The sequence below is a fragment of the Lepidochelys olivacea genome (assembly GCF_965140295.1).
Source record: "Lepidochelys olivacea isolate rLepOli2 genome assembly, chromosome: 3".
NCBI lineage: Eukaryota > Metazoa > Chordata > Testudines > Cheloniidae > Lepidochelys > Lepidochelys olivacea.
In genome coordinates this window covers 135,327,399-135,431,121 of record NC_140413.1, presented here as the reverse complement: position 1 = coordinate 135,431,121, position 103,723 = coordinate 135,327,399, and the positions used below count along the sequence as shown (strand labels likewise).

Genomic DNA, 103,723 nt, shown 5'->3' with positions numbered 1-103,723 from the left:
GCCCATTTTCATTCCAGTTGGATCTGTTCACATCAAATACAATAGATGAGGGGTGGACAAACTATGGCCTGCGGGCGGGATCCAGCTCCTCAGGGCTTTGGATCTGGCCCCCGCAGGCCCCACGCCACTCTCAGAAGCGGCCGGCACCATGTCCCTGGGGCCCTGGGAGGCGGGGGGAAGTGGGGGGGAAGGGGGAGGGGCGGCAGGCAGGAGCAGAGGGCTCTGTGCGTTGCCCTTGCCTTCAGGCACCATCCCTTGCAGCTCCCATTGGCCGGGAACGGGGAACCGCGGCCAATGGGAACTTCGGGGGAGGTACCTGAAGGCGCAGCAAGGGCAGCTTGTGGAGCCCTGTGCCCCTCTCTCCTCCAGGGGCCGAGCAGGGACATGGTTCCGGATGCTTCCTGGAGCAGCGCGGCATGGGTCCAGGGCAGGCAGGCAGTGAGCCTGCCCTGGCCCCGGTGCGCGCCGCTGCCACTCCGAAGCCGCTTTAGGTAAGTGGCACCAGGCCAGAGCCTGAACCCCTCCTGCACCCTGCCCCCCAACGCCCTGCCCTAAGCCCCCTGCCTGCACCTCGCACCCCTCCTGCACCCCAACCCCCTTCCCTGAGCCCCCTCATACAGCCCGCACCCCTCCTCTGCCCCCATCCCTTGCCCTGAGCCCGTTCCTGCACACCGCACCCCCTCCCACACCCCGCACTCCCTCCTGCACCCCAGCCCTCTGCCCTGGCCCTGCATACAATTTCCCCACCCTCGGCTCAAAAAGTTTTCCCACCCCTGCAATAGATGAATGATTGCTCCGAAGAATGCCCCTGTAGCGACCCACTAGGATTGCCACAGGGTTGGTGGGTTAAAGGCAGTGTGCACTGCAACATATGCATAGGCAAAAATAAACAAAAGTGGCCAAGGACCCTAAAAATCACAACTTAATGAAGCTGCATGAAAAAATCACAAACTCTTAAAAGGGATTTTCACACTGGGGCAATCTTGAATACTGAGAACACTGGTACAAGAAGCAACATAATTAGACAGGAAATTTATGTCATAAGCTTTGTGTTAGAATTGCATCCTTCTCTCTGACTGCTGAGTTTCTCCTCCTTGATCTTTGCAATGCGATCATATTCTATCTTGTCTTAATGACAGTGTAGTGGATTGCCATGGGAAAAGTGGCAATGTTCCAAATTAAACAATAGAAATTCATTGCCGATCAAATGAAGGGAGAAGATGAGTGGTGAGGAATAAACCTGCATTGTTTAATCACAAATACCCTTGACCATTAGCAAAAGGGACAAAGAAAACTATGAAAAACAGGTGAACTGAAAAACTAATCATAACAGATTGACCCCATTGACTGAGGAAGAAATCAGGCACATGAAGAAGGTTAAATCAGCTAAGAGAGAGAAAGAGACTCACTCATTGTATTTTCACCCAGTCTCCTATCAGAAAAACCTCATGTACACAAAATTGGATGAAGAAATGTCACCAGACAGAAAGTGTTTTTGTAAGTGTGGAAGATGATATTTCAGTATCAAGCCATAGTCTCCTTTTGTTCACAGCAGTGAAACCTCATATTTCTTCAGTGGGTTACAGCACTATAACTGAGACAATTTGTGTTAGACATATTAGTCATCTGAACTAATGCTGTACAGTATTAGGAAAAGGAAGAAGAAATATTATCTTGGCTGCCAGCTACAGATTGTAACAGCATAGGATAGTTTGTAATCGACTTAAGCTAAACCGATTTTAAGACCAATATAGGAATGTCCACACAAAGTTTCACCAGATTAAATAAACTGTTTCTAAACTGATTTAGTTCAATCAGTACACAAACTGTGTAGACAAGGCCTCAGTGCCAATAAAGTAAAAATAATCATTAATGTAGGTAGGGACAGCAAAGTCAAAATACTGTAAAGTAGATAATATAAAATACTAAAAATCTGGAGTCAGAGTTTTTAAACAATTCCTTTTCACAATCTTATCAGTCCAAAATCCATTAGTTTTCTCATAATAGCTATCAAAAAATCAGGCATTATCATGGTAAAAAAATCTCCAGAGTTCTCATTTTCAGATTAATATGTGGGCCAAGATTTAAAAAATTAATACCTAAAGTTAGGCTCCTAAATCCATATTTAGGCATCTAGGTACTGGCCTGATTTTCAAACCTGCTCGAGCACCCAGCAGCTCCCACTTTTAATGTGAAATCCTGGATGCTCAACATGTTTGAAAATCAGGCCAATATCAAGGTGCGGAGGGCCCTGACCTTGCAAAGATTTATGTATGTTGTTAACTTTATACACAATGTGAGTAATTCATTTGCAGTTGAGGGTGTTAATATTGATTTAGGAACCTAACTTTCAGCCTCTGGTTTTGAAAATCTTAGCCATAGTTTTATTGGAAATAGAATGGTGCAGTACTGTATTACTAAACTCTATTTTTAGTGACAACAAAATCCACAAAGAGATTTAAATGTTGCAGTGCCTAACTTTTAAGCACCTAGCTCCGCCCAGGGGAATCCACAAACCCTGAGTTAAGTTCCTGAGAAGGGGATCCACAAAAGCCAGCATTGTAGGTGGGACTGAAGACCACCTAAATAGCCTATGTTGAGGAGAAGGGTATGTCCTCAGCCTCACTCCACTTGCAATCCATGACCAGTAAACTTCTCCTGGAGCCAGGCACCTAAGCGGGTTCTTGCAAGAACAGTAGTGACACATGCCTAACCCCATACAAAATAGCCAGGGATGGGGGAAAGGAAAACATCTCCCTGCTATTCTTCAGTGCAGTGTTCAGGGCACTTATCCAGCTTGTGGGAGACCCCTGCTGTTCAATTCTCTCCTCTGCTTGATGTGGAGAAGGGATTTGAACTGGGGTTTCCCTTCTCGTCATGTGTGCGCCTTAACCCCTGCACTATGGAATGGTCTGATGTGGGGGGCTATGGCGCCAGGGCCAGGGGGCCGTACCCCCCACTTTTTAACATGGGTGTAGTTGGGGGGTATGGCCCCCGGTGAACTGCAAGGTTCGGACAGGCATGTAGTAACACCAGCAGGGGCTGCGCTTTGTAGCAGGGGAGCTGATCAGGCTTGCAGCTTTGCGGGGGGAGGGGCAACACTGTCAGAAAGCGCAACCTCTGCTGGCCCTGCTCCACTAGGCTAAAGGTTATAAGAGAGTCTGCCCCTACTCCCACCCATCAGTTTAGGTGGGAAAAGAAACAGTTTAGGCGGGAAAGGAAACAGTTTAGACACCTAACTCCAGGAGGGGATTCACAGCTGTGAATCTCAAGCACAGCGCAGATTTAGACCAGAGGGATGGGGCTTAGGCCACAACCCACTTCTTGGAATTTCCTGTTAGCCAATTTAGGTGGCTTCCCACTCAGTGTGTGGGCTTTTGTGGAGCCCATTCTCAGGCACCTAACTCTCCAAGCACTGTATAGGGACCATAAGTGCCTACCTCACGGCTGTGAATTCCACCAAGTGACTTTGCATCTAAAAGTTAGATGTCGCAACACTTAAATCCCTTTATGGATTTAATCCTCAATCTTTCTTTCCAGATGTACTAGCTAGGCAGCAGCAGAATCACAGTCTGCTGTTAACTCATGTATTTCTGATAGAACAGCATCAGTCAACCTTCCATTAACCCTGACAGCTGTTTTGAGTGAATCTCACAGCTGTGTACTCAGAGGCAACTGACTGCACATCTGCATCATTTTGTCAGGTAAATCCATGGTGTAGAAAACAAAGGAAACCTTTGTCCCCTATCCTTTCATGTTCAACAAGACCAGCTACTTTTCCAGATGCCTGTAATCCAGGGGTGTGCAAACTTTTTGGCCTGAGGGCCACATCGGGGTTCTGAAACAGTATGGAGGGCTCGGTAGGGAAGGCTCTGCCTCCCCTAACAGCCTGGCCCCCACGCCCTCCCACTTCCCGCCCCCTGACTACTCCCCTCAGAACTCCCCACCCATCCAACCCCCTCTGCTCCTTGTCCCCTGACCGCCCCCTCCCAGGACCCCCCCAACCTCTATCCAACCCCCCCTGCTCCCAGTCCCCTGACTGCCCCCCCATCCACCAGCCTGCCCCTGACAGGCCCCCCATACCTATCCAACCCTCCCTGTTCCCCACCCCTGACCGCCCTCCACAAACCTCCGGCCCATCCAACCACCCCCTGCTCCCTGTCCCCTGCCTGCCCCCCTCCGCCCCCTTATTCAACACCCACACTCTCCGCCGCCCTACCATGCCACTCAGAGCACCAGGACTGGCAGCCGCACCAGCTGGCCGGAGCCAGCCACACAGTCTGGTGCACCAGGGCAGGCTGGTGGCTCTCACAGCTGCCTGCCTGGCAGGAGCTCAGAGCCCTGCCACCCAGAGTGCTGATGGCACGGCGAGCTGAGGCTGCGTGGGAGAGGGGACAACAGGGAAGGGGCCGGGGCTAGCCTCCCCTGCTGGGAGTTCAAGGGCCGGTCAGAAGGGTCCCACGGGCCGCAGTTTGCCCACCTCTGCTGTAATCTCATCCTTTGTTCTAACTGCATTATATCCACTAAACTAATCTGAATTAGGCCTGGTCAGTACTTGGATGAGTGACCTCTAGAGAAAATGCAGTTGCAGGAAGTGGTGTGGGTGATTCCATGGGAATCTTCTGGTTGAGTCAGCAGCGTATGTGTGCTAGTGTAGATGGAGGGGTTTGGATGAGATGTAAAATAGAGCCCCCACCTATTAAAGATCCCATGACACATTTTGCAAGAGCAAAAGTGTTACCCTGGTTTCCTGGCCATATTCCAATCATGGTAATTACATCCATTACATGGATGTCTAAAATTCCCTATGTAATTTTAGATTCATAAGATATTCCTCACTTCCTCTTCCAAGTAATTGTATTTCTGAGTGCTGTAACACAGGTGCTGCATTTTCAGTGGTGGGAGACCTGGTTCCTTGCCAAAGTGAGGCACTTGTATTCTTTTGTCTTTACTGGAATAATTAAGGATTGTGGTGGAAGTCTATCTTGCTAGTATAAGATGAATTATTAAAAGAAAGAGAATCTTTCTCGGATTGTTTTATTTTTGTGCAACAATAAAACAGATACTAGGAAAAAGGTATAGGCTTAGAAAACAAAAAAATACTTGTTCATGATATTGTACTATCTCACAGATGGTTTGAACTGTGTAAGCATTAATCCAGTATGTAATGAATGAGCCCCAGACTAGAAGCCATTTTTAATTTTTTAAAAAGCCTGTATTGTATTTCAGTTGATTGGTGAATTGTTCCCTTAGAAGATGGTTATTGTTTGATGATCTGTTAGTCTAAGGTGTGAGGGAAGAGGAGAGTCTATGTATTGTTAGTCAGCACAGCAAAAACAGAACACATTTCCTCTTACATTTTTAAAGTTCTGTGTTCAAGTTTATTCCAAGTAGCACTGGTTTGTCATTGCCTTCACTTAGAACAGTATTGGCCCCTCAGCAAGGAGATGGTGGATAACGGGGCCATTTTCTCAGATCTTTCTGAGCTATGTTTGGCACAAGAATGAAGTGGGAAACCTGAGCAAAGAGAGCTTTGTGCCTCCCATATTCTAGAGCTTTCTCTGACGCATGGTTGGTCTCCAGTGCAAGTTAGAGCAACCTCTAGGCTGTTTAGCTGCAACAACCCCTTAGGGAACCATTCTGCTGACAAGATTAGTCAGAGCACAGCATGTGCCTCTGGCCAAGGTGCCTCCCTCCCCAACATGCCTCCTTACACCTTAGGCTGTGGGGGGACTAGCAGAGAGATATTCCATCAGCTCTGTATCACTAAGGGAGCCCCCTTACACTGAGGTTTCTCCAGAGTAGGGTGCAAATGTGAAAAATTGGGTGTGGGGGGGGTAAAAAGTGCCTATATAAGAAAAAGCCCCAAATATTGGAACTGTCTCAGAGGCTGCTTCCATGCAGTTTACAACCCTTTTACCTTTCCAGAGCAACATAAAAGAGCACAGGAACGTGGCCTATTAGGACTCTGGACTGAGGATAGCGTATCTACATTAAATTCCTGGCTCTGCCATTCAGTTTCTGAATTACCCTGGGCAAGTCTCTTAACCTTGCTGTGGTTCAGTTCCCTCATTGTGGAAGTGAGGGAGCATGACTTACCTATCTTCCAAGAAGAAAAGGAGTACTTGTATCTTCCAAGGGTGTTGTTAAGTATTGATAGCAGCAGAGGGAGCTGCTAGCATGCAACACCCATAACTAAAGACACTTCCATTTTATAGCTATACTGTAGCTATAAAGAAATGATGGTGTATGGTCTGGGAAAGGTTTTATAGATGCAAGACTGGGATGACCACACTGTTTACAACTGATTCTGAGAAAACTGCCAAGAGTAACTCTGTGTTTCTTCCTCAGTTTGAATCCTGGACTCTAAAATAAGTAGGACTTTTTGAAGAATAGCAGAGCTAGGGTTCTTTCTATCCAGAATGAAAAAATGACCATATTTATATTATTCTACAGCTGGGCTTGAGAAACCAACAAAAGTTATATAATTGGCAGACCAATTAGATACCACCAATTAGATTTTCCTTGGTACTGTATGTAAATAAAAACAGGAAAGTTGTATATTATGCTTTCACCTTATAGAATCAAATTTACTTATAATATTTCTTAGGTGTCCTATTGCCTTGGTATTTAACCATCTTGAGAGCAGTTGTCTACACTGGAAAAAACCCAATGGCACTGATTAGCACCACTGAAGGAGTACAGAGATTGAGCTACCTTCTCATCTCTAAGTCAGGGTTGAGTAGAGTTAACCTGTTTTATATTTTGAATTAAATCCCTCCCTTTTCCCTCCTCCCCACCTGACAATTCCTACCCAACACAAAGCATATGATCAGATAAAAAGTATGTTGTGAGCAGGGGTGGTGAGTTATATGGGCCTGTGGTGCCTATACTCCAGGAATATTCAGGGGCCCAGCTCCACCAATGTTCGGGGCTGGGTCACTCCCCCGGCCACGCCTGCCACCCCTGTATGCCTCCCTCGGAGCATCTGGGAGTGGTGCCTGCAGGGAGCGGAGCACGGAGACTCCCTGCCCCTCCCATCTAGGAGCCGCTGACAGAGGGGTGTACAGGTCACTTTCAGGAGCTGCCTGAGGTAAGCCCTCACCCTCTCACACCCTAACCCCCTGCCCCAGCCCAGAGCCCACACCCACACTTCCTCCCAGAGCCTGCCTCCTGCACCTCAACCCCCTGCCCCAGCCCAGAGCCCACACCCAAACTACTTCCCAGAGCCTGAACCCCCTTCTGCATCCAAACTCCCTCCCACCCCTCACTCCTCCTGAACTCCAACCCCCTGCCCCAGCCCAGAGCCCGCACCCAGCATCCAAACTCCCTCCCAGAGCCTGCACTGCTCCCACACCCAAACTCCCTCCCAAAGCCTTAGGTATGTATGGGGGCGGGGACTTGGACCCGTTCTGGGCACCACCAAAATTACACAAACCTGCCGCCCCTGGTTTTTGAGATGCATAAATGGCTTATTTGGCACCAAGCATCAAACATGGGTGGCATGTGATGTCCCCTAAAAAAACCCAACCAAACAAAAAAGCTGTCCCATTTCTTATACACTTCTTTGAAAAACAAGCCCTCACTTTAAGGTGTTTTGGCAGAATAGGGAAAAGGGATGCTGGCATGCCAGTGCTCCCTCCTAGCCTAAACAGGCTTTATTTACACTGGTGCAGTTGACCCCAGAGCAGCCTGCACCGGTACAAACCTTGTCAACGCCATGAGTTTGTTCCAGGAACTAAAATCCCAGCGTGTGAGCTCTTCAGGACAGAGCCATCAGCTGAGATTTTTAAAAGTGACTAGCGACTTGGGGTGCCCAACTTGATCCGCCTCCAGAGAGCCCATCCCCTGAGCAGCGGCTCTCACGTGGGCGCCCACCGTCTCCAACAACCACCGCTAGCAAGCTTGGCCGGCGGCCTCTTGCGAACGGGAGGCGTTCGGGACGAGGCACGGTGCCGCGGGCGGCAAGGAAACCCCCGCGGGCGGTCGAACCAGGGAGAAGGCGCCTTTACGCTCTGGGTGCTCGCCGCCCCTCCTCCAGCCGCGGGCGGCAGCGGCCGGGCGGGCCGCAGGGCCGGGGTCGCTCCGCAGCCCCGGGTCCCCGGCAGCAGGGCGCGGCGCGGCGCGGCGCTGGGGGATTGTGGGGATTGTAGGAGGGAGGCGCCGCTCTCCGGGCTCTCTCTGGGCGGGACTTCGCTTCCCGGCGGCCGCAGGCAAGCGGGCGGGGCGAGTCGGGCATAGCTGCGGAGCGGCGGCCCCGAGCAGCCGCCTCCGCGGGAAGCCCCCGGCGCGGGGCGAGGCGGGGAAGCGGCCGGCGGCCAATGCGAAATTGGCTGGTGCTGCTGTGCCCGTGCGCGGTCGGGGTCGCGCTGCACCTCTGGCTGCTGCTCGGCGGCCCCGGGAGGCACCCGGCAGGTAGGCAGCCGGGGGCAGGGCGCACGCACGCCTCGTTTGGAGCGGGAGGCGGTGGGGTGCTGCCACTCCCCACCCAAGGCGGGCCGGGGGTGGTTCAGGGTGCAGGCACCCTCCCCTGAGGGGGAGCGCTGGGCCGGAGGGGACAGAGGTGCATGCCCGGTGGGAATGCGGGGTTCACGCTTCCCTCCCATAGCATGTGTCCCTCTTAAGCCTTTCCCAGTTTTCTCAAAGAAAGAGCGTCCAGGGGGTGTTGTAAGGGCCGCAAAGCACAGAGGTGGGCTGCTAGCAGCAGACCTGCCCAAATGGTATGGGGGGGGGGTCTTGCAAATACATCATTTGAGGAGTGATGTGGGAAATTGAAAAATAAATGTACTGCATAGTATTTGGCCATCTATAGAGCTGATCACAAATAATTAGGTCAATTAAAATAAGTGATAAAATCCATTGGTTAGATTATATACAAGAAATAAATTGACCAACTCTTCTTATTCCCCTGAGTTTAGAGAACTAGCAATGAGGCCCCCCTCCTGTAAACCCTTAAGCATGTGTCAGGTTTCAGAGTAGCAGCCTGTTAGTCTGTATCCGCAAAAAGAAAAGGAGTACTTGTGGCACCTTAGAGACTAACAAATTTATTTGAGCTGTAGCTCACAAAAGCTTATGCTCAAATAAATTCGTGCCACAAGTACTCCTTTTCTTTTTAAGCATGTGTGTAATTTGAATTTGGGAAGTAGTTCTATTAATACAAACACATTGCATTAGAGATCACAATTTTTTCCCTTTTAGGGCAGGGTTGGATGTTGTATAACTCTTTAACTGATTGAGTGAAGAAGCACATGCTGGGCACACAGTTGTTCAGGCATTTCTGTGGTTGAAAAATTCCAAGCAGCCTGCATGAAAATATTTGATATATAGATTTAGTGTGGAGCCAGTAGAATGCTTTTTGTTATTAGATAACCTACAGAGGAAAAGTGCATGAAAAGGTAATGTGGGTTTATAGGAAAACAATGAAGAATTATGTAGGACAAGAGAACAATTTTGTGCCTGTATTGTTATACTGGAGCTACTTCATTACAATTCAGCAAAGTGATTACTGGCAGTACAGTGGAACTTTCTTCATTGAGAGTCATCTGTTTTTTCGTAGATTAACTTAGTTATGAGCCCAATCCTGCTCCCATTCAAGTCACTGACAAAATTCCTCTTGACTTCAGTTGTGTAGGACAAGGTTCTATAATATGAATTGCCATTTGGACTTTGCTGTGTAATCAAAACCAGTAAGGATTTGCATTGCCCTTACTATAAAGTGGTTCATACTAAATCAAGGTGAGTGTAAGTGGATTTCACTTTATGTTAATACCTATTGGTCAGAATAGGCACTCTCATCAACTAATGAGATTACTCCATTGGTGGTGATTGTTAGAAGTAGATGACCATAAATAACTTTCCATGCTACCTGTCAGTGGGTTTTTGAAACTTTGCTATGGAGTTTTTTTAATTTGTTGGAAATGTTCTGTTTTGAAAAGAGACTAAGTAAAAGTGGTGTTTTATTACTTAGGAGATCTGCTTGGAGCCATGTATTTGGAGTCATGATAGCTAATTTTATTTTATTAACAAAAATATGTTTTTACTAGTACTGACTCCTATTAGCTGGGCAGAATCTACACAGCTAAGAAAGAATGAGATGGAGTCTGTTCTTTCTTAGGCATTTTTCTGTAGAATTGTTCACTAAATTCAACAGTCAATTAGTAACACCTGTCTAACAGATGTAAAGTCACTACGGTCACAGATATGTCAATGGGGGCCTGTTCTGGCGTGTGGAACCTGAATGATGGTGATGCGTGAGCAGGAAAAAATCCAGCTTGGTTTTCCAGATCCTAGGTTGAACTTGCAGGACTGTCTGTCAGAAAAAAATCTTTTTCTTTGATCTGGAGTCATGGAGAGGCAGTAAACAGGGAACCCCTTGATGCCTTTTTTATAGTCACTTTTCAGCATTGCTCTCCAAATGTAAACGTTTCCAAAAGATGATCTAGAAGTGTCCTGGTAGAGAGAAAGAAATGCTTTTTGTGGGTTGTTGAAGAATATTTTAAACATGAGGGTAAGGATAGGCTGTTTATAGTTCCATACCATGTTGCTGGGCCATTTATACTTCTACTGCTCTACTTTTTTCACAAGTTGTAGTAAAACTAATAATTTGTATTGAATGCTTATTAGATTGTTACAAGTTTGCTGACTTGCCTGAGGAAGTGATCCAGCAAGAGAAAGATATTCCTTTCCACTTCCTGCACCTCATATTTCTGGTGCTGACTTGTATCCTTTGGGGAAAAAAGACCAACCTCTCCCCAGGAAGGGCAGAGTCACAGTTTCAGAAATGCAGTGTTAGGGTAAATGATACAGTATTCGTATGTGACTGTTTTGTTTCCATGCTGTGGATTTCCATTTCCATCAGTTGTTACTCTTTCCAGGACAAACCCTAGTTCCTTTCAAGCCAATAGCAAAATTCTCATTCACTTCAGTAGGACCAATATTTGGCCCTAAGTGTCATACTGATGATGATTTTGATAATGTATTGCTATTTGGGGGGCCTCAGTCCTGCAGACACTTCTATTACTATTCTTTATGCTCACCATAGCAAGTAGTCCATGTGACTGACTACTCGCACTGTGTCAAATAGTAGGTGCTAGCAGGATCAGGCCTTTAGTAGTCAAGCAAATGCACAATATTCTCTCTTTCCAGATTTTATTCTGAATTGTGCAGGGCTTGTTTAACAGTAACATATAGAATAAAGCAATGAACCTGAGCAAAGAAAAACACAGGAAATTTCCCCTGATATTAAGTGTAAAAATGAAATCTTTCAGTATATGGAATAGTTTCCTAGAGAAAGCACTTTGGAGCACTCTTGCAAAGAAAGTGAAAGGATCATGCACTTAATAGACCTTAAAAGCTTCTACAGACACATACACTATAGGAAACATTCCTGCATTGCCAGAGAGAGGAAAGATGAGCTAAGAGATTTCCTTCATCTATGATGTCTATTGTTCTGTGATTTTTGTTCTTCAAAGTGCTTTGTGAACATTAATAAAGTGGTGATAGGTTTATACCACAGAGTAGGAAATGGCCTTATTTTTTAAAACAGTTTTTGAAACTTGAATTATTAAGATGGTCTGGTACTGTTTGATAAAACCAGCCTTGTTACTTATTATTGATTAGTGAGGGGTTTTTGTTTTTATTTTGTGTGCCTTCTGCTCCTTTGCCTTACCACCTGGATTCTTTGGCATGAACAAAAATTGAATTGATTTCAAAAGTGTTTTATAGTAACTGGGGCATAAAAATGTGTTCTTGGTGTGTGTGTTGGCATTTAGTTAACCTTTGGCATCACAGCAGTCGCATAATTAGCCACTAGCATGGGTCAAAGGTGGCATGAACAGTGATCAGTCACAACATACTGAGCCAAATTCACCCTAATGTTACTCCGTTGTGGTAAATAGATTTACACTGGGGATTATTTTGCCCTTTGAATGGAGGTTTCCTCGAGAGTTGAGCTGCATATTGTGTTAATTGTTGTTCACGTTATTTTGGGGCTGGATAGCCTGCATGCATTTTGAAAGAAAGGAGAAATAGATCTGGAAGTCTAATTACAAAATGAGGGTTCGGCAGATGTGATGTGTCTGTACTTTTCTCTAACGCGGATTAATCTAATCCAGCATATCTTTATTGTATCTTATTTTATTCTGGAAGCATACCAGATAGTTGTAAAACTCTTCAACAAATATAGTTCTTTTTGAGGTATGTTTATTGAAGAGAAAACTAAAAAGTGAAGAGAAACTTCTGTAAAAAGAAAATAGCCCTGATTCATTATTAACTGCACAATTAATGCCTAAATTAACCTGAGTAAAACATGAATCTGAAGACCCTGCAGCAAATATGTGATTTTACAATTTCCCGTTTTCTTGGAGTCCTGAATTTAATGATTTCTCACTCTGCCGAGGCATTACCAGCCTGCGCTATGTGTTGGTAATGTCACTTATACTGCTTTGGGCAGGAGTAGGGCAAGGTGGTGTCTGCAAGTAGAGATAAGAGAAGCCCATTTTTAACCATTCAGAAACAGAAATAATCTAAGATTTCCTGTGTGTTCCTTTTTATGAGTTTCATAATATATTATAAAATACATTATAAAATTGCGAAAGATAAAACAGCTTCTGAAAAGTTAATTACAACCTGCCCCTCCCCCCAATTTTCTTTAATCCCTACAGATGGACTCAGTGCTAAGCAAATGTTCAGTTGATGGCACCACTGGCAGAGGCTATGTCTAACAGAAGTTGCTTATTGAGGGACTTCAGTATCTCCTCAAGAAGGAAACACACATTAAATTTTGCAAGGTACACCTTTGCTGAAATGCCCTCTGAGACATTGTTCCACATATGTTTATTTGGGCATCTGGCATCATTTAGAATTGGGCCCCTGTGTGTGTGTGTGTATAATGTCAATCTTTTACTGCCAAATAATTAAAAAAAAAAATACAGCACCGACTCTAGTTCCCACATATTGAACAGCACATGAATGCCATTGGCCATCATATGGCCTGGTTCAGCAGACTACTTAGCATGTGCCTAACTTTAGGCATTGACTTGAATGGAATTATGCACCTGCTTACTTAGGCTCATGCTGAATTAGTGCCACAGTGCGCATGGAGTATTCTCTGTGTGACGTATCGGAGGGAAAGAAAGTGAGTATGGCCTGTGTTTGGTTTTTTAGTGGAGTAAGAATTTGTTTAAAAACAAAATATACAAGCAACCTCTGAAGTTGTGAGCAAGACCACGTTCTGAAGGGAGAATGTCACTTCATAAAAGTGTGTTCCATTTTGGGTCTAAAGTACTTATTTGACAGGGTCATTTTAAGTTTTTCAAGCATCCTGTTCAGGCAAATGTTAGATTGCTCACTCTAAAACTCGATAATTTGTGGAATGATTTTTTTTCATCTGCTTCTGAGGGCAGCAGGCTGACAGCCGTAGAATCTGAAATGGTCGGTCTACAGAACCGGCGGAGCACAGGCAGCAGCCACACAAGCTTTCCGAGAATGGCCTTGTGCCCTTTACTACAGGGACTCTCTAGGGGTGAGGGTGGCAGCTCGTTCTTCCTGCCCCTTTAGTCATTCACCTCTTGGCCAAAGGCCAACAAAAGTACCATTGTAGTGAAGTTGGTTTGTAAGAAAGACCTGTCCACTGGGAATTGTATCAATACCACCAGCTTATTTCTAAATAGGCCACTGAACAGTCTTGAGGTGGTAGCCGTCTTTTGAGTTTAATTTTTATTCTATGCCTCAATAAGGCATTCTGTGGCCAAGACAGCCTCAACTAGTAATGATGGGTTAAACTGCCAAATAATAAGTTTAGTGCTATCGACAAGAGACTTCACAAACAGGACTTTTTTTTTTTGTATCTCCATTCCCTCTCCCACGGCCATTGCTGGTGGTAGTGGTCAGTGTATCTCAGATCTCTAGTTCAGGGCAAAAAGGTCTTGCCAGAAGTTTGTGAGTGCTGTATCATCACTGATACACTACCAGCTGCTATAGCATAATAGCCTCTCCAGTGCTTTTGTCTCCTCTTTACATCTGAGATGTTTACTAGAACTCTGAATGTTCTTTTAAAGGGGTATCATCCACAAAAAAACTTCCCTTCTGTCTAAAAGGTTTTGCTTACTGAAGCTATAAGTAACATCTAAGGGCTTACCTCCATCAGGGATTTTTGCACTGGTGCAGCTAAGTGAGTGCAAACCTCCTGTGTAGATGTGCTGCACCAACATAAAGTGGATCCTACACTGATGTAACGTATCCCAGTCTCCATTTGGGTTAAGTCGCACCAGTGCTTGGCACTTACATGGGGGGTTGCATTGGCGTAGCTACATCACTGAAGAAATCCCTAAAGCAGGTAAATTCTAAGGCCTGGTCTACACTGGGGGGGAGGGGGGGGATCTATCTAAGTTATGCAACTTCAGCTACATGAATAACGTAGCTGAAGTCAACGTACTTAGATCTACTTACTGCGGTAAGATCTACTTCACTGCGATAGGTCAACTGCTGACACTCCCCCGTCGACTCAGCCTACACTTCTCACTCCGGTGGAGTACCGGAGTCAACGAGAAAGCACTCGGCGGTCAATTTATTGCGTCTTCACTAGATGCGATAAATCGATCCCCACTGGATCAATCGCTCCAGAGGTAAGTGTAGACATGCCTTAAGGTGACTATAAATGAAAAAGACTGGGGAGAGAGAGAATGTCTTTCTCTGTTTTTTCCAGTTCGTTCATTTTGTCCATATGTCTGCACTTTGTGAATAATGAGTTTCTCAGTATACTCAGTTTGTTTGATTCTTGTACACAGCTACGCAGCCCATGGGAGAGTAAATCATGTAAAAAATAAGAAAATGTGGTTGCATGCAGTAGTCCCTGAAACAACTTTTGAGTCCATCCCTTTATTATTTAAAAAAAAATAAAAAATCAGTAAGTGCAATTACTTCAAGTCAAAGTTTCAGAAGCCTCTATCCCAAGAAAGGGGAAAAAATTCATAGGCAGGAGTTGTAGACCAAGCAGGATGAGCAAGCATCTCAGAGAGGTGATTAAGAAAAAGCAGAAAGCCTACAAGGAGTGGAAGATAGGAGGGATTAGCAAGGAAAGCTACCTTATTGTGGTCAGAACATGTAGGGATAAAGTGAGAAAGGCCAAAAGCCATGTTGAGTTGGACCTTGCAAAGGAATTAAAACCAAAAGTAAAAGGTTCTATAGTCATGTAAATAAGAAGAAAACAAAGAGAGAAGAAGTGGGACCGCTAAACACTGAGGATGGAGTGGAGGTTAAGGATAATCTAGGCATAGCCCAATATCTAAACAGATACTTTGCCTCAGTCTTTAATGAGGATCTTAGGGATAATGGTAGAATGACGAATGGGAATGAGGATATGGAGGTAGATATTACCACATCTAAGGTAGAAGCCAAACTTGAACAGCTTAATGGGACTAAATCGGGGGTCCCAGATAATCTTCATCCAAGAATATTAAAGGAACTGGCACACAAAATTGCAAGCCCACTAGCAAGAATTTTTAATTAATCTGTAAACTCAGGGGCTGTACCATATGACTTGAGAATTGCTAACATAGTTCCTATTTTTAAGAAAGGAAAAAAAGGTGATCCGGGTAACTATAGGCCTGTTAGTTTGACATCTGTAGTATGCAAGGTCTTGGAAAAATTTTTGAAGGAGAAAGTGGTTAAGGACATTGAGGTCAGTGGTAATTGGGACAAAATACCACATGGTTTTACAAAAGGTAGATTGTGCCAAACCAACTTGATCTCCTTCTTTGAGACAGTAACAGATTTTTTAGATAAAGGAAACGCAGTGGATCTGGTTGACCTCGATATCAGTAACGCATTTGATACAGTTCCACATGGGGAATTATTAGCTAAATTGGAGAAGATGGGGATAAACATGAAAATTGAAAGGTGGATAAGGAACTGGTTAAAGAGGAGACTACAACGGGTCCTACTGAAAGGTGAACTGTTAGGCTGGAGGGAGGTTACTAGTGAAGTTCCTCAGGGTTCGGTTTTGGGACCAATCTTATTTAATCTTTTATTACTGACCTTGGCACAAAAAGTGGGAATGTGCTAATAAAGCATGCAGATGACAGAAAAACTGGGAGGTATTGCCAATACAGAGAAGGACCGGGCTATCATACAGGAAGATCTGGGTGACCTTGTAAACTGGAGTAATAGTAATAGGATGAAATTTAATAGTGAAAAGTGCAAGATCATGCATTTAGGGATTAATAACAAAAAATGTTATAAACTGGGGACACATCACTTGGAAGTAACAGAGGAGGAGAAGGACCTCAGAGTATTGGTTGATCACAGGATGACTATGAGCCGCCAATGTGATATGGCCGTGGAAAAAGCTAATGCGGTCTTGGGATGTATGAGGCAAGATATTTCCAGTAGAGATAAGGACCATTATACAAGGCACTGATGAGACCTCATCTGGAATATTGTGTGCAGTTCTGGTCTCCCATGTTTAGGAAGGGTGAATTCAAACTGGGACAAGGACAGAGAAGGGCTACTAGGATGATTCGAGGAATGGAAAACCTGTCTTATGAAAGACTCAAAGAGCTTGGCTTGTTTAGGCTAACCAAAAGAAGGCTGAGGGGGGAGATGATTTCTCTCTGTAAATATATCAGAGGGATAAATACCAGGGAGGGAGAGGAATTATTTAAGCTCAGTACCAATGTGGACACAAGAACAAATGGAGATAAACTGGCCACCAGGAAGTTTAGACTTGAAATTAGATGAAGTTTTCTAACCATCAGAGGAGTGAAATTCTGGAACAGCCTTCCAAGGGGAGCAGTGGGGGCAAAAAACATATCTGGCTTCAAGACTAAGCTTGATAAGTTTATGGAGGAGATGGTATGATGGGATAGCCTAATTCTGGCAATTTATTGATGTTTGACTATTAGTGGTAAATATGCCCAGTGGCCTGTAATGGGATGTTAGATGGAGTGGGATCTGAGTTATTACAGAGAATTCTTTCCTGGGTGTCTGGCTGGTGAGTCTTGCCCACATGCTCAGGGTTTAGCTGATCGCCATATTTGCAGTCGGGAAGGAATTTTCATCCAGGGCAGATTGGCAGAGGCCCTGGGGGTTTTTTGCCTTCCTCTGCAATGTGGGGCACGGGTCACGTGCTGGAGGATTCTCTGCACCTTGAAGTCTTTAAACCGCAATTTGAGGACTTCAGTAGCTCAGACATAGGTTAGGGATTTGTTACAGGAGTGGGTGGGGGAGATTCTATGACCTGCATTGTGCAGGAGGTCAAACTAAACAATCATAATGTTCCCTTCTGACCTTAAAGTCTATGAGTCTAACTAGCACTGGAATCTTTTATCCTTTCCCCGGTGATAATGCCAGTAAATATGTATTTGGCCACTGAGTGTGACACTGTGAATAGGAGGCATATAGTCTCCGAAAGAAAGTAGTAGTAAAATCTATTTATGATGGAGGTTGTTGAAATCTGGTTGGGGCCAATATACTGCCTTCCAGTATGTAACCCTTACTGTGGTGTCCTGACTCAGCTCAGCGGTACACATTTTTACAAGAGGTTCTCTGGATGGCAGCTATATAACACAGATTAGCAGCTGTGAGTGCAGCTGCCTGTTTTATTTTACTGCACTTATTGCCATGAGTTAACGGGGTTAGGCAAAAGAGCAAAGGGAAAGTAAGTATTTTGTGCCAAAAGAATGTAGCATGGGAATTGCAGTGGGGGAGGAGAGGGGGAGACTTGCAAAGATTCACTGAGAAGCCTAAGGCTCCATAATGTGTCTGAGAGAGTCAGTCTTAGGAGAGTTCTGAATCTTGATTTTTAATGACTCTGTGACCAACGTACCAAAAAATGTTCCTTTCTTCTTAGCCCACTCCCACTATCTACAGTTACTATAATATTTTATGCTTTTATATTGTTCTTTACATCTTCGGAGCATTTCATGGTTATTAACTAATTGGTATTCACACTCCTCCTGTAAGATAGGTGAGTATTTTCTCCTGGGGAAAACTGAGCAACAGAGAGTGCCTTGCTCAGGGGCACAGCGAGTCCGTAACACAGCCAGAATTAGAACTCCAGAGGTCTGGCTTCCAGCCCTGCCCTCAAACCACAATGATTCATTTCTTGTGTTTAAGCTTTTTAGAAACTGCAAGTTGTAAACAGATAGTTACATAATCAGTATAAGGTAAGAATAGCATATTATGAGTAATTAATAATAAGATAAACAATAATAGAGACAACATCGGAGGCTGCTGTTACATGCATAAAGAAAACTCTAGCTTGTGAATGTGTGGAAACAGTTGAATGATGATGCAGTAAGTTTGTTCACTTCTGAGTTAAATATAAAATGATTGACTCAGAAGTCACTAATAGTTTTCTCTGAACTTTTACTGCAGATCACATGTATACAATGCTCTTGCTTCCTGAATGGTTCATCATAGGTTAATATCTTTTTCTGTTCCTTTAGCTTTATCTCTTCTTTATATTAGTTTAAAGACAAACTGTTACCCTTTCCATTAGAGCTTAATAAATGCTCTTTCCCATTTACCAGTAATAAATAAGAAGCTTTGCCAGGCAAACAGGGGACTTATTCATCAATTTCAGCAAAATTTGTTTTCATTTTTTAAAAAGTGACTATCTCTTATGACTGAGAAGGCAACTTTCTGAAAGTATTGATGCGGTGCTGTTTTACTAAATCTACGGACAGCGTGAAACAAAAGAGAAGGGACCTGCTACCTCTAATCTCAACCAGGTTAATTCTGAAGGCTCTCTCTGACTGCCTCTATGAAGTGCTTTGTTAAGGGATTGTATCCACATGAGAGAGTTTCACCAGTTTTAAAACTAATTTAGTTTAATCAGTGCAAAACCCTGTGTAGACACTCTTATTTTGGTTTGAGTGGCCTGTTTTGGTTTATCTTAAATTCAGAGAAATTGATTTAAGCTAAATTAATATTTGCCTCTCTGTAACCAAAACAAAGAGTGCCAAGGATATATAAAACATAATGAAATAAATAGAGCAGACGCAGGTAAGAGACGGTATATGTGAGGAGAAGGGGGAAGAGGAGGAATTACAAGAGGACGTGTGAGCTACTTCTGATATTGCAGTCCCACCAGACATATGGCTGTTTTACAGATACCAGCTAATAGGGAGTACTGGCAAACTCTAATTGTATAAATGTCGATGGGGACATCTAAAACCTCCAGATAATCAGCATTTACCTATATAAGAGAAAACCAAATAGTATTCTGATGAAAGATTGTCTGACTTGAGCTGGGAATTCTCTCCTCTAACACTCGCCAGGCATTACTTAGATAGAGCAGTTATACACACTTACATGCAGCAAACAAATCTCACTCCTGAAATCTGTCAAAACTGCCATGTATGTTTATTTGTTACAAGAGCCGTAACTATCGGCTTTAGTGAAAACATGCAGGTTTCTGAGGAAGAAAAGAAATGCTAGTCTGTGTAGAAAGAAAATGTTTTGAGAGATTTTTTTGGGTCCTTCAGAGTTAGTTCCTAGGTTATATAAATTCTTTTAATTAAACTAATATCTTAACTTTCTACCTATAGTATGTGAAGATTGAAAGTGTGCTGAAACATCCATGTTTAAACAGCTTGCAGAAGTAAATTATCTTTAAAACCTAATATTGTGTGCCTTTCCTGCAAAATGTCTGTTGCAGAGACACAATGGACGTAGGATTTTCAGAAATTATATTTTACTTCTTTTCCAATTCAGTCCCAGGTCACACATGTCCAGTCACCACGACACACGTTTCCTTCTCAGTGTTTAATGAGGGCACTGGTGTAGTGGATAGAAGTCTGGAACATAACATTGTATAATCTGGTTATAATGGGTAACTTGCAGATATTTTTAGACACCCTAAAATTAGACGTCTAACATGACCTTGTCTGTATTGTTTGCAGTAGCTGTGTTAAAGAACTCTGGCACTCACTCATTTTAACTGTTTGGCTTAGGTCTCAAATTAAGGAGAGTGAGATGGAAGTGATCCCTCACCCCTGCTAAATATAAACCTCTCTCTTTTGGCTTTAGAATGGCTGATGAACAAAACCACGCAGATCCATATTAGCGGTCTGTCTGATTGGTTGTGGGCTCCTAGCCATTCTTCTCAGGTTTCTCTTTAGTCAGAATCTCACTTTAAAGGAAGTACCATTTTTATAATCTTTAAATTTTAGAAACAATGCTTAGCAAGATCTAAATGTTATTTATTACTAGCATTTATGATGAAGCCCATTGCTGGTATATCTGGGGAAGACTCATGCCCACAACTGAGCAAGGCGAAAACATTTACCTTCTATAGGGAGATAATCCCCTGTCCCCAACCCTTTTTCCCACTCTCACAACTTTACAAGGGCAGAGACTAGGAAGGCCCTGCCAATAAACTAAATGGCAGTGGAAACTGAGCCAGCATGGACAAAGACATGTCTCTTAACACTCTCTGTGACCGCACTCAGCTTAAGTGGATATAGTCTAGTGGCAAAAGCCCGATGTCAAGAATGACTAGGCCCCGGGTTTTGTGGTAGGTCAGAGAAGGAAAGGCTGTCCATGAGGCAGCTGAGGCCAGGCTATTTAGGATTTTGCAGATTGTAAGCAGCACCTTGAATTTCACCCAGAAGGTTTCTGATAGCCAATGCAAAATGTGGAGAACAGCTGTGATGTGCTCTCACGGAGCAGCTTGCTCAGAAGGCAGCCACATGCACGCATAATTGGCTATCCCATCATTCAACCTACAGAGGGGTTTTCTTTCGTTAGCTTTGAAGATGTCATGCACTTGGTTACTTTAGTTTACCAGCAGTCATTTTCTCTGTTCTCTCCTGTAATAATTTCACAGCTCTGTAATGGTAGTTGTGGCATGTTGAAAGCATCTTCCAGGCTTTTGACGAACAATGTGACACAAATGCTGTTTCTGTTTTTTAATGCTCAGGACGCTTAATACACTTACTTCTGATGCGTTTTTTAATTAACGTTTACAGCTCAGACATTTGGGTTTATGTTTCTGTAATAAATAGTTGTTGTTTTAAACTCTTAGGTCCACTGGCTTTCTTTCCTCAGTGGGAACTGAAACGTTACGATGTTATCGTCGGTGTATTATCCGCTCGACACAATCATGAGCTGCGGAACGTTATAAGGAACACTTGGTTCAAGCACTTGAAACAACATCCAGCGCTGAGCCCTCGGTAAACCTATTATAAATAATTTATATTGCTTGGGCTGGGTGAGAAGCTAGGAATCAAATGAGTAAATGTTGTTTGTTTCTTATTCTTTATTTTGGAAAAAATAAAGATAGGTTCATGCTGGTAAACACCTTTTATTATGGCTGACAGGGCACTTTCATTCTTAACTCTCCCTTAACGTTTTATAAAAATAATAGGCACTCTGGATTGAAATTAATTTTTTGAATGTGATTAAAATTTGTTATTTGAATGTGTGCAAGAGCATTTTTCATCCATTAAGAAATGCTCACAGGGTTGCTCTGTGTAGTTGAATGATACACGTGGATTTATTTTACCGTGTAGTAGTAATTGGCAAGCATGTAACCTTAGTTCTGTTTTGATGTCAGGAGAAATTTGGTAGCAAGATACAACAATGGTAAAAATGTATTGCTGAGCATGTGCAGCAAAGCTATTTTGTTGACTGTGTATAGCTGCACCAAAGTACCACCCTCTGTTCATAAAAAGGCTGTTTCTGATGGTGCATTAATTGAAATGCAGTGTTTTTGAAGGCGTATACAGCCAAATAACCACACTTTCCATGTTTGCTGTGATCATTCACATACAAACAGAGGCTGGGGGGACTTTAAATCATAAGTCCTGAAGTTGTGTGTCTCTAGGAACAGATGCTCTTTGGCACCTTTCAGGATTGAGCCCTTATTAAAGTTTCATACAGTGTTTGCGAGTTTTATCTTGAGTCAGAGGAGGAAATTACCAACATTCAATGTTAATGCTTCATCATGGGTCAGGTTTTAATCACATCAAAATCAGGAAATGCAGTCATGGTTTCCACAGCAAATTTACCTTATGCTTCATTGCAGAGATGTGTACGTTACATGACCACTCAGTGTGGCATACTATTTAGCAGAGAATACTTGAGCACAGGCAGGATCATGTTTGCTGAGGGAACTACAAATTTTGAATTTCCCTTCTCTTTTGGAATTGATCTCTCAACCTTAAAATTGCATTAAAGTAGGTTTCTGTTTTCCGTATTGAATTGCTACTTCCTAACAATTGGAATGTCTAAATTGAGATGGATGCTGTAATAGTTACAGAACTTGCAGATATGTCCCATTATTTAATAAAATGAGAAATAAAACAACTGATAACAGGAAATTCCTCATTCTGCCTGATGTGAATAGTTTCTTAGTTAACTATCTTTTAAAATGAACTATTAATTCTATTAAAATGACAGCACTTGGCTGTCTGTGTGTATTAATACAGTGTTTCATCGGAGATTTGTGCAGCTAACTCACTAAAATAAATAGATGGTCAAGAATAGGATGTCTAAGCACAATGTTCTTATGAGCCAAGTTCAGTTTTAAATAATATTTATTCTTCTGTCAAACTCCAAATAAACAAAATCAGTATTAAGACTTTGTGACTAATGTTTTAAGGTAATCAGAAAGCTCAAACTATGGAAGGACAGGTCTTTGCATTGAAATTAGCATGTTGAAGATGAAAATAAATTACAGGTGTTAATAAAAGCAAATTATTTTAGTGTCCTTGTGAAGTTTATAATAGGTGCACATGGCTGTGGTGTGCCAGTGGAGGACAGAGAAGATCCTTACTCCTGCAAACTTCTGAACATTACTAACCCAGGTATGAATGATAATCTTTTAAACTATTATATCATATTAAACAGAATCCTCTTTGTTGCGACACACGGATGGTTTAGTGGCTGTCCCAGTTAAGGGCCCAATCCTGCAAATACTAATGGACTTAGAGCTTACTCTCTATGTAGGCACTTATATAGCCCACCTCTGAGCCCCATATGCAGACATTAATGGGGGAGATTTTCCAAGGCACAAAGGGCAGACCATTGACTTTCATTGGAGTTGGACATCCTTTGTCCCTTGGAAACTCTCCCCCAATTAATTTATCTTTTCAATATCTCTGTCACATGGGGCTATTGTTCCCACCTCGCAGACGGGGAACTAAGTCAGAGAGCATTAAATGACTTGTTCAAGTTTGCACAAGTCTGTGTTGCTTTAGAACTGAGAACTTAATCCAGATAGTCCAGGTCCAGTGTCTTGGCCACAAGACCATGTGAGGCCACTTCTACTGAAGTGAATACTACATCTGATAGTGTTTGCGGAATCTGTCCTTAGGAGAAGAGGCAATTGTTTAAAGTATAAGTGTCAGAAAATACTTGAAATGAAACACTGTCCTCAATAAAATACATAACTAAAATTATATTTCCTGCCTTTCATTTTTCCTCCGTTGAATATTTACTTTGCAACTATTGTATTAGAATTTCACAACTATGATTCTAACTCCTGGTAAAATGCACTTGGCCTTTTTGGAATGAGTCACTTTAAATGCCACTTCTGCTAATTTAGTTCCAGTTAAGCAGCAGTCGTTGCCATTCAGCCTCCAAACGATAAATCAGATTCCTGAAGGAGATGGAATAAAACAGCTGTTCTTGTTAAATAGAGCACGGTGTTATATATAAGCGTGTGTGTGTGCGCGCTTCCGTTCAGCTCTCTGTACATGCTCAAGCACTGACTTACAGTTGCTGATAACCAGCAGGCTACTAAATCATTCTAAACATCTCCTTACAGCTGTATGCAGTCAGTCATCTTTCCTCTGGAATTTGATTACCTTTGTGCGCTTTGCCAGCCATGCTAATTATTCATCAGACATTCCCATGTATACATAATTCCAGAATGATAAATCTACTCACATTGCAAGTATAATCCTTGTTCCATTTTTAAAATACAGTTTTGAATCAAGAAATCGAAGCATTCAATCTCCCTGAAGATACGCCTTCAGTGCTTTCTGAAGACCGCATTGTCAGTGTGAACTTCCGAGTTCTTTACCCCATCGTCATTACTAGTCTTGGGGTATTTTATGATGCTGATGGTGTGGGATTCCAGAGGAATATCACTGTAAAACTGTACCAGGCAGAACAGGAGGTACAGTATTATAGTTATCTTACCAAAGAGGACTAAAGCACATTTTTTCTTTCTATCGTGGATTGAATGCCTGCAGAATGAGATGTATGTGTTAATGACCTAGCAAATTAATGATTTCACCTATCATACACTAATAAGAGTTTTCTTTCCTACTGCACTCTTAAGAACTGTCTGCTGAATAACTATACATCTTTCCTATTTCACATTTGTCATCTGTAGAATGTGGAAAAACTGGGGTTTACAAACTTTTAATATTAAAATATTATTTTTTTCTGTATAACTATAGACTACTTTAGATTAGTAATGTGTGGGTTAATAGAAATGCTTCTTAATTAAATGTTCCTTGTAATTCCAAGACAAAACAATTTTAGTTGAAATTAAGGTTATACAAGTTTATCGATAACTTAAAGACTTATATGTATTCAAACAAACAAAAACCACCACTCTTTGAACGTTTGAAAGTAAGGAAATACAGTTAAGCTAGTAATTCTTGTTCTATAGTCTGATCCACTCTCTAGCTAGACATCTAGAAGTTGTTGCACACTGTTATCATTTAGCACATAACCAGTGTAATTATCTCTATGTAGTTTTCCAGCTCTGTTATGGACTCAAAACTTTAGGCCATCTGTAGTCATTGTCATCATCTTTATTTCCACTTCCTTGTTCTGGGTCGGCAGCTTTTATAGCCTTCTTCCAAAACCCATGATTGTATGCCTCTCTGTCATGTAAATTGGTCTCTCTAAGGTCCTCTGATATCTAGTCCTTTCATCGAGTCTTTGCCCTCCTCCTTGGTTGTCTTCTGTCCGTGGTCATTTCAAGGGCCATCCTACCAATATAACCCATACCAAAGTAGCCTAGCCTCCCTCAACTTGTCTTCAGATGGGCAACCAACATTAGGCCCTCTTAACCTTATTTTGTTTCCTACCATGGAGTCTCCAACCATTTAACTATCTCAACCTCTTTATTTCTCTAGTGGAGAGCATACTGATTTCTTGTGGCTGGTCAAGTCTCTGTTCGGTACATTAGGATGGGTCAAATTACAGTTTTATACACTCTACCTTTTAACTTTATTGGTATCTTTTTATCACAGAGAACTTGGGTCAGCTCCTGCCATTTGCACCAAGCAGCTCTAGTACTATGCTGGGCATCATTCAGGAGGCCTCCACTACCAGCAACCATTCATTGGTTCTAGGTATTTAAAGTCTTTCACTCTTCTAAGATCTCTGCCTGTAATATCCTTTATGGTTGGTGGTCCTCCTTCATTGATCAAAACCTCAGTCTTTACCAATGTTCTATGTCCTGCCTGCTCCTAACTGTGTTGCCACCCTTCGTTTGTAGGGTGTCACAATCTTCCGCACATATCACTAAGCCATCCAGGAACAGCATATTCTGAGGCAGATCCCTTTGTATATTATCACTTGTCACATCCATGACAGCCGCAAACAAAAAAGGGCTCAATGCTGACCCCTGATACAGGATATATTTACTAAAAAATTTCTGTTGGGTAGCCCCATTTGGCTTTGACTACAGGAGTCACTCTGTCATACACATCCTGGAGAAAATGGACCTATCCTTCTGGCACACCTTGCTATCTCGTACTCCACCAAACTAATTATCTTGGTACATGAGCAAATTCCTTCTCCAAGACCACAAAGGCTATACCCAGTAGCTTTATCTTTTCTCTGAACTTCCCCAGGAAGATTCATACAGCAAAAATATGGCATCAGTGATACTCCTTCCCAGCATAAATCCATACTGACCCTTCCAAATTTCAACTATTCCAGGCAGTTACTTTTCAGTAATCTTCTATGCTTTCATAGCATATGCATCAGCTTCATTGGATGATGATTAGTATACAGTGTAATATCTCCTTTCTGTTTAAAAATGGGCAGCACAAAGCACTGACATCATTCATCTGACATTTTCTCTTTCTTAAGAATATTGTTGAACAGACTTGTAAAATACATGACGCCTTCCCTTCCCATCGACTTCAGTGCATCCACTGGTACTTTATCAAGCCCGGGTGCTTTTTCCTTTCTAATTTTCCTAATGCTTGTCTAATCTCTTCCTCCTGCAACCTGTCATGCCCTGGTTCAGCCTAAATGTTGTGAGTTCCTCTCTTGGGTCCTCCTCATTCATCTTTTTGTTTTTCCTTCTTCAAAATAATTACTTCAGACTTTGCTAATTGCTCATTTCTAATATAAGCAAACTCGTTCACATCTTTCGTCATTTTCTTCTCTTGCCTTAGCAAGTTTCCAGCTGGTCTTTTCTCCTTCATATCTTCCTAGTAGTTATATAGCTCATCACAGGCCAGATCTGTAGTTGTTGCAACACTTCTTTTGGCCTCCTTTTTTCCCCTGCATATACGCCATCTGATCACTGCACAAGCCATTGGCCTGCCATCTTTTAAAGGTTACCTTTTTCTTCTCAGTGGATTCTAATAATGCTGGTATAGTCTGGTGGTATAAAGACTTCCTAAACTCTATCTATGACGACAGGTAGATTTTATGAACTGTGAATTTCTCATAGGTTTAGATCAAATGCATCCTAAAACTAAGGCTATGATTTTTGTCACGGAGATCGCGGAAGTCATGGAATCTGTGACTTCCAAAGACCTTCATGATTTCAGCCCGCAGGCGGCTGGGAGCTGTAGGGTCCTGCCGGTGCCCACAACGGCTGGGGGCTGCAGGGGGTACCTTCTGCAGGGTTGTCAATTCAGCACTTCTCATGAGCCCATATATGAGTGTGAATATATGGGGGGCGGGAATTCAAAACAAAATACTGTTTGGTTTTAAGGGCTATTTCTGCATGAAAAATAGCTAACAACATTGTTTAAAACAAAAAATGTTAGGGGTTGCTTTAAGAGGTTTGTCCTTTCTATTGTGAACCAATTAAGATAATGTAGGCTAGCATTGTTTTTACAGCCCTTGTGATTTAAGAATGTAAGTTTCTTATTTTTGTTTTCCTTTCTTTATTTTGCATACAGGAAGCTCTCTTCAGTGCTCGCTTTAGCCCACCTAGCTGTGGAGTGCAAGTTAACAGATTGTGGTACAAACCTGTAGAACAGTTCATTTTGCCAGAGGTACGTGCAGTGTTTAATTTCCCATGCTGATTTGATTTGTAAGACTGGCATTTACTTTTCATTTCTTTATATTTTTCAGGCTTCATTTATATCTGTTAGTGGCATGAGATGGTGAAATACCCACACTACACATTCTGGATGCTAGTATCTCTCTTTAAAGCTAATGCTTTAGAGGTTTTCATTTACTGTTCACTGCCTTAAGAAATCTCTTAAAAATGATTCAGTGGTTTGGAGCTAGCTCTAGAAGCTTTTATGTGAGAATTTGTCTCCAAATCTTGGTCTGTAGAGGAAATGCACTAACATTCTGTGGGATAGTGTTTTCCATACAGTGGGTTATTTCCCGTTCCTTTAGGGGTAAGTGCAAAGGACTATCCAGGGGGCACAGACAGATCTCTCAGTTGTTCTCTTGAGTCTCTGCTTTCATTTTGAAAAAAGCACTTCTTTAGCTATTATGGTTGCAAAGAAAACTTTCAAAATATGAGATTGGTGTAAACAATGCAGAAGCATCTGCCTGAGTTTGCAGAGAGCCTGAAACAGTAGCTCTGAAGTGTAAGCATCACATAATGAATTACACTATATTAGTGTTTCTCAAAGTGAGGGGGAATGTGCATGAAATACTAGCCATAGGTGGGAGAGTGTACAGAAGTTGTGTAAGTTAAAACACATCTGCCTTTAACAACACATCTGCCAGGGTGCAAGGGGTATGATTGGTTTCATTTTCCTGAAGTGGGGACTCAGCTTTCAAAAGTTTGGAAATCACTGCTGTGTGGGGTGGGTTGGTATTGTTAACACTATTGCTGCTTGTGAGCAGCAGTTGCTAAGCTTCAAAGGCTGGGTCCTAGGTTTTGTGATCCCACTTGGGAATGGTGCCTGCAGTTTGAGATTGGGTTGTACTGTAGGGATATGGTACCAAATGGTGCTTTTCAGGGTTGTACTGGAAGGAAGTGGTTAAACATAGTTTAAAAAGAGTATGGGAAGAAAATAGAATTAACATTATTACAGTTAGGGCCTAATCATAGAATATCAGGGTTGGAAGGGACCTCAGGAGGTCATCTAGTCCAACCCCCTGCTCAAAGCAGGACCAATCCCCAACTAAATCATCCCAGCCAGGGCTTTGTCAAATCAGGCCTTAAAAACCTCTAAGGAAGGAGATTCCACCACCTCCCTAGGTAACCCATTCTAGTGCTTCACCATCCTCCTAGTGAAAAAGTTTTCCTAATATCCAACCTAAACCTCCCCCACTGCAACTTGAGACCATTACTCCTTGTTCTGTCATCTGCTACCACTGAGAACAGTCTAGATCCATCCTCTTTGGAATCCCCTTTCAGGTAGTTGAAAGCAGCTATCAAATCCCTATTAATCCAACAGTCCTTACGCAAGTGAAACTTCTATTGACCTAAAGTGGGAATGCTGACTGAGTGACTGCTCCCATCTGTGAGGAGCAGTTTCCATGTGAGTTCCTAATCTCTAAATATTTCAGATATAATTTTAAAATTTGGCTTCTTTTAATTTAAATATCTTCTTATATTGTTAAACCAGTGTTCTAATAACTACGTCTTAAATAGAACTAGATTTCTGTCAGTGGTTTTAGGTCCTGGAAGAAATACAGTGAAGTGGTTTATATGGAAAATGTGGGAGAGGAAATGAATGGCTGAGTAAGTTAGGCATTCAGGGCCAATTTAGTCCTTGATATTATTCCACTGATTTCACAAGAGTTAATACAGGAATGAATTTGGACCTAGGTCCCTGTGAGAGGAATTAGCAGTTGACTGGGTAGTTTATCTCAGCGTTTCTCCCCTGGGGGGTCCTGAACCAAAGACGATTGTAGGGGGGTCATGAGAATGGCAGCTGCTGGCTGGGCACCCAACTCTGAAGACAGCACTGCCGCCAGCAGCAGCGCAGAAGTAAGAATGGGATGGTATGGGAGTAGAGGTTGTCAGCCTGAAATATTTTCAAAGGGGGTCCCAGCAAAAAAAGTTTGAGAACTCCTGGCTTGTATGCAATTTAATGCTGCTTAAATTTCTTACCCCTGAAGAAATTTAATTTAAAATGATGTGCAGCAGATGCTGTATGGTATTAATTTTTAGAAAATATTTTGCCCAACAGTATAGCGAGATGGGATGGGTTTCTGCACAACTCAAATTTTATTCCTGTAAATCTTCGATTGTTTTTTCCACTATATTAAATTCCCAGGCTCTTGTAATTTTTTCCTCTTATTTTCCAGCTATAAATATTAATACATATTCAAGCTGTAACATAAATTTATCAAAATATAAGACTGGAAGAGACCTCAAGAGGTGATCTAGTACAGCCCCTAGTGTTGAGGCCAGATCAAGTAAATCTAGACCATCCCTGACAAGTGTTTGTCTAACCTGTTCTAAAAACCTCTAATGATGGGGATTCCACCTCCCTTGGAAGCCTAATACGGTGTAGGGCAGCTCCAGAGCTTAACTATCTTTGTAGTTAAAAAGTTTTTCCTAATATCTATCCTAAATCTCCCTTGCTGCAGATTAAGCCCGTTACTACTTGTCTTACCCTCAGTGAGGGTGTAGAACGATTGATCACCACCCTTTTTATAACAGCCCTTAACATATATGAAGACTTATAAAGTCCCCTCTCAGTCATCTTTGCTCAAGACTAAACATGCCAAGGTTTGTTTTTTATCCCTTCCTTATAAATCAGGTTTTTTAAATCTTTTATAATTTTTGTCACTGTCTTCTGGATACTCTCTCCAGTTTATCCACATCTTTGTTAGAGTGTGGCACCCAGAACTGGACACAGTACTGCAGCTGAGACCTCACCAGAGCCAAGTAGCGCAGGACAGTTACCTCCTGTGTCATACGTAAGACATTCCTGTTAATACACCCTAGAATGATATTTGCCATTGTTGGCTCCTATTCAATTTGTGATCCATTATAACCTGCACATCCTTTTTGACAGTACTACTGCCTAGTCAGTTCCCCATTTTGTAGTTGTGCATTTGATTTTTCCTTCCTAAATGAAATACTTTTCACTTGTCTTTATTGAAGTTAATCTTGAATTCACACCAGTTCTCCAGTTTGTCAAGTTCATTTTAAATTCTAATCCTGTCCTCCAAAGTGCTTGCAATCCCTCCCAGTTCAGTGTTATCTGCAAATATATTAACTAATTCTCCACTCCTTTATCCAAGTCATTAATGAAATATTGAATAGTACTGGACCCAGGACAGACCCCTGCAAGACCCCACTAGGTATGTCCTCCCAGTTTGACAGTGTTCCCCTGATACATTTTTGCGTTCTTATTGAAAAAAAGGTCTGAAGCATTGTTTAGAAAAGAGACAAACTCCAAGTGCTTTATATTGATATTTTTACTATGTTATTGGCATTGCATATCTACAGGATGACATGACATTTCTCATTTGGATTGATGGGGTTTACTCTTTGTCACATAGTCTTTGTGATATTTAAGATGCTGAAGCATTCAGGACCACCCAGAAGAAATTTAATGCACATATACTGACATCCAGTTATCTGAGATCTGTTTGTAATGAAGTGTTTAAGTGCTACAAGATTGGTATGAGACAATACCTTTCTCTACTCCTCTACATTAAGAAATACTGGATTGTTCAAATTACCAAAGAACTTCATCTGTCTTTCAGCTAAAGTGCTGGTTTTTTGGTTTGTTTGTTTGTTTGTTTTGGCTCATCCTTGTAAGAGTGAGGAAAGATGGAGGGAATTATAACTTCAGAACAAGCAGTTGGCAGGCCAGATTGTCAAAGACAGGCTCAGTCATTCATATTCCAGATGATTGTGGAGCAAGCGAGCACAAATCAGCAAACTTCTAAGGATGAAGGAGGGATTCATAGACAAGTTTTAAAGAAGCATTTTTATTTTACACAGAGCTCCAGACCACTCACATGGAATTAAGACTCTGTGCCATTTGCTGACTGTTACTAATGAGAAATAGTCCAAACAACAAAAGGCATGGCACTGTAACATTCAGAAAGGAGTTTAACAGGATTACATTATGTCAGTCCACCTGTTCAATCTTCATAATAAGTGCCAATGCTCTCCAATTACAGAGAGGATGGACTGTAAATAGGGAGAAAACAGATGGTGTGCGCTGGTAATGTTCTCCTTTCCGCATTTTTACAGATGAAGTTTCCATTAGGCAGCTTGGAATAAGAATAGCTGAAGGCTAAAGTCATTAGTGAACTTGCTCACATCTCTCAAGATGTAAAGCAATAATATTTGGCACTTCTAGAACACCTTGCATTCAACCATCTAATTGATTAAGTCTCTCGATGACCTTTTTGAAGTGGGTATAGTAAGTATTTACATATCCTCTTTTACAGAGGAGGAAACTGAGTCACATACAGGCTAAGTGACTTGCCCAACGGCACACATGCAGTCAAATGGCAGAGCTGGAACTAGAACCCAGATTTATTGATCTCTAAAGCAAAAATTGTTACCATGGGAAAAGGCAGTTACTAAAATACCTTGTAAATACAGATGCTTGGTAAGTGCTGCTATCCAGGTTTCAAAGCCTAGGGTGATGGGGAATCCTGCCATTGACATTAAAAAAGTCTTAGTAATGGTCCACTTGTCATATTAAAATGACAAATAATTAGAAGTAAGCAGAGTGGAGGTACTGAGCACAAAGATCACACCAGGATGAGTACTGATTTGGTCCATTGTTCAACGATAAAACTAATTAGAAGCAACAGACGATGGAGGATATGAGACTTTTGAAATGTGTGGCTGTGACTGAATATCAAGCATGCTATGAGCATAAAAGACGTATTGATGGAGGATGTTAAAGAGCTGGAGGAAGTTGTAAGAAATCAAGCTGGACTGTTTTGGATCTGTCAGTAAGAGGACACAGTCTGGAGAAAATGATAATACAAGGAAATGAGTTGGGAAAAGGTCAAAGGAGAGGCTCAGGTAACTGGAAACCAAAGAGTGGGATCTGAAGCATACAGCAGCAGAGAGTTAGCAAACAGTTCTGAACATTGAGGATCTGTCTGCATTTGTAGATAAGTTTAAAACAAGATGAGGTGTTTCTGTGCTTGAATAGCTACGTTTATGTGCAGTGTGTCAAAATTTTTGTTTTAGAAGATGAGGAATTGATTTAAAGCTATATCATGTATTGCTTTAAACAAAATCATTTGCTTTGGTTTAACATTCATGAAACTAATGTTAATGTATTCAGTGTGTAGTCTCTCGACCAGAACAGGATTACCTAAAAAAACTATAGAACTTTAAATTACTACTTTAACTTTTATTTTTATATTGCATTCCCTCTGTCCCTTCCTAACCATCTTAGAGACTTTCAACAGAAAATAATAGTAATATATGAGATATACTGTATGGATAATATGTAGCATTCAGCAAATCAGTTTAAAGGTGGACTGAACTGCTTTTTAAAAACTAAGTTACACATATAGCCTCTTAGTGATGTAGGATCTTAGGTTTTTTTAAAGTGTCATACGGTTTAAATAAAAAGGGAAAAAAGACAATAATTTCCTCCTTTACTTGTATACCAAGAACTGAGGCCAGGGTTCTCTGATTCTCCTGTTACAACTCATGACACCTGTACCAAGGGAAGAAAGGAAATTCCCTGCTTCCCTCTAAGTTTTGGTGATGTCAGTGATTGTTGCAGGATCAACAGAGATCACTAATCTCAAGTCTTGGCAGATAACTAAAAGAGGCATTGATTTTCAAATTTCTTATAATATATTCTGTTTGTAACATTGGTTTTTATAGTTAATTTTTAAAAATCATTACAGTTCACCTTTTAAATAAAATTTTAAAATTTAAATAAAAAGGAAAAAATCTTTCATTATAGACTTCTGTTAAAGTTTAATCTCACTCGTGATGTAGAGAAATAAGTTATTTGACTTAAAGCACATTGTCTGGTTCTGTTTCATAGATGCATCACTTTACCTAGAACTGATTTTACTGCAGTGAAGTCTAAGTAAAAACATTATGCTATATTATAAAACTATCATTTATGTAAAATTGACTGTTTTTTAATTAAAATTGTGATACTTCCATTTGATTCCACTCTCTAAAGTCTGTGTGTGTGTGTGTGTGTGTGTGTGTATATATGTATATATATATATATATGTGTGTGTGTGTATTTTTTTTTCCTGTTAATAGTGAATTGTGGTGTGCTTTCTTAACAGAGTTTTGAAGGTACTATTGTGTGGGAAAGCCAGGACCTTCAAGGCCTTGTTTCTAGGAATCTTCACAAAGTGAAGGTTAATGATGGAGGAGGAGTTCTCAGAGTCTCTACGGTGCGTCATCTCTTCATACTACTTATGTTCCAATCATAAATTATTTTTTGGTAAAACTTTAACTTAAGATCTTTTTCTGTCCCATTTCCCTGTGCTCCCTAGGTTTCCTTTGTAATTGTCCAGTCATTTCAGGTCACATCAGTCTGGCTTCCTCTATTGGTTTAATTTTCTACTTACACCCACCTTGGGATCCAGCCCTTTGGTGAACCAAGAAAATGGTGCCACTGACTGTATTAAAGACCTGTTTTCCACTCTGCGTGGATATAAAGTTCACCCCTCCCCTTTGTGGACTTCAAAGATAATGGGTCAGATTCACTGCAGCTGAATCTGCATGAAAGACTGTTCTTGAACCCATTTTTGCCAGCAGTGAATTCTGCCCAGTTACTGCAACCCTAAGGCGATGAATTCTCTTTCCTTGTCACCACTTTCTGCTGATTCACAAACAGCATGCTGAGCCCTTGTATTTTAGCCATTTAAAGTTTAACCCTTTCCTCTTAATTTCAAGTCTAGCTTTCCAATGTGATATGAGGATGGAATAGAACACAGAAATTAATGCTACAATTTCGAAAGCTGCCTTTGTTTTGGATGCCTCATTGCTATTAATTTGAATGACAATAGAGCACCTGAATCCCTTAGGCATGTTTAAAAAATCTCATCCTAAAATTATAACCATCTAAAAACATGTACTGTACATAGTTTTATTCTTAGTTGTTATATCAAGCTTTGTATTTAGAGAGAGAATTAGCTCAACTTTCGCTACTGACATATTTCTCTTTTTGTAATGTTTTTAATCAATCTCTAACAGACAGGGGAAGGTTCATGGCCACATGAATTCACAGAAGGTGTGGAAGGAATAGCAGGAGGCTTTATTTACACTATTCAAGGTAAGTCTGCAAAAAATGTAGTAGAGAATCTCTCTATCCTCGTACAATAGAACATTTAAATGACAGCTCTGAAATGAATGATCAAACTGTGTCCAATATTAATTTGATTGACTAAGAAGTTCTACATTTAGTTTATTCCTCTCTCATATAAGTCCGGTACTAAGTAAAATTTTGGTGACATGCTGACATCTTTGGTTGCTCCTTATCACCTAGCTAAGCCAATTTTTATCTCTTTGCTGTCTTTTTATTAACACAGTAACCTTTTCCCCTTCTGTCCAAAACGATTTCCCTGTCCCCGTCCTTAATTCTTGTTCAAAAGACCAAGTTAAAGAAAAAAGTTCTACATTGGTTGTCTTTAAGAAGTCAACTTGTGCTAACAGTTACCACTTTTCCCCTATATTTAGAATAGACAATAACTGCAGTTTATCTTGCAACACTATGGAGCAACTGTTGGCTAATGGTGACATTAAAGCTAAAGTGGGCTTGCTTTTCCCAGCAATGCTGTTGCCCTTTGCACCCATTTCAGCAGGTTGTGTGTGAGCCTCTGGGAGCCCTTTCAAACTCTGCATGGTCTTTGGGCCACCTAGTACTGAAGCATCTAAACTGGCACCACAGAGCAGCTGCTGTAATGCAAAAACTGAGGTGGCTCTGTATTAACACTTTTCAAAAGTGAGGCTGGCTTGTCTGCCCTGACATAAGGAAAACCAGAAATTTATTTTCCATAAGTAAAATAACTAACTTAGTTTTAAAATGTGGTTTGGGGGCACACAAACCAGCTTCAGCCTATAAAAACTTTTCAGTGAGTTAAAGCTTTACTACAAGAGGAAAATAAGGGAATAATGGATCCAGTTCTGGGCTTTCCTCTGAGCTAGTAAGTGCCTGTCTCCACTACAGATCTTTGCTGTGTGTAATCAGATTGTAACATGGTTGACTCCACACAACAATTAATACCATGTCGGACGCCAAACCACATTCAAGTACCATTTCTGTGCTGAGTAGATAGGACTGGCAGATATGATTGAGCAGTCTAATCTCCCATACATCTGTGCAGGAGGATCTTAAAGTGCATTGAAACCATTTATAAAACCCGTTGCCGCCTCCTCCCCCCTATTCTTAAAAGTTCAGGTAGTACAGAATACCTGCCCTGATTTTTCCTGAATATGCTTATGCAAAACTGTTTATTCACTGTGGTAGATGTGGACAGGCCAGCACGACTGTACCATGAAAATCGGTTGTGTTGAGCCTTGTCAGAGCAGTATGTGAGAACCTGGTTTTCAGCCTCTGTCTATGCTACAGGTAAATGTGCTTAGGATAAACTGATATTGAGTTGGGTAGCCCTCCTATTCATCCTGTAAAAAGTAGAGAGTAGAATGCCGGATAATTTGTATAAAACATTCTTAAGACTTTTTTGAATTCTTTCATTAGAGCAAAGAAGCATTCTGTTCCTTTTTCATTAGGGTATATGTAGGGCCCTACCAAATTCACGGCCATGAAAAACGCAACACAGACCGTGAAATCTGGTCATTTTGTGTGCTTTTACCCTACACTATACAGATTTCATTGGGGAAACCAGAGTTTCTCAAATTGGGGGTCCTGACCCAAAAGGGAGTTGCAGGGGGGGTCAAAAGCTTATTTTGTGGGGGGAAGGTGTCACGGTATTGAAACCCTTCTGCGCTGCCTTCAGAGCTGGATGGATGGAGAGCAGTGGCTGTTGGCTGGGCGCCCAGCTCTGAAGGCAGTGCCCCTCCAGCAGCAGCAGAGAGGTAAGGGTGGCAATCCCATACCATGCCATCCTTCCTTCTTTGCTGCTGCTGGCAGCGGCTCTGTCCTCAGAGCTGGGCGCCTGGCCAGCAGCTGCTGCTCTCCAGCTGCCCAGCTCTGAAGGCAGCGTTGCCGCCAGCAGCAGTGCAGAACTAAGGATAGCAGTACTGCAACCCTCCCACCCCCCAACAATAACCTCGCGTCCTCCGCATACCTCCTCTTGGGGTCAGGACCTCTGACAATTACAACACCGTGAAATTGCAGATTTAAACAGCTGAAATCATTAAATTTATTATTTTTTAAAATCCTCTGACCAAGAAATTGACCAAAATGGACTGTGAATTTGGTATATGTATGACTCCTTCCCCTTCCCTCCCCCAAAAAAGTATTGTCTGCAACTTTTACTTTTTATCATTGTAAATCATTTTACATTGTAAACTTGTAAAATTAGTGCCTTCATTTTTTAAAAAAAATTGCAAAATTTCCTAAATCCAGATTTTGGCTGGATGCTTACTCATAAAATAAATATGTAAATATGCTACTTCTAGTACAAGAAAAATATACACAGCTGTATGTAGTGTACTGCACATGGATGTTAACAGATGTGTAATTTTGGCTATGTATAATTTCTCCTTCCTCCCCTTTAGAAGGTGATTGTCTTTTACAAAGCCTTCATACTCGCCCTGAAAGGTTTGTAAACCACTTAAAAAACCTTGAAGAGGAGGATGCATTATTGAAGGAAGAAAGCGGAGCCTATGATGATATTGTTTTTGTAGATGTTGTTGACACCTACAGAAATGTTCCAGCCAAATTACTGAACTTCTACCGATGGTAGGTTGGAAAAAAATATTTTTTAATCAAGGATTTCCCTGGTTACTTCTGGTGCCAGATAGTCCCTGATATGCTGTATTCTGACAAATTACACACTATAACTGGAAATTATTTACTCTTTTCATTGTTTGTTTTTGTTTTGTTTAGTTTTCACACTAGAAAGGCCAAAATTGTATTACTCCATCTGGTGATTAAAAGTGAGAGCTCGGTTTTTAGGATTGATCTTTACTGACTGAACTCCTTCCCTTCCGCACCCCAAATATCTGTAAAAACAGATATCTGCTCCACAAATTCACATATGCAAGTTAGGGTTAAATCATGCCCACAGCCTTACCTGGGATGTTTGCTAACAACATGAAATCACAAACCAATCTGAAGACCAGCAGGTTAAATTTTAAATGCTGGCTGTCAGCCTGATTTACAAACAGAAGGCCTAATCAAAAGCCCATGGAAGTCAACAGAAAGACTGGCGTTGACCTCAGTGGGCTTTGTATCATGACCAAAGGGTTCAACTCTGTCAGGTCCTGAGCACCCTCAATTTCCATTGCAAGGTAGATTTCAGCTTGAAGTGCTCAGTGCCTCATGGGACCAAGCACCCAACATGGAGAGGCTCAGCACTCAGACCAGAAAGGCCTTCCAAATAGCTTTGAGCACCCTTTGTCATCACAACAGTCGCACAAGAGCTGCCTGCTACTGCCAGAGCCCTCTGTCGTGTGTGAAAATAGGGTCTAAACATTAATGCCTGAAGCATCAATCTAAAACATGAATTGAAAAAGCAATTGATAATACCTGCAAACTCCTTGGAGTAAAATGTATTTTAAAGGTTTCGGTTTCTTGGAGATGTTAGCCATAAAAGCTGAAAAAACACAGCCTTTCATTCTAAAAATTAGATTTTTTTTTTTATTTTAAATTCTGTTTAGTTTCAGTACATTTGCACAACATAAATGTATTGGAAGATATAAACGTGAGTAATTATCAAAAACAAATACCAGAACATTTTGAACATTGCATAGTTCCAGTTCTAAGCTCAGTTTACAATATATGTGGGTATTTATTATTATTTATTTATTTATTTATTTGTAAACAGCAATCCCCTCCCCAAAACTCACATTTGATCCCCAAAGGTATGTGCTTAACTTTACACACACAAATGAATAATCCCATTGCAGGATCAAGACCTCAGTGAGTAATACAATCAGAACTGAGTCATCGGAACTTTAAAAATAGCATTGATAATTAACTGGAGAACATTTAACTGAAAGCTCAAGCATATTTTATAGCACCTCTTGCATAAAAATAGTCTAAGGAGATCTATTTAGATATGTGCAGCAAATCTCCTACAACTATGCATATATATTCCCAAATATATGCTTACACATCAGTAAAGACAATGGGCTTGGTTTTCTGTTCACACTCTCTTGTAAATAAGGAGTAACAATTGAAGCCACTGGAATTACTAATGTTGAACTTGGGCTGATTCTTCCGTTGTTAAATAATAACTTTAAATGCTACCTGTGGTGTTTGGTTTTTTTAAAGCCACCAAAGGAAGGTGCCGAATAGTGTAGAATACACAAATGAGAAACAGAAGAACACTTCTGATTGCTAAAAGGGGAAATAAAGTTGAAGTCATCTAACTCTCTGTGGTGACTGGTTGCCCATTAGCAGAAAATTGTTTCTTTTTCAGTAATAAAGGATTTAAGGAAAACAGTTTGCTACTTAGGGGAAGTGAATATATAGGAATGTCCTTCAAAACATAGCCTGTCTTTCTGGATAAACCAAGGAATAATCTCACTCTAATTCTTTTGAGTTTCTCCTTACAGTCAGCTTCTCTATCCGTAAAATAATGTATGTACCTCACAGGGATGTTGAGGATTACTCATTTAATATTTGGAGAGTGCTTTACAGAGGGTAAGCACCAAATTATTACTACAAATCATTACTACAAATCAATTATTACTACAAATCATTCCTTGTAAACTTTCCTAGTTGCACTGCCCTTGAACCAGCTGTTCTCATACAGAAGGCTAGCTGGACTACGAGCCCTTTATACAAGCCCTGGCATTAATAGCTGTGATGTAGTTCTCAGCAGGAGTTCCTATCCTTTTGAGGTCAGTGCTGTTTTAGATAGATTCATTGTAAGTTAAACTCATCAGCTGTACTGGATAGCAAAAATCCTACCTCAGGTTCCTTTCATACTTTGTACAAACCCATGAAAATAATACAACAGCTATGTGTTTCTTCTTTAGAACTAGTACACAGTCCTCGCTATCAGTCTATAGGAAAAACATTTGAAAGGAAGAGGACAAATGGCTTACCTTTCCAATGGGGCCTTTCACTGTTTATGTTGCATCCAGGTTACGTTGTGGAGTTGTAATGCAGTTTAAAATTATTTCCCAGTAAATCATCACCATTTTTCTTTTGGCAACAGGACAGTAGAATCAGCTAACTTTGATTTGTTGCTGAAGACAGATGACGACTGTTACATAAATTTGGAAGCTGTGTTCAACAGGATAATGCACGAAAAACTTAACAGGCCAAATATCTGGTGGGGCAAGTGAGTCTCAAACTCTTCTGCTTACTGCGTTTTTCATGGATCTTTTAATTTCTCCATATGTCTATGGAATGTTTTACTGCTGTAAAAATCAGTTCAGCAGTTGCCTTATGGAGCCACCTCCCCCCCTTGTGCCCACTTCAAGTCACTAGTAAAGTTCCATAACTTCAGTCAGAGCAGGTCTGGATCCTGAGTTGCAGAAGCCAGCTAATAATTGTTCTAGAATGTGCCCTTACAATAGCTGATACTGGGCTATTTCCCCTCTGATACTGGGCTATAACATGCGTCAGGTGGCACATAACATTTCTCTGTAGCATATAGGAAGTGGTAGGTAATACATATTTCTGTGTAGAAATAAGATGAAGTTAAAAACTGCAAGCATGTACCAACATACCATTGTTTTGAATTTTACCTTTTTTTTTTCAGGGCAGTATGACTTTTTCTGGTTGAAAATGGGTTGTGTATTTTCAGAATACAGGGTTGTGTATGAGGGGACAAAATTGGCTTTATAGTCTGGCACCATGTATTCTGCAGCTTATAAATGACAAAAGTCAATATTACCTATTTTACTACTGATCGTGTTACCAAAACATCCAGCTAATGTGCTTATCCCAAACTACCTACTACATCATTCTAGTTGCCAAGAAATCCCAACTGTCCTCTATCCACCAGCTAAAATGCCAGCTTTGCCCCACTGACAGCTGTACAAGGCAGCTATGGATTGTCAATATAAAATAGTCTGTGACACACTGAAAATTGAATTTACTATTGAAAAAAAATACAAATTTTAACAGTGAAGTTAATTAATCAATCCTGGGAATTGTTTACCAACAATATGGTGAATTCCACATCACTTAGACATCCAATCTTGATTTAAGATTTTGTTCTAATATACTGTAGCTCAACCAGGAGTTACAGGCATGATGCAGCAATTACTGGGTAAAATTCTATGTTTGGTGGTGGTCAGGAAGTCAGACTAGATTATCACACACTCTCATATTTTAATGGAAATGGGTTAAAAACACCAGAATGTTCCAAGCTGCAACTCTTGTGAACCAGGGGTCTAGGCTCGGAATTTACATTCATCTTGCAGTGGCCTTGCTTATAATGGAAACTCTGTTGTCACCCCATTAAGAACTGCAGACACACAGGACCACATTAATCTGTGGCATAATTTCCTTGGCTTCAGTGGTGGTGTCCAGAGATATCAGTGGTAGGTTTGGTCAAATGAGTTTTAAGGGTGGTTGCCCTGTGAAACTGATTCTGGTCTCTTCAAGTTGTAAAAGAAGAGTAACTCCTTGAAGTCAAGGGGGTAAAAATGGATGAAAGTTCAGAATTTGGCCCTTAGTTATGAATTAAGATTAAAGAAAAACAGGAGGCTTCAGAGATTTTTAATGATGATGATTAGCAAGCCTACCCCGGAAGGTTTATCTAACCTTCAAACTAAAAGAGTCTGTATCAGCTGCATAGGGTAGGTCCCATCCTTACTGTCGTGTCCTGGTAACTGACAGGCTTGAAACCTCACCCAGACTTTTTTACAAAATATCATATTGTATGAACTCATTAAGATTCTCGCTGCTGTCTACTCCCAACTCAAATGGACTGTTGAGAGCTTTCAGCTTCTCCCAGTTACACCTATATTGAGGCCAGTAATTTGTGTATGACTAAAACATCTTCCAAAAAGGCATCCAATCTTGGATCTGACGATTTCAAGAGATGGAGCCACCACTTCCCTTTAACTCTTGCTCCTTTTAGCCATGATTTTCCTGTGATGATACCTAAAAACTGCCAAGACCAAATTGTAGTCGGGCACACTGCTCAATAGACTGACCAATGTGAATTGAGTGAGCTTAACAGAGTCCTTTGAAACTGAGGAAAGTATGCCATTCAGGAAGCAGTCTTGACACAGGAAAAATATTAAGAATCTTAAATTCAGATTAAACTCCACTACTTGTCTCTGTTTACACAGGTTACCAAGTATCTCCTCTCCAGAAGTACACAGTCCATGCCATCTGGTGTTTAACAGGAGACGCTGTTAACACCTTCAATTACAATAATGTGGCTTTAGTGGGACATAGAAATGTTAAACTCAATTTTAGGCTAATCTCTTGGCAGCGCTTTTGTAAACTTTCTCACCAGTGATGCTGATATCTTGGGGATGTTATCATGTTGCAGAAGCCCTACTGGACTGGAAGGGTGGGGCTGATTAAAGGTTATGGCTAAGCTGCAGTCGGAAGCATGATTTTTAGCATGGGCTGCTATACCCATTCTAGCATGGCTAAAAATAGCAGTGAAGAGACAGTGGTGTGGGCTCTCCAAGCATGCTAGTATCTTACTTGTGGTGCTAGCCCGCACTGCTGCATCTTTAGTGCTGTTTTTAGCCATGCTAGTTAGGTTAAAGCTTTGCCAGCCTGTGTTGCAATCACACTTCCGATTGCAGCATGGCCATACCCTTGATACTTCCGGTGCTTGGCACTACTTGACAGAGCCAAAATGTCTTATGAAGTTTCTTGAGTAGCTGAGACATTTCATTTCATTATATAAGCAACCAAGTATCCGAGTGAGTTATCAAGTGTTCTTCAAGCATTGTGTAGGAAAATAACGGAATATGCTAACATTCGGTAAAGACAAAGGCAAGATTGTAATAACCTAAAATTTCAGTAATAAATTAGAATAATTGTGTTAATCCCTATAGAGGCCTATACCCTACATTTGGTACATGGCATTCAGATTTTCTCATGGTAGAATCCATTGTCTCTGATGGATATACAGCAAACAACCATAAATAATTAAGGTGTCAGAGTAGCAGCTGTGTTAGTCTGTATCCATAAAAAGAACAGGAGTACTTGTGGCACCTTGGAGACTAACCAATTTATTAGAGCATAAGCTTTCGTGAGCTACAGCATCCGATGAAGTGAGCTGTAGCTCATGAACGCTTATGATCAAATAAATTGGTTAGTCTCTAAGGTGCCACAAGTCCTCCTTTTCTTTTTATAAATAATTAAATTGTAGTCCTGAATGCATGATGTTTGCCTTCTATCTTTAATTGCCAGGGCTTGATGCCATCTAAATATACTTAAGGCTTTGCTTAGCAAAATTTATGAAGAATCACTGCTTGTTGGTAACAAGCCTAAGCAGAAAAGGTCTCAACCACTTGCAGCTGAGTACTTTTGGGTGAATGTCAGTGCTTGTTAAACAGAGATGGCTAACAGTGACTAGAGCCGGCCATTGTGTGGGCATATAACGTGATAGTTTCATGTTCACCTCTGCCCATCCATGTCAGTCTTCATCTTCATCTTCTGTTGTTCAGTACTAGGCACCTACCCCACTGCAACTGACATGCCAGTGTGTAATGGCTCTCTGGGCCATAAAAACTCACTCAGCTTTTGATTGACCTAAGCCATGTTAGAACCTGTTTCTAAATAGTAAAAGCCTGGCACACTGACACAATTATGGCAGCTGGCTGTGATTACATCTAGGACCTGTTCATAAAAATATTTAGTTCTTATATAGCACTTTTCAACTGTGCTTCTCAAAACATTGTTTGAAGGTCGGTAAATACCATTATTCCTATGTATAGGGAATTGTGGTATTTTAAGACTGAGCAGGGAAGAAAAGACACTGGAGCCATATTCAGCCCTTGAGGGGTTGTATTTTAAAGGACAGACCTGTGAGAAGAAATGGTCCCAGGGTGGAAGTTCATGGTTTGAAAAAACGCAGGCAGCTGACTGTCTAGGGCTTGGGACCAGAGCCTAGAAGTGTGATTCAGTCCAGGTTTCCCTCTCAACTGGGCCCAGGGGGATGGTGGGGTTAGTAGGCCTTCACCCTAAGGTATGCTGGGAGGGGGGAACAGGAACAGTCTCCCTCACAATAGGAGAGAGTATGAAGGGAGTTTGGAGCCTCTTACGGTATGTCGCACAGCAGCTTGCAGTAAGCCTCCCAGCCTGGATAGATGGGCTCATGCTCACTCTGCTCACCAAATGTAGCTGTGGGGGTGTTGTGGCTTGGGTGGCTAGCCTGCCTCCACCAGAGCTGCACCATCCACACAGTCTAGCCCTTAGGGTATGTCTGTGCAGCAATTCAACACCTGCAGCTGGCCTGGACTTGCGGGCTGTAAGATTGCAGTGTAGATGTTCGGGCTTGGGTTAGAGCCTAAGCTCTGGGACCCCACCCTGAGGGAGGGTCCTTGAGCCTGAACATCTTCACTGCATCTTTTCAGCCCAAGGCCGAGTCAGCTGACACAGGCCAGTGTCAGCTGACAGTGCTGTGTAGACATACCCTTAGAGATCAGGAAAGCTCTCCTTTTTTCCCCCTTCCCCTTCAACTGATCTTCGCGGGAAGGGCTGAAGACAGAATCAGGAACAAGGAAGTGAACATGGGGAAGGGGTTATTTTACTATTTTTAAACTTAGACTTCAGTTTGTATGTTTGTTAGGATTTTACCAGCAGCCTGCTGGGGACAGTCTGGCCTGTCTGGAGAAAGAAACCTTGGTGGATAAAGCCTGTTGCTTGTTTTGCTAAAAGCACTAAATGGGTGTGGCCTGCAGCGAATGTCTGCCTTGTAAGCACCATTTTACAGATGGGGAAACTGAGGCATAGAGCAGTTACATGACTTGTCAAAGGTCAAACAGCAAATCAGTGGTGCATTTGACATTAGAAACCCAGGTCTGGTGCCCTGACAGCTTGAGTTGAACACTGTGTTGGCTCACATGAAGAAAGGTGATTTCTGTTATGTCCAGGATCCCAAATTATTGTTCTGGTTTCTGCAAAATTAGCCATGTTTAAAGGATAACAGATATGCCTTTTGCTGCCTTTTCCCCCTTGATTGCTATTTTTTAGGAGGGCATTTATTTGGTCTCAGTGGACCAATATGCTTATCACTGTAACTGCATGCCTTCTGGATGTACCTGTTGTATTTGTCATAAGTTTAAAAAAAAAAAAAAAGTACAGGGTAGGGATTTTGACAGTTAGGGAACTGTGGTGTGTGTTGAAGCACAAATTTATTGACAAGAGATGTGTTAATTAGCTGAAGCTGGTAACCGTGCAAATGCACCCTAGAGCTAGCAATGCTTTTTTCTGTTAGTGTGTTTACAAATCTTCTTAGAGGAAATTAACATGGCATAATTGCCTCTTTGAAATTAAATGTTTCAATGATACTCTTAACAGGAAGAAAAGGAGTACTTGTGGCACCTTAGAGACTGAAATAGGACTGTCTGAATCATAACCCAGTGAAAAGTTTTCTACACTTTTTCTTAGAATTCATTACTTAGTTTGCTTCAGTTGTATTGACTAAATTGCATGGATTATTGGAGCTTTTTATAAATATCATCTTCAAAAGCAGTTTGCATGATTATTTTGCTCTTAAGTTTCAGACTAAATTGGGCAGTTGATCGGACAGGGAAGTGGCAAGAACTGGAGTATCCCAGTCCAGCATACCCTGCCTTTGCCTGTGGGTCTGGTTATGTTATCTCCAAAGACATCGTTCAATGGTTGGCAAGCAACTCTGAAAGACTCAAGACATACCAGGTACCTAAGCCCCATGCTAAAAACCCCAGAAAACCTTAAGGTCTCCCACTCCCCCTACCCTTTTCTCACACCACACCTTTGATTCTGGAATTAGATTTGTTAGCTCTGGCTAATTAGTAGATTTTTATGTTGAGAGAGATGTGAGATTTGTGATTAGGAGCTCCAGAGTTCTAATCCTACTTTTGCATTGGCTCCCTGTCTAGTGTTGGAAGTCACTGTGACTATATTTGCCTTAGTTTCCTAACCTGTAAAATCCACCATTTTAACACACAGCTTCCTCAGGGATGTTGGGAGGAGTGGGAGATATTTTTAAGAGATGCTTAGAAAAAACTACATTTAAGAAATAATATAAATAAAGCTAATATTTTACTTGTTCAGTTAGTGGTAACTGCACATACATGGTGTACAACAGACTTTGGTTCAGAATTTCATAGTTGGGAAATAATTAGTTGGAAATGCACCAAGGCTAATGTTTGTTTTTGAAATGCATCTACAGGGTGAAGATGTGAGTATGGGCATTTGGATGGCAGCTATAGGGCCTAAGCGATATCAGGTGAGCAAGTCTGCAGAAATTCTGTTTTTCCTGGTACAGTAGCATGGCTCTTAACCCAAGTTGGGCAGCCCCTGGAAAATACAATTTTCCTTATCATGGAAGGCATTCCTGCAGTAGCTGTTTTAATGCATGAACAGGAGTTTCAAATGGGTTTTTTTTTAATCCATACGAGTAGTTCAATATACCAACATTTCCATCACACCTTCTCCCAGTTAATTACAAAATAATTCTTTCTGGGTGCATACAGGATAAAATCTTTAACAGATTACTACTGGGTGACTTTCTTCTAATTAAATAACTTTTCAGTTTCTGCTATCTTGCACATATCAAACTAGGTGGAGGGGTTATACGAATACATTGTTTGGGGCACTTGTCTTTCCAGTTTCCATCAGCACTCCTATTAACAATAGTTTGTGCAAGAGTTTCTACTCAAGGCTGATTGGTTAACCAGACACTCAGTGGTAATGTGTAAGAATATAGGAATTGCCTGACCAGATCAGACCAAAATGTAAGTGCACCCATCCCCACATACATATTGAGACCATTATGGAATTATTTGATCCACAGGAAAATTTCTAGCACCTATCAGTCAGGGGCTGTCTGATACCTTGATGCATCTGTAAGCTGTCTGATACTTGACCTTATTGTGTCTGTTCTCAGATTAGCATAAGAGCCTTGCAGAGTTTTATTTATATACACACTGCCTCTGTTAATTACTGGCATATTATTAACAAGTGTCCCACACCATGAAATACTGATTTCTGATAGACTGTGTGTGTGTGAGATTTAGTGAATGTAAAGTACTGTCCCCTTCCAAAAAAGCCCACTGAAATCATTGTCTTTTTAAACAGGACAGCCTCTGGTTGTGTGAGAAGACATGTGAAAAGGGAATGCTGTCTTCCCCTCAGTATTCTCCACAAGAACTAACAGAGCTCTGGAAAGTGAAGGAATTATGTGGAGATCCTTGTAGATGTGAGGAAAGATGATAAAGACTTGTGGAGATACACAATCAGGACGGCTAAGGTGGTGTTTAATAGTGGAAATTTCACCTATAATGTAATTAACATTTGCCCATCCATTTTGATAAAAATTGAGTGATCCTGTCCAGAGAAGCATTTTTCTATAGGTGAGGTGTTAATCTGACAAAAACCAGAAGTTTGACTTTATAAAAAAGGAAATTATCTTAAAGGACTATTGATAATTAATGTGCACATAAAGCTCTAGATTTCTATTAGGATGATGATAGGTGCAGAACCACTGGTATCCATGAGAGTCAGCAGGTGCAAGGTTCCATGCCAGCACATCTATTTACTGGATTAATGTAATCTGCAAATTGGGGGGGGGGAGGGTGGTAAATGGTACTTGCTCATGTAGGGTGGGGATAGTTATCTTTTAGGATTTATATTGAGGTTGTGTATACTACTTAGTGATTTGGATGAGATTGATGCAAGATATTAAACTTTGCTTATACCAAATCTTGAACTACAGCAAATAATATAACCAGATTCAAAGGAATTTGCATCTTTCTGATAACTCAGTAACTATCTAGATAAAGTAAAAAGTTTAAGCAACATACAGAGAATATCCATTAAACTGTATAGCTCCACAATATGCTGATAAGTTATTTTGAATAAATCCTCCAATTCAGCAGCTTAATTGTGATCTTTTTCCCCTCTAGATGTGTAAATAGGATATAGCAACAAGATCAGAATATGGATCTAAACTTTCCACACCCCATTCTAGGTACCTCTCGCTAGAGCGTGGTGTTACATAAAGTATTCCTTGAGGGAAAAAAACAAAGCTTAAAGTTATTTTCTCTCTCACTTAAAGCAGAGTTTGTGTCCTTTTCTAGTGCAACAGCAGTTGTCTTTGTAATCTAAAATCTCATGTGACTTTTACAAATGTCACATGAGATTTTAGATTACATGTTCTGAATAAAAGTGATTCTTCTATAGAAATTTGCTGCACAAGACCTCATACTAATCTTCCATTTAATCTGGGAATTTAAAAGAATCCCTGCAATTATGCACCAATTTTTTTTAATTGAAAATATACATGTAGGAGTTACAAGCATCATTTCAAATAGCCCTCTGTCCCAGTTTATGAAATCCACATTAAATATGTACAAGAAGAGTGGCACAAATTGCAGATGCTCTCCTGGGGTAGCCTGTGGACTCCTCTTCTGAAGTTGCATTTTAAAAAAAGTTACCACCGTACTAAGATAGAGTCTCCATTTTCTATAGAGTAAAACTGCAAGGGCTTTAGGTCATTTTCTAGTTCAATTTCTTTGCCTTCCATCTAGAAGAAGAAAAAAAAATTCATTCGATGAGGCTCTTTTAAAATGTACACACTCAGGCAAGTCTCTTTTCCCCGGCCATCTTTCAAGTCCAAAGGAGATGGATCAGGCCATGGTAGTCAGTGAGAATCTGACTTTTAGGGCCTTTGCTGGCCTTTAAGTGAAATCTGTTTCATTCTATAGCATTTTAGAATGCAATGTTGACCTTTTAAATACAACTTGTTACCTACTTTAGAACTTTCATAGGACAATTTCAGTTCTGAACCAGGAATTTTAAGTAGACGATACAGCAAGCCTTTGACCTTCTGAATAGTCATAGAATCTGTCAAGAAAAATCAAGTAACCTGATTATGTACTTACATCCTTGCAGCCAAATATGGTTTTATTTCTGAATCAACTTCAGTAGACTAGACCGATAAGTAACATGCTACAACCTAAAAATATTTTCATCCAACATAGCTTCATGATTTATTTTTCCTTTCATGTCTAAGTGACCTTTAGTATAGTTTTCATACCTACCACTCAGATTTTGGTGTGATTTCTTTGGCACCAGGTGTCTCAACTTTCGAAGCACAAAGAAATCAAGGTATGTTTCAGGATTTAATTAGTTCCAACCAAACTGCTAGTAGTGTTATGGATTGGTTCATAACATAGTGCCAAGGCGATATTTTTATAATGGAACTTTGAGTAAGTTCAGTTTGTACAAGAGAGATTTCCCATTGTGTGTGTCTGGTACAGAGTTATTGAATTCTTTTTTCATTCTTTGAAGCTTTATCTGAAGACACAGCAATAGTGAGTTATTTCTGTAATATCACACAATGTATGTAGAAAACTATTTTTCTATCAAACATTTTTGTAAAAGTTGTATCTGATTTTATGCAACTTGTGATAATAAATGTTTTTTATTTTAGAATAAAAACTGAATAAGTCTTTCCTCATAGAACAAATTCAGACATTTAGTATGTGTCTAAATATTTAACAGCAGTTCTTCCCTTGAGGTTTAGCTAGGTCAGTAGAACTCAGACCTTCAAAGCCTTGAGTAGAGCTGATGATGTGAAGAGGCAGGAGAACGTTCTAGTTTAGACATAACTGAATATAAGGTCTACTTATAATAGTCATTGCTGTATGTCATTTTCTAGAGAATCTCCTTTCATTAGATTAAATTCCTGCCTTAGTCTTCCCTGACTATTCTAAACAGGCAAGGAACACAGAGTTGATGTCCAAGCCATAAACTTAGCAAAATTTCAGCTCCATAATTTGGAGCATGTCGCCTATACTGAAGATGAATATTTTTTGTGCATTTACAATATCATGCTCAGAGAGCCCCCCCAAACAGCACAGAAACTAATTTGGGCTACAATGCTATCACTACACAAAGCATAAGATTCAATTTTTTTCCCACTTCTGGGAGACTACATATAAATACCTTTCCATCAATCACAAACAAGTCTGAGGGCAACCAAATTTTAGTTGTACTTCCACAAGTACTTTTTATAAGTTTAAGGTTAATATGAAATTATTTATCAAATGCAGAGAGGTTGGTAAAATCATACAGGTATCCCTTGACTGGCTCATGCTCATGCAAATTCGTCATTGGCCACTCAGTGCCAACTTAAGTCTTGTGATGTATAAGCATCCGCTAGGAACTGGACTGACTATAGCTTGTTTTCCACATGTTACTGTACAGCCATCATATGGTAATGACTGTCATTACTAACCTTGAGGTGAAAGGTTGCATATCCTGCTAGCAACTCCTCCACCAAAAACTAGCCCCAGTAAAGAGAAGAAGTTGGTCTTTGCCTCCTCTCAGCAGCATTCTTGCATTCTGAAGCAGCTGCCTCCAGATTTCTTCAGGAAAGGAAGCATTTAAAGAAAGGGGGAGGGGGAGAGACCACAAAAGGAACTGCTGAGGCATTGAAACAAACAATTAACATTCCTGTTCTTACCTGGTAGTTTCTTCTCTATGGGTTTCTGATCCGGTTGGTCTGGACATTTAATTGTCAAAGCTTTAAAAAAAATTAGACAAAGTCAGTCACAATGAGAAGTGTAACTGAAGTTTGAGTACAGTTTCATTATATGAACTTTAATGCCTGGTACCAGTGGATCTAATTTCTGTTTCTTTAAGTGTGAATACAATTTGCATAAATCCTGCAGGGAATTCCAACTTAGTAAGTGAACTGCAAAACACAAACAGTGAATATGCCAGTTAGGATGGATCAAATGTTCTAAAGTCATTCCTCCCCTCCCCCCCCCCTCCGCCCCCCGAAGAGGGACATGATTTTTTTTTGCTCAGTTGGGAATGCACATCCCAGAAAGCTAAAACCCAGGCTGCCATTCTCCCAAGCCCCCAATAAAAAGGGAGGTTGTTGAATACTAGGCAGCATTTTTAAAAATAAATTTATATATATATAAATGCCCTTCCACATACCAAGGTTTTTAAATGTGATTGACAGAAGTACCCCTGATTTAGGACTTCCGTTCAAGTCAGCAGAATGAAAGCTTTTGTTTCCCATTAGACTGGCTAAATCAATCATGGCTCCCTACCTCAAAATTTAAAAATGCTCTGGTTGGAAAGGCAAGGATAATTACATTCAACTGTAAGGCTGAGTCTCTGAAGATATTAATCTGACTGGATTCTGACTCTTGGATCTTAGCTCCATAGCCCAAGGCAGGTTGTAACTATTAGCTCTCACAGACCTTAGAATCATAGAATATCAGGGTTGGAAGGGACCTCAGGAGGTCATCTAGTCCAATCCCCAATTTTTGGCCCAGATCCCTAAATAGCCCCCTCAAGGATTGAACTCACAACCGTGGGTTTAGTAGGCCAATGCTCAAACCACTGAGCTATTCCTCCCCCATGGATCATAGTGTTTTCTGGCATGCATATGGGGGATAAGGGGACACGAGGGATCAAAGTAGCCCAGTCTACCCTACCAATCCTTAAAGCATACCATGGTTATAATACTTCCTATTCACCCTCCCTGCTATATCCTGAAAGTCTGCAGGGATCATACTGTCCAAAATTCACTGATGTCTCAAAAAGTAATACATCCAGATAAGTCACAGTTGTACAGTCTGCAAAGCAGCTACATGGGACCAGAGTTAAGGCTGTCCGAGGAACCTTTACAAGGGAGATCCTGACACATGCCATGCTAATAAAGCTGGAAATACATCCCTAAAACCTTTACTATCAGTTTGTTTCTGGGAAGTGTATTCAACTTCAAGATGAAGTGGAAGGCAATTTTTGTGCCCTTTACTGTTCCTTTTTGGTGTACAAATTGGCTTCAAAGGTACTTAAAGCACCTCTTCCTTACTACTTCAGGGAGAGTATTTTAAATGCAAAATATATAATTTTATTAATTTCTGGCCTCTTACTTAGCAGCTGATTTTTCAGAATGAAAGGCTGTTGTCGTTTCAATTCACCTTCTTCAGGAGCACCATATTCTGTTAAAAAACACACAAAAATGGAATTAACAAACTAGATTAGCGGGAAACAGAAGGTAAAAACAAAAGAAAGTTGTGTAGAATTTTAGCTGAAATATCTTTCTCTGGTTTAAGTCATCACATAGGAAAACTTCCCAGTAATTATCTGTGGGACAACATGGTATCCAGATCATGCAATGACCATGAAACTCTACTGCCTCTCACTGTTATTCTTCCATAGAAGCTAAGCAGTCCTGCTTTCCAGAGTCAAGCAGCTCAGTAGCTGGGCTCCTGCAGTGCTGTGAGCTAAAAACATCAATTAGCAGATCTCAACTCCTGTAAACATAATAATACTGAGAATAATTTCACTTATTTTCAATAATAACCTTTTTAAAAAACAGAGGCTTACTGAGAAGATTGTTTAGCATGGAACAGCAACTTGAATACTGGGCATTTAAAAAGCAAAATAGGATACCTGAAGTATTCATGTTTGTCAGAACCCAGAACACTTTTCCAGCTCACATCCATTTCTTAGGAGCAGTGAGAGCAACCCAGGAACAAACACAGTCTGTGTGTAGCTGTGGCCAGCATGCTTCTCTGCTTTGTGTATTTGTAATAGCATATATCTGAACAATATTATGGACTAATTAAAGAAAACCAAGCAAGAAGGTAGTTGTAAAGCAGGGCCAAGGAACTGCAGCACAAACGTAAGGGTCACAATTTAACAGCAAGACAGAGCAATGTAATTCAAAGATCAGTCTGAGGAACTGGACACCACAAGCCCTTTGCGAACTGAAAAACTGACTGATTGAGAAGGCAGCCTCGCCTACATCTGTCTCTTTACTGTAGTGGGATATAATCAGGGACAGTATATAGACACTGCCACTATAGATACTGAAGGAAAATGGAACAAGGAGCTACTTACTTAATGGGAAATGGAGGAATAGAATTTGGCTGGATATGCAAGAAATCAGAAGACAACATACACAAGGAGCTATTTGATTAACTCTACAGAATCTCCTTGTCTTACAAGAAATTCAAATCACTTAACCTACAGATTGTTGGAGGAGCTGCCAGGGCATAGGATCATATCTCCAGCCTGGTGGAGTGCTCCTTTGGCTGAAATTTCTGGAAACAGTTACTAACAGTCATTAAGAAGGACAGGGATGCAACCTTATGCTCCGAGTGTCCCTAATCTGTTTGCCAGAAGCTGAGAATGGTCCACAGAGAATGGATCACTTGATGATTGCCCTTTCCATTCATTCCCTCTGAAGCACCTGGCATTGGCCACTGTGCTAGATGGACCATTGGTCTGCTCCAGTATGGCCCCTCTCATGTTCTTACGGGGAGACCCCTTAGAAATCGACCAGAAGGTCCTGGTAGGCAGGTGTGCTGTAAATAGCTCCTTAAAGTCAGTTTGCCTTACTGCGCAGACACTACAGGACTTTTTTGCGGTGGAAATCATGACCTGCAGCACGGCACTGAGTATGACAACTTAAGGGTATTTCTGTCCTGAAAAAACTATAAACTTAAAGGGAAAGGAGCAGAGTGGCAGTGTCAGAGGGCCGTTTTGGAACTAATTAGAAGCAGTAACGCTGGAGATTGGGATAATGACTACAGGACCGTTTACTGTCCTGCACACTGGCCTTTTCCAAACCAGTAGGAGCACGTGGGCAGAAAGGTCCTTATATTGTTTGACCTTGATTTGTTTTCTTCCTTTCTCTTCAAATATGGTAAGTTGAAAAAATAAAGGGGGCCCCCAGAACAGAAGGACAAATAATTAAAAGATCTCTGCCACCCCTGTACCCTGAAAACATCAGAACATACATAATACCAAAGCAAGGAAATTTTCATTTCACCTCCACTGTACTTACTAAGGCAGAGTAACTGGTACCTAGGATGAGCAGCAAGAAATTCCTCATTTGGTCTGTCTTTGTCTGGATTCTGATTTCCACCAGCCGTTATCCAGTCATTGCCAAACATTTTGCGATAGTCAAGCTCTGCTCCCTTTCTTTCATCAGGAAAGATCTATATTGACAAGTACAAAACACTTACTGTGTCACTAAGCTACATTTCCAAAAAACCCAAGTTCAGGGTCCTTCAAAAGACAAGATTGCTAGATATTAGTTACTTGTATGTTCAGCACCTTATAAAACTGCAAAGAGTCTGAAAAAAAATCAACTTCCACAACTGTTTCAGACTCAGTTTAGTCAATGTCATCAGTGCGCTCAGAGTACAGTCTGAAAACAATATCATGAGGCATGAAAGCTCAGAGCTAAATGATTTCTTAAATATGGAACAAGTTATGGGGTTTTGAAAGTTCTCTCTTTATTTTCAAGATCTCCCAGCATCAATTAATACAATGATACTGTATTTTGAAAAGGACAACACCGAGGTTGTAATGTGTACATATGTTATAATTTCTGACCTGAAAAGGGGGAAAGAAAAATGGCAATTTACTTTAAATGGTTTTATTAAACCTATTTAAGTCCTATGTTGGGGGAGAAAGATCCATTTCTGACATCTACAGGACTTAAGGTAAATTTTTCAAAAATACCTAAGTGTCTTGCCCAAGGTTACAATGAGTTAATGGCAAAGCCAGGAACAGAATCTAGGGTTTCCTGACTCTGTCCATTTTCAAAGTGAAGATTTCCAGCGATACACATGCATTCATTCAGACAAAGGAAGAAACTCCAGACACCCTCCCACTTTCCAAATGCTTTTACAGTGACACTTTTTCCAGAACTTTTTTTGTGATTAGTTGAGAAAAAAAAAACCCACCACATACCTCAGATTTGTTCAGAACCTTTAATTGGCCTATTTTGGCAATGATAAGCTGTCTCACTGTCTCTGGGTTCTTCTCTGTGCCCATCAAAGGGTTATTCTGACAGTGCAGTGACTGCAAACATTGTAGTTTATCAAGCTCATTGATAAACGACCACTGGAGTGAAAAGGGGAAAGAATTGCAAAACTGGATTTTTTTAAAAAAAGAAAAAGGTCTGAACAAAACAGCACACAGTCCTGACAGACTCTACCCACACAATGACCATCATCAGTGACACTTCTCTTCTGTTAGCCGACCCTAATCTTTTTTTTTTTGTTTGAATTTCAACACAACCTACTTTACTGAATGCCACTTTCATCTTACTTCACTTAGCTTATAAAAATGAAAGACACCTTTGAAGGAACTGAAAGATAAACCGGTGGCAAAGCAAACAGGACATGCAGGGAGTGTTCAGTGGGTGTAAATTATTGATGCATATTAGAACATCAGCATTCCAGAAAGGCTTTCTGTTCATTGTATGTAGAGATTCCTGGAATTGAGGTGTAAGCTTGGCCTAGATGTGACATTGCTTTCCATGGCACAGTTCAATTATTTTGAGGGCTTTCTGTCCATTTTAATTTTGAAGTGCCTCCTAGCCAATGCATTCAGAGCATGACTGGCTATAGAAACCCATTAATTTAATATTATACTGGGGGATCACGTGATGCAAGAGGTAGCAATGTTCTGTGCAGGGTTAGATGGTGAAGAGAGACTAGAATTGCAGGGAATCATGCTGGAGAAGGTACAGCAGGGGCCTAGGCTAGGTCTACACTGCAAATAGAAATCCAGGGCTGGCGCATGTCAGCTGACTCAGGCTCCTGGGGCTTGGGCTGCAGGCCTGTTTAACTGCAGTGCAGATGTTTGGTCTCGGGCTGCAGCCTGAGTTCTAGGAGCCTGTGAGATGGGATGGTCCCAGAGTTCAGGCTGCAGCTGGGCCCAAACATCTGCACCACAATTAAGCAGCCCCATGAGCCCGAGTCAGCTGGCACAGGCCAGCTGCGGTGTCTAACTGCCATGTAGACATACTCTAACAGAGCAGGTTAGAGACAGATGATCAGGATCAAGATATGAAAGGTCAAATGAAAAGAGAAAGTTTGTAACATAGGGTCATGGATGATGAATTGATGAGGAAAAAAATAAAGGTCTAGGAAGGATGAGCAGGTACAGCATGCATGTGCATAATGTATAAATTAAGAAGGGATAGGAAAGTGGAGTTCAGGAATTAGAGATAGTTCAGCAGATTTGGCCTCTTGATGACTGAGTTTAAAGAAGCTAGGTAAGTGAATAAGAGAATTTGAGATGAAGGCAGATTATGTTATGGGTAGGCTGAAAAGTGATAGGGTTCATTTGAACTTAACATTTCCAAGCTCTCAAACCATGGAGAGGGATTGGAAAGAGCAATGTAGCTGTGACCTAAAGATAATTACAGTAGGCGTTCATTAGTAGCACTATATCAGTGCCCTTTTGCTATGTTACTCCTAAGCAGCTGTTGCTGTTATGGGGAGTGTCGACAATTCATAGTAGTGAAAGTGTTCCTTGGGGAAATGGTGCTTGTACGTGGCGGTTGCTCTTACAAGGTGTTGCTGCAAACAAGCATCTATTGTATTATAATGCCACTTCTGGAACATGAGCATTTGTATTTAATTTTAACTTATCAGACAAGAGATCCAATTCATTCTCAACATGTACATTTAGTGAGCAATGATTTTGCCAATTTCTAACTACAGTTAAGTTAATATATCTATATAGAAAATACAAGCTTTCCCAATAATTTAAAAGGGCACCCAAACAGTAGCAGTGTATCTATACTCCCTAGCAGTCACCTGATTCCTATCCAACTTAATGCTCAAGGAACTGCACATCAGGCGTGATCATATTTTGTCATTGGTTTAGCTTAATGAATCATTTTAACCACAAGAACATTGTAAACCTTAAAAGAATAATTCAAATCAAAGAAACATACCTCTCAGGATACAACACTTTCTTTTGCTATCATGTAAGCCTTGCTATCAAAGGTCACGTGGTCCAGTTCCCAATTAACCTTTGAGTAAATTGGAACGACAACCTCAAAGCCCAACCCTGAAAAGTGCTGAACATCCTCTACTTCCACTAAAGAGACGATGCCCCTACCACATTATGGGGGCACTAGGACCCAGGTGGTGCCCCTCACATCTGACCTCATGGGAAAACTGCAGAGAGGAGCCAGCCAAAGACTCCAGCCAGTTGAGGAAGAAACAGCCAAAGCAGGGACCTCTAGGCTACACGACACTACAAGAAGGATGTGGATAAATTGGAGAGAGTCCAGCGAAGGGCAACAAAAATGATTAGGGGTCTAGAACACATAACTTATGAGGAGAGGCTGAGGGAGCTGGGATTGTTTAGCCTGCAGAAGAGAAGAATGAGGGGGGATTTGATAGCTGCTTTCAACTACCTGAAAAGGGGTTCCAAAGAGGATGGCTCTAGACTGTTCTCAATGGTAGCAGATGACAGAACGAGGAGTAATGGTCTCAAGTTGCAGTGGGGGAAGTTTAGATTGGATATTAGGAAAAACTTTTTCACTGTGAGGGTGGTGAAACACTGGAATGCGTTACCTAGGGAGGTGGTAGAATCTCCTTCCTTAGAGGTTTTTAAGGTCAGGCTTGACAAAGCCCTGGCTGGGATGATTTAACTGGGAATTGGTCCTGCTTCGAGCAGGGGGTTGGACTAGATGACCTTCTGGGGTCCCTTCCAACCCTGATATTCTATGATAGGCATTCCAAGAATTTCCTACAGTTGAAACTTTCTCTGCTCACTAGCTGTTTGCTCAAACACTCCCTCTCCCTCAGTCTCATCTTAGCTTCACTCCACACCCACCCCTCTCACTCTCTACTCCCTTGCCCCATCCCCTCGCCCCCTTCCCTTTTCTTTCCATTTAGCTAAATCCATCCTAAATAAACCACCCCCCTCCCCCCCCGCCCAAAAAAAAAAATCATGAAACTAACCTGCCATTTGCCACCATCACATTGTTCACTCTGCTTCCCCCACCCTGTGTCAGTCTGGTCTAATTAGCAGATAAGCTCGGCAGGGCAGGGCCTCTGCCTGCACAGTCTGAACACTCCTGGCTGGCCTATAGGCACTACCATAATAATAATTGTAACTCATTATTAATCAATCATGGTTAAGTGAACAGGAGAGGAGGACATAAAGCACCTTTCAGCATGGGTCCCTTCTAGGGTTTTCGATTAATCGCAGTTATCTCACGCGATTAACTCAAAAAAATCAACTGTGATTAAAAAAATTAATCTTTATTAATTGCCGTTTTAATTACACTGTTAACAATAGAATACCAATTGAAATTTAAATATTTTGGGTGGTTTTTTTACATATTCATATGTATGGATTTACAACAATTACAACACAGAATGCAAAATGTACAGTGTTCACTTTTTACTACAAATATTTGCACTGTAAAAAAATGATAAAAGAAATAGTATTTTTCAATTCATCTCATACAAGTACTGTAGTGCAATCTCTTTATCGTGAAAGAACATCTTACAAATTTAGAATTTTGAGTTACATAAATGCACTCAAAAACAAAACAATGTAAAACTTCAGAGCCTACAAGTCCACTCAGTCCTACTTCTTGTTCAGTCAATTGCTAAGATAAACAAGTTTGTTTACATGTACGGGAGATAATGCTGCCCGCTTCTTATTTACAATGACACCTGAAAGTGAGAACAGGTGTTTGCATCGCACTTTTATAGCCGGCATTGCAAGGTATTTACGTGCCAGATATACTAAAAATTCATATGCCCCTTCCTGCTTCGGCCACCATTCCAGAGGACATGCTTCCATGTCGATGACACTAGTTAAAAAAATGTGTTAATTAAATTTGTGACTGAACTCCTTGGGGGAGAATTGAATGTCTCCTGCTCTGTTTTACCCACATTCTGCCATATATTTCATATTATAGCAGTCTCGTATGATGACCCAGCACGTTGTTCATTTTCAGAACACTTTTACTGCAGATTTGACAAAACTCAAAGAAGGTACCAATGTGAGATTTCTAAAGATAGCTACAGCACTCGACCCATGGTTTAAGACTCTGAAGTGCTGTCCAAAATCTGAGAGGGACGAGGTGTGGAGCATGCTTTCATAAAAGTCTTAAAAGAGCAACACTCCGATGTAGAAATTACAGAACCCGAACCACCAAAAAAGAAAACCAACCTTCTCCTGGTGGCTTCAGACTCAGATGATGAAAATGAACATGTGTGGGTGCGCACTGCTTTGGATCGTTATTGAGCCGAACCCGTCATCAGCATGGACACGTCCTCTGGAATGGTGGTTGACGAATGAAGGAACATATGAATCTTTAGCTCATCTGGCACTTAAATATCTTGCAACACCAGCTACAACAGAGCCATCTGAACACCTGTTCTCACTTTCAGGTGACATTGTAAACAAGAAGCGGGCAGCATTATCTCCTGAAAATATAAACAAACTTGTTTGTCTGAGTGATTGGCTGAACAAGAAGTAGGACTGAGCAGACTTTTAGGCTCTAAAGTTTTAGATTGTTTTGTTTTTGAATGCAGGTTTTTTTTGTACATAATTCTACATTTGTAAGTTCAACTTTCATGATAAAGAGATTGTACTATAACTTGTATTAGGTGAATTGAAAAATACTATTTTGTTTTTTACAGTGCAAATATTTGTAATAAAAAAATAAATATAAAGTGATCTCTGTACACTTTGTATTCTGTGTTGTAACTGAAAACAACATATTTGAAAATGTAGAAAACATCCAAGAATATTTAAATAGTATTCTATTATTGTTTAATCGTGAGATTAATATTTTTAATTGCTTGACAGCCCTAGTCCCTTCATATCCTTTTTCGGGAGAGTATACGTATAATAGGTCTTTTGTACACGTGCCTTTCACAAAAGCAATGATGATGCAATTTCCTTCATCAAATAAGAAATGTGATAAGCTGGTAGCACAAGACTAATGTTTCACTTAGAAAGGCAATGGAGAAAACCATGAATAAGAACTTAAGAATGGTCAGACCAATGGTCCATCTAGCACAGTATCCTGTGTTCCAACAATGGCCAACAGCAGGTGCCCCAGAGGGAATGAACAGAACAGGTAATCATCAAGTGATCCATCCCCTGTCGCCCATTCCCAGCATCTGGCCCAAAGAGTCTACGGACGCTTCAGAGCATGGTTTTGCATCCCTACCCATCCTGGTTAATAGCCATTGATGGACCTATCCTCCATGAACTTATCTAACTCTTTTTTGAGCCCTGTTAGAGTCTTGGCCTTCACAACATCCTCTGACAATGAGTTCCACAGGTTGACTGTGCACTGTGTGAAGAAATACTACCTTTTGTTTTAAACCTGCTGCCTGTTAATTTCATTCGGTGACCCCTAGTTCTTGTGTTGTGAGAAGGAGTAAATAACATTTCCTTATTTACTTTCTCCACACCAGTCATGATTTTATAGACCTCTATCATATCCCCCCTTAGTCGTCTCTTTCCCAAGCTGAAAAGTCCCAATCTTATTAATCTCTCATCATATGGAAGCTGTTCTTATACACCTAATCATTTTTGTTCTCCTTTTCTATACCTTTTCCAATTCCAATGTATCTTTTTTGAGACGGGGTAACCAAATTTGCATGCAGTGTTCAAGATGTGGGCATACCATGCATTTATATAGAAGCGTTATGATATTTTCTGTCTTATTATCTATCCCTTTCCTAATGATTCCCAACATTCTGTTTGCTTTTTTGACTGCCGCTGCACACTGAATGGATGTTTTCAGACAACTATCCACAATTACTCCAAAATCTTTCTTGAGGGGTAACAGCTAATTTAGACCCCATCATTTTATATGTATAGTGGGGATTTTTTCCCCCAATGTGCACTACTTTGTATTTATCAACACTGAATTTCATCTGCCATTTTGTTGCCCAGTCATGGCAACTCATGAGACTTTTGCTTTCTGAGTAATGACAAGTTTCTTATTTGACTGCATTTCGGTAACTTGGGAGGAGAAAATAGTATTGCATAGGACAAGCAATTTAGAAACCAGTTGGGCTTAACTTTCTGGTGCCCCTCTAACTGCCAGAGAAAGAAAACTGGCAGAAAACAGCAGCCTGTATCAAGAGGCTAGACAACATCTGACGAAGGCCTTTGTCCTCGGCCTCAAATACATCATCACTGGAGGAAGAATAAAAGAGTAAACATTGCTAGCCACATGACACCATTGCTTGGAATGGAGAAAAGAGTAAAAAACAAAACCACATCACCAAAACACTACTGTTATTAATGCTAAAGCCACAATTCTTCCCACACTAAACTGTGCAAGTCTCTAAGATTTTAGAATCGCAGTCCTTACCTGCTTTTAACTTCTTGTCCCAGCTTCAAATTGAAATTGTTCAATGACTGAGTAATAGTACGTGGCACTACTAACTGGGAGAATCATGATTCAGGCTCATACTTCAAACAAATGGACAGTATCACAGAGCTATTCTGCAGAAATGGTAAATTCATCTATCTCACAGTCCTCCCATATGACAAGTCAGACACCGTGGGAAAGACCTACACTATACTAGACAAGTCATGGATTCCAAGGAGAGAAGGGACCATTGCAATCATCTCATCCGACCATCTGTATAACACAGAACTTCCTCAAAATAATTCCTAGAGCAGATCTTTTAGAAAAAAACCATCCAATCTTGATTTTAAAACGGTCAGTGATGGAGAATCCACCATGACCCTTAGTAAATTGTTCCAATGGCTAATTACCCTCAGTAAAAAAATGAACACCTTACTTTCAGTCTGAATTAGTCTAGCTTCAACTTCCAGCCATTGGGTTGTGTTATGTTTCTCTGCTAGACTGAAGAGTCCATTATTAAATATTTGTTCCCCATGTCAATTCTTATAGACTAATCATGTCACCCGTTAGCCTTCCCTTTGTTAAGCTACTTAGATTCAGCTCTTTGAGTCTATCACAGGCATAGTTTTTAATCCTTTAATCATTCTCATGGCTGTTCCTGAACCCCTCCAATTCCTCAACATCCTACTTGAATTGTAGGCACCAGAACTGGACACAGTATAGCAGCAGTAGTTGCACCAGTGCCAAACAGAAGTAAAATAACTTCTCTACTCATAATCAAAAGTCCCGTTTGTGCATCCAAGCATCCTATTAGTTTTTTTGGCCACAGCACCACACTAGGAGCTTATATATTCAGCTGATTATCTACCGTGACCCCTAATCTTTTTCAAAGTCACTACTTCCCAGGATAGAGGCCCCCATCACGTAAGTATAGCCTACATCCTTTGTTCCTAGATGTACACATTTACATTTAGCTGTATTAAAACGCATATTATTTGCTTGCACCCAGTTTACCAAGCAATCCAGACTGCTCGAATCAGTGACCTGTCCTCTTCGTTATTTACCATTTCCGGGTCATCCGCAAACTTTATCAGTGATGATTTTATGTTTTCTTCCAGAGCACAGACGGGACACTGTCTAGACAAAATTCTGTTTTTCCCTTCACCAGTTATATCTATTTCTAATATCACCGCTGTGGACTATTAACACTGAAAAACCATTTTCAAATCCAATATAAATTTTTCACCATTTGTTTGTTTACTTTTTGCAATTCACTGAAGCACAAAACAGTGAAACTCTATAGGTCTATCAATTTAACTTTCAGGTACTCAAGCACTAGAAGAATGCTGAAGTGTTTGGGTTCCATTCATTGCATGGGAATGGCTAAAGGCCAGAAACAGAGTTCTCTGCAATGTATTTAATAAATAAATAAACAAACCAATCCTCTCTGGTAAAGCTGAGTTTTGAAAAGCTTTTTAAAAATCTAACTAAAGCTAGATGTTTGTCAAAGAATTTGACATAGGCTTTTTCCCATTACATAATACATAATCAGAGAAAATGAAAAAGCAATTTTACAAATTCTTGTTAAACAAAAAATTAAAGTAATGTGAAAGTCACCAAAAATCTTTCTTACTTGCAATATTTTATTGTCATCTACTGCAAGACGTTGTAATAACGGAAACATTTTAGTCTTGCATCCTAGGAAAAGGAGAATAAATTTAAAAGACATCAGTGAAGATCTAAATATAGAAATATAATACAGTGCTTACTTTACTTACCAAATCCAACATCAGGAAAGCGTATAGAAGAAATTCCAGTGTTTGAAAGAATTAGTTGTTCTAATCTGAAATTTAGAAGTTAAAGTATGTCTGTTAGAAAGATTTTAGTAAAAATACTAAAGTTTTTATGTGATACAACCCATGTTAACTTTTTGACAGCAAGCCTTGTGATTTATAGAACATTGTTACCAACTTCACAGCTGGTAACCAAGTTTAAAAGGCAGTTTACAGAAGGACAGCAGTGGAGTTCCAAGCTTTCAAAATGGCAGCTTGCTTTGGAGGTACTAATCTTCAGAATGGCTTGATTTTTTCTTTAAAATAGTTTACTGCTCCCTTCCCTTATGGGCCTTATTTTTGGTATAAGTGTTTAAGTAACTTTGCAACTTATCATTTATCAGGTTCCACATATTTGAATGGACACAGAAGTAGATGAAGTTGAGTAGGGAGAAAACAGTATTTTTTCCTAAATCATATACCCAAGTGCAAAGTGGCATTTCACACCAGCTCAGCACTGTAACTACCAAGATGCTGCTGTGCAGGAATCTATGGAACAAGATGTTATCGCTACAAAAGATAACCTAAACCAAAAAAAAGGCACTTTAAATTCACAAAGACAACATCCACACAAGGAACAGCAGCAGCAAATAATTATACTAGTGTAGGTATGTTGGTAAATACCCCAGTGTGGACAAACTCTTCGGCTTGGTCTATACTTAAAACTTGTATTGGCATAGCTACTGCAGGATGTGAAAAAACCACGCCCCTGACTGACACAGCTATGCTGACAAAATCCCTGTTGTAGAAGCAGCTATGCTGACAGAAGAGGGCGTCTGTTGGCATAGGTAATGTCATTCGCGCAGATGGTGTTCCTACACCAGCAGAAAAACTCCTTCTGTTGGTGTAAACTACATCTACACTAGGGGGTTATGCCAGCATAGCTATGCTGACATAGGCTCTGTAGTCTAGCCATCGTCCTAGTGTTAACTGGGAAAGGAGCAGGAGGTGGGTGGAAGTACCTTCTTCCGTGCGATCGTAGGGATTAAAAGTGAGGCTCTGCCTCCATCGCACTCTAATCACTTTTTTTTTTAGAAGGAAGGAGAGAAGAGAGGAAAAATCTTGTGGGATCCTTTCATGTCCATGGCTAAAAGACAAGAGCTGCCAGCCAATTAAACATTCTTGGCTACATAGCCACCTATAAAAATCTTCTCTGATTGACTGCATCCCAATTAGAATAGTAATCCATTCAGTGTGTTGCCCAACCTCATTTCCCAGAATCAGATGGACATATAGGAAGGGAGGAAGGTCATATGCAGTTATTTAATGCATTTAATAACAACTGGCATTATGTATCCACTACCAAAGAATTGCCCCCCTAAATCAGGAGCAATCTCCAAAGCTCCTTATCATAGGAAGCCCATACAGGTTCTAAGAGCTAGTTGCCCTGAAAAGGGTTTTCTCTAGGATATGGCTCTATAATTGCAATATCTGAACTTCAAACTGTTGTGTAAAAAAAAAAAAAAAACACACACTAATTCCATAAATATCTTAATAAAAACATGCTTTAATTAAATCTTAAAATAAAATTAAATCCTTCCCCAGATTATGTTAAATAGTTCAGATACTCTTCACAAAAGAGCAAAAAAACCTTAATTTTCAAAATTCTGTAACCTTCACTACCAAGGCAATATTATCATGCTTCAAACCACTAAGCATATGTGAAAGAATCAATTTACAGAGCATGACAAAATTTACAGTAAAAGTTCTTTAACAATTACCTGGGAAGATATGCTATTAGCTGCAGTTGACTTCCATCAATTAATTGGTTGTTTGAAAGGTCTAACAATTTCAAGGTCTGTAGAACGTTAATGGGTCTGTAAGCATTACAAAAAATGCAATTATGTTTTTAAATTGTTTTAAAATATTTACATTCATATACACACAACTGTATAATAAAATCAGTGTGTTCACACACAAGTGTCCCAGATCACACAAAATCTCCTTTGCAAGATTACCATGGTAATGGTAATTTAACCCACAACTGGAATTTAGTTTAATTTTTATCAGACATGTCATATAACTTTATGCATACAGGATATTAATCACAAAAGGATGACTTTAGCATTTAAAGCTAAGCCTCATACCTTTCTAAAACTGTAATATCATTGGAAGCAAGGTACAATTCTTCAAGTGCTGGCCACCCTGGAGCACACAGAAGAACCTAATAGGAAAACTTCATTTAGTATTAGTAGTATAACTGTATATATGCCAGAATCTGTGCATCATATAAATTTTACTTAAAACACATTCAAAGTATGCCATAACTATCTAAAATAAGCTATCTGGAATACTGTTTATTTCAGGTTTCAGAGTAGCAGCCATGTTAGTCTGTATCCGCAAAAAGAAAAGGAGGACTTGTGGCACCTTAGAGACTAACAAATTTATCTGAGCATAAGCTTTCGTGACTAACAAATATATTTGAGCATAAGCTTTCGTATTTTATTGCAGTAACCCTTCCTATTTAATAGTAACTATACCTCTGATCCTGTATCTCATCTGCTAGTACAGATAGATGGTAGTCACTAGGATTCCACACAGCTACAGGATTCACTGTTACTGGACTGGAATCCATATTTCAAAAAGAAAAGGCTGCAGGGGAACCGACAACATTGCCATTTAAATTGTAACTTCAGGATAGTGTCACCCATCTTCCCCCATTCTGTGAACCACCATTTTCCATTTGGATTTTCATGTTTGGTTTACAAAATCAAGAACTTGGGAAAACTCTAAGGTTAGCCAAACAAGGCTTTTTCTAAGATATCGGGCTCTGAAAAATCTCCACTATTTTCAGTGGAACTATGCCAAATTGGCTTAGCCTAGAAACCTCAAGATTTTATTTTAGTCCTGGATGGGATCTAATGCACAGTATTATTTCTGATAAAGGCAGGTTGACAATTTAATCTGTCACTTTTAGGCCAGGCTTATGCTAGGGAAAACGCCCACTGCTGATACCCCTCGGCAGCAACAAGTCATCTTCCTAGTGTACACAAGGTGTAAGACGAGGGTAACTAACAGGAAAAGCAATTTGCACGTTTCCATGCATGGAAACAACTCAGACTTTCATTTTCCTATGTTGTATCTGAGTTCATAGAAATAGGCTCTATACTACCAGATGTTTGTCTGCTCCTTTATAAATACAAGCATATTAAAACACCTACTATACAAAGTGATGCCAGAAGCACATTTCATAAAGAATCTCAGTATGGTTATATCAAAGTGGGTCAGTCACATAAAAATAACTTTAAAAAAGTCAGTGTTCTGATCTATATTAGAAAAGTTGCACCAGTATAACAAACTGAAAATCAGTTTGCACAAACACACACCCCTAATGCAGACACATTAGAACCAGGTTAAACTTCAGATAAACTAAACCTATTTAATTCAGTAATTTACCAAGTTACCAATTTAACCTGGTTTAAGTGCGTCCGCATCAGGGTTTCATGCCAGTGTAACAAGAATTTTAGACTGATTTAATTATACCGGTGCATCTTTTCTCTAATATAGATCAGACTCAGTTTTGGAAGATTATATGATCTAGTGTAACACCCTTACACTAAGTGTAAGCCCTTATTATGTTTTTACTGACCCATGTAACCAAATGACTAACAAATAAAAACAATTTACTTCATAAATGTAAGAAGCTCATTACCTCTGCCCATGTTACTCCAGTTCGATTAAGTGCCAGAACCCTCAATTTACTAAGTGTACAGGTTATAGAAGCAGATGGAAATTTCATCTTGTTTTCACTGTATAAAAAGAATAAACAGGTTCTTATTTCTACAGCATAAAACTAAATCACCAATTTAGAATTTCATATTTCAAAACAAAAAGGAACACATAAGATTAGAGAGGCACATTGTCAAGGACTTTATATATTTAAATATTTTCCAACCTATTTAGAAAAATGCCTTGGTAGTTTGAGTGCAAATTCTTTCCTTGCAATTAGTTAAAGTACTGAATTCCTTGCAATTTAGTTAAAGTACTGAAGCTGAAGGGGTTAGTTTAAGTACTGAAGCATTAAGGTGGGAAAAAGGAATTATTTGTTACCAGAAATAAAAGTGACAAGTCAAATGTTGGGCCTATCAGCCTTGACACTGTATCTTAGGAAACAGATTAAAATGAGGGTTGCAGCAGGAAATTCTTAAAGAGATTCATCTTATGACAAAATGTCATAGAGATTACCAGACCTACCCCACTTAATGCTCCAGTAAAGGATCTACATTAATTTGTCATTTTGTTAAAAATGTCTTTTTTATTGTTAGCAGCTAGACTTTGTATTGTACACTATTGGAAAAATGCAACTCCTGCTCCTATGAAATAGCGGTATAATAGAATATGGGCTCTTCTTGTAATGGGAAAGCTTTCACACCAGATATGTACACAAGAGAAGCACCAAAAAGAGGATAGGTATTTAGAAACTTAGCCACCCTTTTTAGCATACTCAGAACAGGAGGACTCCCCTATCAGCAATCCAGAATCTTTAGCCAGGTTCTTTCAATACCTTGTAAGAACATAAGCACGGCCATACTGGGTCAGACCACTGGTCCATATAGCCCAGTATCCTGTCTTCCAACAATGGCCAATGCGAGGTGCTTCAGAGGGAATAAACAGAACAACTAATTATCAAGTGATCCAACCCATCATCCATTCCCAGCTTCTGGCAAACAGAGGCTAGGGACACTTCAGAACATAGTTTTGCATCCTGAATAACTAATAAGTAACGTTCAGTGTAGTATGCTAAGGTTTTATTTTAACTTTGCCTTAATAAACTAATTTTTTAAAAAAAATTAGAACTAAATAGTATGCATAAATGCCAGAACATTGATAAAATAAGGATTTTAAGGACTCAGAGCCACAGAAAAATGCTGACATTAAAGAGCTTATTCATGGTGCCATAGTGTCCTTAAACTAACTCTAGGTCCTATTTCCCTCCAAGCATTTCTTTCCTCTGGGCTTGCATACAGAGGGAAAATTACCAGAAGAGCTATGTCAGTACAGCAGTATAGATATGCAGGTAAATCTCCCCATGTAGACAAGCATTTAGAGATTTGATAGCAGGGGCTTCCCCAGTTTTCATCTACTCTCACCCTCCCCGCACCAGAATTGTTTTTACTACAGTTGTGTATCTACTTCCAACCTTTTTAAAAAAAAATTGACAACTTCTGACAAAAGGGACAAATAAATCCAAAAATTCTGTTTGTGTCATAAGCACCATTTCTATACAATCCATTTGAATCATAACTCCAAAAAAAAGAAAAGGAGTACTTGTGGCACCTTAGAGACTAACCAATTTATTTGAGCATGAGCTTTCGTGAGCTACAGCTCACTTCATCGGATGCATACCGTGGAAACTGCAGCAGACTTTATATATACACAGAGAATATGAAACAATACCTCCTCCCACCCCACTGTCCTGCTGGTAATAGCTTATCTAAAGTGATCATCAGGTTGGGCCATTTCCAGCACAAATCCAGGTTTTCTCACCCTCCACCCCCCCACACAAATTCACTCTCCTGCTGGTGATAGCCCATCCAAAGTGACAACTCTTTACACAATGTGCATGATAATCAAGTTGGGCCATTTCCTGCACAAATCCAGGTTCTCTCACCCCCTCACCCTCCTCCCAAAAACCACACACACAAACTCACTATCCTGCTGGTAATAGCTCATCCAAAGTGACCATTCTCCCTACAATGTGCATGATAATCAAGGTGGGCCATTTCCAGCACAAATCCAGGTTTTCTCACATCCCCCCCACCCCCATACACACACAAACTCACTCTCCTGCTGGTAATAGCTCATCCAAACTGACCACTCTCCAAGTTTAAATCCAAGTTAAACCAGAACATCTGGGGGGGGGGGTAGGAAAAAACAAGAGGAAATAGGCTATCTTGCATAATGACTTAGCCACTCTCAGTCTCTATTTAAGCCTAAATTAATAGTATCCAATTTGCAAATGAATTCCAATTCAGCAGTTTCTCGCTGGAGTCTGGATTTGAAGTTTTTTTGTTTTAAGATAGCGACCTTCATGTCTGTGATTGTGTGACCAGAGAGATTGAAGTGTTCTCCGACTGGTTTATGAATGTTATAATTCTTGACATCTGATTTGTGTCCATTTATTCTTTTACGTAGAGACTGTCCAGTTTGACCAATGTAAATGGCAGAGGGGCATTGCTGGCACATGATGGCATATATCACATTGGTGGATGTGCAGGTGAACGAGCCTCTGAAAGTGTGGCTGATGTTATTAGGCCCTGTGATGGTGTCCCCTGAATAGATATGTGGGCAGAATTGGCAACGGGCTTTGTTGCAAGGATAAGTTCCTGGGTTAGTGGTTCTGTTGTGTGGTATGTGGTTGTTGGTGAGTATTTGCTTCAGGTTGCGGGGCTGTCTGTAGGCAAGGACTGGCCTGTCTCCCAAGATTTGTGAGAGTGTTGGGTCATCCTTTAGGATAGGTTGTAGATCCTTAATAATGCGTTGGAGGGGTTTTAGTTGGGGGCTGAAGGTGACGGCTAGTGGCGTTCTGTTATTTTCTTTGTTAGGCCTGTCCTGTAGTAGGTAACTTCTGGGAACTCTTCTGGCTCTATCAATCTGTTTCTTTACTTCTGCAGGTGGGTATTGTAGTTGTAAGAAAGCTTGACAGAGATCTTGTAGGTGTTTGTCTCTGTCTGAGGGGTTGGAGCAAATGCGGTTGTATCGCAGAGCTTGGCTGTAGACGATGGATCGTGTGGTGTGGTCAGGGTGAAAGCTGGAGGCATGCAGGTAGGAATAGCGGTCAGTAGGTTTCCGGTATAGGGTGGTGTTTATGTGACCATTGTTTATTAGCACTGTAGTGTCCAGGAAGTGGATCTCTTGTGTGGACTGGACCAGGCTGAGGTTGGTGGTGGGATGGAAATTGTTGAAATCAGGGTGGAATTCCTCAAGGGCTTCTTTTCCATGGGTCCAGATGATGAAGATGTCATCAATATAGCGCAAGTAGAGTAGGGGCTTTAGGGGACGAGAGCTGAGGAAGCGTTGTTCTAAATCAGCCATAAAAATGTTGGCATACTGTGGGGCCATGCGGGTACCCATAGCAGTGCCGCTGATCTGAAGGTATACATTGTCCCCAAATGTGAAATAGTTATGGGTAAGGACAAAGTCACAAAGTTCAGCCACCAGGTTAGCCGTGACATTATCGGGGATAGTGTTCCTGATGGCTTGTAGTCCATCTTTGTGTGGAATGTTGGTGTAGAGGGCTTCTACATCCATAGTGGCCAGGAGGGTGTTATCAGGAAGATCACCGATGGATTGAAGTTTCCTCAGGAAGTCAGTGGTGTCTCGAAGGTAGCTGGGAGTGCTGGTAGCGTAGGGCCTGAGGAGGGAGTCTACATAGCCAGACAATCCTGCTGTCAGGGTGCCAATGCCTGAGATGATGGGGCGCCCAGGATTTCCAGGTTTATGGATCTTGGGTAGTAGATAGAATATCCCAGGTCGGGGTTCCAGGGGTGTGTCTGTGCGGATTTGATCTTGTGCTTTTTCAGGAAGTTTCTTGAGCAAATGCTGTAGTTGCTTTTGGTAACTCTCAGTGGGATCATAGGGTAATGGCTTGTAGAAACTGGTGTTGGAGAGCTGCCGAGCAGCCTCTTGTTCATATTCCAACCTATTCATGATGACAACAGCACCTCCTTTGTCAGCCTTTTTGATTATGATGTCAGAGTTGTTTCTGAGGCTGTGGATGGCATTGCGTTCCGCATGGCTGAGGTTATGGGGCAAGTGATGCTGCTTTTCCACAATTTCAGCCCGTGCACGTCGGCGGAAGCACTCTATGTAGAAGTCCAGTCTGCTGTTTTGACCTTCAGGAGGAGTCCACCTAGAATCCCTCTTTCTGTAGTGTTGGTAGGGAGACCTCTGTGGATTAGTATGTTGTTCAGAGGTATTTTGGAAATATTCCTTGAGTCGGAGACGTCGAAAATAGGATTCTAGGTCACCACAGAACTGTATGTTTCATATTCTCTCTGTATGTTTCATATTCTCTGTGTATATATAAAGTCTGCTGCAGTTTCCACGGTATGCATCCGATGAAGTGAGCTGTAGCTCACGAAAGCTCATGCTCAAATAAATTGGTTAGTCTCTAAGGTGCCACAAGTACTCCTTTTCTTTTTGCGAATACAGACTAACACGGCTGTTACTCTGAAACTCCAAAAAACACACTATAAATCTGGATTACAAATTTTAAACACTCAAGGATTAAAACTTTATATCAGAGTAATTAAAAATAATTATCTTATTTTTCCTACTGATACTAGTCAAGGCCCTGTATACCCTGCAGCAAACTGGGCCTAAATCCTGCAGCAACTTCATTTTGGCAGCATTCTGGCGCTGAATTCTGCGAACAAATGGAAAATCACCAATAGCTTCAATTTAAAAGTTGGGATCTTTTTTTAAACTGAACTAAGTAGGAGAAGGAATACAGTCAGTAAACCATTCCTTTTTTATTTTGATATTAAATTCAGTTTATTGTATGTCACCGTCAAATTTCAGTTTGCCTCAGGTTTTTGTATTGACACAACTACATTGTAGAAATTGACCATGGAGCCCTTGGACGCTACTATGGGGACAACTGTGACTTTTGACACAGAGAAAGGTATGGAAGATTTTTGGTACCCAGGAGTCTTTTGGTACTGGGGGAGTGCATCTTGTCTTTCCCTACCCTTATGGGATAGGGGAAGACGCAACTTAATTTGGGAGTAAGGGAACCTGCACTCCTAATTCCCCAAATGTGGAAACCATGACAATAACCAGCAGCCATACTGTCCCTTATCCTAATATTTTGCTATTTCTTCCAACAATGATGGGTAACATTAGCTGAATATTTCTACTTAAAAAGGATCAGCTTTCAAAGTGTTAATGTTAATATTTAAACATGTTTGAGTTAATATACTCCATGCTGATGAACGGAGAAGTTTGTCTATGAGTTATGGTTTCAAGCTGTCTGCTTACAAACTCAGGAAGACCACAATGTATCAGTTCACATTTGGAGGTTTTCTTAGAGTTTGTGTCAGGGGGTTGCCCTATTTATTTAAATAAAAGTTAAGATTTCACAACATAATTCTATTGCAAATTCCTTGGCCATGAAATTATGGAAAAAATGGAGCCCCATCAGAAGTTGTTCTCCTGAGAGTAGGTTCCTCAGTGAAAACTCCAGTCTCAGCCTCTTCAACAATCAGCATGCGTGTATTACTCATGGGTGGCAGCTGGAGCCTCCCTTTGGACAGGCTAGCCCCCGGTTCTGCCCCCCCTCCCCGTGGCCAAAGCCCCAAGACACCCTGCCCGGAGGTGCCCCGAGGGCCCCCGCACACCTGCCTGAAGGTGCCCCAGACCAGTCGTGGTCATGCCATGCCTTCCCCACCTCCCCCCAAGCCACCTCAGGGAAAAGCGTCTTCCTGAAGCTTTTGATATATCCCATGCAGGTTCAGGGGCTGTTGAGGAGGTGGTATTTACTACACAGCTTCCTGGGTTCATCAGTAATCTCACTGGAGCCCACGTAGATTACTGATGAACCCAGGAAGCTGAATAGCACATACTGCCTCTCAGCTGCCTTGCAACCTGCCTGGGGAATAATAAAAGCAAAAATTTCCCCCACCAAACCCTGCAACCGGGGGTCCGGCAGCAGCCTTCTCCTGCCTATTATACCTGCCACCCATGGTGCAACTAGTTATAAACTAACTGGTCAACCGCATGTCTCATTTGGAACCAGAAGTCCGCAATGATGCAGCAACAGAGACCAAAAAAAAAGCAAATACAGTACCGTACTGTGTTAAATGTAAACTATTTTAAAAAGGGAAAGTTTAAAAAAGATTTGACAAGGTAAGGAAACTGTTTCTGTGCTTGTTTCATTAAAATTAAGATGGTTAAAAGCAGCATTTTTCTTCTGCATAATAAGTTTCAAAGCTGTATTAAGTCAGTGTGCAGTTGTAAACTTTTGAAAGATCATAATGTTTTGTTCAGAGTTACAAACAACCTCCATATCCGAGGTTTTCATAACTCTGAGGTTCTACTGTACCTGAAAAATACTACTAGACTCATACAAAATATAAAAAGGAGCACATCTCAAAGGCTCCAGTTTCCTCTGCCAAAATTACAAATACAAAAATTAGATTGCCCACAGAGCATTGAAGTCCCCTCCCTTCAATTCCCCGTCCATCTCATTTCTCTGAGATCTATTTCTAACAATTAGGCAGGCCTGAATACCCATATAAAAGTGAGATCTCAGCTCCCACTTAGCTGCCTCTACTCTTCTCCCCTAAGGGTGGGGGGTTTAATGTGCGTAGTAGGAATGTGCAAACACATCAATATTGTCATAGATATTTCCCAGCAGGTTTGTCACTGTGATCCACTAGCATTCTTTCAGGTCAGGTGTGGACTGGGTCCCAGAGAAATCAAGGCAGTGCCCCTGAAGCATTTGGGATACTTCAGTTTGGTGAAAGATGAACATTCTGAATAAAACATGATGCTCTAGATAAAAATCAGACTCTTGAACAAAAGCGTACTGGGACAATGGGGCGGGGGGGGGGAAATAAGCAGCACCAGGAGATAGAATCCCAAGACGCTAAAAACAATTCAACAAAAGGAAAACAAGTTTGTTTTAAAGCATTCCTACATTAAAAGAGAAAACTCTTTAAGTTATCAACTTTAGAATACAAGGAAAAATAGGTCTGGAAAAACAACAATGAAAATAGATAATTAATAAAATTAGCTAGTCTTAGTAGCTGCCAAATGAGCTCCCTCAGTGAGGATGAGAGTGTACATCCAAAAGGCTTGCAACTGTCACCTTAATTGCAGTAAGGTGGTTTAATGTTTTTCACTGTGAAATTCCATAGTGCCCACCTTCCCATTCTGAGTCAAAGGGATACTACCAACTTGATTTTTTTAAGTCTAGTTTCTAAGAGAGCACCCTTTAAACAGTATTTTTCTGAATATTTTAAAAATAGCTTTTCTATAAACCTTTTTAAGGGTTTTTCAGCCCCCTGTTGATGTTTACAAGGAATTTATTAGTCAATTTCCCCTTTGCCAAGTATATACTAGAAAATGATTAAATTGACAGTTCCTTATGTATAATCAAACACAGGAAGTAAACAACAAAAAAATAGAAGCAATCACAACAGCCTTAGGAGTTTCTTTCAACCACAGCAGTCTTATTGTCATTTGTAACAATAATATAAATACTCATTTTTGAGTCAGAATTGTGATTTTCTAGTATATAGTATTCCTTTAAAGCTTTGAGACATATAGACAAGACAAAAATGTCTACCCTAAACACTTTTGGAGAATTTGGTTTCACACAGTCAAACATCCTTGGGAATCTATTCTTTCCTTGATGTGACACACTATTGGAAGGTATCGCACATCCAGAAAAAGACTAGATACCTAATAAAAAATAAAAAAACAAAACAATTTGGAACAATTATGAAATGAAAAAAATATATTCATATATATACACCTGAGATCAAGACTTTCCAGATTCTGAACTTGACAAGCAATATCTGTTACTTTCTCCCAGGATGGCAAAAGATTTTTTGATAGATTTATACTCCTGATATCTGAGAATTCACTTTAAGAAAAATGTATCAGAATTCTGAACTTTTTTCAGAGAACGGAGGTACAACTTTACAACTATTGTGTTCTTGAACCAAAATATAGCAGAGTAAGTCTGTCTAAGCTAACAGATACTACTGCTCAGTTACTCCTAGTTTGTATCCTGGAATCTGTTACAGAAATAGTACATTAAGACTTATAAAACAACTCAGTTCTACAGGTCCAGAAGAGTGTTTATGTCTAGAGTAAAGAATATATAATTCTTATTTGTTCTTTTAGTAACACGGTGTACAATTCTTGCTATGTATTTTGAAAACATAACCACAAAATGTAAGAAATGAAATGTATTATTACTGATTACATATTCACAGCCACTGATGCCCATGAATAAAGTGCTTCTCCAGTAACAGCAGCAATTTTTATGGCCGTATCTACACTAAATTTTTTCTTTGCTACCACCAATGCAGCGCTTCTGATAAAAGATGGTAGTTACCAGGGTAGATTTGATTTAAATCACGATTAAAATCACTAGTCAGGAAGACTATTTAATCATGGATTTCTACATAAAAGCGTGTTCTTGTTGGTTGTTATAACCTTAATACATATTCTTCACAACTCAGAGATAAAAGTAGGTTTCATTTTTAGAAGGTACACACTATACATGTTTTAAGTGATTTATTCTGAAAGCTTTTCACATTAGTTTTACATCAGAAAATGAATGATTGTTTGGTTATTTCAATTACTAAAGGTAATTGAAGCAGATATTTATGAAGTTATTGGGAGTTGAACTACCTCCAATTCAACAAGTTAATCATGAATATTTGGAGGAGTTTCATGCCATGCTGGATTAGAAGGAGGACATCACCAGTCAGACATTTAAATTGTTTTATTTAAATAAAACAACAACGTTATGTATTCTGGATTTTTTTCTTCAACAGCAAACATAATATTTTAACAAAACAAGCATATGAATTTTTGAATTTAGTTAAACATTCAAATATTTTAAAATCAGGGTTGTTTTTGTTAAAATTGTTTTTAGCAAATAGTTAATGATTTTTTTTTTTTTAAATCCCAAGAATTAAAATAGACAATGTTAGCCAGGTCAACATGAGAAACTTAAAATATTGGCTTCTGCAGCTAACTCAGTTGTCTTCACCTTCATTTTCCTGTTTGTTCATAATCTGGAAAAGAAAAACAAGCTTTCCTGCTTTTTCAGGTCCCAAATGATTTCTCAGTTTGGAATGAATTAGTCCAAAGGAAGAAAATAGTCTTTCTACGCCAGCAGAAGAAGCTACTGTTGTTAAAAGTGAGATCATCATTTCAACAGTCTCTGAATCCGATTGTTTAAGGGACTTCCACCAGTTCACTGGTGTGACTTTCTTTAAAATATCATCAGCAAACATATATTTCTTGAATGGTTCACCCTTAGCTCTGAAGTTTATCACAGTTGGCATTATGGAGGGATGATTGCTGGATGTCCATGTCATAGCCAGCTCCTCTTCTTCAGCAGTTAAGGTTTGACTCTGATACAAAGTATCGAGAATATTTGCAAGAAAATGAGCTGGAGATAGTGCTTGTCCAAGTCGTTTTTTAAAATGCTTGTAATTGAACTCTGTCACTGCATATTTCTCTTTTTAAGAACTCACTCAATTCCTTTCAAATTTCAACAGCATCAGCAATAAAACAGCTACTTCCCTGCATTTTGGTCCAGGCTACAGAAGTAGGCTTCAGGGTACCCAGCAGGTGTTCAACATTTCTCTTAAGCCCAATGTTGAGACCTTTGTGAACAAAATTGTGTAAAAAGAAAAGGCACTGTCACAGCCAAACTGTCATCAGATTAGGCCAGTTCTTGATGTAGTGCTCAAAACAGTCCACTACGGAGTTCCATCGCATGTCTTGTGGGACAGTTAGCTAACTGCTGCAAAGTGGTTGTTACAGAAGTATTTTGCAATTTCAACATTAGCTTTTATTTCTGGAACACTGAAGTCTTTAGCTAGGAGGTGCATCAAATGAGCACTGCAACCGTATGTTAGTAGCTTGGGACTCTCTTCTAAATTTCTTCTCATCTTTGATATATTTGCAGCATTGTCTGTGACCAACCTGCGTACCAGACATTTGAATATTTTTTCCCAAGTTTGTTATAGCTTTTACTGCTACTTCTTCCAAGTATTCTGCTGCATGCACATTTCCTGATGTATCAATTGTTTCTGTAAGGAAGACATTCCCTTCTGTTGTTACACAAGCACAAACAACAGAATTATTGTGGACAATGCTCCATCCATCAAGATTCAGGTTAACAATTTCACCCTTTAGACCTTTTGCACACTGCTCAATTTCTCTTTTACACACTTTATCCAGCAATTTGCCTCTGACACCTGCTCTGTTGGGTGGACTGTATCCTGGTCTTAATGACTGAACCATGTTAATGAAGTGTGCGTTCTCAATTGTACGGAAAGGAGAGCTTATTGCATAAACAAACGGGGTAATTTTTTCAATCAATTACCTCTTTTTATAATCTGCTGGTTCTTATCACAAACTTATCTATGGTTGATAGAGATTTTTTTTCCTTTTTGCCACAGATGATATACTGTGGCTATGTGACATACATGATGTGACTAAAACACTCTCACTGGCAGGTAACTCTGAAACTATAGAAAATGATGGTGATCTTGAAGTTTGATAGTCTTCAGAATCCTGTATGTTGACAATGGATTCTCCTAAACAAAATAAGTCAATGCAATTATTTAATTATTATTACCATACTGCTCATTTAGTATTACTCATTGCATTCACCGACACTCAGTACTACTTTAGAGGTGAAATTGTAAAAGGATTATCTGCCTATTTCAGCTATTTTTTATCACAACTGCCACTAAAATGCAGCTGTATATTTTTTGCTCAAACATGAGAATTCAAGAATAGTCCAGAAGGAAGACAGGCAGTCCTTAAGAAAGGAGTATGAAATAAAAAATAGTTTACCAACCCGAAGATCCTGCCTGTTCAGACATGTTCCTTTCATCATCTTCAATGCAGCTTCCTCCTGAGAAGGAACATTTCTCATGATGTTGTTTCATTCAGGCAACCAGGCCTTACATTTCTTTGTTGCACTGTTTGCATTTTGCACACATGCCTGTCTTACCCACAGGTAGAGGAACTTCATTAAAATATTCCCAGACTGGGTCTCTTTTACAGCCTGCTGCCATTATAGGTTTTCCCTTCTAGCGAGAGAATGGTATGGTAGATCTCAAATCAATGAAGGCTACACTCAGAAAGACCTCAAGACTTCTGGAATGTGCTGCTCAAACAGTTTCACTTTTGTTTCTACTGCCTGCCCCTCCCTTCTCACATTTATCTCCAGACTTCTTCTCCTTGTCCAGATCTGTTCCACTCCCAACAATCTTCTATTCATTGCACTTTTTGAAACTTTGCACTTTTAGAGAAAGGTAAGGGATTGACTCTGTGTACACAAATTTGCAGAGGGACAATAGGGTTGAGGTCTGTTATTTCTCACTTTTATATATTATTTATTTATTTAAAAATGTTTTTGCTGTTAACAAGCATATTATCTCTGGAGACACAAATCCACAGTTTGAGAACTGCAGAACTAAGCAACTCTGATGGTATCTTCTAGACTGAGCACTGAGTCCCTTAGGGTAGATAGAAAAATTAACCTAAAGAATCTATGCAGAAGCCCCTGGAACCCCATAAAATTGGGTCCCTAATCCATGAATTATTGTAACCCATTTACAAAACTTTTCTTAAACATTACATTAATATATTGTCTCATACTATAGAATTGGAATTTTCCATGAATTCTATTCCATGATGAGATATCTTTGAGCTCTAATGTATCTTAATTACAACTACTTGTGCCCATTATTATGGAATTTCTACCATTCAAAAGCATTTATCATTAGAGGACAGACTGAATAAAGCTCCTAAATTTAATAAAAATGAACTAAACTGATTTGAAAAATATGTAAATGTAATCCCTTAATGTCTGCAGATACACCTGGAATGCTTAAAGCATGTGTTTGATTTATGTAAATAGTAGCACATAATAAAACACTTTTAGAAAAGGATACTAGGACATGTTCTGCTGATTTCCTCTTTCTGACCAGCATGGCTCACTGCACATTCGCTCACTGAGATGTCTACCAATTTGTTCAGTTGACTACATGAAAAAAATACTGAATGTTAATTTATATACAAACAGAGAAAAACAGAACAGATTATATATTGTATAAAAGCACCCAGATATTAAATCTAAACACTATGCATTTTACATTCTTTTTACAATTATTACTATACAAACACTATATTACCAGATAGTGGTATCACCTTCATCTAAATCACAGAAATGCTCCCATGTAATACCCCTCAGCAACTTTACAGAACAATTTGTAAAAGCAGCAAAGAAAATGATCCTATCAGATTTAAACCACACAGAGTAATTCAAGTATGCAAAATTTAGTAATGTAATTTGGAACATCCAGGCTCTTACAAAAAGTGCTACAGGAATCTTAATTATAAATTATCAGTACCTTTGGTTTTAAGTCTCTTCTGAAAAAAAAATGGTATTTTCAACTGTTCAGTAGCCTCTAATGACATTTGTGGGAGGGGGTGAATTGATTCAGTATCAGCTTACAGGAGAAGAGTGCCATCTACTGAATCAAGACCACCCAACTGCTGCAGGAGCTCCATGGAGACACCAGCATATGTGCAGCCCATTCCATACACCACACCAATTATCAACAAATAACTAATTTCCTCCTCCTCTTCTTTCCCAGATAGAAGAATGAGAGCCACTTAGAATAGGTGAAGACAATTCCTCATTACTGGTACTGTGGGCTTTCAACCCTTGACTTTTTTATTCACAGAACATAGTCACCACTGAGCTGAGTTGATACCGACATTAAAACACTAACAAATCATACACCATACAACAATCATAGAACATTAACATGAATTTTAAAAGGAACCCATTAATGTGTATGACAAATGCTAATCTCATGATAAACTACATTCCCTTACTTTAGCCCTCAAATTGCTGTCATTACCTTTTGTTGTGTGAAGTCAGACTGTGAGCACCTAGGAACTGGGATCATGTCTGATTAGTCTATAAAACGTAATGCAAATTGTGGTGCTATATTAATAAGTTTCTTGGATATCTCCCAACCAAGATCTGACAAGATCACAGCTTGAGGTGGTATACTAATATGAACTAAAACCTCACCAATTAAGGTACATATTCTCCAACGGAAGCAAAATATAACTCATTACACATGCATAGGAGAGGAGCACTAAAAATTGAAAGAGTTACACCTTTATATATCAAAAAGCTTTTAGAGTAATTATGGCCCAATTTATATAACAAACAAATAATTGCAATATTAAACGTAATGGTCTTTACTTTTGCCAGCCTGCATAAGGCTACTGGCAAGAGATGCATAATACTTACATATAGTAAAGATGTTAGGGTGAAAGATGTTTTGGATGCATAGTTTTAAGAAGTAACATTGTCAAGATAGCCATTAAAAGAAATTCCTCACCTGTGTTACTACATCTTGTATTAACTAAACATGAAGAGCTTTACAAATCTGATTTACTGTTCATCATGAGGGTTTGGGGCATTTAATTCAACTGGAACAGTGAAACTAATGAGTTTCAGCTTCTGTCTCCAGATCATTTCACTTTCTGGTTTTTATACGCTCTAGCATAATGTTGTTGAGTTTGAGTTCACAATTCTAGACAAATGTTTAACCCCCCACAGAAAAAGGTCCAGCAAAAAACAAGAGATATAAATGTTTAATGAAAAGGTTACTCTCATAAGTTTTTAAAAAACATATGCCCAAAAGCTATGCTACGGGCTCAAGTCAACCAATCCCCAGAGTCTGTGAATATTTAATACAGAATCATGGTTATAACTCCCAGACAAAAACTGTTAAAATACAGTTAATGCTGAGAAGGCATATCAGTAATTCAGCGTAAAATATGTTACAGACATGCTGCAATTATCCCAAACCAAGTGTTCTCAACCCAGAAAATTCACAGTTAAGGTTAAACTTAACCCCCATCCCCAAACATGTTAAACTATGGAAATACACAATTAGGGCACCCAATCTAATCTTAACTGTTTGCACTGTCAGAGACCTTTCAACTTCCCAAATAGTAAAAACTCCCTAAAATTTTGTGCACAAAGCTACATGTGGATTATTATTCCTAGGTTTAACTATCATTCTTCCCCCCCCCCCGCATGTTTTCTCCATAATGGAAAGTTTCTCCTTTGGCAGAAACCTTAACTCAACACAATAGTGTTTGTGGATCCAGACTGGATTAAATTTTCAGTTATGAAAAATTACAGGAGGAAAACATTAATCTTACAAATTATTCAGATGTAGCCTATGCATAAGACTTCAGTGAGTTTTAACTTTTTGGAAAGTTTGATGAGTCTGTGTTATACGTTAGTGAGACTTTTAAAGGCAAAAAATGTCTGACATGAGGTGCTATATATCTTAAAAGGACACATTTTAATTAATTTTAATTCCTAAACTAATTAACAGATTCATTTGTAAATTCTCAGGAAAAAAAATCTGCACTCAGAGTAAGTGTTTTATTTTTGAGGAGGCTACACAAGTTTTCATATATAACAAAGAAGCTGAATTCCTGATTTAAAGGACAAAACTCAACTCAGCCTTAACTATGGCGTCAATATAAATATCTCCATAATATAACTCAGATTTACATATATAAATGACACTTGCCTTTGTTGTTCTATAATAGAGTCAAAACCAACAAGTTCCACAGTCTTCTTTCCAATGACTAAAGCATTCTCTTTCTCACACTCAACATCTTGCTCATCATTCAATCCATAGCGGTTCTTTACTGCAGTAAGAAAATCCACACCAAAATTTGCCTTGTTTGGGCGGATAAAGGATCCTCCTGTCGGGTGACTGGAATGGGGGGGGGAGAGAGAGAAAGAGAGGATGTGTACAAAAAAAGAGGAAATACAAAACAGTAGTCATGGTTATAACTCCCAGACAAAAACTGTTAAAATACAATTAATGCTGAGAAGGCATATCAGTAATTCAGCATAAAATATGTTACAGGCATACTGCAATTATGCTGCAATTCTGGTAACAGTTTCCTGTTCTCTGGGTACTTTTTAAAATTATTTTTACTTTGAGTAATATTAGAAAAAATATGGTATTATCATTCTACTACTGGTGTAGAATTATGCAGTTGTGAAGTATCAAGCAGCATACTCACCCCTTACTGCAATCAACAGAAGTCAGTATAATCTCCAATTCCCCCCATTTGATGTTATTAGCAGCACTTGTACCAATGTAATGAGATTATAACACGAGAACTAAATTCTTCCTAACTCCACTCCTTAAAAAAATCTTAATTTATAGAAAAAGAGAAATGAACTGTATCCACAGCAATGGGTTATTTCTGGGTATTGTTAAAATTAAAGTAACTGTTTTAAAAGAATCATAACTAAAAATATTATCCATCTCAGGTACATGTAAACATCATCATATTAATAATTGTTAGTGCTTTGTGTATTCCACAGATAGCTGTAGTATTCCTTGCTATATCATCGTGCCCCAGAACCAAAGACAACAGTCATCCACCTGTACAGTAGCTGCTGTTCTTCAAGATGTGGGTGCAGATGTGTACTCCACTCAGGTGTGCATGCACCTCGTGAATCAAAGCCAGAGAACTTTGCTTATCAGTACCTGTAGGTGCACCATTTGCACCCTCTGGCCCGGTAGCCCCTCCCCTGGCTATTAAAGGTCAATGCCACCCCAACACCCCCCCCCCGAGTTCCTTCACACCGAACATCAAGAATTGAGACTCCAGTGCAGAGAGGAGCGAGGGTGGGTCATGGAATACACATCTGCTTCCACATCTCAAAGAACAGTTACTGTACAGGTAGGTAACCATCTTTTCTTCAAGTGGTTGCAGATGTGTATTCCGCTCAAGTGACTCATAAGCAATATCATTAGGAAGGGGTTGGAGACTACTTGAAGAACGACCACAGAACTGCCTTTCCAAAATTTGCACCTGATCTAGATGCAGTCATAATAGCATAATGCTTGGTAGATGTATGTATGGAAGACCCTCTAGCAGCTCTCCAAAATGTCCAATATTGAAACGTCACCGAGAAATGCAACTGAGATGCTTGGGCCCCTGTCGAATGAACTCAAACTTTGTGGAGGTGAAGGCAAAGCTATCCCATTCACCGCTGTAACACAGGATGTTATCCACCTGGAAATCATTTGTACAGAGAATGCTTGACCCTTCAGCTGATGTGAAAAGGAAACAAAAAAGGCTCAGTTCTTTCAAAATAAAACACCAAGCATAGTCTCACACCCAAGGAATGAAGATGCTGTTGGTCTGCATTTGAATGAGGCTTGGGAAAAAATACAATTAAATATATTATCTGATTAAGATGAAATTGTGACACCATTTTAGAGAAAAACTTGGAGTGAGCCCTCAAGGCCACCCCTTCTTTGAAAAACTTGGCATACAGAGGGTTTGCCACTAGGGCTCACAGCTCAGTAACTCTTCTTGTGGAAGTTATTTCCACAAGAAACACTGTGTTTTGGTAGAGGAGTTGCTAAGGGCTTAAATGGAGGACTGATGAGGACAGCCAACACAGTGTTATGGCCCCACTGAGGAATCACTTTCTTCACCAGTGGAAAGAGACTAATGATCCCACTCAGAAATCTGACTACCATGGATTTCAAGAAAACTGATTTCCCTTGGACTGGAAGGCGAAACACCAAAATCACCACCACGTGGGCTCTCAATGAAGTGAGAGACCAGAAGACTGAAGATGTAACAGGTACTCCAAAATGTCCTGAATGCAGGCATGCATTGATTGAATTCCCCGAGCTAGGGATCAAATCAAAAAACTTTTTGCACTTAGCTGAATAGGAAGCCCTAGTAGAGGACTTCCTATTATTAAGGAAAACCTGTCAAACAGCTTTGAAACAGTGTTCCTCTTCTAATCTAACCAATCAGCATCCATGCTGTGAGGTGCAGACTGTTCAGTACTGGATGCAAAATTTGACTGTGGTACTGAGTCAGTAGATCAGGACACCAAGGAAGAGGAATGGGCAGATGAACAGAAAGACTGACAAGCATGGTCTTAGACAAGCCACTGCAATGACAATCAGTCTGACATGATACATCCCCAGCTTGAGCATCACCTGAGGAACAACTGCAATATTGGGGGAGGGTGTGTGGAGGGGGACATGCGTCAGCACTGATCTCCAGTTCAAATGAAACACATCAGACCGAGAAGCCCTCCATAGCAAAATGTATGTCACTTCTAGTTGTCCTTCATTGCAAACATGTCAATGGACCTCAGCACATTGCTGTTCAGAGACCACTCAAAATTCCGGGAGAAATTCCTGCCAAGATAATCAGTTAAGTGATTCTGGGACCTTGGTAAATGAGCTGCTGTGGGAATGATATTGTCTTCGATACAGAACCGCCAGAACTTTTATCACCACCTGACAAAACCAGATGGAGCGGGTACCTCCCTGCTTGTTCACATAATACATTGTGGCGGTGTTGTCCGTGAGTACATGAATCACTGTGACCTTGATATCTGCACAAAATGCCCTGCATGTATTGTAAACAGCTCAAAGCTCCAGGATATTGATATGAAGCAATACTTCCTGCTCTCTCCACAAACCTTGAACCTTTAATCCCCCATATGGGCCCCCCAACATACTGTGTAAGCATCAGCAACTATGGTCCCAGATGGATGATGATGAGCAAAGGGGACACCTTTGGAAACACTGACCTGATCTGTCCACCACTCTAGGATGCGCAATGGTATCTGCACCAAACTGTCCAACTACTAACAATTTGGGAGATATATCAGTTTCAACCAACCATGAAAAGGACAAACACGTAATCTTGGATAAGTGCACGTGGCCATATGACCTAACTTCAGGAACATCTGGATCATAGTTGAAGGGTGAGAGCGGAGACACATACACAGCTAACAAAAGCATTCATTTGGTAGAAATGCCCTCAACTCAGAGTCTAGTAGGGCCCTAATGAATTCAGGGTTGGGTTTTTTTGAGTTAGTACTGTTCACTTTCCCTTGTTCAAAACCAGACCCAGATGATCAAGATAACAGTGTGAACTGGACATGCAAGGACTTTTTCTCTGGAGTTGCCCCTCACTAACCAACCATCCAGGTATGGAAAGGAATGAATTACTCTTTTTCTGAGGTACGCTGTCACTACAGCCATGCATTTGGTAAAAATGCATGGAGCCGAGGACAGGCCAAAGAGGAGCACAGTGTACTCATAGTGCTGACCTGCCACAACAAGTCTCAGAAACCTCCTGCGGCTCAGGAAAAATGTCATCACATGGAAATAAATGTCCCAAAGATCCAGGGCAGCAAACCAATGGTAATTCAATACGGGAAGAACAGAAGCTAGGGTGACCATGACGAATTTCATGTATTTGCTGTACTTTTTGAGACTATAGAGATCAAGAATAGGTCTCATTCCTATATAGGACTTGAGGACCAGGAAATACCAGGAATAGAATCCTTTTCCCTGATGCTGCAGGGGAATCTTCTCTATAGCTCCCAAAGGACATAGAATCTGAACCTGTGTTCAGAGGAAGATCCCTAAAGAGCGATGGGGTTGAGGCATGGGAAGGGGTGGGGAATAGACAGTAATTGGATAGCATATCCCCATCTCATGGTGGTTGAGGACCCTTTTTTCCATGGTTACTGTGTCCCAAGAACTGTAAAGGTCAGACAGCCTATCTGTGAACTGAGGGAATGGGGAGGTCACAACTGGAATGGTGTCCTAGATGTGCAGCTCAAAATGGCTGCTTGCTCAACGTTGGATGAGAGCGGGCTTACTGGTTAAAATTGGACTCAGAAGGCCTCCTCCTCTATGACCCTACCTGGAGAAGTCTTGCTACAAAATAGGGAAGGCTGACTACCAGAAAAGCCGCTGCAAGCTGTATTGCTGCAGTTCTGTTTACCGCCGTAATGACATCCCTTGGAGGTTTACACCCCCGCTCCAAACAAACGTAATGTAGCACACGAGTCCTTAAGAGGACGTAAAGTCTCACCAGTTTTCTCAGAAAACAAAAGCCAACCATCAAAAGGCAAGTCTTCTATGCTCTGCTGAACCTCTAGAGCAATGCCGGAATTCTGGAACCACAAGGCCCATCTCGTAGTCATAGCTGATGCCATAATTCTGAAGGAAGCATCTTCCATGTCCAGAGCTCACTGCAATGATATTTTGGCTACCAGATGGCCCTCCTCAATGACTGCCTTAAAGTCTTCCCTGGAGGATCCTGGCAATTTATCAGTGAATTTGGACATAGCATCCCAATTGATGAAGTCGTATTTAGAGAACAGTGCCTGATGATCTGTAATGCACACCTGTAACGACTAGGTTGAGAATATTTTTCTCCCATCAAATCCAGCCTTTTCGACTCCAGGTCCTTAGCCGTGGACTTGTACTTCCTCTGCTGTGATCTATAATTTATTGCCAATGCAACAAGAGAGTTAGGGCTGGATGGGAATAGAAAAAAAAATCCTGCATACGGACAAAATATCATTTATCAGCCCACTTTGCAGTAAGAGGCAATGAAGCTGGGGTATTCCATAAGGACTTTACAGGCTCCAAAAGAACTTCATTTATTGAGAAACCTACCTTCCCCGGAAGTGAGGACTGGAGAATAGCCAACAACTTATGTGTATTCTCATGCACAAATTCTGCCTGAATACTCAAGGCAGAAGCCATATGCCTCAGGACACACTGGTACAATTTAAAATCCTCAGGCACAGGGAAGAAGAAGAATCTGGTACCGTGGAGTCATCTGGTGAAGAGGCAGTCGAAGGAAGTGGGGCCAATGGAGGCTCCTGAGAGAGCACTTGTTCATGTACAAGGGGTTCAGGGTGAGCTGGCACAGTAGGAATGACCTCGCACTGTCTTTTCCAGACAAGGTCAAAGAATGGAATCTTGTAGACTGATGAACATCCCAAGGAGGCCACTGGGATAAGGGTATGGCATTGGTGGCCAGTAGGTATGAGAAAGGAATCCCCATCACTACACCATGGGAAAGATGCTAATCTCAGTACCAATGGTGATCCAAGGATGATCCCGAGGACTTCCAAGAGCGTTGTCTCAAACATAAGAGATTTCGGGGACATCTTCCCCTTTCCATCTCAACTAGCCCTGGAAGTCATCTGATTGTAGCTGAGAAGCCCTGCCCCCAACAGAGGGGGCATCTGAAAACCAATATGGAGATGGCACTAGTACCAAAAGAGGCATCACACTTCGCCTTAGCACCAGAGCAGACAGACAATGGTACTGAAGCCAGGGCCAGCACTGATCTCAATGATGATGTCTGCGCTAAAGGCATTGAGATCAATAGCGTCTGTGTCAACGGGCCCCTCAGTACCCTCAACTCTGCAGTCTGAATCTTAGACAGTGCAGAATACGGGTTATGATGAACAAGACTACTCTGCAACCAGAGCAGGCAGTGCAAACAATATGGCAGAACAAACAGCAGCCATGGCAGCTGCATGTTCCTGAATTAATCATGAATGGAGAGCCAGAGAAGGTCTGATGCCACCTGGTATGCCAGTGGCATAGAAACAGGCAGTACTGATGCAGACAAAGTCAGTGCTGACATCATCTGTACTGGACTCAATGGACACCCCATCGCTGGTACCAGAGTCGATGGTACAGTGTCTAACGGATCTCAGCACAGTACTGGGGAGCAGTTAGATGGCCCAGCTCCTTCCCACATACCCGAGGAATCATGGTGCCAGTCAGCACGCTCCTCTTAGATGAGGAGGCATCGCTCCGAGTCCTGGCATGGCATCGGTTTGTCTTGTGAGATTTCTTCCTTGAAGGACCAAAGGAAGGAGAGCGATCCCTCTTCCTCTCGAGGAAATATCAGAACTTGGGCTTGGAGCAACTCCTCATGTCAGTTCCAAAGGCCTCCGTGGGACTATCTATGGAGGTCCCCAGTGTCAAAGCGGTTCCCCCTGGCCTGCTCCAGAAAGTGCTGCTTGAGGCACAAGTCACTCATCACTTTTGTTCTCTTCTTGAATGACTTGCAGACTGAGCACCTTTCCTTAACGTCTCCCTGTCCCAGGCACAATAAGCACCGAGTGCAGGGTTCACTATTTGGTACAGCCACCCCACACAACGGTCTGTGTTTAAAACCTGGTGAGAGCATCCCACCAGTCTAAAATATGCTGCTGACTGCTACTTACTAGCAAAAACTTAAAGGCACTATTAAACTAGCTATATACAACTCCTCCAGAAACAATGGATAGAAAGAAGCATGATGTAAACACCACATAGAACAGTCCGACTCAAGCCGTGGGTGGTGAGAATGAACCGAAGGGGGTTGGTATGGTGCTGTCCTTAAATAGCCTGGAGAGGGGCAATGGAGCCAGAGACACGAGCGCTGTCCCTATAGTTATTGCTAAGTAAAGTTCTCTGGCTTTGGTGCACTGGGCACACGCGCACTTGAGTGGAACACCCAGCTGTAACCACTCCAAGAACTTTCTTTATAAAGAAAAACAATTGTTTCTAGCCCTCAGGGGTATGAAGAAAACTTTAAAAATATTAACCGACATTATAACAATGCAGTGTTGTCTTCCTGTCTCTACAAACAGCCTGAATGAGCAGTATGAATTGCCGTCATTGTATTGGTATGCTAACTTTAAAACCTAAAGATTATAATTAAATGTTAACATTAAATGCTGATAATTTTAGCAAAAACATCCAACTAATCTATTTATCCCACAATCCTATATCACTTCCCAGGCTTCCTTGGATGCCAAAAAGCCCTAACTAACTGTTCCCTATCAGTTGACAAAACCTCCAGCTTCCCTCTGACAACCTTTATGTTACAGTTACGTTTTCAAAACAAAAATCTGCAGTAAACTGAAATCTGAAAGGGTGGGGACAGTGAGAAATGAAATAGACTATCAAAACAGACAGACTACTGCACGGACTAGGTTTTTCATTTTCCTATTTAATTAAATAGAACCTCAATTTTCAATTTATCTGAAATTGCTGCAGAATTGCTAGTCTGCTGCACCAGAATGCCAACAAAATTAAAGGATCTTTAATTAGATTAGATCCACCTTGTCACTGAGTACACAGGACTTTGACTATTAAGTCTTAGAGAATATTTGTACTAACACCAAAGACAAAAAAAATCTCTCATTTAACAGTATTCCATGAGATAGCACAAATCAAAGACAAGTCACTTTTGAAACGAATGAATCAATGTTCAAACTGCTTTATAATTTAAAACTGTATAAAGTGACTAACAAATGTGTACATTTACATCTGGTTTATCTGTATATAGCATTGTAACCTAGCCAGTTCAAACCATTGCAACTCTGATTCATTCAATCACATCAAAGTCTGAATATGGATTAATTTTATGCTTTCAAAAAAGTAATGTTCATGTAGAACCATTATATATAGATAGATAGATAGATTTGAAGGATTATATTTACCAAGGGAGAACTCCCTTTTTGAAAGCAATAAATGCCCACAAAAGAGCACCTAGATTCCTGTGTCACATTTTCTGCTACATTTTAAGTACAAATTTGATTCTCTGAACCCTGATGCTAGGAAAACTTGGAGACTCTGATAAGGTTGGATGGATGCAACTGGCTGAGGGTTGGTATATTGTGCTGTATACCATTTCCAGAGGTAGCTCAAGTTTAGTATTATGAGAGAAGAGTTAGTGAAATGTAGGACAGGAAGAAAAGTGAGCTGCACAAGCATGATAATGAATGGTTTCAGAGTAGCAGCTGTGTTAGTCTGTATTCACAAAAAGAAAAGGAGTACTTGTGGCACCTTAGAGACTAACAAATTTATTTGAGCATAAGCTTTCGTGAGCTAGAGCATAATGCACCCGATGAAGTGACCTGTAGCTCACGAAAGCTTATGCTCAAATAAATTTGTTAGTCTCTAAGGTGCCACAAGTACTCCTTTTCTTATTATAATGAATGAGAGCAGTAAATAGCTAGACTCTAGAGCAGAGGTGGGCAAACTATGGCCTGCGGGCCACATCTGGCCCGCGGGACAGCCCTGCCCAGCCCTTGAGCTCCCAGCCGGGGAAGCTAGTCCCCAGCCCTTCCCCTGCTGTCCCCCCTCCCTCGCAGCCAGCACTCTGGGCGGCAGGGCTGCACGCTCATGCAGGGCAGCGCAGCAGTGTGTCTGGCTCCCGCCGGGTGACGCAGCTCCCGGACATGCTGCTCTAAGCAGCGTGGTAAGGGGGCTGGGGGGGCAGTCAGGGGACAGGGAGCAGAAGTTCGGGGGCAGGGGGTGTTCAGGGGATGGGGTTGGATAAGTGTGGGAGTCCCGGGGGGCCTTTCAGGGGACAAGGAGCAGTGGGGTTGGATGGGTCAGGGGTTCTGAGGGGGGCAGTTAGGGGGCAGGAAGTGGGAGGGATCGGCTAGAGGGCAGGGGCCAGGCTGTTTGGGGAGGCACAGCCTTCCCTAACTGGCCCTCCATACAGTTTTGCAATCCCAATATGGCCCTCGGGCCAAAAAGTTTGCCCATCCCTGCTCTAGAGGAAATTTAAGAAACATATCTTCAGAAATAAAACTTGTCTTCTCAATAACACAAATAGATTTTTCCTGATTTGTTAGCCATTAATCATCTCCTTAGAAAAAACTGAATATCACTAACTTTGCAGATCTATTTAGCAAGAATTGTCTAATATACTACTCCTTGATAAGCATTTTCTTTGTTCTAGATATAGACAAATCCCACTGCTCCATTACTCTGTTCTAGAATTTAGGTATGGAGCCATCTGGTTACTTTAGACTTGGTTACATATAGTAAGTCTGTGTTATATACTTTTGCTAATTTTGATAGCTGTGTATTTTTCAAACAATAAAATCTTTACTGAAATTTATGAAAATAAAATATATAAGGGACTTGTTATAGTTAAACATGCCTTTGTTACTGTGAGATTACATTGCTGTGATGTGCTCTATAAGAGGCTATGACCTGGAACCATACAGAAGCTGAAGCTAATGCAAAATGCTATGACCCACTTATTAAAGCAGAGTTGCATTTTGAAACCACATGAGGGCAGTGCTTCAGGATCTGCACTGACTCCCAATAAGCTTCTAGGTGGAACTCCATGTGTGGGTTTTAATCTATGAAGTCTTAAATGGTTTGGGTCCTGGTTACCCTCTCCCTGAGCCATACTATTATGCTTGAGATCAGCAGACACATTCAAGCTGAAGTCCTTTCAATATAAATTAAAAGGACTGCACGTCGGGTGTTCTCTGTGAGGGGCCCACAGTTTTGAAATTTGCACCCCTTCCTCACTCTGTCCATCAGAAGCCAGATTTGTTAACCTTCTAGGCATGCTGCAAAACCCATTTTCCCCCCTTCAAGCTATATTAAGGGGCCTGATATTAGATTATCATTAGTAGACAAAACAGACCACCTCTAAAAACAAACTAAAAATGACCACAGCAACATAGTCTGAGATCAACTCACCCCCTCATCCCTGTATTTTCTTAAATATTTAGGGGTGAAGGGAAAAAATCAGACAGGGAGTAGCAAGAGAGATGGGTAGTGAAAGTTCACAGACGGAAGGAGGAAGAATTGGCAGAGAGCAACTGGAAAAAATGCTGTGGGATGCAGCATCCTGTGGAGAGGGCTAGATAGAAACACCTTTTGGGGGGAATGGGAAATAAACCATAGCAGAAAGGTAGAAGATGAGGAAAATACTGGAGGAGCAGGGAAGATAGGAGGAGTGTGCAAGCCAGAGGTATATCCAGCGAACAGAAGGTGGCAATGGGTGTAGCAAAGATCCCCAAATTGTGGGGTGTGCCCCCCCAAATTGTGGGGCATGGAGAAACATTGGGGGGCACAGCTGGGGCCCAGGCCAGCCCTCATAGGGGGCAGGGAGAGAGCGCCCCCCAACTCCACTTCTGGCCCCAGCCACCGGCCTCCTTACCCTTGTCCGTGTCCCCCGCTCCCGGCACGGACAGGGGTAAGCGAGGACGTAAGATAAAAAGTTTGAGGACCACTGGGATGTAGGGATAAGTAGTAATGGGTGTCATGCTGCTTAGTATGGAACACAGCTAAGAGAGCCAATCTCAGGTCAGGCTACCAGGAAACAGGGCACGTACCCCAAACCGGTGGTATATTCTCATAAGATTCCACCAAGTCAGTAACAAATGTGTGCTACCAAAATACTATACTAGTATTATGAAGCTACAGACTGTCCCTTTCAGGCCCTCTAGCTCCTCATGCACCATCCAGACAAACCAGGCTTCTGTGATAAAAGATTATTAAAACCAAAAATCACATATTAGATTCTTTCAGTTCCAAAGAACCAGGTACACATCCCTGGTGAAAATATACTTCAGATCTTAGCCAAAAACCATGCTGGTAGCAAATCCTTTGGAAACTAAAAAACTAAATGTTTATTAATATAAAAAAGGAAGTGTGTTAAGAGGTTAAAATCAATCATATGCATTACGGTTGATTTCAGAGTTTGCAGATCTGCATAGCAGTGATGTTAAATCTGCCAGTTTGTAATAAGTCTCTCTGGTTCATCCAAAAGATTGGAGTCCAAATGACAACTTAGATGTAGAGTCTGTTAGAGTCTTTCCATAAATCTTTTGGGGCATCCCAAGTAATTACTTGGGGATCTCCATCCAATGGCTCAAACTTTCTCTGTTAAAGTTAAGCAGACTAGAAATGGCAGGATAGTGCCTGAGGTTTTTCTTTTATAGCTGAAACATGCTGCCAAGTGTCTTGAGCACAGCATGCATCTGAAGATTCCTCTTTGCTGAGCCCCAAGACCCACCCTTTGAAATTACCATTCTATTTCCTATGCATACACAGGTAATCCAGCTACACTGATCTACATGAGGCAATTGCTGGTTATTCATTACTGCAGGGATAGATAAGCTGAAGACAATATAGGTAATATTCATTAGATTCATGCAGTATATACTATTCTCCTGAGGGAATTCTGCACCAAAAAAAATTTCTGCAAAATTCAGCATATTTTTATTTGTCAATAAATAAATGTTGAGGCTCCAGCATGGTGGCAGGGAGCCCAGGCCACCAGCTGAACAGAGGTGGGAGATCACCCTGCAGGTGCCCCTCCCCCACCCACAAAGAGACATAGACTTGGCAGTGAGGCAGCAACAGTGCAAGGCCTGGGCCTGCCCCAGAAACACCCTGGGGCCCAGCCCCTCCTTGCCAGGTGCACCAAGATAGCAGACAAGGAGGGTAGATCTCGCATGTACACCCAGCCCTGGCCCCTGATACAGGTGTGGGGCAGGCAGGCTAAGGGCACCAGGACCCATGTGTAGGGGCTTAGTGTGTGTGTGTGTGTGTGGCGGGGGGGGAATCAGGTTCTGTATGGGGAAATCTGGGCGTGAGGAGCTTGGTGGTGGGTCTGGGTGCAGAGGGGATCTGGATGCACAGGGACTCATTGGGGGGTTCTGGGTGCAGGGGGAATGGGACTCTGCAGTGAGGGTCCACATAAAGGTGGTTGGAGCTCAGCTTGTCCAGGTGCAGGTGGGGTGTGGGTCCAGGTGCAGCTGGTTGGGGCTCAGTGAGGTGGTCCAGGTGCAGGGGGTGGGGCTCGTCAGGGTGGGGGTTCAAGTGTGGGGGGCTCAGCAGGGGATGGTCTGGGTGCAGGTCCAGATGCAGAGGGAGAGGCTCAGCTGGTGTCCGGATGCAGGGAGAGTGGGGGTTTGGGGGCTCGGTGCGGGGTTTTGGGTACAGGGTATGCAGATGTACAGGGGCTGGGCAAACAGTGGAGCCGCTCCCCATGCAGTGACCCCGTCCCCCATGGTTAAGAAGCAATGGAGGCAGGAAGTGGTGCAGGAGGGGTGCACACCTTCCTGCAGCTGGGAGAGGTTTCTGGAGGGTGGGTCTGACCTGGACCCAGCCACTCCTTGCAGGGGAAGAGGAAGTCCTGTCCTCCCCCTCCCCCAGCCCAGCCAGGACTAGCAGCTGAGCCCAGCACAGGGTAGGAGCCACCGGGCATCCCCAGATTTAAGTCTCCACCAGCTGCTCCAAACGCCATGCCCACACTACTGGGGAGGGGTGTGACACCACTCTGGTGGCTTCCCTTTGCTTCCCCATCCTTTTTCTGTGGGGAAGCAAAGAAATCTGCAGGGGACAAGAATTCTGCCTGCATATACACAGCATCTTCCTTGGTTTCTTATCAACACAAATGAATGGGCCTAGCATATTAGTCCTTTTAAGCATCTTTTGATGCCCACGCACAAGTGAAATGTCCTGATTACAATTCCTCTCAATTTGCCTTTAAGGGTCACACGCAAGTTACTTAGCTGCCAATTTTAACCTGTGCTGGTTTGCTAATGTCACAGTGTGTAAATATGGAGGCAGACAGGACTCACAGCAAAGGTAAGCAGCAGCAGCAGCTGGCAGAGGAATACAGCAGAAGGTCAGCTAGGAGGAAGCAGCAGAGGGCAAGCTGTGGAAGTAATATACAGGGTAAATGGGAAGGAAGGAAGATCAGCTGGCAGACAGGTGAAGAACACAGCAGGAAGTAAATGAGCAGTTAGGATGTCAGCTGGGAGGCAGTCTGGAAACTTGCATTTGTTGGTGGGGAGGCAACTGGGAGGGAGTAACCAGTTATGTAAACAAAGACTGTCATCAACATAAAAGCATGTCACAGTGAAAGGATTAATCAGCCAATCAGAACATAGCAAAAAAACCTCTACAAAATTCAAGACACACTGTTTCTCAATGTAACTACACCACGTGCTTTAGCAATCATGTTGTGCGTACTGACATGATGATCTTGAGACATTATGGGGCTACCAAGAGTAGGGGAAATCGTTTGGGCATCATGCATCCAAATTTTCAGTTGGAAATTACAAACCAGCCCTAATGATAAATTTAGTACTGGCAGCAGGCTTTCCCCCCAATGTATTCACAAACGTTCCAAATACCTACACAGGATAAGAAAGTACTTGGAAAAGTATCTTATTTATTTAAAAACTACTTCTAAACTGGCTTTGCAAAACATACAATAGTGAATTGCAGATTACAGTAGTTACAAAAAATGCATCGAAAATACTTTCACATAATATACATCATATCCTACTTAACTAGCTAATTTCACTGTTTTTTTTATAAATATAAAAATATAAAAACCTAATAATTCTAACCACATCACTATCTAAAATAGCTTAATATGATGTGAAAAACTCTCACTCAAAACCCCTGATAGTTTGAAAACATGATCAATTTAAATGCTCAGCTTCCCCACCCATCCAAAAAAAATTATTACATATCACATAATTCAAAAGTTTCTTCAAGCAATAAATCACAGCACTTTTGCAATCACGGTCTTAACCACCACCTCTCTTACATGTTAATCACAACACAAATTACAAATGGCTTTGGGACCGGCATGGGATCCTGCCTTGGGCTTGGAGACTGGTGTGTAGCATAATTTTTTCCTGGGTATCTGACTGTTGAATCTTGCCCATATGCTCAGGGTTTAGCTGATCGCCATATTTGGGGTCGGGAAGGAATTTTCCTCCAGGGCAGATTGGAAGAGGCCCTGGAGGTTTTTCGCCTTCCTCTGTAGCATGAGGCACGGGTCACTTGCTGGAGGATTCTCTGCTCCTTGAAGTCTTTAAACCACGATTTGAGGACTTCAATAGCTCAGACATAGGTGAGAGGTTTTTCACAGGAGTGGGTGGGTGAGATTCTGTGGCCTGCGTTGTGCAGGTCAGACTGGATGACCATAATGGTCTCTTCTGATCTTAGCATCTATGAATTTTTTTCTGTTCATCTACCACACCCCACTTCTGTATCATGGCATCTGTCATCCTCCTCCTTTCACCCTTCCTTCCTCCTTACTGGCTCCAAATCCCCTTGCTCACTACCCTCACGACTCTACAGTTCCCATTAGCTCCACCTGCACCTCTTTCTCTCTCTGCCAGTCAGCACAAATCTAGGTCCCACATGCACATCCTCACCACCTCCTAGCCCCCCCTTCATCCCCACATCCCACACCCATCTCCACCACAGCCTCCCTGGTGCCACCATTCCTGTCCTCACCCACATTAACCACTACCTCCTCAACCCTTTCTCTTGTGTCTGGAACGCCTACCCCACTTCTAAAGAGCACAGCCATCCACAATCTTTCATAGCTCATTCTTCCTGGCTCTCATGGACACCTGGATTCCTTCCTCTCACAGTGCCTCTGCAGCTACCCTCTCTTATGGAGGCTTCTTCCCTTATACTCCTGACCCCGGATCAAGCTGTCAATCAGGCTGATTACCAGGATCAATCATCCACTTTAGTATTCTCCAGAAAGATCTTCCCAAGTTAGAGAAACAATGGTTCTGAGGCAGAAAAGTGAAAGCCTCACCTCCAATTTAAATACTCTGTATTCATGAGTGGGGAACATGAACCAATTATTGCCAGAGAAACACTAATTAAAGCACAGTTCTGAAAAGAGGTATTAAAACAGATTTAAATAATACACAAAATTTTAAATTTGATAGGAGAAACTGTACAGTTTTGGCTTTCTATTATATTCTCTCAAAGATTTCCTTTCCATAGAATCACAATATCTGGTATTAGAGAAATTACAGCTGCATCATCTTTGGGTATTTTTGTATAATCAGTTGAGACTTTTTGGAGTATGTATGGCTTTGTCAGTTGCCTGTTCAGGCTGGACACCTTACACAGACACATACACTGCACATACTTGTATTATATCTCTCTCCTAAGGGAGAGTGCAGCTAATTATATCTTGGAAACAGAGGATCTCTTTACTAATTTTTTCTTCAACTGAATTCAAAGCAGTTGGGCCACTTCCATTATGAATTACACTATTTAAGAAGGATGGCAGTCTTGGGACTCTCAACTGGAATACTTCTGCTAACAGGAGTTCAGTAATGTGTAATTCTTTTTCTTCCATTAAGAATGGCCTTATCTTCATTAAGCCTAATTTTATTAGTTACTATTATTAGATATAGGGCAAAAGAGTATCCATCCCTCAGAGCTGTATAATTTTCCCCCTTTTCTCTTCTAAAGAATAAGCTTAGCTTTATCACCTCCTTTTCTGATAATGAAACCTCTAGGGCTTCCATGCCAGATAAGTCCTGAATTTTAGAAGATACAGGCTGAAAGCTGTGATTTACATTAGCCAACAGAATCCATCCCTTCTATTTCTGCCTCTTTGCTAAGGGTGAGCAATAGCTATTTTGGAATCCCTCTGGGGAACATTAGCTTATTTTTCATTTGAGTCATTAAACAAAATAATGGGTAAACTCCTCTACAGCTTCAAGGAGAGGCTGAACTGCTGTCCCTCATTAAGAATTCAGAACACCAGGTTTTCTGAAGGAGAGAAGCAAGTTCTTTAGAGAGTCTTGTAATGCTACTGAATTCTAGATACAACTGTAGGAATCACCCTTCATCTTGATGTTTCCCATTTGATTCCTATGGCTCTCTTGGGACACGTGACCTGGGGGTAAACTACATCCAGTTTCTCTCTCAATAAACAGAGAAATATGCTTCATCTCATGCACTGCTGTTTCTATAGGACACCCTAAAATAGTGATTCTCATCCTTTTCTATACCATAACCCCATTCTAACAGAAGACAGTGGCAGGACTCTTCCCATCTAGTCATAAAGAAAGATGGATGATCATGTCCCCCACACCAGGCCTGGCTGCAGCCTACAAGTTGAGAACATATCTGGGAGGTACTTGGAGAACAGCTATATATTGTGCTGGGGGTGGGGTTGGGGAGAACAAAGTGTCCCAAATATCACGTATCTCCTGTTATGTGAGTCAGAGTAAGGCAGGTACTGCCAGTTTTCACTCATTTTCATGAAGGAAATCCTTACCATGAAGTTCTTCTCTCATTGCTTGTGCTTTGGAAGAGAGATTACAAACTTTTCCTACTGATTTGAGCTGGATGTGTCATACACAAGTCAAAAATTCTTCATCTGCAGATGCCAAGAAGTTTCAGTTTCTAAAATCAACTAGCATGAGCAGATGGTCATTCAGATTTGTTATGGGAATGGCAGTCTGTTTACTTCCTACATTAAATATAAGCATAAAGTTTCCACTGCAAAACCACAGATGGTATTTAAATTATCTTGTATTCTGTCACTTGGCCGCAGCAGTCATTTCCAATGGTAAAACACAAAAGACTAAAATAATAAAAAAAAAAATTCACAGAAAACATAAAAAAAGTAAATCGGAATAGAAAAAACTGGCCCTTCCTCTCCAAATATTCATGGCAATACATTTGATTATTTAGTTTGATAAAAAAAAGCTTGTTACACTATTTAACAGTACTAAATTTTGGTTAAAGTTTTTTTTAGTATTAACAATAGGTTAACTCCCCTGTGGCAATTATTGAGAACTTCAGGAGACAAGAAAGTGACAAGAAGGTGAGAATCTCTTCTCTGGAAATCTCCAAAGACTTTAATACACCGGGGATGGATAGATCTCAGCTTTGCACAAGGGAAGGGAAAATCTGTGGTGACAATCCATTGTTTCCAACATCAGTCACTTCCATGATAATAAAAAGAGGTCTTCTACACAGAACTCTTAATTATTATAGAAAAACATTATGATGTCAAGAGGTCAGCATAATTTTCCTTTTAAAAATTTCTACCAGAATTTTTAGTCTTAATTTCGGAGACCCATAAATCAGGAAACACAAGATTTAAAGTTTGGATAAAAATATTAACCTGTGCTTAATCATGCGTTATGTACTTCGAGTACAATTTTTACCTCTGTAACCTGTACCAAAATACTCCACATGTACAATCTGAGCAACTTGCCTTCTGCAATTCTTGACTTGGGAGTGTTATTTATAACCTTAATGTTACATCAATGTAGACATTACATTAAAAAAAAGCCACCATACCACTTACTCTGATGCAAGTACTCCCAATTTGATCCAGACTGGGGAAATTGTACAAGGATAACAATTTGCATTTCTAAAGGGTTTTCTTGGGAGCACAGAAGACTAAAACGTCCGCAAGTTTTCCCCCTTTTTCTAAGCACACAAAATTACAAAATACTAACTGAATTTTTAAATACAATATAAGGCTCTCTAAAGAATTTTAACAATGGCAGGCAAAAATAGTAACATCAGACAAGAATTAAAGAAGGGAAGAATAAAAGACCGATTTTACACAGAGTGGAAGTCAAAGATATTATGCTTGCTCTCACCAGGCTTTGTTACCCCCCCAAAAAATGCATGCCAATATGGTCTATTAAATGCATCAGACAACAAACGTCTTCCCCCTCAAACCAAAGAGAAAGAAATCGTAGTATTATTTTGTATACCCCCTTGAAGTGCATTTATGAATAATTTTAAATCTGAATTCTAGCTATATTCAAAACTAAACATCACCACAGAATTGCATAAGGAAACAGTCAGCAGAACACAATGATTTTCCCACTTTACTACAGGGCCTAAACGCCCTCTACTCCTTCCAGGACACAGAGTGACCAAAGACCACCTGTAATAGTGCCCAGAAGTCAAACCTTGTAGATGCACGAGAACCTCCAGGTCAGCAGCTTGATATTAGTCTATGGGTTAGATCCTGCAACTGGATCCACTTGGATGAGTGGAGCCAGAAGTAGGATCTAGCCTCTAGGATTTAATGCAACTTCAGTGGCCCTTAGAACAAGCCCTAAATACTGAGGGACAGAACTCTGAATATTTTACGAATATTCACCATTTCTATTGTTCCTGGGTATGATCAGTGTTTATCTCTCTCTTCCCCCTTTGTGTCTTGGTCAAATATGTAATCTTCTTAAGAAGATACTTACGTGCATTTAAAATACTGTATTCCTTCATGGCTGCCATTATGCTTTCCTCTTTGAGGACTGTCCCATTCTACTCCAAGCCAAAGACCTTAAAAATAATAATAAATAATAATATATTGATTCAAAAAAATAGAAATTTGGAGTTCAGATATTTTCTGCCCAGTACATTTGATTCATTATGGGTATACAACCTTTCTCTATAGTACCAATTTCCAATATAAAGCCCTACTTACAAGCCCACCTATAATTCTGGCATTCAAAAATTGATTTGGCTTAAAAGTTGCCACACTTACTTTGAAGGCAATGAAAAATGTTTCTGCAAAGTTCTTCCTCCTAGTTCTCAAAATGTAGTTAATATTTTTAACAAAAACTATACTTTGGATGAGATTGTTAATGTTGAACTGTTAAAGGAATTCTTCAGAAAGGCTCAAGCGTCTGGAGAGAGAGAAAACAGGAGCAGGGAAAGAGGCCCAGGGCTATGCACAGTCCTACAGAAAGGTAGGAGAGGGACTATTATCTCTCCCAGGACCACAAATGGGGGTCTGTGCCAGCACAGAGAGAATCCTCAAACTTTACAAGTGCTAGGAAAATTATGCATCTATACCCTCTCTCCTGGGTTAATGAGTTACGAAATTGACCTAGCAGTTTGTTTAGCCCAGGCTGTTATTACCTCAATCAGAAAGCATCCTCAAAATTAAAGTAATGTCAAAAAGTATTTTGTTTAGGAAATCACATACCCCAAAGCTCTAATAGAAAGAGTTCTAGAGACACCACACACTTTTGTTGTTTGTGTAGGACAAGAAAACTAATTTTAATCTATGAGTTTATTGCAAGATATTCACCCTAGGCGTAAATTCCCTTTAAGCTACATGGCTGGGCAGGCTATCAAGTGCCGCCACTTCTGGTGTAGCACTTCTGGTGCCCCTCCCCCTGACCCCAACTCCACAAAGCAGAAGTGGTGGGCATAACAGGGCTCAGGAGGGAGGGAGCTTGCTGGCAGCTCCTGCTGTGTTTGAACCTTCTGATCTACTTAAAATGGCAGTGTACTTAAAGGGGCAACGCGCATCTCTCGGTCACACACACACCCCCACCCCCCATGTGTGTGTCTGTCTCACATACACACTGTCTTTCACACTCACCTCCCAACACATACTTGTATTATTATTGTTACTTCTTTCAAAGTGTGTTATTTTAGTTTTTTGACTGGTCTATGCATTTCATAAGTTTTATTTCTCTTACACTTAAATTTAATTCTTTCAGTAATGAGTTCTAAAATGCCTAACCTGTCCTGGCTGGAGTAATTATCCCTATGGTAACTTTTTTAAAACTTATATATTACACCTAGGTTTTTGGTTTCTGTTGGTGGTGCACATACGCACATTACCTCAACATGGTGCACATAACAAAATTCATTTTGCACATGGATGGAAAAAATTAGAGGGAACACTGTCCTAGGCCATCTCTTGTCCTCTCCCTTCAACATTCCCTGGCTACCCCACCCAATGAGTATTTTCCAAGAGAGTAATGGACCTCTCCATAGTAGGGTTGCTTTAAGTGGTATGCCCCAGATAGCATTTCTCCATGCTGGAAGCAAGAGATCTTGCAATAACGTTACATTCCATTTAGGATAAAAAGGTCAGTACACGTAAACAGGTCACTATCCTAAGAATAAGATGGTTTGCTATACGGGTGAGGCTTTTGGTCATTGGAATCAGTTTCTCCCCTTCCTAACATACTGTCATGACTCCACCACATCATCAGTTATATTAAAAAATAATTCCATTTCATTTTAGGTATTAGGAAACCATTGGAAGTTTTAGTACTAATGAGGCTGTACTGAAGCTAACAGTATTTTGCAAAGTTACCAGAGCTGCTCAGCAAAGTAGGCCAATCTGCATCAATTAGTAAACAAAACCAGACAGATAGCAAATGGCACTATGATCTACAGCTAGTAGCTTCTCATACAAAAGTTAACCTTTACATTTACAAAACATTAACTTTACCTGTTGTGGGAGGAACACTACCAGCGTACCTCACAGTTGCATATTCTGTATCACAAAGGATTCTTCGACCAAGCACATCAGAAGGCACACTACTAGTCATTGTGAGAAATCTGCAGTCCAAGGCACTTATTTAAGGATCTGGGGAAAGGGAAACAACATTGCTGACAAATACACACAAGTGCTTTTAAGTTACAATTTTTGGTTTTGTTTCTCATTGTTCACAATTTCCTCTTAGAGACAAGAAAATAAAATTCTTCCTCCATCAGTCTTATACCTTTCAGTCTGGCAAATACAGATTCTCCCCTGCATCTCACTCTGATTTTTCTAAAAAGAACAGGAGTACTTGTGGCACTTTAGAGACTAACAAATTGATTTGAGCATAAGCTTTCGTGAGCTGCATCCCATGAAGTGAGCTGTAGCTCACGAAAGCTTATGCTCAAATAAATTGGTTAGTCTCTAAGGTGCCACAAGTACTCCTTTTCTTTTTGCAAATACAGACTAACACAGCTGCTACTCTGAAATCTGATTTTTCTGTTACTGTTGCTTGAATAGCTATAGAAATGACACTTATTACTCAGCAAGTTTTTTAGTCACAGGTATTTTCTTATTGTGGTTTACCTCCTAATTCTAATTTTTAAAGACCATCATGACGATTTTCACTCCTAAGTTTCATGCCTCCGATAATGCAGAAAACTCCACCTAATTTTTTAAGACTGACCCTCTAATCCAGTGGTTTTCAACCTGGGGGTCCAAAGTCTATGTCTAAGGGGTCCGCAAAAGGTTGTTACCATAGAAGAGTGGTTTTCAACCTGTGAGCTGCAGAAAATCCCTGGGAGTCTGCAGACTACGTCTAAGACTTCCAAAGGGGTCCGCAACTCGATTTGAATTTTTTTAGGGGTCCACAAATGAAAAAAGGTTGAAAACAACTGCTCTAATCCAGGCACTCTCAAACTTCATTGAACCGCAATCCCCTTCTGACAACAAAAATTACTACACGACTCCAGGGCTGGGCAGGCGGGGGGGGGGGAGGGGAGAATACTGAAGCCTGAGCCCACCCGAACCCAGCGGCCCAGAATTGGGGGGGCCAAAGGCAAAGCCCCACTGTGGGAGAGGCCAAAACTGAAGCCCAGGACTTCAGTCCCGGGCATGGGGCCTCTGGCGGGGGTCTGGCAGGAGGAATAGCTCAGTGGTTTGACCATTGTCCTGCTAAACCCAGGATTGTGAGTTCAATCCTTGAGGGGGCCATTTAGGGATCTGGGGCAAAAATTGGGGATTGGTCCTGCTTTGAGCAGGGGGTTGAACTAGATGACCTCCTGAGGTCCCTTCCAATTCTGATTCTATGAACTTAAGCCCCACCACCCAGGGCTGAGGCCCTCAGGCTTCGAGCCCAGGTGGTGGGGCTCAGGCATCAGCTTCGGCCCTCGGCCTCAGCAAGTCTAAGCCAGCCCTGGCAACCCCACTAAAACAGGGTCGTGACCCACTTTGGTGTCCCAACCCACAGTTTGAGAACCACTCCCCAGCAGACCAATCTCAAAAACTCGGCTTTCCTATACGTGCTCCAGTCTCAGAGCATTCCTGCTAATTAGTGCCTTTCAAGAACAGGAAGCAAGAGCTCCCTTAACTGCATATTTGAGAGTGAGACTCAAGTCAGATATGCTCAAAGAAGCAGAATTAGGAGGTAAGGGAATTATCCTCTCTTCAAAGCTAGGCATTCTGCATGGGTTATAACAATACAATACAATGCTTACTGTTGCACCATCCATTAAGAACAGAGCCAAAGCCAGGCAATTAACACAAAAGATATTTTCTTTTTCGTTTAATGGTGGATAAGATACATCAGCCCTGCAGCAGGGCTGCACACAGTAAACCTGACTAGTGTGTTCTGACAGACAATGAAACTCTCCAGAGCAGCGGTTCTCAACCTATTAACCGGGGTGGGCCACATATGCAGCTCTCTGTGGGTTATGTTTCTACTACCCCTATGGCCCTGAGGATGTCACAGCTGGGTGCTGACTGGGTTGAAAACCACTGCTCCAGATGTTTAACCAGCTCGAGTGATGGCCATGCGGGGTGACAATCTTTGTGCGGGGTGAGGCGAGATCAGGCGGCTCTCCCGGCTCAGAGAGAGCTTGAGCCGGAAGCAGGTTTTCCAGTTCTCCCTAGAGACCAAGGGCGCTCCGCAAGCGAGGCCCCCGTGGGGGCTAAGTCTGCGGGGCAGAGGCCGCCCTCCTTTGGAGGGAATGTGCCCGTCAAGCCTTGGGCTGCAGCAGCGAGGCCCCGGGACACCCCCGGCAGCGGGTCCGCGCGGTGCAGCCCTGCGAGGAGGCCGGGGCTGGAACCATGGGGCAGGGCGGCTCCCATGAGACAGACCCGCTGAGGCCATCGCCCCGCGCTGCCGGGAGAAGGCCGCGGGGTCCCTGCACCAGCGGCGCCGCCAGAGCGCGGCGGGGAGGGGCCGCCCCGCCAGCCGGCGCGAAGCAGCCCGCGCGGAACCGGGGAGGGGCTGACTCGGCGGAGCTGGGCGGCTCGGGACCCAGCCGCTCCCCAGGGCGGGCGGGGGCCGTTGCGTGTCCCTGGCCCGGGGGTCCCGAAGCCTGACCGGCTCCCGCTGGCCGCTGTGACCGGTACCTGAGTCCCGCAGCAGCGCCCCTGCTCCCCGGCAGGCTGGCGCTCCTCCCGGTAAGGACCGTTCCCACCCCAACCAAACCGACAGAGATCCGCCCCGCCCCGCCCCGCCGCCTTCCCATTGGTTCAAAGCGCTCTATGCCCGCCTATTTCCCCCCTCCCCATTGGTCGCCTCGTCGGAAACACTAAACCGCTCCTCCTCCTTCTATAGTCACAGAGTCGGCGCCGTAGAGACTCCGGGGAGTTCTTCAGTCTCTCCTCATATGGAGCTGCGAGGTACCCGGACCACAAATCCCATGATGCATCGC

General features: G+C 41.1%; 2 protein-coding genes across 3 annotated transcripts; one reads left to right on the top strand and one right to left on the bottom strand.

Moving 5' to 3' along the window:
* Positions 1–8,200: 8,200 nt before the first annotated feature.
* Positions 8,201–47,477, top strand: B3GALNT2 (beta-1,3-N-acetylgalactosaminyltransferase 2). Of its 2 annotated transcripts, none has more exons than XM_084622188.1 (12): positions 8,201–8,415; positions 21,029–21,176; positions 22,711–22,811; positions 23,934–24,127; positions 27,114–27,209; positions 33,376–33,486; positions 34,292–34,370; positions 36,779–36,962; positions 39,391–39,516; positions 44,885–45,038; positions 45,535–45,591; positions 46,443–47,477. In XM_084622188.1, the coding sequence occupies exons 1-12, from the start codon at positions 8,322–8,324 to the stop codon at positions 46,575–46,577; spliced, it is 1,479 nt and encodes a 492-aa protein (XP_084478314.1). In that variant the 5' UTR covers positions 8,201–8,321; the 3' UTR covers positions 46,578–47,477. The 2 variants fall into 2 exon arrangements, with proteins under 2 accessions (XP_084478314.1, XP_084478313.1); XM_084622187.1 differs by having other exon boundaries at positions 8,203–8,415; positions 44,879–45,038.
* A 136-nt stretch (positions 47,478–47,613) lies between these two features.
* TBCE (tubulin folding cofactor E) lies at positions 47,614–103,510 on the bottom strand. Its single transcript, XM_084622186.1, has 17 exons — positions 103,419–103,510; positions 100,791–100,928; positions 98,791–98,875; positions 80,681–80,869; positions 78,002–78,090; positions 73,822–73,921; positions 65,992–66,088; positions 64,427–64,503; positions 64,061–64,156; positions 62,286–62,350; positions 62,141–62,205; positions 54,099–54,251; positions 53,185–53,338; positions 51,263–51,331; positions 49,834–49,893; positions 48,118–48,209; positions 47,614–47,889 (listed from the first exon to the last, which is right to left on the bottom strand). The coding sequence occupies exons 2-17, from the start codon at positions 100,888–100,890 to the stop codon at positions 47,797–47,799; spliced, it is 1,584 nt and encodes a 527-aa protein (XP_084478312.1). The 5' UTR covers positions 100,891–100,928; positions 103,419–103,510; the 3' UTR covers positions 47,614–47,796.
* Between the last annotated feature and the right edge of the window lie 213 nt (positions 103,511–103,723).

Excerpts from the sequence above, each read along its gene's own strand:
- B3GALNT2 (XM_084622187.1), top strand. The coding sequence starts at position 8,322 with ATGCGAAATTGGCTGGTGCTGCTGTGCCCGTGCGCGGTCGGGGTCGCG. Across the intron at positions 24,128-27,113 it reads TGTACCAGGCAGAACAGGAG|GAAGCTCTCTTCAGTGCTCG; the intron begins GTACAGTATTAT and ends TTTTGCATACAG. Across the intron at positions 45,039-45,534 it reads AAAGACTCAAGACATACCAG|GGTGAAGATGTGAGTATGGG; the intron begins GTACCTAAGCCC and ends ATGCATCTACAG.
- TBCE (XM_084622186.1), bottom strand. The coding sequence starts at position 100,890 with ATGACTAGTAGTGTGCCTTCTGATGTGCTTGGTCGAAGAATCCTTTGT. Across the intron at positions 98,876-100,790 it reads TAGTGTTCCTCCCACAACAG|GTCTTTGGCTTGGAGTAGAA; the intron begins GTAAAGTTAATG and ends ATTATTTTTAAG. Across the intron at positions 64,157-64,426 it reads GATATTACAGTTTTAGAAAG|ACCCATTAACGTTCTACAGA; the intron begins GTATGAGGCTTA and ends TAATGCTTACAG.